Here is a 144179-nt window from a genome sequence, read left to right on the forward strand (position 1 = left end):
GCGTCGTTTCTTTCGTAAGCAGAGTTTAACTTGTGCTGTACAGTACTGAGATAAACACCTTTTTCTTTCATGTAAGTTTTAACGCAGGTGGCTACAATGAGTTACCAATGTTTTGAGTTGGGTTTCTCTGGACGTGTTATTTGGAATCTCTCACCATGTTCTTGTAGAAAGGCTTTCCGAAGAGCGATCATTAGAAGCAGGGACATGGGCTGCTTTTGCCAGTGGCCTACGCAGTGGCTCGGGCATCTCATTGTGTCCGCAAGGTATCCCTTGGTGATAGTCAATTAGCCACATGGGACATTCTCCTTTCACTGACAACTGCATCTCGTTGCTCGGTTTGGGGAAATTACTTGCGTGCCATTACTAATGTGAGTGTTAGTGGTTTACATCGACAAAATGCTGACTTATTTACTACATCTGCTTGATATTAATGAAATTTGTTCTGTTTCATGTAACTATGCCACGTGACATATCGAGTTAGCAGATGTTATTTCAGGAATTCAATGTAAGGTATGTTATTTGACACCTTACAAGGCCCTGACCTGAGCTCTGGCTCACACACGTAAGACAGGCACATGGGTAGTTGGCAGGGTGCCTGTCAGTTTTCAAATTATCGGTGAGGCATTACAGGGGCAGTGAAAATGTGGTGACTGATGCTCTTAGCCACATGTTCAAGGAGCAAGGTATGAAAGATTTAGTTCTATCCTCTGACGAGTGGAAAATCGTCGGAGCTTTTCTCGCTGATATTCTGGCTCTGCTTACCAATTTAGACGAAGAACAAGGGGATGATGCTGTGTTGTGTGGCCTTAGGTGGCTAGCGGCGTCAAGCAAGAAGGTGCCTGGGTATCAGATCAAAAAGGGGATGTTGTGTTTCAGCTCTTGAGATGGGTATCACTTGACGGTTTGTCTGCCCTGGGCTTTAGTCCTGGCAGACCTTACATATTATCATGAGTCCTTTTGAGACAACATTTTTTCATATAAAAGATCAGACATAAGTTTATCGAAGTCATAACTTGGCCACCTCATAGTAGATATATTAGGCCTCTAGTCCGCTAATGCCAGCCGTGTATGTTAGCGAACCCCAGTTCATGTAACTGGAATGGGTAGAATGGTACGTGAGAAGGATTTTCTTTGATTATGTGTGTCGATCTCCCTGTACTGTGGCCGGGTACAGATGCATTTCGGTGGCTGTTGACGCTTTCACTAGGTTTGGTTGGCGGCTTTCGAGTAGGTGTGTGACTATCAATATCAGTGTCAAACATCCAAGTGAAATATTTTCGCTCTTTGATCTGTCAAAGGTATTGGTCAGTGGCAATGCTCCTGATATTGTTTCTCGGGAATTTCGGCACTTTTGCTTTCGCCATGATGTCACCCACGTGATTACACCATATTACCCTCTGAATCTCTCAACCACCTAAGGTTCTCTCAACTTACCCAGGTCCCATCTCCTTAATGTCCTACCTTTTTTTTTAAATTCCTTCGGTTTTAAGCTACAACTAATAGCCTATAAATTGTGATCAGCGTCCAACTATGCCCCTGGGAATGTCGAAACCTATAGGCAGCGTTGATCACCTTCCATGCTGAAACGCAAACCAAATCACATCGTCCATTGCTGAGACTGGATTTTGTTTTCAATATGGTAAGGCATGACGCCCATCAGGCCACCCCCACTTCCTTGCTAGCTGTTCGCCCACCCAGTTAACTCGAAGCTTGAAAACTTATGGGATGTTGCGAATTTACTCCCAGATAAAGTAACACCTCACATCCTTCGAGACAACTGGCAGATGGCCAAGAGGAAAATTGAAAAAAAAAAAAAAACCATAAGAAAGAGGCAGAGAAGTATAACCACGGACATGTACTTGCTAACTTTAATGAAGTCAGTACTGTTTTCGCTAAAAAGCTTGGAGGGTGGAAGCAGCCTTTGGCACATCTCGGAGGTGCATCCGGTCACTTTGCACGTCCAGAGTGAAGAGACAGGGTAAGTCCAGTCTGTGGCTGTTAGCCCAGTCGAAAGTGCTATCCCAAACTGACCAAAGCTTGTTGGTCAATCTCGTCCTGATTCTCGAGTTTTTGGAGGGAGGCTGAGCCATGCTGGAAGGTCCATACATAGTGCCTTACTCGCGAGTATATCTGTGTTGGTGTGATGTCAGGTTATCTGTGGTTTGCTTAGAGGGAGCAATGGGAATTCAACTATTAAATACAGAAGAGAGAGCGGATAGCTGAAAAGACGGAAAAAATACGTTGAAGGCCTCTGTAAGGGGAAAGATTTGTCTGATGTGGTAGAAAAAGAAACGGGAGTTGGTATACAGTGTGGGCCAAATGAGTATCCTGGAGTGGATACTCCGGGACATGAGTATATGCATATAACCACACCCCACGACACAACACCATGTGTACACCTGCCACGTGACCCACACCAGTTCCTTGGAGCACATTTACACAATCTACACGCCTGACAAAGTTGTTACCTAATGAGGTCAGCCTGGTCGTGGCCCTAGCTGGCCACCCAGGTTACCTGTCTGCCGGTGTGTCATTACATTATATGGGGATCCCCTAGTCTAAGGTGTATTACAGCAAACCTCACAGTCTTCAAGAACCGCTGTAGAACATTTCAGATGAGGTTTAAGCGTTTCCAGCATTGAAATAGGAAATAGAAATGTGGGTATACCATCACGAAAAGCACAGTGAAAACATCAAAGTATACAAGATAGATATGAAACACACACGTACCACAATAGTAAAAGTTTATATGCCAACTAGTTCTGCAGATGATGAACTGATTGAAAATGTATATGAGGAGATAAAGAAATGTAATTGTGGCGGAGGACAGGAATTCGATAGTAGGAAAAGGAAGAGAAGGAAAAATAAAAGGTGAATATGAACTGGGGAAACGAATGAAAGAGAAAGGCACATGGTACAATTTGCCACAGAACATAATTTAATCACAGCTAGGACTTGGTTTAAGAAACATGAAAGAAGGGTGTATACATGGAAGCGATCTAGAGACACCAGATAATTTCAGACTGATTACATAATGGTAAGACAGAGATTTTGGATTTCGGATTTCGGATTTTAAACTGTAAGACATTCTCAGGGGCATAGCTGGACGCTAAACGCAATTTATTGGCTGTAAACTGTAGCTCAAAATTGAAGTATTAAAAAAGGTAGGAAATTAAGGAGATGGACTCTGACTAAGTTGAAAGAACCATAGGTGGTTGAGAGTTTGAGAGGTGGCAATAGGCTACAGTTGACTAGAAAAGGGGAAACGAATACGGTAAAACATGAATGGTTAGCTTTAAGAGATGATATAGTAAAGGAAGCAGAGGATCAAATATCAAAAAGACAAGACCTAGTACAAATGCCCAGATAGCACAAGAGATACTGACGTTTACTGATGAAACGGAAAAATAAAAATGCAGCAAATAAAGCAGGCGAAAATGAATACAAACGTCTCAAAAATAAAATTGACAGGATGTGCAAATAGCTAGGGGCTAAAGGACAAATGCAAGGATTTAAAGCATATTTCTTTGACGTTAAGGTAGGTGCCACCTACAGGAAAATTAGAGACCTTTGGGTAAAAGAGAAGCAGCAGTATGAATATCAAGAGCTTAGCTGGGAAAGCAGTCCTAAGAAACAAGGGAAATCTGAATGATGTAGGGAATATATAGAAGGGTCTTTACAAAGGAGATGAAACATGAAGGCAATATTATAGAAATGGAAGAGGACTTAGATGAAGATGAGATGGAACATATGATACTTGGAGAAGAATTTGACGGAGCACTGAAAGACCTAACTCAAAGTAAAGCCCCAAAAGTAGACGACATTCCGTCAGAACTGCTGACATGCTTGGGAGAGCCAGGCATGGCAAAAAATTTCCATCTGGTATGCAAAATGCAAGAGGCAGGTGATAAAAGCTAAGACTTCTAAATAAATGTAATAATTCCAATTCCAAAGAAAGCAGTTGCTGACATGTGTGAAAATTATCGAACTGTCAGTTTAATAAATCATGGTTGAGAAATAGTAACACGGATTCTTACAGAAGAATGGAAAAAACTGGTAGAAGCCGACCTTCAGGAAGATCAGTTTGGATTGCGGAGAAATGTAGGAACGAGTGAGGCAATACTCACCCTACAACTTATATTAAAAGATAGGATAAGGAAAGACAAACCTACGGTTACAGCATTTGAATAATACTGGAATACTCTCTGTGAAATTCTGAAGGCAGCGAAATGTTATTTACAAGTAGTTCAGAAACCAGACGGTAGTTATAAAAGTCTAAGGCATTAAAACGATGCGGTGGTTGAGAAGAGACTGAGACTGGGTTGTACCCCATCCCCATTGTTATTCAGTAAGTACATTGATCAAGCAGTAAAGCAAACAAAAGAAAAAATTCGAGAAGGATTAAAGCTCAGGGAGACGAAACAAAAACCTTAGGGTTTGCTAATGACATTGCAGTTCTGTCAGAAACAGCAAATAACTGGGAAGAGCAGTTAAATTGAATGGATAGTGTCTTGAAATTAGGATATAAAATGAATGCCAACAAAGCATAAGAAGGGTAATGGAATGTAGTCGAATTAAAGTAGGTGACGCTGAGGAAATTATGTTAGGAAACGAGCCACTTAGAATAGTAGATCAGCATTGCTGTTTGGTCATCAAAATAAATAATGAGGGTCGAAATGGAGACAATATAAAATGTACACTGGCAATAGCAAGAAAAGCATTTCAGAAGAGAAGAAATTTGTTAACATAGAATATATACTTAAGTGTTAGGAAGTTCTTACTGAAGGTATTTGTCGGGAGTGTAGCCGTATATGGAAGCAAAACATAGACGGTAAGCAGTTTAAGCATGAAGAGAATAGAAGCTGTTTTTAATATGATACTACAGAAGAATGTTAAAGATTAGAGGGATAGATTACGTAACTGATGAGGAGAACAGAACTGGGCACACAAGAAATCTGTGGCACCACTTGACTTAAAAAGTAGGGATTAGTTCATAGGGTACGTTCTGAGACACCAAACGATCACCAATCTAGTACTGATGGGAAGCGTGGAGGTAAAAGTAGTAGAGGGAGACCAGGAGATGAATACAGTAAGCAGATTCATAAGAATGTAGTTTTCCATAGTTATTTGGAGATGAAGAAGGTGGCACATGATATAGGAACATGGAGAACTACATCAAAGCAACCTTCGGGCTGAAAACTGTAACAACAACAACAATGGACTGTCTGCTTTGTGCTAGGTGGGCAACAAATCTAGATTTTTTTTAAATAGGGTGCGTCAAAGTGCTCTTTGGATTCGGTTTTTCCTGTTTGCCCTGTAGTAATAGGAGTAGCTGTCACAAGTTATTCCGTATATACCAAATCTGTGAAAAGGTGGGTCAGGAGTTTTAATGTTATAAATAATTATCTTTTTTATTTAGTTTTTGTGTGAAAAACCTGTTTTCACTTCGTGTGGTTTAAACATATTTGCAAGATGAAATGATAGATTGTGAGAAAATGTGCAGAAATATATTTACTGTATTCTGCTACTGAAGACTGGTTCTTGTATCCTTTTAATTTTTTCATTTTTGCATCTTGTTTTTATTTCTCGATGGGTCGTAAGTACTGCTGTACAGTGTTGCTTTTAGTGTATTTGTCTCTTTAGTTTTTATAGTAGATGCAGTTTCAACTGGGTTTATAATTTAAAGAATGAGGGTTTGTTTTGATTCAAGTGGCATAATGCCTGACATATAATGTCATCCAATGTGATAGTCTTTATGTAAATCTGGAATTTACGCTTGTAGCTCTGACACATAATTTGAAAGTCTAGGTAATTAATTTGTTTATCATGTTTGGTGTTCAACAGTAATTTCTTCAGCTTATCTCTCTATCTGAGTGGGTTTCCCTTTTTACAACATTAAGGAGTCATCGCCATAACGCTTAAAATAAATGATTTTGTCTTCTTCCATTTAGTTTGATTTAAAAAATTTGGTTCTACATGATTCGCAGAGATATCATTAGGCTACTGCTCTTTGCTAAACGATAATTCTGAATACAGATTTTGTTATTAAAGATATGATAACTGATAGCAGTGCCTTGACAAATTCCATTACTTTGATCTGCATTACTTAACTTCTTAAGATGCAGTAATTTATCTTTTGCTATCCAGAGTGTGTTTGATGCTGTTAGTTCCTATGTATTGTTTCTGGATTAGATGGTTGTGATGGGTAGGAGTTAATGTGAATGCCATGAAGGTTTTTAGTGATTTTGTATCCAACAATATTTATTGAACTGACAACTGGTCATATGGTGCTACATTTATAAAATTTTGGTTGTCATCTGAGCTTTGGGGCGCATTTACGTAATGTTTGCCTTCAGTGGTTGTTAGAAAGAAGGTGCAGTTTTTCTTAAAACCCCATTTGTTTTTTTTTTTATATTTATGTGGGGGTCAGGTTTATAAACAGACTGTAGCGCCTAGAACCGCGCGGCCACACCGGCCGGGGACATACATTCTTTCTCGAATTTAATAGTGAGGATAGATTTCAACTTCACTTTATGCTTACTATTTGTGTACATTGTTCCTTTTATCTGGCTAGGTAGCGAAAGGAAAGCATCATCCGTCATCGAGGTGGAACACTGTGCTTTGATGAAATACATCTTTTCGGAAACAAGTGCAACCAGTCCCTTTTTATGAAGGTTCAGTTGTTACTCTACGATAACTGACTTCAAAACGCCTATTGGTTCATCTTCAGGTGGCACATACTTTTATTTCTTATTATCAGCGCTGTCGGGGTCATGTAGGTGTGGAATACCAAAGAGTTTGACTGAAGTTAATTTACAAAGAAGTTGCATAACAGCAGAAATTTTCTTTGATCAACATTCACAGCTTCGATGTTCGCACTTTTATGACAGTAAGTGTATACAGCCAACGAAATTACACTCGTTATTACAAAGGCAACAAGCATTCGTTATTGCAAAAATTATCATTTGGTATTTGCAGAGTCCTCGTAACAAAAGTTCAGGATCATATTTATTGTTCAACCATTGATACTGAAAGTGGTTAATACCAATTGATTATGAACTAGACGTCAGAGCTTAACAAGTTTATAGTTTCACTTAACAATAACGTTAAATTACATTGACATTTGGGTGAGTGATATAGGGAGTGGCGTCTTTAAAAATGAATACACATATTAAACATAATTTCACAACAATAATTAGAGAAGAAACACCACTCTCAAGTTTAGGTTTATAAACGTTATAAAGATAATATGGCAATTTTGCAATGATTTATATATGTGGTCTAGGGGTAGCTACTTCGATTAGTTATCAAACCATCCTCAATCTGAGGTTCGAACCCCCCCCCCACCCCCCCCACCCCCCACACACACACTGCTTCCATTTTGAATGAAAGTCGTCAGGATGACGGCCAAAGGCCTCCTCATTCTGTGAAACGCAGTGTCAAAGTGGGAGGAAGTGCGGACAGAAATTCAAGGCACTCTCTTACCCTTGGCGTGGCAAACTCGCCCTAAAAGGAGGAAGAATCAGCAGTGATCAACGGTATGTGGAAGTATACAGCAATGGAAACCACAGCACTGAAAATACGTAGTGCAGGAGAACTTCTGTACAGTTTGGAAGGTAGGAGACGAGGTACTGTCAGAAGTAAAGCTGTGAGAACGGGACGTGAGCCGTGTTTGGGTATATCAGTTGGTAGAGCACTCGCCCGCGAAAGGCGAAGGTCCCGAGTTCGAGTCTCCGTCCGGCACACAGTTTTAGTCTGCCAGGAAGTTTCAAGGCTTTCTGGTCAGATGAGTATAGGGTAATATCAACAGCAACAGAAAATGAAATAACAGGAGTAGAATTCTGTGCGAATAGGAAGACAGGACAGAGAGTGAGTGAACGTGCACAGTTCAGAGGCAGGGAGTTTCTAATCTGAATCAACAGCAAACCATCATTGACAACAATAGTTCAGGTATACATACCGACGTCTCAAACAGAAGAAGAAAAAATAGATAAGGCATATGAGGATATCGAACGGGTGATTCACTACGTGAAGGGAGATACAAATCTGATAGTCATCGGCAAACGGAATGCCGTTTTAGGGGAGGGAGTGGACGAAAAGAATTAGGGAGAATATGGGCTGGTCGTAGGAATGAGAGAGGAGAAAGAATAATTGATTCTGCAATAATTTTCAGACAGTAATAACGGATATACTGTTCAAGAATCACAAGAAGAGGAAGTGTACTTGGAAGAGGCGGGAAGAGAGAATACTTTAATTAGATTACACCTTGGCCAGGCAGAGTTTCTGAAATCAGATATTAGATTGAAATGCATGCCCAAGATGAGATATAGACTTATATTACAATTTAGTAGCGATGAAGAGTAGGCTGAATAAGAGATTAGTCAGGAAGAATCAATGCGAAAGGAAGTAAGATGCGTAAGTCACAAAGGAATTAAGAGGTACGCTTGAAATCCTCTGAGGCTAAAGATACTGCGTTATTAAAGAGTTCAGCAGGCAGTTCAATTGTAAAGGAACGGATATCTCTCAACAGAGTAATCACAGAAGCTGGAAAGAAATACGTAGGTACAAGGAACGTAACGGCGAAGAAATCGTGGGTAGCACAGGAAAAATTCCAGCTGATCAGTGAAAGGCGGAAGCAGAAAATGTTCAGGGATACAAAAATACAAATCACTTGGGAATGATGTAAACTGGAAGTGCAGGGAACGTAGAAGCGAGATGGCTGCATGAAAAATATGAAGAATTGAAAAATAAATTGCTGTCGGAAAGACTGACTCAGCACACAGAAATGTCAAAACAACCTTAGCCGAAATTAAAAGCAAGGATGGTGATAGAAATTCCTGCATAAAATGCACAGGAGAGGGCGGATAAGTGGAAAGAGTACATCTAAGACCTGTGTGAGATGGGAAAATTTGTCTAACGACGTGATAGGAGAAGAAAGAAAAGTAGATATAGAAGAGATGGAGTACCCCATATAGAATTAGAATTTAAAGTTATTTGGAAGACCGAAGATCCAATAAGGCAGAAGAGATATGTAACGTTCCATCAGAATTTCTAAAATCATTGGGGCAAGTGGCAACAGAACGAGTCTTCATGTTGGTTTACAGAATGTATGAGTCTGACGAAATATGATCTAATGTTCGGAAAAATGTCATTCACACAGTTGGGATGACTGCAAAAGCCGGCAAGTGCGAGAATCATCGCACAATCAATTTAACGGTTTGTTGTTGTTGTTATTGTGGTCTTCAGTCCAGAGACTGGTTTGATGCAGCTCTCCATGCTACTCTATCCTGTGCAAGCTTCTTCATCTCCCAGTACTTACTGCAACCTACATCCTTCAGAACCTGCTTAGTGTATTCATCTCTTGGTCTTCCTCTACGATTTTTACCCTCCAAGCTGCCCCCCCAATACTAAATTGGTGATCCCTTGATGCCTCAGAACATGTCCTACCAACCGATCCCTTCTTCTAATCAAGTTGTGCAACATACTCCTCTTCTCCGCAATTCTATTCAATACCTCCTCATTAGTTATGTGATTCACGCATCTAATCTTCGGCATTCTTCTGTAGCACCATATTTCTAAAGCTTCTATTCTCTTCTTGTCCTACCTATTTATCGTCCATATATCACTTCCATACATGGCTACACTCCATACAAATACTTTCAGAAACGACTTCCTGACACTTAAATCTTTACTAGATGTTAACAAATTCCTCTTCTTTAGAAACGCTTTCCTTGCTATTGCCAGTCTACATTTTATATCCTCTCTACTTCGACCATCATCAGTTATTTTTCTCCCCAAATAGCAAAACTCCTTTACTACTTTAAGTGTCTCATTTCCGTATCTAATTCCCTCAACATCACCCGACTTAATTCGATTACATTCCATTATCCTCGTTTTTCTGTTGTTGATGTTCTTCTTATATCTTCCTTTCAAGACACTATCCATTCTGTTCACCAAGTCCTTTGCTGTGTCTGACAGAATTACAATGTCATCGGTGAACCTCAAAGTTTTTATTTCTTCTCCGTGGATTTTAATACCTACTCGGAATTTTTCTTTTGTTTGCTTTACTGCTGGCACAGTATACAGATTGAATAACATCGGGGAGAGGCTACAACCCTGTCTCACTTCCTTCGCAATCACTGCTTCCCTTTCATGCCCCTCGACTCATAACTGCCATCTGGTTTCTGTACAAATTGTAAATAGCCTTTTGCTCCCTGTATTTTACTCCTGCCACATTCAGAATTTGAAAGAGAATATTCCCGTCAACATTGTCAAAAGCTTTCTCTAGCTCTACAAATGCTAGAAACGTAGGTTTGCCTTTCCTCAATCTTTCTTCTAAGGTAAGTCGTAGGGTCAGTATTGTCTCACGTGTTCCAATATTTCTACGCAATCCAAACTGATCTTCCCCGAGGACGGCTTCTACTAGTTTTTCCATTCGTCTGTAAATAATTCGTGTTAGTAGTTTGAAGCCGGGGCATGTTAAACTGATAGTTCGGTAATTTTCACATCTGCCAACACCTGCTTTCTTTGGGACTGGAATTATTATATTCTTCCTAAAGTCTGAGGGTGTTTCGCCTGTCTCATACATCATATTCATCAGATGATAGAGTTTTGTCAGGGCTGTCTCTCCCTAGGCTATCAGTACTTCTAATGTAATGTTGTCTACTCCCGGGGCCTTGTTTCGGCTTGGGTCTTTCAGTACTCTGTCAAACTCTTCATGCAGTATCGTATCTCCCATTTCATCTCCATCTACATCCTCTTCCATTTCCATAATATTGTCCTCAAGTACATCACCCTTGTACGGACCCTCTATATACTCCTTCCACCTATCTGCTTTCTCTTCTTTGCTTAGAACTGGGTTTCCTTCTGAGTTCGTGATATTCATACAAGTTGTTATCTTTCCTCAAAAAGCCTCTGTAGGCAATATCTATCTGATCCCTAGTGAGATATGCCTCTACATCCTTACATTTGTCCTCTAGTCATCCCTGCTTAGCCATTTTGCGCTTCCTGTCGATCTCATTTTTGAAACTTATGTATTCCTTTTTGCCTGCTTCATTTACTGCATTTTTATATTTTCTCCTTTCATCAATTAAATTCAATATATCTTCTGTTTCCCAAGTAAGTCTATGTCACACTCATTTCAAACAAACTCCTGGGAGCGTAAAACCAGCATAACAGCGTCCGCCTCTACAACACGACTCTTCAGCGACTGGTCCTGGACTAACTGGCCCGACCGCCACACATTTATGTTCTCGAAATTATTTGGTAACACCTGAAAATGGAGTTTCAGCTTTGAAGCCGGTCGTGGAATGAATTAATAAAATTACTGACTCTGTAAAACTGTGCAATATGTTAAAAATCCTGAGAAAAATTGGGGTACGCTGGAGGGAGGGACGGGCAGGATCCAAGAAGGAACAGTAAAACTGGAAGACGAAGAGGAGAGATCCTCATGACAATTTTGTCAGTTACAGGCGACTTGTCCCGTAGGGTACACAATAAGTCTCTAAATTAGTGGTTTCCATTGCCTTCTATATTCTAGGTCCTTTGAACATAACTATTTCTTTTCCACACCCAGGGTAGGAGAGCGCCGTGGTTTTGTGTCCGTTCATCCACGCTTTCCGATAAGGTCTTTAGCGCAGTGTGGTGTTTCTTATGGTGAAAATATTCGGCCACCATTGCTGATTATTTCCATTCAAGATACAGGTTGTGTCTATGACCGAATCCAGCACCAGCGTCATATTGGATATTGGTCAAAGACCCTACACCTGCCACCTTGACCTGCCGATGGAAACAGTGATATGTGTTAAATATTTTAGGGTAACTGTTCGGAGTGTGCTAACCCAGCATGACCACATCAAACGTAGCCAATGATGTTGCGAGGATTGTGTTTTATGAAGAGCGCTATAGAAATGTAATACAAGAACTTAAAAAGTTCCTTACAGAGCATTCGTTCGATTGGTTTTCTAGTATCTGATTGGATCACTTAATAAGTGCAAGATTTCCAATGGGTCTGTGCACTATGGGACTTAACAGCTGAGGCCATCAGTCCTCTAGAACTTATAACTACTTAAACCTAACTAACCTAAGGACACCACAAACATCCATACCCGAGGCAGGATTCGAACCTGCGATCCCGCGATTCCAGACTGAAGCGCCTAGAACCGCTCGGCCACTCCGCCGGCTGACGTCTTTAATCAAGTAGGGGTTTACTAATGATGTTCCGAGAGAGTACGTTGCAATAAGAGCCGTGTAACATGTTACTTCCTCCCAAATACATATCGTGAAATCACGACGAGAGGCTCAGAGAAATTAGAGCTCATAGGGACAGTTGCCGATAGTTGCAGATGGATCGGGGAATGATGTAACCGGACCTTCCGATTTCACCAGTTAGCTACTTCTTTATTCAACAAACAGCGAGCAATCGAACCTAATATTTCCATAATGGTGATTGTTCTAGTATTATGTAATGACGCATTTTTCACCTAAAACACTTTCCTTCCTTTCACTTAGGAGCGTGCTCAACTGGTGCGTTTAAACCAACTTTTAGCATTATTGGTGCCCTGTTCTGGCTTGCGAGCTGTTACACCCAAAAACAGCCGCTTATTTGGCGAACCGCGCTGCCATGATACGTGAACTAGGCTACACACTGTAAAGTGAAATTCTGCTCTCGCCACAATCCGTCTACAAAACTGTAAAGACCTACTTCACCCAACTGATTATAGGCATTTCTCTTACACTGTACAACCATATTATTGATCAAAAATTTTTGTAATGTTGACCACATATAACTCGAGTTGAAAATTATAAACTTGAAGGAAATCGACTATTTCTTTCCAAAGGGTCACCATTGCTGATTATTTCCATTCAAGATACAGACTGTGGCTACGGTCGAATCCGGCACCAGGGTCATATTGAATATTGCATATGGGGTTCGATGACAATCTACAACACATACAAATATTTCACGTCACTGCCTACCATAATTATGCTTCTGGTAACTGCGCTACATCCACCAAGCCAATAGTGCTGCCGTACCTCAATCCCTCTGAAACAAATATTAATCTCAGAGAAACTGTCTCTAGCTCGGAACGCGTGGATTTCTTTTTTTTTTTTTAATTTGCTTCAAAATTACGAAGGCAAATGTCGTTCATCGAACTGAAGTTACTTGAGAACAAGATGCATAGAAACTGTATAGACATCACGTCTACGAGTCCTAACAGAGCTCTAACACTAAGACTGAATAACTGTTGTAAGTAATTATTAATAGACTGTAAAATAATTTCAGTTAAATTTAGCATTCATAAGTAAAACACTATCACAACCATTGGTAAATATAAAGTAAAAGCTTCTTGAGCTACTGAATAGTTTATAACCTTACACGACCGTCAAACAATGTTGTGAAAGTCTGACGTGATATTTGAAATCGTGTGTTAGACTCAAGACGCTGAATATACAATTACAAGGAAATCAGGAATAAGAAATTTCATCTGGCAAACGAGCGTTACAAGCTGCTGAGAATATAAAACACTGTATTCTTAAAATTTTAGCGAAGTTAGACGATTCGTGATAAAGGAATGTGATTTCACGTGTAATATAATTAGTTAGAATGAAGTTCTTTCGTTGAAAGTTGCTGTGCTTTCGAAAATTGTGATACAGATATATTTATACCAGTTCTTCTTGTCTGTGGCCGTGTGGATTAAGAAGACTCATCCATGTGCCATAGTTTCTACTGTGAATATGGTTCAAATACTGCAACAATTATTATGATCGGAAAATCTTATTTTTAAGTGACACTTAAATTTCAGAGACGGCTTATTTCTGTATACTCAATTGCCACAACACATTGTATCTGATTCGAGGCACTTTTAGGCCCTTGTGCAAATGCACATGTTTAGACCTAGACACCACATCCCCACCCGCTCTCAATCCTAACCTCTATGCTAATGTTTCTGCTCAATCCGCCGTACAAAGTCACCTAAGAAAGCAAATAAGGAGCCAACGCAGATCTCCGCCTGACGTGATTAAATGTTCGACAACTTAGAAAAATACGTTTCCTAGGAATATTAAAGTCATTTCCAATAATACTGACTTCCTTTGTTATCCTATTACTGTAACTGTTGAAGTCACATTAATGCACCTTCGTTTAGATGCCTCCAAAGTTTCACAACGTTGTCTGTACGTTCACGTCGATACTTCGTTATATAGACTTTTGGCAAAAAATTTCAGGATTTAGTAGGGTTTATATGTTAAATAAAGCCGTTACGTTATAAGGGGAAGAATTAATAGTGGTAATATAAGTACCCTCCTGCACACACTTGCTTGTGGAGTGTACATGTAGATGTAGATATAGATCTTGATGACTTCCAGTCCGAAGTCTCTAGCAGTAATAGCAGCATTTTAATTTGGAGAATTTAACTTTTTCCTAAGTTATTTTTATTACTTAGATCCGAAGTTAGCTGCTTCCCTCGAGAACATGCGGACATCTGCAGCTTCTTCTATCAGACTGCTCGCGCACTCCATCCCTTATACATGTGAGTTGTCTGAGCTCGGCTTGGACATAATCGTGGTTCTTTAGCTCTCTGTAGTATGAGGAACAATGTTGCCACTCATGTTCAGTCCATCAGAGAAGAGTCCGCGCTGTAATTTCTTTATTACCAATCTTGCTTATGGTGAGTGTAGTTCTCAGGAGATATAAAGTCAGCAGAAAAACTTAAAGAGGCCAGGATCGCTAGGAAAGAGGTTTCGGAAAGACTGCGTTACCGTCATCTGGTCTTATGGTCTACAGATTCGGTCTATGTGAATTTTTGGAGTATAAGATCCGACGATGGTAGGGTAGTCATACAGAAATAAACGGTTTCTAGCGATCTTGGCTATTTGAAGTTTTTATTGCGAGTTTATTAACTGCAGATCGCCCCCATTCTGACACAATGTCAAGAATATGTAGTCAGCAGTCGGTGCCCCTTGATAGACAAAATATATAATCAGGGGAACATCCGAAACTGGGGAATATGTTTATGGAAGAAAAGTTTGCTTCAATTGGCAGGAATTTTCTTAATTCATTCCATGACCAGTTTCAAAGCAGAAAACTACATTTTCAGGTGTCACCAAACAATTTTGAGAACATAAATGTGTGGCGGTCGGGCCATTTAGACGAGAACCAGCCGCTTACGTGTCGTGCTGTCAAGGCGAGCGCTGTAGTTGCTGGTCCTACGCTCCCAGGCGTTTGTTTGAAATGGGTGTGATCCCCCTTGACTGACCGGTCCGACCGCAACACATTTGTGTTCTCATAATTATGCGGTGGCACCTGAAGATGAAGCTTCAAGCTTCGAAGCCGTCATGGATTAAACTAAGAAAATTACTGCAAACTAAAGCAGATTGTTATTCTATAAAAATAGGTTACTGGAGCAGAAAGGAATGTCATAACCCTGAAGAAGTACACGAGTTTACAGTTATTCGTTGTTTATGTTGAATGGTTCCGAATTTTTTGTGGGATCATTATTGTGTTTACCAATAGGATATGCTACCGGCGTGAAAGGTACTTGATGTTCTGTAAGTTAAAGGAAGGATAAAGATTATCGTAATGTAATATTTACGGGGTTGTCCTTTGATCTGAAATTGTTGTACGATGCAGGGAGAACACGGGAAACCTCAGAATTTGGTCGATGAGATATGTACGATTAAAAAAAAAAAAAAAAAAAAGTAATGTGGGTCACCAGTGTGCCAGATTCCCGCAATATGCAGTTTGTATGCTCGAGCCGGTCCTGACTAAATGCTTAAAGTGAATTTGAAGATCCTCATCAAGGGGCTTTTGCTTGGAAATACGCAACAATAACAAAAACCTAAAAGCCCTAAGTACAGACAGTAAAAGGACCTTAATTCATAATGCTTTGGCACATCAGCTATAAACTGAAGTGGCGAAAGTCATTGGTCACCATCCAATACCTTGTCAGACCTCCTTTTGCCCAAGGTAGTGAAGCAATTTCCACGTGGTATGGGCTCAACAACTCGTTGGAAGTCCCTGCAGAGATACTGACATCTACTGCGTCTATAGCCGTCCGTAATTGCGAAATAGTTGCCGATGTAGGATTCTGAGCACAAACTGACCTCTCGGTTATGTCCCGTCTGGTGATCTGGGTGCCCAAACTATGCGCTAGAAATGTTCCAAATGTCCTCTGACCAAACACTAACAATTGTGGCCCAGTGGTATGGTGCACTGTCATCCATAAAAATTCCATTGTTGTTTGGGAACATGAAGTCCATGACTGGCTGCAAATCGTCTCCAAGTGGCCGGACATAACCGTTCTCAGTCAATGATAGGTTCAGCTGGACCAAAGGACCCAGTCCACTCACTCCATGTGAACACGATCCACGTCGTTATGGAGCCATCACCAGTTTGCACTGTGCCTTATTGACAAATTGGGTCCATGGCTTCGCCACACTCATATCCCGCCATCAGCTCTGAGTATCGGAAATCTTTTTTAGTCGTCTAGGGTGCAACCCACATGGTCAGGAGCCCAGGAGAGGTACTGCAGGCGGTGCCGTGCTGTTAGCACAGGTACTCACGTCGGTCATCTGCTGCCATAGTCCATTAACGCCAAATTTCGCTGCGTTGTCCTAACGGATACGTTCGACGTACGTGCCTCATTGATTTCTGCGGTTATTTCACGCAGTGCAGCTTGTCTGTTAGTAATGAAAACACTATGCAAACGCTACTACTCTCGGCCGTTACGTAAAGGTCGTCGGTCTCTGCGTTGCCCGCGGTGAGAGGTAGTGCCTGAAACTTGGAATACACGGCACGTTCTTGAGTCGGAGGATCTCGGGATATTGAATTCCCTAACAATTTCCAATATGGAGTGCCCATGCATCTGGCTCCAACTATCACTGCGCGTTCAAAGTCTGCTAATTCCCATCGTGCGCCGCAATAACGTAGGACGCCTTTTCACATGCGGCCCTTGAGTACAAATGACAGCTCAGCCACTGCACTGTCCTTCTATAGATTTCGCATGCGATACTACTGCCATCTGCATACGTGCAGAAGAAGCAAGATCAGTATTGCGCTACGCAGGATCAAGAAAACTCTTACAGTAGTTTGTAGGGGGAAGGGGCCAGACCTGCGGGCATGGAGTATTTCTAATATTCTGGAATACGAATGGCGACTTGTAAATTCCCATAAAAATTGACAGTTCCGACCCTCCTAAAAACTTGTATAATACCGAGTGAGGTGGCGCAGTGGTTAGCACACTGGACTCTCATTCGGGAGGACGACAGTTCAATCCCGTGTCCGGCCATCCTGATTCAGGTTTTCCGTGATTTCCCTAAATCAGTCCAGGCAAATGCCGGGATGATTCCTTTCAAAGGGCACGGCCGACTTCCTTCCCCGTCCTTCCCTGATCCGATGACCTCGTAGTCTGGTGTCTTCCCCCAAAACATACCAACCCTGTGAAATACCGACTACACTACATTTTTTTCATTTCCTTGAGAGATAGACCGGGGGGGGGGGGGCATAGGGTGGTCACTCCTTCGTCCCGGGTGCGGCATCGGTAGTCTTTGCCCTGACCACACACGACGCTGTGAGCGCGCCACTCTCTAGTGCGCCAAGTGTAGCTCCAGGCTGGCCGGCAAAGGGCGCTTTGCTCGCTCAGGATTCTCCATTATCGCTGCAAGACCAAAGCGTGACGCGACGTATGCAGATAGAGGTCGCCGCTAATGGCCACGCCCTCAACTGAGCTAATACTATTCTTCCACCATTCCTTATAAGTCGGTGCACGCAGAGAGCCGGGAGAGGAGACACTTGGAAGTCTGCCATCAATGCCTGAATCTCAACCATAAGTTACTGGAAGCGACTTGTTTTCATTTAGACGGTCAGCTATAAGTGCAAAACAAAGCTTTCACAGCTGCACTACTTGTAAATATGGCAAATAAGTATGTGCATATTCCACTCATACAGCTGTACACTGAAGTGACAAAAGTCATGGGGTAGCAATACACTTACATACAGATTGGGTTAGTATAAAAGGGCAGTGCACTGGCGGAAATGTCATTTGCACTGAGGTGATTCATGTGAAAGAGTGTCTGACGTGATTATGGCCACACGATTGAAATTAACAGACTTTAAACGCGGAATGGTAGAGCTAGATGCAAAGGACAATCCGTTACGGAATTTGTTAGCTAATTCAGTATTCCGACATCCTTGGCGTCGAGAGTTTGTCAGGAATGTCAATTTTCAGGCATTACCTATCACCGCAGGCAACGCAGCGGTCGGATACATTCACTTCACGACCAAATGCAGTGACATTTGTTTAATCATTGCTAACTGAAAGGAACAGTGCACGAAATAACCGCAGAAATAAATGGGGGATGTGCGACGAATGTTTCCGTTTGGACAGTGCGGCTAAATTTGGGTTGATGGGCTATGGCAGCAAATGACCGACGGTAGTGCCTTTCCTAACAGCAAGACATCGCCTGCAGCGCCTCTCCTGGGCTCGTGACCACGTCTGTTGGGCTCTAGACGAGCGGACAACCGTGGCCTGGTCAGATGTTTCCCAATTTCCGCTAATAAAAGGGTTCTAGTGTGACGCCTATCTCACGAATCCATGGATTCAGATTTTGGACAAGGCACTTTGCATAATAGCGTGGTTTCATAATGGTGTACTCTGTTTACATGAAATGGACTGGGTCGTTTTGTGCAACTGAACCGATCACTGACCCGTAATGGTAATGTCCGGTTACCTAGAGATCATTTTCACCCTTTGATGGACGTCATATTCCCAAGAACCGATGAAATTATTGTGGGTGACAATGCACCATTTCATCAGGCCAGAAGTGGTCGCTGTTGGTTTGAAGAACATTCTGGACAGTTCGATGGAACGATCTGGTCAGCCAGATAGCCCGACATGAATACCACCTTCCATTAATGAGAGATAACCTAGATGTCAGTTCGTGGACAAAATTCTGTACCGGCAACACTCTCGAATTTGTGGACAGCTATAGAAGCAGCATGGATCAATATTTCTACAGGGACTTCCAACGACTTGTAGACTCCTCGGCGAGTTGCTGTTTGAAATTAGTTACACCGAGAGGAAGAAGGCCCGACATGATATTAGAAAGTATTCCATAACTTTTCTCATCTCATTCTATGCACTATGTTTGTAGTGAAAGGCTTACCTCGTACCGACGTCCTACAGCAGTGGACACAAGAAGGTAGGTGACAAGAAATGGTCTTTCGAAACAAGTCAACACTCAAATATGCTTTAGTCGACATGTTTATCGACGCAAGAAGCATTTGATATGATTAATTTTCATACTAATAGAGCTCTGAGAAATCATATGGGTGAGTATTGTAAACAGCTAGGCCATATTAAATAAAGGGGATAGGCAAAATTAGGTGAACACCTGCAATTACTTGGGAATGGTTTATTATTAAGGGGTTGGACCCTACCAATTAGCCCTTAGTACAGCTGCGATTCTTCTTGGAATATTGGCGTGTAATTATTGTATAGTTTCCAGTGGAATGTTATGCCACACTTTGAACTGAACCTCTTCTAACTCGGGTAGTGACGAGGGAGGCGGAAATCTGGTCTGGAGTCTGCACTCCACTACAGTCCACAAGGGTTCGATAATGTTCAAGTCCGCGGACTTTGCTGACCAGGGAAGACGATGCAGTTCAGTAGCACGCTCCTCACACCACCATTGTACTCTCCTGGCTGTGTGAGTGGGTGCATTATCGTCCTGAAATATGGCATCACTGTTGGGGAACACCATTTGAATTATGGGGTACACCTGATCATCTAAAATGTTCACATAATCGTTGGCTTTAACACGGTCTTTGAGAATAATGAAGGTACCAGCTGAATACCATGATACGGATGCCCTCACAACAGCCGGCAGGAGTGCGGTTCTAGGCGCTACAGTCTGGAACCGGGCGACCGCTATGTTCTAAGTTCTAGGCGACTGATGACCTCAGAAGTTAAGTCGCATAGTGCTCAGAGCCATTTGAACCATTTGAACCCACACAACAACATTTCCACTTCCATGCTTAACCATCTGAATCAAGCAAACAGGATATTTGTATCAGGGAAAGGTTCAAGGCTACCATAGTCTGCATGGTTCCCCCATAAAACAGCTAAGGTTATCCAAGTACTGCCTTCAAAGACAGCTCTAACATCACATGTGACCTGCATTTTAAGTCCACGAAAGACAGTAGGACCGCCAATAAGCCGCTGTTTATTGAATTGGCGAGCAAGGCCAATGCCTATTGCTTTTAAAGACTTGTACACGGGGACATTACGCCCACAACGCCGACGATAATAACGTCGCCCAGGCCTTGCAGAGGTACATTAATACAAGTTCTCCAGACGTAAACCCGACCCAATGTTGGAAATAACGAAACCCTTGACTCGTCGGACCACACGACGTGTTTCCACCAGTCATCCGTCCAGGGTTTGTGCTCCGGACAATATGTCTTACGGTTCTTTGAGTTCGTTTACGTCTCCAGTGGTTTCGGTCTCGTCCATGAATAATCGTTTTATGGAGTTCTCGGCAGACAGTGTCGATAGATACGGGGTTTCGAAGATGGCTGTTGAGCTCTGCAGTCACTTTAGCCTCCGTAGTTTAGTGCTGCTTTGACAAAATTCGTGTACGACTATCTCTGTCATTTAGTTTTGATTTGCTCACACTATTACGTTTACATGATGATGTCATTCCATGTTTTGTGTAGGCTGTCAAGACTGTTGAAACATTCAACAAGTTGGCTTTGTTGGTTACTGATGCTCCAAGTAATTGGCCCCCCACAATCTGTCCTCTCTGGAACTCTGTTACGTCTTTCATTGCACGTCGACCTCGGCCTCGGAATACAAATACGAAGTGTGCACTACTCGTAAACAATCTGCACTGATGCCTAGCCCGCACCGAACATGTACAGTCCAGCGTGACACATGCCTTACCTGCGCTGTTGACCATCTAACGTAGCCATCCGATTACTAACACTGTTTACATTATTTTACCTATCCTCTGTACACTGTTGCGCTCATAAGCAGATGGCTAATAGTTTTCTAAACATTTCTATCCTAACTCACGCGGCTTTGTTTTTCTTTACGTTTTGTACAGCATCGACAAAGGGAGAAATATAAGTATGTTGGTGTAAAATTAAAAGCTTGGAGCCTGATCATTCGTAAGTGAATGCAGCCGTTTCAAACACATTTGTGAAAGAAATCTTGCTTGTTAAAAAATGGGGATAATTAATCTATGCCTATGGGAGTCAGCCGATTGTAGGCTGAATCAGTTTTTGATAATATAAGAAGCGATCAATAAGTTTCTTTATGCAACTTAGCAGGTTTACAAGCGCCGACATGTGGTCAAGGGATTAGTTTGGCATTCGTGTCTTACCAACGTGCGTGAAATAAAGGTGGACGCTATTAGCAAATGTGTCCACACACGAACAACGTACTTTTTTCCTTTTCTTGGGTGCCGAAGGACACGATGTTTCACCATACGCCTATTTTCAACGTGCTTCCTTTGTGGAATGATTGCCTCGACGCACAGGCTTGTGCCTGATTGGCATATCGATTCTAGACTGTACGGCCTTCGAACGAACTTCAGCCTGATTGTGGTGAAGTAGTGACCGGGTCCCTCTTCTAGAGAACACAGGAGCCTTGTCGTTGATGACTGTAGGACGGGCGTGCAGACGTTGTCCACTTAATCCCCACACATGAATAGCGCTGTCTTCAGAATGCATCACAGTGTGAACTTCGTTGGTCAGGTACCTGTCCATTACTCTCATTTTTCGCGGTCTCGCGCTGATTACCGTAACAGGTTGGACGAACAGTGCATCTGCACCGAATGAACACCGACTGCCGTGAAGACGCATACATGACTTTCTGTCATGTGCGAACTTGATACGTTTTCAACTAATATCGTTGGTAAAGGCGCTCTATACCCAGTTGTCAATTCTACCAGAGCCAAAAACATCAGGGGTTAACAGTATAAAAACGGTTCAATTGCCTCTGAGCACTATGGGACTGAACTGCTGTGGTCATTAGTCCCCTAGAACTTAGACCTACTTAAACCTAACTAACCTAAGGACATCACACACATCCATGCCCGATGCAGGATTCGAACCTGCGACCGTAGCAGTCGCACGGTTCCGGACTGCGCGCCTAGAACCGGGAGACCACCGCGGCCGGCGGTTAACAGTATATTGACAATCAAATGCACTATTGCCTTTTTTACTGCCTGTGTGTCATGTACTATACAAGTTCTCTATGGCCAATATTACTATGAAACTCAGGTTTGGTTTCGAGGGAAAGTTGAGGGATTACTGGAACTATTTCACTGTAGCTACAATGACGTACCTATTGGTCACATGGGAGTTTTGTTTAGTATTTGATGTCTCGCCTTCCAGTTTGTGGTACTTTTTTCAGCCTGTGTACAGTAGTAGAATTTTGATCTCAATACCTAAAGTATATTTTTGTACCTTTAAACTTATAGTTCGTTCTGGCCACTTGTGGAAAGAGCAAGTAAAAGTTTCTCATAGAATTGAAGGTAACCGCGTCAGTGAAATTTCTGATGAAGAAGGAAATGAGGAATAAGATTACGTCTCAAATCGTTCATGACGACGATTTTTCACGGTGGTCTCAGAAAGTCGTGGTAATGGAGACTGCATTGACTACGGTTGATTGTGGCACTCAATGATGCAAACTGCTTTTGATTCTTCCAGATAATAAAAATGGTAGCGCGTAATTGTCGACAAATATGCGAAAATACACGCTGAGATTTAGAAACTGATAACATACCAATGTTTGTAATGGCGCATAGTGAAATTAGACTTATGGAAATTGATAGAAATTGAACGATAAAGTTCAAATGTTTTACACACAAAGGCTGACGCTGTAAGGATGTTTCACCGTAGTCATGGATGAACTGCAAAATCTGCATCACTTGACTAATTGTACTGTATAACTCGCATCATGAGAAACGTTGGATGTTTTATGCTGTGCGTCAGTAAGACCTTATTTTGATAAATACAGCTAATTAAATAAAATTCATGGCAGTGCCATAACATACTACACGAATCCTTTCTTGAGAGTTGTTCAGAACATCTGCAGAGGCAGTTCTGTAGTTCGTCAGAAAAGTTAATCTGCTAATTTACGCTATGTATTTATCGCTGCGAGTAGCTATGCTGGCCATACACCATTGAAATACGGAAACAGTAAACTGGTGGCCGGAGGAAAGAGCTAGCTCGGTGGTCTGAGATTAAGTGCCGAGTGCTCGCCCGTTCCAGACGACATGTTTCGTCCACGGGCCCCACGCAGCTGGCACTTAGGGCGTGCTCCCCTGCGGACTCCATGAATAAAACAGATGAAGACAAAAGCGCAACGAGGTCGCAGGTCACGTGACACGGCGCGCGTGCGCACTGGCGCCCGACCGCGGCGACGAGGCAACAAATAGCCACCCTAATATAAGCAAATGTTTGCTATCAGTATCAATCACGACTCGTGCACCAGCGTGGGTTTCCAACCTTCCTGCCGCCCCAATACAGGCTGACTCACAAGTCCGGGCCATGTTCCCGTCCACGAACAAAACGTACCACGTGTACTGGAGTTCAGAGAACGGACGAGCTCAAGAATTTATATACCCACGTCGCTAGGCAGTAAGGTTACTGAAGAGATCTGAAAAATTAAAACTACAAGGCTTGCCGGGACTCTCATTAGGACTTTTAACTCTCAGGTTGAAATGACGGTCCTTGAAACAATTTGGATCTCTTGCTTCAGCAACCACTTTAATGTGGAGTGAAAGGTTCATTCTGGACACAAAACAGAATACATCGAGTGTGCTTTGTCCTAATACTACGTACTCTCTCTCCTGTTACTGACAGAAAATGGAGCACTAGAAAAATAGCTGATTCCGACCCAAGCAGTTTAATAAGTTTGGTCTTTACGCTGAAAATTCCATGTATTGATCGGGGCTCATTGTGATATAACTTTTCACAGAGTCAAAAATATTGTGAGACCTTAACTTTCCCCGGCGAACTGAATGTTCAAATAACTTACGGGTTTGCTGCCGGGTGACGTTGTCGGCCACCGCTGATATTTCGACAGGAGCACACCCTGCCATTCTCAAGGCACAACTGCAAGGAGGAAGCAATGTGCAAGGGAATTTAATATACGACAGCATCCGGCAGCAGACTCGTAAGTTATCTGAACAGTAAAAAATATGTTATGACTGCTCAGTGAAGTGCTGGTCAGTTAGATAGTGATTAATTGTGCGTTGGTATTAGGTAGCAGTAGCAGACGCTATTTCTCTGGTAGAAAAGACCGCCAGAATTGTAGTGTGTCAATGCTATTGGCTGATACATTAAGGAGGCTCACACCAAATTGCTAACATTCTTTGTGTTAATATTGTAGTAACGGTGCATTACACTGACTTCACATTCTGGAATACACTACGTGATCAAAAGTATCCTGGCACCCCCAGAAACTTACGTTTTTCATATTAGGTGCATTGTGATGCCACCTACTGCCTCAATAGTCATTAGACATAGTGAGAGAGCAGAACGGGGAACTCCGCGGAACTCACGCTCTTCGAACATGGGCAGGTGATTAGGTGTCGTACGTCTGTACGCAAGATTTCACCACTCCTAAACATCCCTAGGTCCACTGTTTCTGATGTGATAGTCAAACAGATACGTGAAGGGACACATACAGCACAAAAGCGTTCAGGCTTGTTGTCTGACAGAGACCGCCGACAGTTGAAGACGGTCGTATTCTGTAATAGGCAGACATCTATCCAGACTATCACACAGGAATTCCAAACTACATCAGGATCCACTGCAAGTACTATGACAGTTAGGCGGGAGGTGAGAAAACTTCATGGTCGAGCGGCTGCTCATAAGCCACACACATCACGCCGATAAATGCCAAACGACGCCTCGTTTAGTGTAACATTGGACGACTGAACAGTGGAAAAACGTTGTGTGGAGTGCCGAATCACGTAGACAATGTGGCGATCCGATAGCAAGGTGTGGGTGTGCCGAATGCTCGGTCAAAGTCATCTGTCAGCGAGTGTAGAGCCAACTGTACAATTCTGAGGCAGTGATATTATGGTTGTGGTCGTATATTTCATTGAGACGGCTTGCACCCCTTGTTGTTTTGCGTGGCACTATCACAGCACAAGCCTAAACCGATCTTTTGAGCACCTTCTTGCTTCCCATTCTTGAAGAGCAATTCGGGGATGGCGATTGCGTCTTTCAAAACCATCGCACACCTGTTGGCAATGCGCGGCCTGTGGCGGAGTGGTTACAGGACACTAACATCCTGTAATGGACTGGCCTGAACGGAGTCCTGACCTGAGTCCTATAGAACACCTTTGGGATGTTTTGGAACGCTAACTTCGTTCCAGGCCTCAGAGACCGACATCGATACCTCTCCTCAGTGCAGTACTCCGTGAAGAAGGGGCTGCCGTTCCCGAAGAAACCTTTCAGGATCTGGTTGAACGTATGCCTGCGAGAGTGGAATCTGTCATCAAGAATAATGGTTGGCCGGCACCATATTGAAATCCAGCACTCCCGATGGAGGGCGCCACGAACTTTTACGTCATTTTCAGCCAGGTTTTCGGATACTTTTGATCACGTAGTGTATGTATCTCAAATTACTTGTTTCGGATGTCAGAACTACACTCCTGGAAATGGAAAAAAAACACGTTGACACCGGTGTGTCAGACCTACCATACTTGCTCCGGACACTGCGAGAGGGCTGTACAAGCAATTATCACACGCACGGCACAGCGGACACACCAGGAACCACGGTGTTGGCCGTCGAATGGCGCTAGCTGCGCAGCATTTGTGCACCGCCGCCGTCAGTGTCAGCCAGTTTGCCGTGGCATACGGAGCTCCATCGCAGTCTTTAACACTGGTAGCATGCCGCGACAGCGTGGACGTGAACCGTATGTGCAGTTCACGGACTTTGAGCGAGGGCGTATAGTGGGCATGCGGGAGGCCGGGTGGACGTACCGCCGAATTGCTCCACACGTGGGGCGTGACGTCTCCACAGTACATCGATGTTGTCGCCAGTGGTCGGCGGAAGGTGCACGTGCCCGTCGACCTGGGACCGGACCGCAGCGACGCACGGATGCACTCCAAGACCGTAAGATCCTACGCAATGCCGTAGGGGACCGCACCGCCGCTTCCCAGCAAATTAGGGACACTGTTGCTCCTGGGGTATCGGCGAGGACCATTCGCAACCGTCTCCATGAAGCTGAGCTACGGTCTCGCACACCGTTAGGCCGTCTTCCGCTCACGCCCCAACATCGTGCAGCCCGCCTCCAGTGGTGTCGCGACAGGCGTGAATGGAGGGACGAATGGAGACGTGTCGTCTTCAGCGATGAGAGTCGCTTCTGCCTTGGTGCCAATGATGGTCGTATGCGTGTTTGGCGCCGTGCATGTGAGCGCCACAATCAGGACTGCATACGACCGAGGCACACAGAGCCAACACCCGACATCATGGTGTGGGGAGCGATCTCCTACACTGGCCGTACACCTCTGGTGATCGTCGAGGGGACACTGAATAGTGCACGGTACATCCAAACCGTCATCGAACCCATCGTTCTACCATTCCTAGACCGGCAAGGGAACTTGCTGTTCCAACAAGACAATGCACGTCCGCATGTATCCCGTGCCACCCAACGTGCTCTAGAAGGTGTAAGTCAACAACCCTGGCCAGCAAGATCTCCGGGTCTGTCTCCCATTGAGCATGTTTGGGACTGGATGAAGCGTCGTCTCACGCGGTCTGCACGTCCAGCACGAACGCCGGTCCAACTGAGGCGCCAGGTGGAAATGGCATGGCAAGCCGTTCCACAGGACTACATCCAGCATCTCTACGATCGTCTCCATGGGAGAATAGCAGCCTGCATTGCTGCGAAAGGTGGATATACACTGTACTAGTGCCGACATTGTGCATGGTCTGTTGCCTGTGTCTATGTGCCTGTGGTTCTGTCAGTGTGATCATGTGATGTATCTGACCCCAGGAATGTGTCAATAAAGTTTCCCCTTCTGGGACAATGAATTCGCGGTGTTCTTATTTCAATTTCCAGGAGTGTATGTTCATAACTAATTTTGACATATGTGTGCATCAGTCTTCTAGTCTGTTACGTACTTGTCAATTCATGAGAAGAATACTATTACGGCTTTTTGTAAGACGTACGCTATAACCTGTCCGTTGAGGTATGTAGTCTTCTGTTTTTTTTTTTTCTTTTATGCTGTAATTGATATTGTATGATTAATTTGTTTTATATATAGTCACACTGCATAAATGTTTTCCAGATCTGAAGATGATAATTTTGATTACCGGAACCGGTATCGAGGATAATGTTTATTATTAGCGATTCTGGAAAAGAAGCTTATGTTCAGTATTGTATTATCACAGATGGTCCATTGCTTGTCAAAATGAGCAAACTAAATGCTACACATCGATGTGGAACCCCGTGATAGCTTTCTTAAGACAACAAGAAAAAAAAGGTTAGATATATTTGTTTCTGACTTTGTCCGACAGTAGCCTGAATGTTTTTCCTGATGCAGACTCGAACAGCGTAACGATTATTTGCGATATGAAATAGATGTTGCCTCATCATTGAAAATCAAGCGAGAAACAAAATTATCCATTTCAATTCTTTCAGGGTACAATTATGAGTTTACAGCGATTTACACTGTCGCCCAGATGCAACTGTTGCTGATCTGCATGTGTCATTGCTTCAGACGTAATCCCCATCAGAAAACGTCGTATTACATTATGTGACACTTCACGCAGTTTGCCGGCCGCGGTGGTCTCGCGGTTCTAGGCGCGCAGTCCGGAACCGTGCGACTGCTTCTGTCGCAGGTTCGAATCCTGCCTCGGGCATGGATGTGTGTGATGTCCTTAGGTTAGTTAGGTTTAAGTAGTTCTAAGTTGTAGGGGACTAATAACCACAGCAGTTGAGTCTCATAGTGCTCAGAGTCATTTCAGAGCCACTTCACGCAGTTTTTTATTAAGGCAGTTGATCCTCCGGTTCTTCTTTCTTTACACAAGAGACATTTCGGAAATAACCGATATCCTCAGCAAAAACAAAAACAAAAACAAAACAAAACAAAAAGTTCTTTCCACTCCAGTACGCGACTTTTAATTATCACCGTCAGGGAAAAACTGAGGTCACGTGTTTATTTATTACGTAACAAAGTAACGTGTAAGCACAGTTATTGACATTTGGGTTGTTTTCCTTAGTAACTTTAGGGACACCCCTGTGTAAAGCGGAGTATATGCCACAAGAAGCGGGGCCTCCAGTATCAAAGGAGTCGTGGCATGTTGTGTTGTAAGCAGGGAAGCATTAACAGCTAATCGGGTCAAGCAGGAGCGCTCAGTGACTGCGAGCGTGTGCCCCTCGTTGGATATCATCAAACAGATCTAACAAGGCCCTTTTCAGGCATACTAAGGGCTCCGGCCTCGTAAACTGACATATGGCCGGGAAAGTGGTGTGCTGACCACATGTCCCTCCTAATCCGCATCCAGTAACACTGAGGATGACACAGCGGTGGCTGGTACCGTCGGGCCTCCAAGGCCTGTTGGGGCGGAATTTAGTTAACAGAACTATAAGGGACATTTCAACGTTTCTATAGCTGCCCAAGTCAACTGTTGATGGTGTGATAGTGAAGCAGAAACGTTGAACACCAACCACAGCTAAACCAAGACAAGGCAGACCTAATGTGCTAAAGGACAGGGGCCGATGATCGCTGCAGAGGGTGGCTGCATAAAATCACATGAAGTTAGTCGAGAATCACTGGGCGTAGTATGTAAAAGAAGAGCGGGGTACCATGGTCCAGCACCTGGTTATAAGCCACAGATGTTAACCGACGCTTGAGGCGTGTAAAGATGGACACCACTGGAAACGAGTGATGAGGGGTGATAAATCACGCCGTACACTGCGGCAATATAAATTTAAGTGACTGACAGAGGTTTCACCGAACCATCTTCACAATGATCTATTATTCTGATCTCGTATAGCGCGCAGAAAGAATGAACCTATATCTTTGCGTACGAGCTCTGATTTCCCTTATTTTATCGTGGTGATCGTTCCCCCCTTCGTAGGTCGCTGTCAACAAAATGTTTTCGCATTCGGAGGAGAAATTTGGTGATTGGAATTTCGTGAGAAGATTCCGTCGCAACGAAAAACCCCTTTCTTTCAATGATGACTAGCCCAAATCCTGTATCTCGCGATAATACAAAATGTGCTGCCTTTCTTTGAAGTTTTTCGATGTACTCCGTCAGTTCTATCTGGTAAGGGTCCCACACCGCGCAGCAGTATTCTGAAAGAGGACGGGCAAGCGTAGTGTAGGCAGCCTCCTTAGTAGGTCTGTTACCTTTTCTACGCGTCCTGCCAATAAAACGAAGTCTTTGGTTAGCCTTCCCCACAACGTTTTCTATGTGTTCCTTCCAATTTAAGTTGTACGTAATTGTAATTACACCTAGGTATTTAGTTGAATATACGGCTTTTAGATTAGACAAATTTATCGTGTAAACGAAGTTTAACGAGTTCCTTTTAGCACTCATGTGGATGACCTGCCACTTTTCGCGCCATTGAGATATCTTTTGTTAATCGTTTTGCAGTTTCTTTTGATCTTCTGATATCTTTATTAGTCGATAAACGACAGCCGGCCGGCGTGGCCGTGCGGTTCTAGGCGCTGCAGTCTGGAACCGGGCAATGATGTGTGTGATGTCCTTAGGTTAGTTAGGTTTAATTAGTTCTATGTTCTAGGCGACTGATGACCTCAGAATTTAAATCGCTTAGTGCTCAGAGCCATTTGAACCATTTTGGTAAACAATAGCCTCATTGCAAACAACCGAAGACGGCTGCTCAGATTGTTTCCCACATCGTTTATATAGATAAGGAACAGCAAAGGGCCTATAGCATTACCTTGGGGGACGCAAGGAATCACTTCTGTTTTACTCGATGACTTTCCGTCAATTACAACGAACTGTGACCTGTCCGACAGGAAACCACATATTCAGTCACTTAAGGAAACGCTAAATGTGAAAGGATATGTATGAGTATACTTTCTACAGCGAAGTGTAATCCGCACGGTTTAGGCGATGGACGATGACGATAACTGTTTGCATAACCATGACAATGCCCTCTATGATAGATCAACGTCGTTGGGACAATATTTTGTGGACTATAATATTCCTGGAACGGACTTGCTGTTCAGATTTCGGAGATAAACTCATCAGAACACCTTTAGGAGGAGCTAGATAGTAGACTTTGCTCCAGACCCCAGCTTCCAGTATCACTGCGTTTGTGGTTTCGGCTCTTGAGGAAGAATGGGCTGCCATTCCTCCACAGAAATTCAGATACGTCACTGAAAGGGTCAGCAGCAGAGTTCAGTTCGTCATAAAGGCGAAGGGAGGACACGCCCCACATTAATGTTCACTAAAAGGTGCCCCTGTGCTTTCGATCAGATTGCGTACTCGTACATACCTTCAGAGATATAGGGTGTTCGGAAGCGATAACTCTCGCCTAGTTAGCGGCAATAAGTTCAAAATACTTTCCATAGAGATTACGTGCTATGATTCTGTTTCGTGGGGTAGCCCATAAGGCTGTCGGGCCCATGACGGTACGCGACTTGATGGAGACGCAGCCCACAGCCGCCCTTGACGAGCGGCATGCTAGCGGCCGACTGCCTCGCTCTGTGGATGAGCGGTGTGCTCGTGCACCGTGGCCCCTGACCTGCTTCACTGTACCCTCCCCCTCACATTTCCCCCTCCTTCCAGCCCCGCTCCGCCCCCGACGATAGCCTTAGGCCCTCTGCTGGGAAAGCGGCACCAATAGCGCACCGCCGATGGGCCGCCTATCTTTGACCGGAGTGAGACCCGTAGCACTCACTCAGTGGAGACTCCTACCGCGAACTCTCAAATGTTGCATCGTTAGATATTATTACAACCATACAATAACTGTCCCCAACATATCGTCTAGAGTTGTAAAGAAGGAAGAACTGATAGGTGTTGAGTGCGCTGTAGGGCGCCTTAGCGTGATCTACGTGTTGCGCTTCTTTGAACAGTGGACAGAATATAGGCGTCAGAAGACGAATACTACACAACCAAAAGTTAGCTATTTTAGCACTGAAATCAATGAACTATTAACATCCTAGGACGTTTATAGAGTTTCTGTTGTCCGCTGTATTCCTGTTTTTGTATATCCGACACGTTTTTCGGAGCGAAAGATTCATTATCAAGGCTTGCGTCATTCATATGAGGTTTTCCATTTCGAACTGGTGACGATAGGTATCTGAAAGACCTTATGGTGTTACATAAACGTAAAAAGTATATGAGCGCTGCTGAAAAACAGCTACTGTGCTAATAAAGTCAGCAATGTTGTGAACTCCGCTGCAATAGCGCCACATTGCGAAATTCCTCGTTATTATTTGCTTTTTGTTACACGCATATCGTCACAAAAATAAGAAGGGAGAACTGAAAATAAATACTCCAAGCTAAAAAAGATAGGCGTTTACAGAAATTCAACTCTACGGTATGAGACATTCGAGAGACGTAACTGCTGTCAGAGGCTTTAACTTTCGTACTGCAAGCTGCATTTGCGTGAAACTGCATATACTGTAGACAATATCAAAAATGGTCTATAGATCCTGCATATACAAGACAAAAACCGAAAACGACATATCCAAGAACATTTATAAATAGTGTGGTGTCAATTTACGTAACCAAATAATAGTTCAACGAGGGGGACACAGCGAAATTACTAAATTAATTTTTTCATAATACGGGGCCACAGTTATAATAGATTTCTTTGAAGTCAGTATCGCAATTAGACTGTTGTTTATTTACACAATCATGATTGTGTAAGTGGAAATGTAACACAGTAAAGAAACAACAGTGTAATGGCGGTACTGACTTTAAAGACTTTCAACAATCTTTTGCTTAAAGAATCCCAACGGCAGTGTCTCTTACTTCATGCTGTCTTCTTCTGTTCACGAGAAAACGTAGTCTTTGACAGGAATTTCATCTGCCCAGTGTGTCATGTCATAGTGGTAAACCTCTGAAAATAAATATCACTGGTCGCACAGTGTTCATTTCGTCCTAATGTTTTAGGCGATAACTGTGGAATAAAAATGAAACAATCTTGAGGAACATCGCTTTTGGCCACTAGTGAAGCAGTTTTTCATGATATGCAGGTGCTTTTAGCACTGAACTTTTATTCTCTGCTGCTTATACGTTTTTACATTTGTATAACAACATACTATTATTTAGCACACTGTGTTCGCATTAGGGAGGACGACGGTTCCATCCCGCTCCAGCCATCCTGATTTAGGTTTTCCGTGATTACCCTAAATCGCTCCTGGAAAATGCAGGGGTGGTTCCTTTGTAAGGGCACGGCCGGCTTCCTTCCCCGTCATTCCCTAATCCGATGAGACCGATAACCTTGCAGTTTGGTCCCTTCCTCCAAACAACCCAACCCAACATACCATTTATCAAGTGCTACTGCTTCACCTCTGCGAGACGGCAAGACTCAAGCGACGCTGAAAATCCCGATGATAAAGCTTTCGCTATGTAATTCCTGTCAGAAATAATAATTTAAAACCGAAATGGCAGAAAGTTGAAAAAGTTTTATTAGTTAACGTAAAGTAAATTGTTTCCCCATTCCCCAAAATCCAGCAACGCTATTCCCGTACTCGACCAGAAGTTACTACCACATGAAAGAACACATCAACTGTAGAATCGGGAAATTTCAAAATAACAAGTACAAATTAGTGTAAAGGGCTCTCAACGGAACGTGCAAGCCTCGATCTTGGAATGTTGCAGCAAACTATGTAAGATTTTGTGACAGTGGTTACGTTTCAAGCCGTACCGTCTACAACCCTTAAAACCGGAAGATTATTGCAGGCGCTCTCAGTTTTGCATCATAATGCAGGAAGCTGTTCGTCGGCCGGTGTGGTCGAGTGGTTCTAGGCGCTTCAGTCTGGAACCGCGCGACCACTACGGCCGCTGGTTCGAATCCTGCCTCGGGCATGGATGTGTGTGATGTCCTTAGGTTAGGTAGGTTTAATTACTTCTAAGTTCTAGGGGACTGATGACCTCAGATGTTAAGTCCCATAGTGCTCAGAACCATTAAAAGGAAGCTGTTGATAGTGAACATTTCGCCTCCAAGCCTTCCTGATATTTAGCAGCGAAGCAACACTTATCTGGAAAGGTTAACCGCCACGATGTGAGAGTGTGAGTCACTGAAATCCTTCATGAAGTTTTGGCACACGAACGAGACTCGCCAAAGGTTAATGTATTCTGCACAGTGTCGCAGACAACATGTAACTTGTTGTAGTTGCGCTGGAAAAGTCCCTGAGCTTCAAGGGCTAATAGAAAGCACAGAAGCTGATATCGTTATAGGTACAGAAAGCTGGCTAAAGCCTGAAATAAGTTCTGCAGAAATTTTTACGAAGTCTCAGACGGTGTTCAGGAAAGATAGATTAGGCAGAATTGGTGGTGGAGTGTTTGTGTCCGTCAGTAGTGGTTTATCTTGTAGTGAAGTCGAAGTAGATACTCCGTGCGAATTGGTATGGGTGGAGGTTATACTTAACAGCCGAATTAAGTTAATAATTGGCTCCTTCTACCGACCCCCAGACTCCGATGATACAGTTGCGGAACAGTTCAGAGAAAGTTTGAGTCTCGTAACAAATAAATACCCCACTCATACGGTTATAGTTGGTGGGGACTTCAACCTACCCTCGGTATTTTGGCAAAAATACTTGTTCAAAACCGGTGATAGGCAGAAAACATCTTCCGAGTTTGTCCTAAATGCTTTCTCCGAAAATTATTTCGAGCAGTTAGTCCACGAACCCACGCGAATTGTAAATGGCTGCGAAAACACACTTGAACTCTTAGCCACAAACAATCCAGAACTGATAGAGAGCATCATGACTGATACAGGGATTAGTGATCACAAGGTCGTTGTAGCTAGGTTCAATACAGTTTCTTCCAAATCCATCAGAAACAAAGGCAAAATAATTTTATTTAAAAAAGCGGATAAAGTGTCACTAGAAGCCTTCCTAAAAGACAATTTCCATTCCTACCGCACTGACTATGCAAATGTAGACCAGACGTGGCTCAAATTCAAAGATATAGTAGCAAGAACAATTGAGAGATTCATACCTCATAAATTAGTAAGAGATGGAACGGATCCCCCGTGGTACACAAAAAAGGTCCGAACCCTGTTGCAGAGGCAACGGAAAAAGCATGCGAAGTTCAGAAGAACGCGAAATCCCGAAGATGGGCTAAAATTTACAGACGCGCGAAATTTGGCACGGACTTCTATGCGAGATGCCTTTAATAGGTTCCACAACGAAACATTGTCTCGAAATTTGGTAGAAAATCCGAAGAAATTCTGGTCGTATGTAAAGTACACAAGCGGCAAGACGCAGTCAATACCTTCGCTGCGCAGTACCGATAGTACTGTAATCGACGACTGTGCCGCTAAAGCGGAGTTATTGAGTCACTGAAATCCTTCATGAAGTTTTGGCACACGAACGAGACTCGCCAAAGGTTAATGTATTCTGCACAGTGTCGCAGACAACATGTAACTTGTTGTAGTTGCGCTGGAAAAGTCCCTGAGCTTCAAGGGCTAATAGAAAGCACAGAAGCTGATATCGTTATAGGTACAGAAAGCTGGCTAAAGCCTGAAATAAGTTCTGCAGAAATTTTTACGAAGTCTCAGACGGTGTTCAGGAAAGATAGATTAGGCAGAATTGGTGGTGGAGTGTTTGTGTCCGTCAGTAGTGGTTTATCTTGTAGTGAAGTCGAAGTAGATACTCCGTGCGAATTGGTATGGGTGGAGGTTATACATAACAGCCGAATTAAGTTAATAATTGGCTCCTTCTACCGACCCCCAGACTCCGATGATACAGTTGCGGAACAGTTCAGAGAAAGTTTGAGTCTCGTAACAAATAAATACCCCACTCATACGGTTATAGTTGGTGGGGACTTCAACCTACCCTCGGTATTTTGGCAAAAATACTTGTTCAAAACCGGTGATAGGCAGAAAACATCTTCCGAGTTTGTCCTAAATGCTTTCTCCGAAAATTATTTCGAGCAGTTAGTCCACGAACCCACGCGAATTGTAAATGGCTGCGAAAACACACTTGAACTCTTAGCCACAAACAATCCAGAACTGATAGAGAGCATCATGACTGATACAGGGATTAGTGATCACAAGGTCGTTGTAGCTAGGTTCAATACAGTTTCTTCCAAATCCATCAGAAACAAAGGCAAAATAATTTTATTTAAAAAAGCGGATAAAGTGTCACTAGAAGCCTTCCTAAAAGACAATTTCCATTCCTACCGCACTGACTATGCAAATGTAGACCAGACGTGGCTCAAATTCAAAGATATAGTAGCAAGAACAATTGAGAGATTCATACCTCATAAATTAGTAAGAGATGGAACGGATCCCCCGTGGTACACAAAAAAGGTCCGAACCCTGTTGCAGAGGCAACGGAAAAAGCATGCGAAGTTCAGAAGAACGCGAAATCCCGAAGATGGGCTCTAATTTACAGACGCGCGAAATTTGGCACGGACTTCTATGCGAGATGCCTTTAATAGGTTCCACAACGAAACATTGTCTCGAAATTTGGTAGAAAATCCGAAGAAATTCTGGTCGTATGTAAAGTACACAAGCGGCAAGACGCAGTCAATACCTTCGCTGCGCAGTACCGATAGTACTGTAATCGACGACTGTGCCGCTAAAGCGGAGTTATTGAACGCAGTTTTCCGAAATTCCTTCACCAGGGAAGACTAATGGAATATTCCAGAATTTGAAACACGAACATCTGCTAGCATGAGTTTCTGAGAAGTAGATACCTTAGGGGTTGCGAAGCAACTCAAATCGCTTGATACGGGCAAGTCTTCAGGTCCAGATTGTATGCCGATTAGGTTCCTTTCAGATTACGCTGATACTATAGCTCCCTACTTAGCGCTCATATACAACCGCTCGCTCACCGATAGATCTGTACCTACAGATTGGAAAATTGCGCAGGTCGCTCCAGTGTTTAAGAAGGGTAATAGGAGTAATTCGTTTAACTACAGACCTATATCATTGACGTCGGTTTGCAGTAGGGTTTTGGAGCATATACTGTATTCAAACATTATGAATCACCTCGAAGGGAACGATCTACTGACACGTAATCAGCATGGCTTCAGAAAACATCGCTCTTGTGCAACGCAGATAGCTCTTTATTCGCACAAAGTAATGGCCGCTATCGACAGGGGATCTCAAATTGATTCCGTATTTCTAGATTTCCGGAAAGCTTTGGACACCGTTTCTCACAAGCGACTTCTAATCAGCTGCGGAGCTATGGGGTATCGTCTCAGTTGTGCGACTGGATTCATGATTTCCTGTCAGGAACGTCGCAGTTCGTAGTAATAGACGGCAAATCATCGAGTAAAACTGAAGTGATATCAGGTGTTCCCCAGGGAAGCGTCCTGGGACCTCTGCTGTTCCTGATCTATATAAATGACCTGGGTGACAATCTGAGTAGTTCTCTTAGATTGTTCGCAGATGATGCTGTAATTTACCGTCTAGTAAGGTCATCCGAAGACCAGTATCAGTTGCAAAGCGATTTAGAAAAGATTGCTGTATGGTGTGTCAGGTAGCAGTTGACGCTAAATAACGAAAAGTGTGAGATGATCCACATGAGTTCCAAAAGAAATGCGTTGCAATTCGATTACTCGATAAATAGTACAATTCTCAAGGCTGTCAATTCAACTAAGTACCTGGGTGTTAAAATTACGAACAACTTCAGTTGGAAGGACCACATAGATAATATTGTGAGGAAGGCGAGACAAAGTTGCGTTTCATTGGCAGGACGCTTAGAAGATGCAACAAGTCCACTAAAGAGACAGCTTACATTACACTCGTTCGCCTCTGTTAGAATATTGCTGCGCGGTGTGGGATCCTTACCAGGTGGGATTGACGGAGGACATCGAAAGGGTGCAAAAAAGGGCAGCTCTTTTTGTATTATCACGTAATAGGAGAGAGAGTGTGGCAGATATGATACACGAGTTGGGATGGAAGTCATTACAGCATAGACGTTTTTCGTCGCGGCGAGACCTTTTTACGAAATTTCAGTCACCAACTTTCTCTTCCGAATGCGAAAATATTTTGTTGAGCCCAACCTACATAGGTAGGAATGATCATCAAAATAAAATAAGAGAAATCAGAGCTCGAACAGAAAGATTTAGGTGTTCGTTTTTCCCGCGCGCTGTTCGGGAGTGGAATAGTAGAGAGGTAGTATGATTGTGGTCCGATGAACCCTCTGCCAAGCACTTAAATGTGAATTGCAGAGTAGTCATATAGATGTAGATGTAGATGTAGATATATGGGACGATTTTCTTCTGTGAGGAAACTGTGATGGGTACCGCTTACCTTGATCTGTTGCAGCTGTCGCTGTTGCCGATTCCTATAATTTTATCTCGTAATAAAACGAAGCACCACTCATTAAAGCATCGATGTTCGTCGCTTCCTAAATACGAACTTCCTCATCGTTGGGCTGGGCATAGTGGTGAATGTGATGTGGCTCTTTTCCCTTGCTGCCCCAGGTCGCCTGACATAAAACGTTGTTACTTTTTCCTTGGTTCGTACATCAATGACCTTGTATACGTACCCCCACTGCCAAGACTACTGTAACAGCTCAGATAACGCGTCAACGCTGCTGTTTTGACCATTGACGAGATGTTGCTACGTAATGTAAGGAACGAACTTGGCTATCGCTCTTATTGTTTCACTAGAGGAAACTCATAGAAAATCTGCAGAGTGCAAAATTCAAACTTGATAACTTTACGGTTCCTTTCAAGCATCAGTTATATTTCTACATATAATATTTTGGAAAATATAGAGCTTTCGGAGTGGAATTTTCACTCTGCAGTAGAGTCTGCGCTGATATGAAACTTCCTGGAAGATTAAAACTACATGCATTTGAAGACAAAGGTTCCGAGCTCGAGTCTCGGTACGGCACTAATATTTCATCCGCCAGGAAGTTTCAATATAAGGCTCTGTAAACGAATTTATCAATTGCAGTAGCCCCGTATATAAAGACAGTATTGTAGATATTTGTCAAATGAGTGAACGACTGATTGCTATTCGATCCACAGAACGCTGTATAATTCGCAATATGGTAAATTACCTATATTTTCGACAAACGGTTTCGACAGGGCACGCTATCATCTTCTGGTCTTCAAACATTATTATTACAGAACGTGTTCTTACTGAACTGGAACCTCATGCCAAGTAGTCAGGTTCTAGTTCACAATGAACACGTTTCGTAACAACTTTTGTAAACCAGAAGATGACTGCAAAGCCTATCGAAACCGGTTGTCAAAAATAAGTATTTATGCGATCTGAGCTACAAAAAGTTTTTACCAAGTAAACCAGATCACTCCTGCTCATTTCTCGAAGTGATAAATTTCACTCTAGAAGATGTATACTGTAGTCTATGGAGTTTTTTATGTGAATTAGTACGTTTCAGCCTAGGGTGTTAGAGGCAATTCTAAGTGAACACTTTTGGAAATACTTGAGCCCCATTTTCAATAAGTATTGAGTTGGATTTGAAATTTGTTTTTAATAAAACCTTATAAGAAAAAGTAACCGAAAGAGCACAGTTAAAGTCTTTTATGAATTCTAAAGAATACGAATGAGTTTCAGCAATTTAAATATTGTTTCTTATACTAAAAAAGTGTAATCTTGACAGCTTTTCGACGTTAAGGTCATTAGAGACCCATCTCCGTATTTAACTGAAATTATCTAGAGCAAAGTAATACAATTTAAACAAGTCATTTTAGTGTGCTTGTTTTTGTTTCGTACTGATGAGATCAACGACGTGCGTACGAAATGAATTGTAGTCTTACCTTCAACTTCGTAGAGTTCGTCATGGGATTTTATGCGTCACTGAAAATAAACTTGTGAGCAATGGCCGTGGTGGTCGCGGCCCATCCATCATTTGAGGAATGTCCACCTCCGCAGACGGGTCCCTGCGAGGACACGAAGTACCGGAGATCCGTTATGCCGTAGAACACGATCACTTTCGCAGTAAACAAAGTTTTCTGTAGTAGAATAAACTCGTTACCCACTAAATATAATATCGTCATCCGCTAAAACAAGACGGAAAGACTTTTCTCGGAACACATCTAACGGCGGATTTTCTCCTAACAGCGTTGAAAACATGTTCGTAATCGTAAGTTTATTTCCGTCTGAATGAATATGTACTGTACGACAGCTGTTAACAATGTCACCGTTGAAAGGAGATTTATCAATGCTCTGCACTGAAGTCATCACGAAAACGATAGCCTGCTGTAGCACCGGTAGGAACGTCGAAATATAAAGGACGATGAAAAAATTTGCGTTCGGATGCCAAATTAACCCCCTGAATATATGTCTATGCTTATAAACCCGCATCGGAGTCTCGTTGGGTTGTATATACGCGTCAGCATCGGTCTCAGACGTAAACGTTTTGAACGTCATTTATAAATTCCAGTGACATGCCTGCGTATACCTACAAGAGTTTAATTAAAACGGGCTCCGAAACAACTACATACTTACAGTATGAATGAAAATAATATACTCTATTAAAATCGACGCATATCCGTCTTCATTTGTTTCATGTAGGCCTAACGGCTGGGTACCCTGTAGCAATGTAAGATACTACCCCCAATAAGGCTCTGTTTGTTCTTGAAAGTGGATTACCTATTTAATTTGTCGATACTCTTATGGTTGTAACATGGAACTAAGTATCGTAGTTGTTAAAGAATTCTTATTGCGAAAGCGACGTTCAAGTCTCTGTCAAGACATTTTGTTATTTCTAGGTTTCCCTTAATTGCTCAAGTCCAATACCTGACTTAGAGCCTATGAGTCCAAAGACAGATCATATTAAATTGGGAAATGAGAGACGATATTTATTGCTGAAGAGCATTATGGATAGCAGTTACGTCGATACAGGCACCCGAACAGTTGGAGGATATTATACTGCACTGGAGTACATCTGGCAGCGAACGAAATAGAAGCTTCACTTCATTGTACTGTATGGAGGAACATACATGCACCCAATTTACCACGTGAATCTCAGGCCACACGGTGCGTGTTTGTCAATGAAACCTTCATCAGTTTCTAATGTGATGAAGGTTGGATGACACGAAGCTTGCCCTTTATAACGAGTGACAGGAACACCACTTTACCTGCTGCGCATCCATAGCTGTATGGTGAAGCGTCAGACACAGGCTCAACCAGTAAACAGTTCCATACAGGGTCGAAATGAATTCACTGGGATAACAGCGCCGTGTGTCTATATTCAAAAAAGGAAGATGGCTGCAACCACAATATGATAGACGAAGTGGCGATAAGTACAATCAGACATATCAAAGATGTAATAGGCTCCAGCAGTTACACTATGTACACTTGATAATTGAGTTACACGTAACTTTGAATGTTGTAGGCTCTACTGCGGTACTGAATTATATATAATTAATGTTGTTTATAGCAACAAAATAGTGTTCGATGATGGTTTACAGCCGGCCGCTGTGGCCGAGCGGTACTAGGCGCTTCAGTCTGGAACCGCGCTGCTGTTACGGTCGCAGGTTTAATCCTGCCTGGGGCATGGATGTGTGTGATGTGCTTAGTTACGTTTAATTACTTCTAAGTCTAGGCGACTGATGACTTAAAATGTTAAGTCCTATAGTGCTTAGAGCCATTTGAACCATTTTTGATGATTTACGTACATAAGCCTCTGGATATTAGTAATGGTTAGTGGCGTCACGCCACTTTGATGTAATGTTCTTCACTGTAGCCTTCCACACTAATGTTCATTATTTTATAGATGCATGCGATCTGCTGACGACCTCTAAACAGCGGCTGGTTAAAAGGCTATGCCACGCTAACAGCGTATCGAGTAGAGAGGTCACGTGGATTCCGCTTCCCGTTGTGGCATGTGTGAGCGAAGACAGCTAGCGATAGAAGGGCGGTTCAAAAGTGCCGTCTCCCACGTATGTCTGCGGGCGCCGCGCCGCGTGCGGTCAACGATTCCTCTAATACCGTATTCCCCTCCCCCCCCCCCCCCCCCCCCCGCTCTGCTCGCCTCACAAAAGACTGCTCACCGTCGTCGCGAGAGCGGACGACGACGGTGGAAGGTCTGCGCCGCGGTGCCACTGACGTCGTTGGTTGTGACGCAATGGTAGTTGGCACCATCCAACTCGCGTCCCGAAATTTATCTTGCAAACCACGGAGAACGTCTGCCGAGAATCAGAGGCAGGACGTAACTCCAACGGCACAGGTGAGTGTGGGTTTGGTACAGCTGAAGACGCTGAAGGCTGTAAGCCGGTAGGGGCCTGATGTCCATCACGGCCGTCGCATCGAACGGCGACAGGCGTGTTGAATGCGAAGGCGGCAGAGGCTGCGGAGGCGAGGAGCGGCCACTACTACCAAGGAAACGAAGTTAGTTTTGGTGCTGTGGGTGCGTACCAGATACGTCGTGAATGGTAATAATATACACGGATAGACGTCTGACTGACGTTGCCGTATTCTAGCTGTGAGACTTCTTATAGACACAACAGAAAACATAGGTCTTCGTTTGGACCGTTGTTGCCAAGTTAGCGTCAGAAAACGTGACGAGGGTGAAAGAGATGCAGCAACGTGCGATGACAACAATCATGTAAGAGCTCTGCTGATGGAACGTCGAAAGCAGACATAGTGTCATGGGTTCTCGGGAACAACAACAAAGCATGTTTCTCTTGAGCGCGAAACACGAAGTTTCGACAGGTGCACCTTGAAAGTGTGAAAGAAACGTTCCGCATCATCATTGGATAAAGGAGAGAATGGCGCCGTTCTATGTTTTGAATGCCATTCTCTTGGAAAAACTGGTCAAATTCAGGTGAAGAAAATTCCTGGTCATTCTCTCAAAGAGTGGTCGAAAGCACTGAAGTGACATAGGGATATTTCCTTTACGTATCGATGATAATCAGATATCTTGTGTTCCAGAAAAGATCAGCAAAGGCAATATAAACACACTGTCAGGGACGCTCAGGCCGAGGCCAATTAAAAAATTCTTCTCGTGGAATTGCTGGCGCGGCAGGTGGTGATTTTTTTTTTTCCCGAGTCATCAGTCTTCTAACTGGTTCGATGCGGCGAGCCGCGAATTCCTCTCCTGTGCCAACCTCTTCATCTCAGAGCCACTTTTGTAAACCTACATTGTCAAGTATTTGGTGGATGTATTTCAGTGTCTGTCTTTCTCTACAGTTTTTGCCCTCTACAGCTCCCTCTAGTACAATGTAAGATATTCCCGGATGTGTTAACAGATGTCCTATACTCCTCTCTCTTCTTCCTGTCAATGTCTTCCACTTATTCCTTTCCTCTCCGATTCTGCGCACAACCTCTTCATTCATCACCTTATCAGTCCACATAACTTTCAGCACTCGTATGTAGCACCATACATCAAATGATTCTCTTCTGTTCCGGTTTTCCCTACAACGCTGTGCTCCACGCGCACACTCTCATAAATTTCTTCTTCAGATTAAGGCCTACGTTTGATACTACTAGACTTCTCATGGCCAGGAATGCCCGCTTTGAAAGTGCTAGTCTGCTTTTAATGTCCTCCTTGCTTCGTCCGTCATTGGTTATTTTGCTGCCTAAGAAGTAAGATTCCTCAACTTCACCTACCTCGTGAGCATCAATATGATCATAATTTCAGCAGGAAGGAACTTTCGATGTCACTTATCGAAGAAAGCTTTGAAATAACGCAGGTGCAGGGGCTCTCCCGAAGGGAAGGTGCTGGAATTGGTACAAGGTGACGTGCGTGCCAACCATCGTAAATTCTTTCATTTTCTCGTCCAGGAAAAGTTGATAAGCATCGACCAAGACAATTTTTGGAAAGAGTCGTCCACCTAATAGGCGATCCATAAGCTTGTCAACTCTAGGTAAGGAGTCAGTCAATATTTGAATGTTAAATGTGGCTGTATTAGGTTCAAAACACAGATTTGTTCTAATCTTTTCAGTTCTGAAGAAAACTCATCGAGAATGGCGCGTGGCCCCGAAATAGCACGGTATAACTTAGATTTTGCATTGTCGTTGAGCTTAATTTGTGCTTGAAAATTAATGCATGTCCTAGTGTGCCATATCTGACAAACAAATGATGAATACTGGCATTTAAAAGTTCCGTATCAATAGTACACACATTGTCTGCGTGTCTAAACCAAATAAATCAAAAGCATCCATGTCAAAAATGTTAAGACTAGAACGTGGCTGAACTACTGTGAAAGGCACCCAAGTAGTCTTATTTCTATGTTTTTCCTGCAATGTTCACGTTCCAAGAACAGAGATAGTTTCATCAATCTATCCGTGAGGTGGATATGTGATTTTTGTAATTGAGGGTGTCGCAATTACTCATAAGTATTTTCATTAGTCAGTGTGAATGAAGTGCCAGTATCTAACGGAAGTGTTACAGACTGGTTGCAAATCTGCAGGGAGTTGGATAGTTTTCAGTTTATTCTCTGAATGTGAATATGTGTTCTGATCTGCAAAAGACTGCCTTTGTCTGAATGATGATTGACGAAGCGGTCAAATGTACGTCTGTTACAAGAGAGCTGGTTGGAATGAGACAAGTTTTACATTGAGCATTTCGCCGTACGAATACGTCGCTTTCATCCATGGTTCGTGTGTGGATTACTAGGAGGAGTGGGCACAGATTCAGAATGAGAGATCATATTTATTTCCATTTTCTCAAGACAATATTTGTGTAGAACAGAATTTTCTTCTCGTTTCCTTTGCTCGGAGTATATATCCTCAATTATGGCAGTGTCGCCATTCCGCGTGACTGAAAAAGCAGTTGTTGTGGTCACATGTTACGCGGCATTTCGTAAAAGACTGCGGAAGTTCTGTTTTAGAAGAGGAAGTGAATGCTGGCTTCTAGCCGTGTTTACGCTGTTGTTTATTGCAAAGATAATAGTGTGCCCTGCGACATTGGGGCTGCCTCGAACAAACAGCGGTCAGCGTTGCAACAACAGGCACATTTTTCCAAATTCTGCAAAGTCCTGAACAACCTGAGCTTAGATTGCTTTAAAGGGAGTTAGAACGCCAATTTTTTTTTTTTTTTGCATTTTCGGGTTTTTATCTCATTATAAAATTTTCAGTTTTCCGAATAAAATGATATACATGTCACTCGTAAACTCACATGGGAAGTATTTTATTTAATTATCTAAATATAATCTACACCGGTTGAAAATGTTAAAATTTTTACGTGCATTATTTCAAGATCTAATAAAGTCGGTGATTTTTTATATAGAAGGCTGTGGATTGTTGCGTTATAAAGTTCATTCCAGAATAGGCTGGGCACCAGCTTGAGGAAGTTGGAACAAAGTTCGAAAGACAAGATACTTCCTGACAGTAAAACCATACGAAGCAGGCTGGCGGACTAAATGATTGATGAACTACAGAAGTATTATGGGATGGCCATTAGAAATAATACTGAGGATTTGTTCAAATTGAAGAAGGCAGTATGGGCCACCTTCTCCCACAGACTGTCTACTGATGAAAAACCAGTAGACAACCTTTGTCCTCCTGGACCTGATTCATGGTGCAATTACCGCAATGCCCAGTACTCAAACAGTTCATACAGCCATAAAAATTCCATACCAGTAGCAGTCATGGATATCACAAAATCTATTTAGAGAAAACCTGGCAAATGCTTAATTACTGAAGAAGTGTGTGCATGGTCAGATTCAAAATCCCAATGCTTACCAAAAGACTTTTTGTTGGAATGAAGACACTGAAGTGGGGCGGGGGAAGGGGGTCGTTGATGCTGTTATTGCTTTAAATGATGGCAACATTGGTTGGTTGAAAGTGCTACAGCATATGGGAATTAATCCTGGAGTGAACTGCATCAGAGAACGTGAACGGATGGACAAGGTTCACAGTGATAAAGCAGAGTATGCAGCACAGTTGGCGACTAAGGAGTCCAGAAAGAAGAAAAGAAGAAAAGACTTGAAAAAAATCAAGAAAATGATATATAGTATGGTGCAAGGTGCTTCTGAGTGACTAAAAATAAAAAAAATTAAGCATGTATTAAGTGAGTTACAGTCTTTTGAAATCTTAGAAACCGTTCCTGAAAATTTACATTTTCTGTTGCATTTTTCCCTAAATCTCAGAAACCAATTCGAGTAGATTTATCAGATTTTCAGGGAGTAATAACATACATTTCCTGGGTCTACTGAACTAAAAAGAAGAACCTAATGTTCTGTATAATTAAAATTATATTTACGTAAACAATGGCTGAAATGCAAATATTGTAGTTCAGTGGACTCAGAACATACAGTTTAATGTGCCGTAAAAGTTTCATGTCAATGGATACAGTGTTCCTGAAATACCTGGAACCCAAGTCGGGATAGGGCGTACCAGTTCCCCTTAAGCACGTCATTGACACCAGGGTTGCTTTAGGACGCTTTGGAATCTGTTCAGTACAACACGGCAAGTGCCATAACCCGCTTCCTCAGAAACGTCGCTCAGTCGACGATGAGTCAAGATAAGAGAACACATGGCTCTGTTTTTTGTAATTATTCGATAGTTTCTGAGAAAATGACAGTCAAAGATTTTGGCGTAATTTAGATAACATTTACCGAGCGATAATATCAGCCGAAGTAGTAACGACGTTGCGGCCTTTCAGTTTTGTGTTTAATGTTCGAAAACCGGTTATTGATTTTATTTATTTTATTTTGTCATATTTTATCGTCATTTACCTCCCTACATCCGTAAAATGTTTGTTATCAAGTTAGGTAATACAAGTGCATTATATTACTTGTAAAATGATAACAGAGTTTCACGACACGTGTCATACTTTCAGTACTAGCTAATATTGGCCACTCAAAATGCACACCGCGAACGATAGGCCATATTCATGGAGGTGCGGATTTTTCCCAGTTGTAGAGAACAATGTGGGGAATTTTCTGACGTACACAAGCAATTTCCAAAGCTTGTAGCTGCCAAATTACGGCAACAATTTTTTTGAGTTTCAACTACTTACTTTTTTCTGTGGCGTTGGTAATAGCCTGCGAAGAGGACATCAACAACTCACCTTGCGTGGAACTTGACCAAATAATAACAACAAATTAGCGCCGCAAATTACGGTCCTCCCGTCAGGAGATAAAGTCCCGGAAACGTCTGCTTCTGCCCTGTTGTACTGTACCTAACGTAGCCGTAACGCAGGTACATTCCGTCTGCCTATTGTTATGATTTTCGCCGGCCGCTGTGGCCGAGCGGTTCTAGACTCTTCAGTCTGGAACCACGCAGGTTCGAATCCTGCCACGGGCATGGATGTGTGTGATTGCGTGGGTTAGTTAGGTTTAAGAAGTTCTAAGTTCTAGGGGACTGATGACCTCAGATGTTAAGTCCCATAGTGCTCAGAGCCATTTTGTTATGACTTTCATCAAATGCTCAAACTGATTCGTACCATAAAGCGGTTCTGAAGAGAGAGAAATACACGTTGAATTTTTGTCTGGACTTATTGAAACTTAGGACCATCTTGTATATCATATTGTGACATCGGGAAATGACTGTGTATCCTTATAGGGTTGTCGCTTTACTACTCCCACAAGTAAAAGCTCTGAGGTATTACGCATTATGTTTCTGGGAAACCGATTCAGCGCTCTCCGAATATTCTGTTGAGGTTGTAATTATCTGTTTGAAATGCTTGAGATATCTGTCGTTTTGGTACCACATCGATTGCCTGCCTTATGCCCAGTGATGTTTCATCTAATAACTACGACTGTATGTCTCTTAAGATCTATAGATATATGTGGTTGTTTATTCTCATCAATAAAAACAGGGATCAGTGATGAGATTCATGAAAAGCTTGAATGACACTTTAACAGAACTTATCTCGGACAGTTGAGTTTTAAGTGACAGTTAACCTATAATGTGAGATCGATGAGAGCAGTTTTAACGCAGTGCTTCTTCTGTACACAAAACCATGCACAGAAAGGCTACATCGCTTGCAGTTTTCTGAAATACGATTTGTAGAATTTTAACTAATTCTAGAAGTCATTGTTATGAGGCTGTTAATGGGGAAAAATCTGAAACCGATGTAATGAAATAGAACCTAATATTTGCAGAACTCTAATTTGGCTGAGCTCATTCGTAAAACCTAGATACAAAGCAGTAATAAGTGAACTGCTTTTTACAACTGCTACAACGTTAGTTCTATTTCTGTCATCAGTTGCAATAATTTTTGCTTCTTACTTCCAAATTATTGTATTATTTTTATTTTTTATTTTTTTTATCCATGCGAAAACAGAAATGAAGAGTTTCTGACGCTCAGAATACCTTGCGTCATAAAGCCGTAACGCTTCTCTTAGCAATTTGCAGACATTCGCCATAAAAGAAAACCACTTTTTCAACTATCGTATACAATGTCTCACAAAACCCATCGTCCAGGGGTCGTATCTTTGGCCGGCCGCGGTGGTCACGCGGTTCTAGGCGCGCAGTCCGCAACCGTGCTACTGCTACGCTCGCAGGTTCGAATCCTGCCTCGGGCATGGATGTGTGTGATGTCCTTAGGTTAGTTAGGTTTAAGTAGTTCTAAGTTCTAGGGGACTAATGACCACAGCAGTTGACTCCCATAGTGCTCAGAGCCATTTGAACCATTTTTTCGTATCTTTGACTTGTAATCAAGACACCTTCAGACCTTGGCTCGAACCTCGCCACTACTAAAACTTTGAATAAAATCGTCAGCAATAGTGGCAGTTGGCTTCTAGCATAAGAAGTTGCCATCGTTCTGACAACGACCTCGTCAAAGATGGCGGAGAAGTCGACAGAGGTTCAGGGCAATCTTTAGTCCAAGGGATGGACATTGCCCCTAAAAGGGGGAAGAATCATCAACGACCAAGGGCACGAGAATTCAGAAGAGAATACAAAATGGAAAAATTGCATTAAAGACACACGGTATATATCCATAGAACACATGGTATGTAATTGGAAACGTTTCATGACGATCTTTCCAATGCCAAAAATTCCGGTCTAGGCCCCATTCGGATCTCCAGCTGGAGACTACAAAGATGAAGGTGGCCACGAGAAAAAGATTTAATGGCCAAAAAAAGCATAATATTCTACGAAGTGGGTCGTCGAAGGTTAGAAGTTTAAAAGTGGTAGGGGAGCTAGAAAGTCTGAGAAGGGAAATGCTAAGGCTCACTCTATATACAGTGAGGGTCAGTCAAGTGAAATGAAAAGAAGACGATTACTTCTGGTTAGATGAGTATAGGGCAACATCAACAGCAGCAGAAAATGTTAGGACGGGAGAGGGATATATTATGAATAGGAAGGTAAGGCAGAGAATGTGTTACTGTGAACAGTTCAGTAATAGGGATTTTTCTCACAGAATCGACAGAAAATCAACACCAACAACAGTAATCCAGTTGTACATGCCGACGTTGCAAGAAAAAGATGAAAAGATAGAGAAAATATATAGGGATATTGAATAAGCAGCCGGCCGAGGTGACCGAGCGGTTCTAGGCGCTACATTCTGGAACCGCGCGACCGCTACGGCCACAGGTTCGAATCCTGCCTCGGGCATGGATGTATGTGATGTCCTTAGGTTAGTTAGGTTTAAGTAGTTCTAAGTTCTAGGGGACAGATGACCTCAGAAGTTAAGTCCCATAGTGCTCAGAGACATTTGAACCATTTTTTTAATGAGCAATTTAGTATGTAAAATAAGATGAAACTCTGTCAAGAGGGACAGGAGTGCGATTGTCGCGGAAGGAGTTACTTCGGTAGAGATTTAAGGGAAATATGGGCTTAGTAACAGGAATGAGAGATGACAAAGATTAACTGAATTATGTAGTAAACTTCAGCAAGTAATAGCGAATACCCTGTTCAAGAATCTCAAGAGGTGAAGGTACACTTGGAAATGGCCGTGTGTTACGGGAACATTCCAATTAGATTACGTCATTGTCCGGCAGAGATACCGAAATCAGATAATAGTTTGAGGAAGAAGTTTATGAGAATGTACGTTTGGAGTATAGCACTCTATGGTAGTGAAACATGGACTGTGGGAAAACCGGAACAGAAGAGAGTGAAGAACTAGAGATGTGCTGAGCAGAAGAATGTCGAAAGTTATATGGACTGATGTGAGAGGTAATGAAGAGTTTCTCCTTGGAATTGGCGGGGAAAGGAATATATGGGAAGAGATCAAGGAATAACGTCCATGGTACTAGAGGTAACTGTAGAGGGTAGACACTGCAGTCACAGATTGGAGTACATCCATAAATTATAAATTAGTTGAGGACGTAGGTTGGTATTGCTACTGTGAGACGAAAAGCTTCTCACAGGAGAGGAATTCGTAGCGGACCGCATCACATCAGTCAGAAAACTGACGACTCTCCCCACCCCTCCCTCAAATAAAGAGAGGGGAGGGGGGGGGGCGACAGGAAGGGCATACGGCTATAATCCTCTGCCTGAACATCTGCATATCCAGTCCCGTCAAGATACACGATAAAGGTCATTGATTTAGGATGTCTGGCACGCATTTTCATGAAGAAATATAAGTGCATTTAATTTTCGTAATAAGCATGATTATAATAAAATAAGCACCTTCTGAGCCAAAAAACCGAGACTGAGCCACATAGACGCCAAACTAAATATAACAGGTGATATTGATAATTTTATGTAGCATTACTGATGTAACTGAAAGAACATATTTACAATTGACATTTACAATTCTCAAGAATTTGTAGAGTCAATGTGATTCATAAAAAAAGGTATTTACATGTTTCATATAAATCAAACTACTACAAACGCGAATTTTAAAACAAAATTTTGTAAACTAAGGTGGGAATTTTAGGAGATGGGACCTGGATAAACTGACTAAACAGGAGGTTGTACAGAGTTTCAGGGAGAACACAAGGGAACAATTGACAAGAATAAGGAAAGAAATACAGTAGAAGAAGAATGGGTAGCTTTGAGGGATGAAGTAGTGAAGGCAGCAGAGAATCAAGTAAGTAAAAAGACGAGGGCTGATAGAAATCCAAGCAGGGACGGCTAGACGACAAATGTAAGGATGTAGTGGCTTAACTCACCACGGGTAAGACAGATACTGACTACAGGAAAAGAGAATGACTTGTATGAATATCAAGAGCTCAGATGGGAACCCAGTTCTAAGCAAAGAAGGGAAAGCAGAAATGCGGAAGGAGTATATAGAAGGTCTATACAAGGGCTATGTACTTGAGGGTAATGTTATAGAAATGACAGAGGATGTAGATGAAGATGAAATGGGAGATATGATACTGCGTGAAGAGTTTGATAGAGCACTGAAAGACCTAAGTCTAAACAAGGCCCCGGGAGTAGACAACATTCCATCAGAACTACTGACAGCCTCGGGAGAGCCAGTCCTGACAAAACTCTACCATCTGGTGAGCAAAATGTATGAGACAGGCGAAATACCGTCAGACTTCAAGAAGGATATAATACTTCCAATCCCAAAGAAAGCAGGCGTTGACACATGTGAAAATTACCGAACTATCAGTTTAATAAGTCACAGCTGCAAAATACTAACGCAAATTCTTTACAGACGAATGGAAAAACTGGTGCCGGCCGCGTTGGTCTCGTGGTTCTAGGCACGCAGTCCGGAACTGTGCGACTGCTACGGTCGCAGGTTCGAATCCTGCCTCGGGCATGGATGTGTATGATGTCCTTAGGTTACTTAGGTTTAAGTAGTTCTAAGTTCTAGGGGACTGGTGACCACAGCAGTTGAGTCCCATAGTTCTCAGAGCCATTTGAACCATTTTGAAAAACTGGTAGAAGCAGACCTTGGGGAAGGCTTGGATTCCGTAGAAATATGGGAACACGTGAGGCAATACTGACCCTACGACATATTTTCGAAGCTAGATTAAGAAAAGGCAAACCTACGTTTTTAGCATTTGTAGACTTAGAGAAAGCTTTTGACAATGTTGACTGGAATATTCTCTTTCAGATTCTGAGGTGGCAGGGGTAAAATACAGGGAGCGAAAGGCTATTTTCAATTTGTACAGAAAGCACATGGCAGTTATAAGAGTCAAGGAACATGAAAGGGAAGCAGTGATTGGGAAGGGAGTGAGAGAGGGTTGTAGCCTCTCCCCGATGTTGTTCAATTTGTATATTGAGCAAGAAGTACAGGAAACAAAAGAAAAATTCGGAGTAGGTATTAAAATCCATGGAGAAGAAATAAAAGCTTTGAGGTTCGCCGATTGACTTGGAAGAGCAGTTGAACGGAATGGACATCAACAAAAGCAAAATGAGGATAATGCAATGTACTCGAATTAAGTCGGGTGATGCTGAGGGAATTAGATTAGAAAATGAGACACTTAAAGTAGTAAAGGAGTTTTGCTATTCGGGGAGCAAAATAACTGATGATGGTCGAAGTAGAGAGGATATAATATGTAGACTGGCAATGGCAAGGGAAGTGTTTCTGAAGAAGATAAATTTGTTAACATCGAGTATAGATTTAAATGTTAGTAAGTCGTTTCTGAAAGTATATGTATGGAGTGTAGCCATGTATGGAAGTGAAACATGAGCGATAACTAGTTTGGACAAGAAGAGAATAGAAGCTTTCGAAATGTGGTGCTACAGAATAATGCTGAAGATTAGATGGGTAGATCACATAACTAATGAGGAGGTACTGAATAGGACTTGGGAGAAGAGGAGTTTGTGGCACAACTTCACTAGAAGAAGAGATCGGTTGGTAGGACATGTTCTGAGGCATCAAGGGATCACCAATTTAGTATTGGAGGGCAGCGTAGAGTGTAAAAATCGCAGAGGGAGACCAAGAGATGAATACAGATTCAGAGGGATGTAGGCTGCAGTAGGTACTGGGACATGAAGAAGCTTGCACAGGATAGAGTAGCGTGGAGAGCTGCATCAAACCAGTCTCAGGACTGAAGACCAGAACAACAACAACAAGTTTTCGAAACACTTTAGTAAGAAAATTTCTAGTTGCTGTTTTAATTGCACAATAATACTTGTTGCTAAGATAGTCACAGAATCTTAATTTGGTAACAGACCTTATACGACTTATATTCCTGACATGATCAGTCTGGGGGCGATCTTCAGTGTATGGATATCGAAGAAAACTTCACAAGACAATATCGCTAAAAAAGAATTGTATTGGATGACCCGTTTCAGTGTGAAGCAACTTACAACACTGATGAACAAATGTTGCGAAAATTGTAATGCGTAAGACCCTATGATGACAGCTTAGTGCTGTCGGAACAAGTCAGCCAATAAAATTCTTTTTTAGCGTTCTTGGATTGTGAAGTTTTCTGTAGTAACTGTACAGCTATTGTCTCTTTAACAAATAATATAGAAATGCGATTTGAACAGTTAATGTGAAACCAATTTTTTGAAATTTCCTTTTAAGATAAATTTTAAGTAAAGTAAAGAATTTTTAAGCATACTGACGATATCATACCCTCATATTCAAGTGGACTTAAGTATGGCAAAGTTAACGGTCATTTATAAATCGTTAGTTCTATCCGTAACACGAATATCGGGACGTGCTTCACTGTCGGCTTGACTCAAGTGAGAATAGTATTGTTACGACACATTACAAACTCCACTCTACGATGTCTCTTTCCAATACCACAGAATGATGTACACATCTCCATCTTGAAAAAGTCGACATCTTAATTCAGCATCCATAAATCTTATAAGCCAACAACCTTGCCGCAGTGGTAACACCGGTTCCCATCAGATCACCGGAGTTAAGGGGTGTGGGGCTGGGCTCGGATTGGTGACCATCCGGTCAGCAGAGCGCTGTTGCCAAGCGGGGTACACAGCCCTTGCGAGGCAAACTGAGAAGTAGGAGCTCCGGTCTCGGGAACTGACATGCGGCCGGGAGAGCGGTGTGCTGACCACGTACCCCTCCATATCCTCAGCCAGTGACGCCTGTCGTCTGATGATGACACGGCGGCCGGTCGGTACCTTAGGGCCTATTCGAACGGAGTTAGTTTTTCATAAACGTTAAAAATTACTCGTAAACATCAGACAATTTGTCACACTGATGGCCATGAAAACAAACGGAAAAGCAATTTCGTGTAAGTTTTACCGGACACTGTAGCAAATTTTCCAATATTGCAGAGAAATTTTTAACGTTTGTAGCTGCCGATTTACGTCACAGATCTTATGTCTGGTCGGTGACCTGTCTTAGTTTGCTCACCCGGTTCCTCTCATCTAAAGCGACGTTAACTATACGTGGATGTCACAGCACATATTGTCCTAAACTGACCCATAATTTTGCTTCTTTGTCTGGCTAGAGTCTCTAGTAATATGATGGAGAAAAGTATGGTTCATAGTAGAGTGTATTGTTTTATTTTCAGCTGTTTTATTTTCAGCTTTACTGGTGACGCAATCTTCAAAAACGTTGGTGTGTTTATTTGTTCGAGTTTCATACTTCACACGGGCTCTCTACTTTTAATAACCGTATTTCAAAACAGTTTTTCCGGCTCCACTTTTATTGTGGTCCATACGTCACTTGCATACTGTAGTGTGCTCTAGATGTGCATTGTAGGCCTTTCTTCCTCAATTCATCTTCAACGTTTAATATCCTTCTATTACCTTTGTTAGAAAAAGCCGATTCGTTTCTGTTACCACTGCGTCCACCCTAATTTTCCTCTTTCTGCTAGTTTACTTCACTTGAGTCTTAATTCCTTAATATTTCATCCTTATTCCATGCTTAGTGTGCTGCCTTAAGATTTCCACTTATTTAGCCCAAACGACGTGAGTTTCCAATTGTACAATTCATATCTGTCCCACTTACACTTATTCTCTTTATGAGGTTTTACTTCCTTTCAGTCATTGTTTTTCCGACATTCATAAATACTTGCATCCTTATTTGGTACAAAGCTCTAATTCATCAATAAACCATATTTTACGACCCTGTCCCACAAGCAGCCGGTACTTTTGACGGGGGCACAGGTGCGAGGCGGCAGAGCAGGTTTTTCCTCAGCTAATGATCGCACACCTGACGTCTCTATTGCAATGCATCCGTATTTCAACAACTTATCTGTCGTAACGATCGTTTCAATGCTACGGTTTTAGGATTTTCTACTTGAGCGTTACACCCATTCAGGCGACCGTTATCTTGCTGTTACTTTAAATGTGCTGCAGTTTGTCCCATCTACAAACGTTGTACGTATCTTTCCACATTGACGGTTCAAAAAAGAAACACATTACGAAATCAACGAGTAAAACTGTAATTGGTATGATGAAGAAAGTGCTTTCAGGAACTCACTACGTTCATACAGCCGAAAAAGTACATTATTTGATAGAGAACACGATCACCAGGTCATAGTGGAAGGACTGGGTTACAAGTGAACAGAGTTTGCTTCTTTCATATAACACTTTGACATAATTTATTACCACAATACACTTCGCCAATATACACTAATGGAAATTGAAATAAGAACACCGTGAATTCATTGTCCTAGGAAGGGGAAACTTTATTGACACATTCCTGGGGTCAGATACATCACATGATCACACTGACAGAACCACAGGCACATAGACACAGGCAACAGAGCATGCACAATGTCGGCACTAGTACAGTGTATATCCACCTTTCGCAGCAATGCAGGCTGCTATTCTCCCATGGAGACGACCGTAGATATGCTGGATGTAGTCCAGTGGAATGGCTTGCCATCCCATTTCCACCTAGCGCCTCAGTTGGACCAGCGTTCGTGCTGGACGTGCAGACTGCGAGAGACGACGCTTCATCCAGTCCCAAACATGCTCAATGGGGGACAGATCCGGAGATCTTGCTGGCCAGGGTAGTTGACTTACACCTTCTAGAGCACGTTGGGTGGCACGGGATACAAGCGGACGTGCATTGTCCTGTTGGAACAGCAAGTTCCCTTGCCGGTCTAGGAATGGTAGAACGATGGGTTCGATGACGGTTTGGATGTACCGTGCACTATTCAGTGTCCCCTCGACGATCACCAGAGGTGTACGGCCAGTGTAGGAGATCGCTCCCCACACCACGATGCCGGGTGTTGGCCCTGTGTGCCTCGGTCGTATGCAGTCCTGATTGTGGCGCTCACCTGCACGATGTTGGGGCGTGAGCGGAAGATGGCCTAACGGTGTGCGGGACCGTAGCCCAGCTTCATGGAGACGGTTGCGAATGGTCCTCGCCGATACCCCAGGAGCAACAGTGTCCCTAATTTGCTGGGAAGTGGCGGCGCGGTCCCCTACGGCACTGCGTAGGATCCTACAGTCTTGGCGTGCATCCGTGCGTCGCTGCGGTCCGGTCCCAGGTCGGCGGGCACGTGCACCTTAGGCAGACCACTGGCGACAACATCGATGTACTGTGGAGACCTCACGCCCCACGTGTTGAGCAATTCGGCGGTACGTCCACCCGGCCTCCCGCATGCCCACTATACGTCCTCGCTCAAAGTCCGTCAACTGCACATACGGTTCACGTCCACGCTGTCGCGGCATGCTACCAGTGTTAAAGACTGCGATGGAGCTCCGTATGCCACGGCAAACTGGCTGACACTGACGGCGGCGGTGCACAAATGCTGCGCAGCTAGCGCCATTCGACGGCCAACACCGCGGTTCCTGGTGTGTCCGCTGTGCCGTGCGTGTGATCATTGCTTGTACAGCCCTCTTGCAGTGTCCGGAGCAAGTATGGTGGGTCTGACACACCGGTGTCAATGTGTTCTTTTTTCCATTTCCAGAAGTGTATTACAAATATTCATAATTTTCTTTTTTCTGTTACCACAATACATTTCACAAATATATTACAAATATTCATAGGTTCTTTTCTTCTGACAATAAACCATTTACTAGCCGTAAGAATTATGTTTTTACTAAAGTAATGCCGCATTAGGAAACGCTCATTACGCATATTTACTATTAAAAACAGTCTCGATCACGATTTATTTATCAAGGTAACCGGTTTCGACCACTACTGTGGTCATCTTCAGACCATTAAGCAGAAATCTCTTTCTGTTGGAGAATCACGCAGATTACTAGCTTCAGGCAGTAAATCTTTGACATGTGATTACATTTTCACGCAATTTGAGTGCATAGATCCTGAGAGATCAGTACCCAGAACAACCACCTCTGGCCGTAGTAACGGGCTTGATACGCCTGGGCATTCAGTCAAACAGAGCTTGTATGGCGTGTACAGGTACAGCTGCCCATGCAGCTTCAACACGATACCACAGTTCATCAAGAGTAGTGACTGGCGTATTGTGACGAGCTAGTTGCTCGGCCACCATTGACTAGAGGTTTTCAATTGGGGAGAGATCTGGAGAATGTTGTGGCCAGGGCAGCAGTCGCACATTTTCTGTATCCAGAAAGACCCGTAAGGACTCGTTAATTATCCAGCTGGAATGTAGAAATGTAGGGTTTCACAGGGATCGAATGAAGGGTAGAGCCACGGGTCGCAACACATCTGAAATGTAACGTCCACTGTACAACGTGCCGTCAATGCGAACAAGAGGAGACCGAGACGTGTAACCAATGGCTTGGTTCAAATGGCTCTGAGCACTATGGGCCTTAACTTCTGAGGTCATCAGTCCCCTAGAACTTAGAACTACTTAAACCTAACTAACCTAAGGATATCACACACATCCATGCCCATGCCCGTAGCCGTCGCACAGTTCCAGATTGTAGCGCCTAGAACCGCTCAAACACTCCGGCCGACGTAACCAATGGCACCGCATACCATCACGCAAAGTGATAAGCCATTATGATGATGACGAATGCACGCTTCCAATGTGCGTTTACCGCGATGTCGCCAAACATGGATGCGACCATCGTGATGCTGTAAACAGAACCTGGATTCATCCGAAAAAATTACGTTTTGCCATTCGTGCACCCAGGTTCGTCGTTGAGAACACCATCGCAGGCGCTCCTGTCTGTGATGCAGCGTCGAGGGTAACCGCAGCCCTGGTCTCCGAGTTGATAGTCCACGCTGCTGCAAACGTCGTCGAACTGTTCGTGCCGATGGCTTTTCTCTTCAAACGTCCCCATCTGTTGACTCAGGGTTCGAGACGTGGCTGTACGATCCGTAACAGCCATGCGGATAAGATGCCTGTCATCGCGACTGCTAGTGATACGAGGTCTTTGGAATCCAGCACGGCGTTCCGTATTGCCCCCCTGAACCCACTGGCTCCATATTCTGCCGCAGCCCTCTACGCCGTCAGCGCCAATACAGGGAGCCCGTTGCTGGAACATGCGCACAGGGAGAAGGCTGGCCGTCTGGTGTGCCTTTCTTTCCAAGACTGCCCCCAACACCCGGCCGGAATGTCATCTCTGTCGCCCCTCCGCTAGAGAGCGCCTGTTCCCCAGATACCCAAAGCTCGCCAGGTACAAGGTATCGATCTCGTCACACTACTCATACGTACATCACGCTCTTGTTTCGAAGATTGGCGAAGGGGGAAGGGGGATAGTTGAACAAGAGAATGAGTCTTCCAGTTACACTAGCTGTGGTAAACTTCTTAATGGAGAATTTAGAAAAATGCTTACACTGAGCCCCCTCATGACCTCAATGTTTTCCTGGGTAACGCCCATCCAATGAAGTTGAAGGGAATGTACAAACTGCAGTCTTCCACAGACGCCGTGGAAACGGAATCAGAGCGCTGAACTCAACGGGGAGGTATGGTGGTTAATTTCGAATACAGTGTTCATATTCAAACCACGGAGTGAGTGAATTAGGTGACTTGTCATAAGTAATTTCACAGAACACTTGACATTTATACATTTCATTCTTATACTGCATAAGTCAAGCGAAGTTTCAAAAGACAGTCATACTCATTTTCGTAAAGAAATTTCAGTATGAGATTGTTGAGAGGATAACCAACTAAAACTGATATCAGTAGTCTTAGTTCCTATTATAGATGCCTTACTCTGAAATTTAATGGTGACTGGTTTAGAATGCAGTGTTCATATTCGAACTATTATGTGAATCAATTATATGAGCAGTCATAAAACAGAACGCATATGAACATTCGACATTTACACTTCCATATATATCGTTGTTGGTTGGTTGATTTGTGGGAGGGGACCAAACAGCGAGGCTATCGGTCCCATCCGATTAGGGAAGGATGAGGAAGAAAGTCAGCTGTGTTCGTTCAAAGGAATCATCGCGGCATTTGGCTGAAGCGATTTAGGGAAATCGTGGAAAACCTAAATCAGGATGTCCAGACGCAGGTTTGTTATGCGAAAGGGAATATATTTTAGCCTATTAGATCTTTTGACAGTTAAAATCATTTTTCTGGAGCATGTTGTACTCTTTTCAAAAATTATTCTCCACGCAATGTTATTAAAAGTGAACGATATTAGCAAATATAGGGGATGGAAAATGCTTTCTGGGTATGCAACATCTCTCGTGAAATAATAAAGCCATTATTTTCCGAAAGAGATAAGGACGTTAGTAGCCCTCTTCGATTCGCAAGGTTTTCAGTTTCATTGCTAACAGCATCCGCATCAAGGATTCAAATAACGTACATCTTCTCGGCACAGATATACTTGAAAACTACATTTGGCGGCAACCTTCTGTAGGCTGTTGAATTTATTCCGCTCAGTTCTCAGTGAAGAGCCAACAGCCGTCTTTCTCAAAGCTACTGCCGACCAACACACTCGTTTACTGCCGAAACGAGTCAATAAACACGGATAAGTTATTGGCACTAAATCCATCGACACTGCCGTTCTTTTCAATTTTAAAGTATTATTCGGCGGCCGGGGCACCAGCGAGATGATCGGAGCGATGCTTTCCTTACTTAACTGTCGCCATTCACAGGAAATTACTCGGCTGACCTTGCTTGTGCGTCCACCGGCATCTTTCAAGAAGGTCGTGTTCGCAGAAACGTAAATATTTATTGATGGATAGCTTAACGACAGGACTGTCCGTGACATTTAAGAGACCTTTTAAAGTGTAACATGAAGAACTTCCCACGCAAGAAGAAGAGTGGGGCAAGAAAGTCGCAGACCGAGCGTCTCTTGTCTCGTTAGCACGCCGGCGAGGCAGGGAAAAAAAAAAAAAAAAGATATGAACGGAGCTGCGACGAAAACTTGTCGGACTCGCTCCGGCGCCAGATCAGACAGGAGAGGCAGCCACCGATGCGTGAAGAGCCCTCCCGCCTGCTAGCACTGTGCGTGTGTGAGTGTGTGTGTGTGTGTGTGTGTCAGAGCCGCGCCCGATGGTGAGAAACACGCGACCCACCTGACTCCTCCCAACAGCGGACACCCTTCGCGAAAAAAAAAAAAAAAAAAAATCGCTCCTTGTCTCTTCTCGTTACAAGAACAGGCTCCAGTTCGATATGTGACAATAACAAAGAACTAGTTTCCGCTAACCAAATAAATATGCATATTTAATCATATCCAGTGGTGTTCCTGACACATGCTGAGTCTCATCTGTATCTAAATTAATGAGTAGGTTGAAGCAATTAACTCTAAATTATACCACAGCTGGCAGTCGAACCCGGGTCGCTTGCTTATATGGCAGATAAGCTACCCGCTGCACCACACTGACACTATGGCTACCACATTGCACTGAGGCGTGAAGTGGGTGTATCGGGGATCGAGACTAGCTAGGGTAGTCCGTGCAGATGTGGTAGTTGGAGAGATAGTGACTGAAGCGGGTAGCTTATCTGCCATATAAGCAAGCGACCCGGGTTCGACTGCCGGCTGCGGAATAGTTTTAATTGCTTAAATCTACATCATTAGTTTAGATTAAGATGAGACTCAGTATGTTCAGGAACATCACTGTATATGATTAAATTTGCATATTTCTTTGGTTAGCGAAACTAGTTCTTTGTTACTGTTCAGAGTAGTCACGGCTACCAGCTGTAAGCGTCGTGTGCCGGCATGAAAACCAGCTTACGAACAGCCGAAAAAATTTACTTTATTAGATGTTCACCCATAGGATTCTGCAGTTGAGCCAATCCTGGTTATTCAGCATCAAAGTTGGTCTCTTAGAAATAATTCTCGTGATTTGCGCCCGCTGCCCACGTATAGGGATTTAACGTCGTCCCTTCAGCAGTGCCGGCCCCGGTTATACAAAACAAGCGTCACAGAACACAAGACGCAGTTGGAGTGCCCTTCCCTTTCGCCAGCCCTTCGGATAGCCCTCCGTCGAAGGACCCTCTTTTCTGGCCTGAGTTCTGCAGACAAGGAAGCCATGGGTGCTTCGGCACCTGATGAGACAGTTACTGACGATTCTCCCATCATCGAGGCCGCCTCGTCGGCGCCGCGTGCTAAAGGATTGCTTCAGTATCCCACCTGTTTCCACCGACTTTACTGGATACCTCTCCGTTCGTCTCAGCTTCCCGAACTACTGCTGCACCTTCTGCTGTAGCCTCCAGTTCACAATCTCGTGATTAGCATAACTTAAATGATTCCCATATGCAGGAGCACCCTAGTTACTAAACAAATCTCCATATGCCCCTTTCCGATGGCGAATGGGGTGCGGAGGTCTCTCCCTGTCGGTCTGAAACATTTTTTGCGTGACCTACACACGCTACTACATGAGGTGGTAGCCGTTCTGAGGAGTCGCACTAAACAACGTTTCCAGACTGAGAGTGTAGCCAGTTGGAAGTGGGACAGACGCTCATGCTTCTCTTCGTTTCGCCCACTGATTCTGCCGTAGATACAGGTACATAGCTCTGTTCCATGATGATTTTGTAATTCTGCAGTTTTTGTTCCAGTTCAATTGTCTATGCAAGCATATACTTTCCTCACTTTGAACATTGACAGGAGTGTTCCTGATCTCTGGCTCGACGCTTTGCCACGGTTGACGTGTGACTTTGCAGCAGACGTAATTTTATGTACAGGAAGTATTTTATTTGATGAGTTTTCAGTTCGTGGGTTCTCGACGTATTTTTAATGTGGCGATAGGCACTGCCTTGTTTTATAGGGAAGGAATTCCATCACGAGATTTCAAACGTCTGACCGAGTGAGGTGGTACAGTGATCAGCACACTGGACTCGCAATCGGTAGCATAAGGATTCAAACCTATTTCCAACCATCCTGATTTAGGTTTTCCGTGATTTGCCTAAATCGTTTCAGGCAATTGCCAGTATGGTTCTTTTGATTGGACACGGCCGTTTTCTTTCCTCATCCTTCCCTAATTCGAGTTTGTGCTCCGTCCCTACTGACATCGTTGTCAACCGAACATTAAAAATTAATCTCCTTCTCCTCGCTGATGTAGGGTTATAGGAAGCACCTTCTGTGGTCTCACTTTACTTTTTCTCTATGAGCTTTATAGCTCTGGTTGTTGTATGGAAAGTTCGCGTTTCTACTCGTGAACCCCTTACAAGGATTCTATTGCGTGGTGATTTTAATTGTGTTCTCCGGCCGTTGGATCTAACCTAATTTTAGTTTTAGTAAAGAAATCGATGATATGGAATACTACTTCCGCAAATTTGAAGCATGGATTTGTAGGTCTCCTACAGTTATTACTTTACTACCGTCTCTAGTAGCCGACTTCATCCCTTTTACCTTTCTGTTCTTGCGTGGGCAGCTTTTGGATGTTGACATGATACCCGTCTGGTTCACCGATTATTGTGCTGTAGGCGTCACATTTATTTATCTGCAGCAGCCGGTAAAACTGTAGTGTCTTCCTTGGATTCTCATTGTAGCTTACCAGCAACAACATTCAAATGATGCTGCCATTCAGGAAGTATGAGCCCTTTGCTCTCGTGCTGTAGATCGGTACTCGTCTGTTATGGAATAGAGGACACTGCATGCCCAGCCACAAATTCCTATTGCTGTCGTAAGGAGGACATACGTCAGGCGGACCCAAGAATTTTATTACTCCACATTTCCTTAACTTTACAATAGTGCTAGGCAACCTCCTCTACAGATTACGGATGCACGTCAAATTAAAGCCAAATTGCTACATCTACATCTACATCTACATCTACATGACTACTCTGCAATTCACATTTAAGTGCTTGGCAGAGGATTCATCGAACCACAATCATACTATCTCTCTACTATTCCACTCCCGAACAGCGAGCGGGAAAACTAACACCTAAACCTTTCTGTTCGAGCTCTGATTTCTCTTATTTTATTTTGATGATCATTCCTACCTATGTAGGTTGGGCTCAACAAAATATTTTCGCATTCGGAAGAGAAAGTTGGTGACTGAAATTTCGTAAAAAGGTCTCGCCGCGACGAAAAACGTCTATGCTGTAATGACTTCCATCCCAACTCGTGTATCATATCTGCTACACTCTCTCCCCTATAACGCGATAACACAAAACGAGCTGCCCTTCTTTCCACCCTCTCGATGTCCTCCGTCAATCCCACCTGGTAAGGATCCCACACCGCGCAGCAATATTCTAACAGAGGCCGAACGAGTGTAGTGTAAGCTGTCTCTTTAGTGGACTTGTTGCATCTTCTAAGCGTCCTGCCAATGAAACGCAACTTTGGCTCGCCTTCCCGACAATATTACCTATGTGGTCCTTCCAGCTGAAGTTGTTCGTAATTTTAACACCCAGGTACTTAGTTGAATTGACAGCCTCGAGAATTGTACTATTTATCGAGTAATCGAATTCCAACGGATTTCTTTTGGAACTCATGTGGATCATCTCACACTTTTCGTTATTTAGCGTCAACTGCCACCTGACACACCATACAGCAATCTTTTCTAAATCGCTTTGCAGCTGATACTGGTCTTCGGATGACCTTACTAGACGGTAAATTACAGCATCATCTGCGAACAGTCTAAGACAACTGCTCAGATTGTCACCCAGGTCATTCACATAGATCAGGAACAGTAGAGGTCCCAGGACGCTTCCCTGGGGAACACCTGATTTCACTTCAGTTTTATTCGATGATTTGCCGTCTATTACTACGAACTGCGACCTTCCTGACAGGAAATCACGAATCCAGTCGCACAACTGAGACGATACCCAATTTCTCCGCAGCTTGATTAGAAGTCGCTTGTGAGGAACGGTGTCAAAAGCTTTCCGGAAATCTAGAAATACAGAATCAACTTGAGATCCCCTGTCGATAGCGGCCATTACTTCGTGAGAATAAAGAGCTAGCTGCGTTGCACAAGAGCGATGTTTTCTGAAGCCATGCTGATTACGTATCAATAGATCGTTCCCTTCGAGGTGATTCATAGTGTTTGAATACAGTATATGCTCCAAAACCCTACTGCAAACCGACGACAATGATATAGGTCTGTAGTTAAATGGATTACTCCTACTACCCTTCTTGAACACTGGTGCGACCTGCGCAATTTTCCAATCTGTAGGTACAGATCTATCGGTGAGCGAGCGGTTGTATATGAGCGCTAAGTAGGGAGCTATAGTATCAGCGTAATCTGAAAGGAACCTAATCGGCATACAATCTGGACCTGAAGACTTGCCCGTATCAAGCGATTTGAGTTGCTTCGCAACCCCTAAGGTATCTACTTCTAAGAAACTCATGCTAGCAGATGTTCGTGTTTCAAATTCTGGAATATTCCATTAGTCTTCCCTCGTGAAGGAATTTCGGAAAACTGCGTTCAATAACTCCGCTTTAGCGGCACAGTCGTCGATTACAGTACTATCGGTACTGCGCAGCGAAGGTATTGACTGCGTCTTGCCGCTTGTGTACTTTACATACGACCAGAATTTCTTCGGATTTTCTACCAAATTTCGAGACAATGTTTCGTTGTGGAACCTATTAAAGGCATCTCGCATCGAAGTACGTGCCAAATTTCGCACGTCTGTAAATTTTAGCCCATCTTCAGGATTTCGCGTTCTTCTGAACTTCGCATGCTTTTTCCGTTGCCTCTGCAACAGCGTTCGGACCTTTTTTGTGTACCACGGGGGATCCGTTCCATCTCTTACCAATTTATGAGGTATGAATATCTCAATTGCTGTTGCTACTATATCTTTGAATTTGAGCCACATCTCGTCCTCATTCGCATAGTCAGTTCGGAAGGAATGGAAATTGTCTTTTAGGAAGGCTTCTAGTGGCACTTTATCCGCTTTTTTAAATAAAATTATTTTGCCTTTGTTTCTGATGGATTTGGAAGAAATGGTTTTGAGCCTAGCTACAATGACCTTGTGATCACTAATCCCTGTATCAGTCATGATGCTCTCTATCAGCTCTGGATTGTTTGTGGCCAAGAGGTCAAGTGTGTTTTCGCAACCATTTACAATTCGCGTGGGTTCGTGGACTAACTGCTCGAAATAATTTTCGGAGAATGCATTTAGGACAATCTCGGAAGACGTTTTCTGCCTACCACCGGTTTTGAACAAGTATTTTTGCCAACATACCGAGGGTAGGTTGAAGTCCCCACCAACTATAACCGTATGAGTGGGGTATTTATTTGTTACGAGACTCAAACTTTCTCTGAACTGTTCCGCAACTGTATCATCGGAGTCTGGGGGTCGGTAGAAGGAGCCAATTATTAACTTAATTCGGCTGTTAAGTATAACCTCCACCCACACCAATTCGCACGGAGTATCTACTTCGACTTCACTACAAGATAAACCACTACTGACAGACACAAACACTCCACCACCAATTCTGCCTAATCTATCTTTCCTGAACACCGTCTGAGACTTCGTAAAAATTTCTGCAGAACTTATTTCAGGCTTTAGCCAGCTTTCTGTACCTATAACGATATCAGCTTCTGTGCTTTCTATTAGCGCTTGAAGCTCAGGGACTTTTCCAGCGCAACTACAACAATTTACAACTAAAATTCCGACTGTTCATTGATCCAAGCACGTCCTGTAATTGCCAAGCACCCTTTGACATTGCTGCCCATCCCGCACTTTCCCGAGGCCTTCTAACCTAAAAAACCGCCCAGTCCACGCCACACAGCCTCCGCTACCCGTGTAGCCGCCAGCTGAGTGTAGTGAACTCCTGACCTATTCAGCGGAACCCGAAACCCCACCACCCTATGGCGCAAGTCAAGGAATCTGCAGCCAACACGGTCTCAAAACCGTCTGAGCCTCTGATTCAGACCCTCCACCCGGCTCTGCACCAAAGGTCCGCAGTCGGTTCTGTCTACGATGCTGCAGATGGTGAGCTCTGCCTTCATCTCGTAAGCAAGACCGGCAGCCTTCACCAAATCAGATAGCCGCTGGAATCCAGAGAGAATTTCCTCAGATCCAAAGCGACACACGTCATTAGTGCCGACATGTGCCACCACCTGCAGCTGGCTGCACCCTGTGCTCTTCACAGCATCCGGAAGGACCCTTTCCACATCAGGAATGACTCCTCCCGGAATGCACACGGAGTGCACACTGGATTTCTTCCCCTCCTTAGCCGCCGTATCCCTAAGGGGCCCCATTACGCGCCTAACATTGGAGCTCCCAACTACCAGTAAGCCCACCCTCTGCGATTGCTAGGACCTTGAAGGCTGAGAATGATCCTCTGAAACAGGGCAGGCAGCTGCATCTGTCTCAACCAGAGACAGTGCCTGAAACCGGTTTGTCAGACGCACCGGGGAGGCTTTCTGATCAGCCTCCGGGGACGCCTTTCGCTGCCTGCCACGCCTTGGAACGACCTCCCAATAAACCACAGGCGAGGGCTCAGCCCCACTGCGGGCAGCAACCGGGGCAACCACAGCGGCAGACCGATCTGGGGACAGACGGGACGAGGTTGACATCCCCGTGATACCCGAGTCCGGCTCCCCACAGTGGTGCCCATTGGCAACAGCCTCAAGCTGCACGACCGAAGTCAGCGCCGATTGCAGCTGTGAGCGAAGGGATGCCAAGTCAGCCCTCATCCGAACACAGCAATCGCAGTCCCTGTCCATTCTAATCGATGTTTAACAACAGTTACCGAAACACGAGTCCGTGCCTAGATAACGCAAGCGGAACACGCAAAGAATGTATCAACTAACCTGTACAAATGCCTAACGACTGCGCTACAATCTGCTGAATTTACGATTACAGTAACTAAAACTCGAAATTGCGCCTCCTATATGAAACTCACACGCAATTTCAATAAGAATCTACGAAGTAAACACTAAAGCGCGATGCTACAACTGTCAAATACTATAATACGCCCGAAATATATGAATTAAACAATGCAAGTACCCAGAAACACGCAAAGAAATTAATTAAACTATCTAACAAATAAGTAAGCTAGGGTTATACGACTTGCTGCTGCAGCTGCTTATCCAACGGCGGCAGGGAGCACACTGACTGGCCAACCGACACTGGCTGTTCAAAACAAAAACAGAAGACAGACGACTACGCGAATTTGCACTATTCAGGTACTAAGGCGCGATGCTACAACCCTCAAGTACTATAATACGCCCGAAATATATGAATTAAACAATGCAAGTACCCAAAAGCACGCAAAGAAATTAATTAAACTATCTAACAAATAAGTAAGCTACGGTTATACGACTTGCTGCTGCAGCTGCTTGTCCAACGGCGGCAGGGAGCACACTGACTGGCCAACCGACACTGGCTGTTCAAAACAAAAACAGAAGACAGACGACTACGCGAATTTGCACTATTCAGGTACTAAGGCGCGATGCTACAACCCTCAAGTACTATAATACGCCCGAAATATATGAATTAAACAATGCAAGTACCCAAAAACACGCAAAGAAATTAATTAAACTATCTAACAAATAAGTAAGCTAGGGTTATACGACTTGCTGCTGCAGCTGCTTGTCCAACGGTGGCAGGGAGCACACTTAAAACAAATTCAGCCGGAAGGACTGCCCGCTGCTGTGGTGGAGTGGTTCTAGGCACTTCAGTCCGGAACCGCGCTGCTGCTACGGTCGCAGGTTCGAATCCTGCCTCGGGCATGGATGTGTGTGATGCCCTTAGGTTAGTTAGGGTTAAGTAGTTGCCTGTCAGAGTGGTCGAGCGGTTCTAGGCTCTACAGTCTGAAACCGAGCGACCCCTACGGTCGCAGGTTCGAATCCTGCCTCTGGCATAGATGTGTGTGATGTCCTTAAGTTAGTTAGGTTTACGTAGTTCTAAGTTCTAGGGGACTGATGACCTCAGAAGTTAAGTTCCTTAGTGATCAGAGACATTTGAAAATTTTTAAGTAGTTCTAAGTCTAGGGGACTGATGACCTCAGATGTTAAGTTCCATAGTGCTTAGAGCCATTTGAACCATTTGAATAAGATGTCGCTCCGATGTTTAATAAAATTCTAGATGTGCGACTACCTATCGTCAAACCACGATTCTGCATGGAAGGAGACCGCCAGGGAATCCGTAAGTGATTGTGAATAACGATAAGACAGTTGGAATGGCCTCTTTAATGTGACCTACAACTGTAGAGTAAAGATTAATAAGAAATTTATATGTTAAATCACAAATCCAGGTGTGAATAAAGTTATCAGTAACACCTTACAGATTTTATAAAGTGTCGAAACATACTTCTTGGCTAAACAGCATGGTATTATCAGAATGGAGGCTACAATGTACAACTACAGAATGTATCGTTTGTTTGACCCTGTAGCAAACTATACGAGTGTTTTAAACTTTAGCAAATAGTGTTTACAATGTGCTCCTCACTACTTTGTGTCAATCACATCCATGTCGTGTTAGCTAAGTAATAACATAGAGAACAGCTGATGTGTGGCGTTTAATAACGTTCTACAGTTTGTCTACTAGGGTAGTAAAAATACCCAAAGATTGACTGGTGTGCAAGTAAGTCTCCCAGACTCTCAAGATCAAGAAAATCCCACAAGTTATTCTCTGTCTGTATGCAATTTTAATTACATATCTGTAAACTACAAAGAGATTTTTAACATATACTGCAGCAAAGACAATATAAGCATTAACAGAAGTACTATATTAAAGCAGAAGAAATATATTTCTCTCAATGCAGGACATTATTCTCCACAGTACCGTCAGAGATAGATGCCGCCAAACTGGAACTGATTCCTACAAATAATGTTATAACACAAGCCTTAAGCAAACGGACCAATGTATCAGAGATAAAAATTCCCCATTACAGAAATTATAGAAGCGATCGAAGACAAAAAAACGAAAACTGGAGTATATGACAAAAACTTGCCATAAAGGAGTATAAACTGCTGCTGGAAATAGAAGCAACTATTGCTTATGTACAGGTAAGAATGATATGTAACTTTAAACATAGAGTTTGTAAAGGTCTGAATACAACTGCAGAATATAAGATATCAGCACTTACTGTAAACAGAATTCGTAAGTGGACATATGTTGGAAAACTGGCAGAAAATGCTGGCATCAAAAACGTTTACTAGATTAATGGAGACACAATGAATCTGTTTACAAAACTCCATTCCCATCTGAAACTGCTTAAAAAGGATGAATACATTGTTTCTAAATGTGGTGGACCCAGTGTTGTGCACATAGCAACAGAACAACAATTTACAGAGTTTAAAACTGATGAAGTAACAACATTTAATGGTAATTCGCTCACCAAACTTGTAACATTATAATTCAGTACGGAAATTCCTCAAGAATGTGGAGTTGATGATATGTCACCATGCCCCTAGGAGAACGAGGAGTGTTTTAATAACTTCGTTATGTAGGAAATAAGAAATCAAATTAAAATTCTCATATGCTCCCATGTAGTATAATTGCGACAAGGAACAGAACTAATTGTTAAATCCATAAAGCAAATAATTTACGCAAAAGACTAGATATGTATTAGAACTTCAGAATATACACTCCTCGAAATGGAAAAAAGAACACATTGACACCGGCGTGTCAGACCCACCATACTTGCTCCGGACACTGCGAGAGGGCTCTACAAGCAATGATCACACGCACGGCACAGCGGACACACCAGGAACCGCGGTGTTGGCCGTCGAATGGCGCTAGCTGCGCAGCATTTGTGCACCGCCGCCGTCAGTGTCAGCCAGTTTGCCGTGGCATACGGACCTCCTTCGCAGTCTTTAACACTGGTAGCATTCCGCGACAGCGTGGACGTGAACCGTATGTGCAGTTGACGGACTTTGAGCAAGGGCGTATAGTGGGCATGCGGGAGGCCGGGTGGACGTACCGCCGAATTTCTCAACACGTGGGACGTGAGGTCCACATCGATGTTGTCGCCAGTGGTCGGCGGAAGGTGCACGTGCCCGTCGACCTGGGACCGGACCGCAGCGACGCACGGATGCACGCCAAGACCGTAGGATCCTACGCAGTGCCTTGGGGTACCGCACCGCCACTTCCCAGAAAATTAGGGACACTGTTGCTCCTGGGGTATCGGCGAGGACCATTCGCAACCGTCTCCATGAAGCTGGGCTACGGTCCCGCACACCGTTAGGCGGTCTTCCGATCACGCCCCAACATCGTGAAACCCACCTCCAGTGGTGTCGCGACAGGCGTGAATGGAGGGACGAATGGAGACGTGTCGTCTTCAGCGATGAGAGTCGCCTCTGCCTTGGTGCCAATGATGGTCGTATGCGTGTTTGGCGCCGTGCAGGTGAGCGCCACAATCAGGACTGCATACGACCGAGGCACACAGGGCCAACAGCCGGCATCATGGTGTGGGGAGCGATCTCCTACACTGGCCGTACACCTCTGGTGATCGTCGAGAGGACACTGAATAGTGCACGATACATACAAACCGTCATCGAACCCATCGTTCTACCATTCCTAGATCGGCAGGGGAACTTGCTGTTCCAACAGGACAATGCACGTCCGCATGTATCCCGTGCCACCCAACGTGCTCTAGAAGGTGTAAATCAACTATCCTGGCTAGCAAGATCTCCGGATCTGTCCCCCATTGAGCATGTTTGGGACTGGATGAAGCGTCGTCTCACGCGGTCTGCACGTCCAGCACGAACGCTGGTCCAACTGAGGCGCCAGGTGGAAATGGCATGGCAAGCCGTTCCACAGGACTACATCCAGCATCTCTACGATCGTCTCCATGGGAGAATAGCAGCCTGCATTGCTGCGAAAGGTGGATATACACTGTACTAGTGCCGACATTGTGCATGCTCTGTTGCCTGTGTCCATGTGCCTGTGGTTCTGTCAGTGTGATCATGTGATGTATCTGACCCCGGGAATGTGTCGATAAAGTTTCCCCTTCCTGGGACAATGAATTCACGGTGTTCTTATTTCAATTTCCAGGAGTGTACTTTCTTTGTACTTGTTAATTTCCTGGGTGGAGAATGAAAGATACGTAACTTCCTAATAGATTCACCTATTTACAGTGATCTGTGTGTGTGTGTCTTTCGGATGGGGGGTGTAACAGGGGGATGACTATGAAACGTGGTAGCTGAAAGTATGTAACCATTGTTTCTTACCTATATGAGGCTGATGATTCAGTGGCTGGTGTACTGGAAGCTCTGTGATACTATTACATTCGTATTAATGAGGTACGCTCCATCTGAAAAAAGTTATGAATTTCTCACGAAACGCTATTTCTACCGTAGTAATCACAAGAATATGATAAAGAAGGTTACGACACAAGTCGGGGGATTTACAGACAGGCATTAAGTACCAATGAATTGTATGTGCTGGCTTCTGAGTTTCTTTGTGCAGTCCAAGTATACTTTGCTTGGTAGTGACTTTACTCCTGCACGTTGCTATTTTTCTCGTCGTGATAGCTCTCTACCTAGTAAGTGACGCGTGGAGAGCTAGAGGAATAGAAATTCTTCTATTGGAAGACTGCAGTGGATTTAGAGAGAATTAGCATGGGTCATCAACTCGGCGGGGGACATCTTCTACTAGTCGATATCAAGTGGGTTCAAATGATACATATCGAAGACTGAAAGATTAGTGAGAATGTAGCAGGTAAGCGGTACTCTGACGAAATGCCTGTTGAAAAGTGAGCTCCATACGCTGCTTCTAAGTGTTGTGGGCGAACATATTATGGTCTCTCACATGCGTCTCACGAAGTTACTGCTATGATAACACTAGGAGCTAACACTAATATTTTAGCTGAGATACAATCAGCAACAGAAATTCCATCATTTGTTTTCTCGATAAATAAGAGACAACATTCTTCCACGAGTTTTATGTGCCTATAAATGAATGGAATGACATATTAATAGGTAAATGTATATCTACATAGACATCCTTACTTCGCAAGCTATCATGCGGTGTGTGGCGGAGTGTACCCTGTAGCACTATTAGTCATCTCCTTTACTATCCCACTGTAAATACAGCGAGAGAAAAAATACAGTCTGTACACCTCTCTATGAGTGATAATTAGTCATCTCCTTTACTATTCCACTGTAAATAAAGCGAGAGAAAAAATACAGTCTGTACACCTCTCTATGAGTGATAATTAGTCATCTCCTTTACTATCCCACTGTAAATAGAGCGAGAGAAAAAATACAGTCTGTACACCTCTCTATGAGTGATAATTAGTCATCTCCTTTACTATTCCACTGTAAATAAAGCGAGAGAAAAAATACAGTCTGTACACCACTCTATGAGTGATAATTTCTCGTAGCTTATCTTCGTGGTTCTTACGCTAGCGGCAGTGAGCTTCAAATGTCGATTCTCCAAATTTTCTCCATATTATTCCTCAATAAGAACGTCTTCCAGGGATTCCCATTTCAGTTCTCGACACATCTAGTCACTAATTTGGCGGCAGCCAGTAGCAATGCTGTATTCTAAGAGAAACCCAATTCTGCAGGCTCATACATATTTGGTGGCTGGAGCGATGGCTGCTGTTTGGATGCGCGCCACTGGCGGCAGTGGGGGATAGGGGTGGAGGCTTCACAATTGTGGAGAAGAGAGTGAAGCAACCTGCTGCCCTCATAAGCCTACAAGTCTCAGCAGCATTACTTCGGGAGCTGTATACAGGAATTCTAAATGACTTACTTCCACCAGCTTGACAAGGCAACTGACAGACAGAACGTGATTAGCATTGGATATGTTCAGTTCATTTAAGAGGTTTACCGTCAATTGTGGTATCGGAGGACGTGACTACCTAGCCTGCAGAGAGCCCCTAGTGATGTCACAGAAGCGTCTGTAAAGCTTACCTGGCGAGTCAAATGCAACTGCAGGAAAAAAAAGTCTTCATGCAAAGGCACTTTCACAATCAATTTAATTAACTATTCAGTTAATGTGATGTCAATGACATGCTGCCAGGTGGGTGGAAGCAAGGATGACAGTATCACAGGTATGATTTGCGAACTGGGGCAGTAATTAGGCGTTTTTTCATTGCGACGAGATATTGACACGAAATTTCAATCTTGCACCTACACAGAGAGAAATGACCATCGTAACAAAATTAGCTATATTACCGAATTTGCTTACTGATATGTGGTATTAACCTGTGCTGCTAACTTAAGAGCCTTTGTAAGTGACAAATTGAGCAGACTATGCTCTTAGCACTCCATCATGATCCGAAAATGAGTTTAATTTTCCTGTCCAGTGACGCAGAACGTATCAGATATACTGGTCTTTTTACCTGGTGAGAATATACTTAGATGAAATGTAGCCTATGCCATACTATCATACAGGATATTCACAATGGGTAATGATACTTTAGCAATTTTTTGGTTGTGTGCTCTGATTTCTTCTGTCTTCAAAAGCCACCCACTTAAAAGGGAGGAATCTACAATTCAAATGAGAAATTCAAGATGTATGGTGACAACTTCAGGCAACTGGTCGCCGCACTCATTCTCATACAACTTGTGGCTACAAGGAACGCTTCACCATGCCAGGGCTTGCCCGCAGATGTGGGGACAGGTACCGACAATGGCGCTCGCGGCACCTTCTGTATGGCTGAATAGTGAAGTAACTCGTATGCTCTTTGAGTGCCAGCAGAGCGAGAAGACTGAATTTGGTGAGTGCATGCGCTGGATGATTATTCCTCCCACCTAAAGTGGCCGGTTGACTGCTTGTCTGTCATAGTGACCTCTCCATGGCGTCTGAGCACCTGGCATGGCCACAAGACTGCCAGCGTGGCAAATGTGACTGTGACACACTACACTCTGCAGGTAGCGGAAAGCACATGCTTCGAGATAACAAGTGTGTGCTATGACAAGGTTTCTTTTGCCAAATTTGTTTAGTGTAAGGTGGAAATGTTGTGTTGGAGGAGGGTGCTTATGTCCTCAAACGTTGGTGCGTACAAGACCTAAGACATATTTGGAACTATGATCTTTTTGAAATGGACATTTGATTACTTGATTTTCAAAATAGGTATATGTGTGATTCTCAAACACTAAAAATATTTTTTTTTTTTTTTTTACAAGGAAGAATAATCATAAGGTGGCGGTGAGTGTTTTATGCGATCTATTTGACTCCTATAAATTGTTAAACAATTAATTTAATAGGGTAGTGCAAATGGAGTTGCAGGTGTTATAACAGGAAGTAACCACTTGAGAGAGAGTGGAGGTAGTTTCCCAGGTTTCAGATATTAAAGGGCGCTGACTTTCGGTCTTTGGTGGGTGGTATTTAGTATGGTGATCTGCAATTATCACACTGGGCAATTGTTCACCACCATGTCATGCAGATACATGTGCTTGGTGCCCCGTCCAGTGCCTGATGGTACCCAGATAACAGACACACGCGCAGGAGGCAGAAAATGGCGGCTAATATGCTGGACTTAATTCCATTTCTAGATGCTTACAATTATTATATTATGGGAAGAGGTGGAGGGGGCTGCAGAGGTGAGCTCTACCCAAGTGGGGGTGAAATAAAGAGTTTGCAATTTGAACTGGACAATGTATTGTTGACCTTGATTTGAATTTTGTATCATCAGATCCTGCCTCTCAGGAGTGGACTGTGCCCTTTTCCTATCAGTTTCCAGATGGGGGATGTTAGAGGGGGGAGGGGGGAGTGGAGGACGGCCGGGAACGACTAAAGGATTTTCCAGGAGGGGGAAATAGGCTCAGAAATGAACTGGGGTGGGGTCACAAAAATTGTCCCTTTTTCCAGAGAGGTAGCAGAGAAGGTGGGGTTGGATTCCTCAGAAGGTCAAATCATCCCCAGGGGGCTATAAACCAACATCTGGGAGTTGTAAGCCACTTAGCAAAACAATAGGTTAAGGGAGTGGGTAGGGTGATAATTTACTGCTGAATGTCTGCTTGGCCCTGGATGTAAGCAACACGCAAACAAGATGCACTAGAACTCTCTTTACCCCACTTTTTCGGTCTGGTCACAGTTGCTGCATGTGAGAGGCTAGACAAGATCAGTGGTCTGTTTTAGGACTTTATGGACTCTTAGTGGGAGTTGGTGGGTAGTTTTACACAGATGCCAGTGAGGTGATCCATGCATTCTTGACCCCTTGAGATAGATAGAACTGAGGTAAAGGTTAGGACATCGAGGTGGTAAATCATGTCTCCCTCTCTAAATTGGAGATCCATTGTGTCAGCAGATTTGGTGGAAATTCAGGAGCTCGAGGCTGTGATCATTCTTGACTCAGAGTGCTTTACATCTCAATGGCAGTATGGGATATCTGATGTGACCTCCTCATCTGTGTTCTCGTCGACCTTTTTGATCATCGCAGTGAGAGGCAGAGGATGTGGGTGGGGTCGTGGGGCATGCTGCAATTAGAACTGTGTTGTTATTGTGAACATTGGGACTAAAGGTGATACATGTGAGTTTATGGAAGTTTCATGTGGAAGTTCGGTTTGGAATATTCCCAGTTAATCACTGCCCCTCCCTCATACTTTTCTTAACACATGTTATGTGTCCACAACGCCACTGGGAGGCATTCCATCTTGCTGCAGCTTGTGGTCATAATGTTTTCCGTTATTGCTGTAAGTTAAAATGGACATATAATTTTCCAAATTAAAAAGTGTTGTTTCTTGTTTGTCTCTAATTATTGTGGTAAAAAACTATCATTTAGCTGTGATCGCCTTGGCAGCAGATTTTTATTCATTTAGAATGGTTTAAATAAAGCCAACCGTGATGATCGGCCTTGATACGAACTTACTTTACCATGAGTGCACAGACAGAAACTCACTATCAAATCTGTTGAACGATATTGCGATGACGCTCGATTCTGCAGTAGCCAGTGAGTTTTGTGGTAGGAGAAATTACCAACGTCAAAAGAGGGCAAGGAAGAGGAGATGTGGGAGCGTGTTTTTCTCGATCGCCAGACTGTCCGCCAGCATGCTAGTCTACCATCCTCGGTACTCATCATTAACAAAATCATAGCCCTACACTCGCCTCTTATTCAATGCAGTCATGTGTATTAAAGGATGAAAAGTTGCTAACGTGGTTGGAGAAATTAAACCTTGCCAACTTGGCGAATGCACCTTCCTTCGAGCTATCCCAGTCAAGACGTTACGACTCATATTTAAATTACTCACAATTTTTCTGGAAGAAATAATTGCCTTGCAGTACCTTTAGCTGTGAACATAAACAATGGGATCATATTTTGAAAATAAATAAATCAGTAAAATATAAATCGTGGAAGTACTGAAGACGAAGTGTACAGCCTTAAGTTCTCACCCTCGATGAACGAAAACCCACACGTTTTTATTGTAGAGAGCAGGCAACGCGCCCGTGCACAAGGTGGGTGAGGACCGAATGGCTTCTGGGATGGGGAGTTATCCTCTACTAAGCTGCAGAGGCCTTTCACGAATATGTGCAGGTAGAGGCGCAGGCCACTCTCTTCCCCTTGAGGTGACAAATCTTCCCTATAGGCGTAGGAAACAATGAATGCCAGAGGGATAAGCTTCCAGGGCTAAAATCCCAGAAATTATTTTGGATTAGCTGAAGCAGTGCTAACTTCATAACGAAACTGTCAGCTGGAAAGCATAATAGAAAGATAGATATGGAAAACTACTGCAAATGGTATCCAATCTACTGCTTCATGAACAGCACAAGCTATTCGTCGGAATCTGCGAACTTACACCAACATGTTGGAAGGAGTCGGAGTATTCTGGAAACAGGCAGAACAAAATGATTCACATGCAGTTAAATAGGTGACAGACCTTATAAAAAAGCACAGTAAATAAAGTTTACGGACGAATATACCTATGAATCTAATATTTACAGAATTTTTATAGGAAAAGTAGGGAAAGTGGTCGTGAAAAACAGTCTTCATTATCAGTTGCAGAATTTTAAACTGTATAATAGATTTTCAGTCGTCTAATGGTACAGTGCTCATATTTCACTTCACATGCAGAAATAAGATATGTATAGTAGTTGATGCCCACGCACCAGTCAACTAGGCCATTAAAATAGTGACGAAACAAAAAAAATGAACTAAATTGAAGAAATTATCAAAAATGATCCAACGAAGTACATTATAATATCGCTGAGGGATTTTAATAGGCAATGGGACAGAGAGAATATTCAGGGACATTGTTGGAGACTATCCAACTCAAAAAAAAGACAAAGAAGAACGGCGAAAGACTAATAGAACTCTTCAGCTTGCATAGCCTAGCAATGAGATTTCCTGCCCTTAAACATATCCTCAAAGAACAGAAAACATGGGGCTCTTCGAAGCACAATTAGCGTGAATTTCAAGTATCTCACGTTGCAATATACAGAGAATTCTCCAAAGAAATCTAAAATGTTAAGGTAATGAGAAATGCTGAGTCACATTCTGTATCTACATGTACATAGATACTCTGTAAATCACACTTAAGTCTCTGGCAGGGGGTTCATCGAACCAGCTTCACGATAATTCTCAATTCGTCCACTCTAGAACAGCGCGCAGGAAAAGAGATCAACTATATATTTCCGTGCAAGCTCTAACTTTCCTTATTTTATTATGACGATCGTCTGTCTGTCTATGCAGAGTGGCGTCAACAAAATACTTTTCGCATTCGGAGGAGAAAGTTTACGACTTAAATTTCGTGAAAAGATCCCGTCGCAAGGATAAACGCCTTTGGTTTATTGATGTCCGCCCCATTTCTGTATTACGTCCTTGACACTGTCTCCCCTATTTCTCAATAGCACAAAACGTCCTGCACCTCTCTGAGCTTTCTCAATTGACTTCGTTAATCCTATCTGGTAAGTATGCCACACCGTGCAACAATTGACCAAAGGAGGACGAACAAGCGTAGGCAATCTCTTTAGAAGATCTGTTGCATCTTCTGTTCTGCCAATAAAACGCAGTCTTTGGTGGTGGGAAACTGCAATTCCTAGGCATTTAATGGAGTTTAGGGCCTTAGATTTGACTTATTTATTGTGTAACGGTGGTTAAGCGAATTCTTTTCAGCACTCATATGGAAGAACTCACACTTAACATAATTTAGGGTCAATTACCAATTTTCGCATCATATAGGCGTCTTTTTGAAATCGTTTTTCGGTTCGTTCTGATCTTATAATGACTTTACTAGACGATGAGCCATAGCATCAGCTGCAAGCATCCTAAGATGACTGCTCAGATTGTCTCCTAAATCGTTTATATGCGGAAGGAACAGCAGAGACCCTATAACACTACTTCGGGGAACGCCAGATATAATTTCTGTTTTCCAAGATGAATTTCCGTCGTTACTAAGAACTGTGACCTCTGTGACAGGAAATCATGAATCGCGTTGCATAACTGAGACGATATTCCACCAGCCGCTTGTGTGGTACAGTGCCAAAAGCCTTCTGGAAATCTAGAAATACGTAGTCAATTTGAAATCCTTTCTCAACAGTACTCAACACTTCGTGTGAGCAAGGAGCTAGTTGTGTTTCACAAGAAAGATGTTTCCGATGTCCATGCTGTCTGTGTGTCAGTAGACCTTTCTTCCCGAGGTAATAATGTTTCAACATAGTTCATGTTCCAAAATACTGCTACATATCGATGTTAATGTTATTGGCCTGTAATTTAGTGGATTACTCCTATTGCCCTTCTTGGATATTGTTGCGGCCTGTGTAACTTGCCGGTCATAGAATACGAATCTCTCGTCGAGAGAGTGGTTGTATATGACGGTTAAGCATGGAGCTATTGCATCAGCATACACTGAAAGGAACCTAACTGGTATATAGTCTGGACCGGAAGACTTGCTTTTATTGAGTGACTTAACTTGTGTTACTTATTTTAGCAAGCCGTTCGTGATTCGAATTCTGAAATAATTACTTCGCCTTCTTTGGTGAAGGAATTTCGGAAGGCTATGTTTAGTAACTCTGCTTTAGTGTCACAGTCATCGATAGTACACACATGAAAAAAAGTTTTGCATCACCCCGGTTCCCTGAACTCCTGAAGATAGACGCTTTTTGTGGATATTGTATCACAGACACCCCTTTGACTGTTCAGAGATGTCACTAAACCAGTAAATCTACGTTCTCCCTGTGTGTGACCTGCAGCCTTTGTGACTGAAGCCCTTTTTGTGTTTCACCGAGACCCTCCAACCTAAAAAACCTCCAGTCTACGCCACACTGCCCCTGCTACCCGTGTAGCCGCCTCCTGCGCGTAATGGACTCCTAGCATATTTAGCGAAATCCGAAACCCCACCACTTTGCGGTGCAAGTTGAGGAATCTGCAGCCTACACGGTCGCAGAACCGTCAGAGCCTCTGATTCAGACCCTCCGCTCGGCTCAGCTCCATAATAAAAGTTCACAGTCGGTCCTATAGACTGTGCTTTAAATGTGGGCTCTGCCTTCATCTCGCAAATAAGACTGGCGGCCTTTACCACTCGTGATACCCGCTCTAAGCCAGAGAGAATCTCCGCCGTCCAAAGCGACATACATCATCGGAAACGACGTGAGCCACTACCTGCAGTTGGGTGCAACCTGTGGTCTTCACGGCATGCGGTAGGACGCGTTCCACGTGTGGCATGACTCCATAGCGTATGCACACGGGGTGCACATTGGCTTTCTTCCCCTTCTTGGAAACGATGTTCCTACGAGGCCCCATAACGTGCCTAACAATGGTGCAACCAAATACCGCAGGCCGGAGTGGCTGTGCGGTTCTAGGCGCTACAGTCTGGAATCGAGCGACCGCTACGGTCGCAGGTTCGAATCCTGCCTCGGGCATGGATGTGTGTGATGTCCTTAGGTTAGTTAGGTTTAAGTAGTTCTACGTTCTAGGCGACTGATGACCTTTGAAGTTAAGTCGCATAGTACTCAGAGGCATTTGAACCAAATACCAATAACCTCACCCTGTGTGACTGCTCGGAACTTGCAGACTGACAAGTTTTCTCTGAAACAGGAAAGCGACTCCATCTGACCAATCGACAGTGTCAGCCACACACAGCACCTTGAACGTGTTTGTCAGACTAACCGGGGAGGTCTCATATTTGGCCACCCAGGAAATCTTTCGCTGCCTGCTACGCCCCAAGGCCACCTCCCGCTCGATGACGGGTGACGGGTCAATCGCAATGCGAGCAGTAACTGAGCTGGCCACCGGTGCGGACCGATCGGCGAACTCGTGGTTCGTGCTAGTCGTCCGTTGGATCCCGATGGCCGTCCTAAAATAGCGATGCCCATCCACTGCAGCCTCAACCTGTGTAACAAGCCACCACAGCCTACAGATCGAAGTATCACCAATTTAGCTCGCATCCGCTCACAGCAATCACAATTCGTATCCACCATATTAACGACCATGGAAAAATACACTACACAGACAAAAAAGGACTATTGACTCGCTCCACGGTAATCAACTGTAGACACTGATAAAAAAGCAAGAAGCGTGTCTACTAAATTACATTAACACGCAGATCTTCGAAAATTAAACTATCAAACACACAGGTGACTAAATAATTCGCTCCAGTTTAGGAATTTTAATATCTCACAAAATAGGTTTACATTCCGATACAAGCGGAAACAAGAGAACTGCGTTTATTCAATATTTAATTAACACTCAGAAATTCAGAAACTAAAGTACCACAGGACAGAGATGAAACTATATAGGCCTAATTCGCTTCTTGTTATGAACTCGTAAATTGGCAGAGAATCAGTTACTTTCCTGTTGCTGCTTGTGTCTCGGCCAGCTGATACTGCCTGACTGTGATCACTACCTATCTTAAATCAAACTTAAATTCCAACCTAGTAATACCAAGAGATAAGCCAAACCAGGGACTTCAGCGATAATCGAAAACCAAAAATCCATAAATTTTGGAAGCAACTGTAATCATTCTCTTTTTCAGACAGCAAAAGACACGTTTATCTTGTCCAAAATGAACAGGCGTGCATGATTAAAAATGAAACGTGTTGAAGCAGTCACATGAAAACAAAATGCCTGGAAACAATTGTATGACGACAAGAAAAGAGAATACATGATTCCCTGAAATTAGGAAGGGAACAGCCAAACTGATCACAAACTGATCAGGAATACTACAAGAAATTGCGATAAAAACCAATTAATACAAAAAATCACGACTTAAAAATTAATGAAACTTTAGTTCAAAGACTAAAATGAGAAAACAGCAAATATGAACCAAGGATTCTGAAAAATTACTGAACTGCGAATGTCCTAAATCAAAATTTAACTTTTCAGAAGAAAACATTGCCCGAATTCATATCCTCGAAAGAAAGGAGAAATTAAGGAAATCATCAAGTGCCTAAAAAATAATTAATACCTGGGGCAAATTCCATAACTGAAATGCTTTGAAAATATTCAAGTAATAAAATTATGGACAAGCTACACGATATCGTTCGAAACATCTGATTACCAGAAGAGATTCTTGACGACTAGAACAAAGCCTCGTTACACTCACTCCAAAAAACAAGTGATAAAAACTATCTGAACAACTACAGACGCATTTCTCTCCTACCTGTTACCTACAAAAACTTCTTATAGGAATTATTGACCAGTGCAGAACGACAACTCGGCCATCAAATTTGAGAATATCAGTTTGGTCTTAGAAAAAGTAGGTCATACCCAGAGCAGCCTTTCATCTTAAAGTCAATAATAATGTATCTAAAAGAAGATCTAAGAATTTCACGATCTCTTTTGTTGGCTTTAGAAAAGTCTACGACTCAATCGGTAGGAAGTCAATGAATTTTTCAGAGAACGGGGCTTAGGTAGCATAAATGAAGCTCTAATTAAGCAACACCAGTAAGTACCCATTACAACGTGAAATTTTGTGGTGAAATTTCTCAAAGCTTTGAGGTTAAACTGGAGTCAGGCCAGTACATGATGTTTTCACAGTGCTATTTAATTGGTTCTGGAAAAAGTCACACAGGCATGATGAATGACGTTACGAGAAATATTTAACGAAATGAGGATTTGTCTTGTCTTCTCTTACGAGGGATTTAGTACTGCAGACTGTTTCGGATTCTGTATTTTCACAGCAGATTTTCAGTAATTAAGATACTAATATTAGTGTAAAGTTTTAGCAAACATTCAAAGTTCTTCGTGAATTAATCAGCAAGTACAAATTTTTATACATGATGAAAATCAATACGTTGAGTGTATTTTAGTAACTTATATCTTAACATACATTTCATAACTTACTGGTTCTAATTATTAAGTTATATAGTGTGTTTCAAAGGAACTTTGGTTTGTAAATTCATTTCAAAAAAAAAAGTAAGTAAAACAATGCATTTATTTCTTATAATTAGTGCTGACGAACGAGTAGCAATACCAAGAAGCTTCACGTTATTTATAAAATTGGTAGTAAGTTCATCTGCTGCCTGTGCCCGTTGCCTTCTCACAGGAGTTTGCAACGCGTCTATCCGGTCAGTCACATTAATGCGACCACCTGTCAGAAGCCTGAATAACCACCTTCTGCAGCGCCGACCGTTGCTAGACGGGCAGGTAGAGAATCATTGAGGCTCTGGAAGGTACCAACAGTGATATGGAGCCATACGGACTCCACTGTCCAGCTGTGCTAGGTTTCTCGCTTGAGGATCAATATGACCAACAGCCTGATCGAGCTGGTCACATGGCTCCGTCTAAATCCGGGGCAGTTTGGCGGCCAGGAGTGTACGGTAGACTCATCGTGGTGCTCTTTGAACCACTCACGTTCACTGCAAGCTTTGGGACACGTTGCATTGTCCTGCTGGTAAGTGCCATCCTGCGGTGGAAAACCCCCAGGTCTGCGTATAGAGTTGGGCATGGTCCTCAAGGATAGATGCTTACTTGTGCCTTCCAGAATGCCACGAAAACATTACACAGACCATAACGCTCCATCCTTCGACCTGGACCCTTCCGACGACTGTCTCTGGGTGTTTTGTTTCGAGGCGTTTCACTCCGTACAAGACAAAGCCCATCGGTGCGATGGAGCACAAAACGCGATTAATTTGTAATGGAGACTTGTCGTCACTCAGTAACAGTCAAGTTGTAGTACTGGTGTGTGAATCTCACCCTTCGTCGCTGAACAACAGCAGTCACCATAGTGCATGTACCAGATGCCTCTTGCGGAGGCCCATACTGAGCCAAATTCGCTGAAGGTCGTCCCTTGGTTTAACGAAAGGCACTTGCTCAACAGTTGCACGTCTGTTCGCCCGCACACATCCCCGCAGCCGTCGTTCACCCCTTTAGTATATTGCCGGTCGTGGATCACAGTTACCTCGTCATCGTTTCTGGATAGCGCCATCCTGCAGTATGCGGTATACTTTAATCCCGGCGGCACGGGAACAATTTCAAAATTTAGCCGTTTCGGAAATGCTTTTACTCTTAGCCCGACAACTACTACTCATGTCCTTATGGATGACAGATATAGCGCACCGTTTCCGCATTACGACAACAGCGGCGCTGTTTACCTCATCCCCCCGACACACTTCATATCCCCTCCACTGCTAGTACTGCCACGTACACACACATATGAATTACTCTACATTGACATCGAACCTAGACGCTGGTCACATTACTGTGCCGGGACCGTGTATGATATCCGCAGAGCTGAAACCGTCTTTTTAAATCTTCCATCAGCTTATATTGTCTACGGAATACATGAGTGTTTTCTTGTTGTTACTCATATTCAGATTAAAAGACACGAGCAAGCATTATTAACTCTACCATAGTAATAACCCCTCTCTCAATTTCTACAGGTTGTCTGAGATATCAGTCTCTGTATTTCTGAGCAACAATGGTCCCCTGAGAAACAAATTCGGTGTACTGCCCTGTGCCCGAATTAATTATCATTGGAGTTTGCGCCAAGGCAGATACAATAATTAGTGTCAGTTGTTTTCATGGCGTAGATGATATCGCACGAAACCTAGTCCAATACTTACTATGTCTCCATGACCTGTTTTGGTATCGCTCTCTGATTCGGTTTTAGGAAAGCAGGCGAAGAAAACATTTGGTGACATAGACTCTGGTAGGACCTTTGTATTTGTATTTCAGTGATAATTAACTCGTCAACGGCGCAACGTATCAGTTTCTTATTTAACAAATATTTGTAAGAACAACCTACAATGCAACACACTTACCTGCTTTTCAGACTGTTTATGGTGTAATAGGTGTAGTGATCGTATGTGTAAATACTAGTTATAAAATTAAGTAAAGACTTGGTGAAGGAAGTTACAGGGACTCAAGCACGCTAGCAGATACACGGAAGTGGAGCAGGACCGCGGAGAGGTAATCGTCCAATCGAGTATGCGAACCAAGCAGTCAGCAGTCTACTGGGGGCTTCGTCCGGAGGACATTGCCCGCCCCGCTGGAAAGCAGGGCACACGGATCAGGAGCCAGCATAAGTCACGTGTACGATACACGAGGGAACCTTCTAGCATCGAAACACAGAGGTCAGTCACTGTGCTACAAACGTCATGCCGTCAGCAGGAACACGAAATAAATACCCCGGAAAGAGGCAGCTCCCCTCGAAGTTTGCAGCTTCTTCTGAAGTCTGCTTGGAGTCTGCTCGAAGTCTGCTGGAAGTGCTGGTCAACTTATGGAGTACGCTTGTCATGTTCCGGAAGCCTCGTGACGTTTGCTGGGCGTGCTGATGTACTCCCGACGGTACGCATGAAGAAGAAGCGGCAGCTATGGAGGTCATAGGACAGCATCGAACCTGATAGCAGCGTCTAGTTACCACGACTTACGAAGAAAGAAGAAGATGTCGTCCCTTCGCCAGTAAGTCACAGAAGTCGAGTCTTCGTTCTGAGTCAAGTCATTAAAGTCGAAGTCTCACCTATAGCAACAAAGGGAGACGTATAGTAAATAACCCAGGTGACTGGTTCGGACGAAGGGATGCGGCCGAACCAGTTAAGTCACCCGTGAATTGGGAAGAACTCCAGTTCAATGGACGCCGCCCAGTGCCGCCGAATCTGAGGACACGGGTTCGCTCCTAGCACGGGGCAACTTTCGTCATAGCAGTGGCCGGCCAGCCGCCCGGAATTGCAAGCCAGTACACTCGCCGGCACACAGTCTTGCCGCGTAAGCAGCGCTCGCCACGTGCGGCCGTCGTCAGCTGCTGTTTCTGGGGCATTCCTTGCAGTCTACGTTAGCATCTCCCGCCGCCGCCAGCACCGAGGCCACTACTCCGTGTTGCTACGGAAGCACTGAACCAAGCGAGTAAAGTAAACCGGTTGAAGTCCGCTGAATGCACTGTTGTCAAGGAAATGTTTGTCAATAAATAACTCTTGGAGTAAGGGATGTTTTATTGTACCTCATCCTCTGATCCAAGGGAAGAACCCATGTAGCCCAGCTCTCCATGCCTGAAAAATAATAAGAATAACAAGAAAGAAATAAAGAGAGACTCTACATTTTTGGTGTCAGAATACCTTGGCTCTTTCGGGTGTAGGACATAAATATATTGGCAGAAAGAACTTGGATCTATCCGGTAACTAGACGTCGGTAGTGGCTATATTGATTCGAGGACCACGGCTCAAGAAGTCATCGACACCAGTATCAGCCACAGGCACAAGATTTCTATCAACCATCTACAATCAACAGACGTTAATTCAATTTTTGGTGAGTGCAAAATGGCTAACGATAGTTCTTTTGCTCTTTCATTCCTTTTGTTTGTAGCGAAACTCATGTGAGTCACTATTATTCTTTTCAAGTAGTAATTGATATTGTATTTTGTTTTTCCCTCTTGGTAATGCCATAGACAAGTACTCATTATTTCTTGCATTAAATCGAATACTTGGTAGTGATTTCTGTACTAAAGTTAAATATTGGTTTGTATTGTGCTTGTGTCATCAGGTATTATTAATGGTAAAGAAAGTAAGCTATTGGTGGACACCGGAGCTTTTGTGTCAGTTGTTAGAAAGAAATGTACAGTAAATAAGGAATACGACCCTCCAAGGTATAAGTTGAGTAGTATTGGCAGAAGCGACATACGTTCAGCAGGCTGTACGTCACTGTCCTTTCACATAAATGGAGTAAAATTCCAAGAAGTTATGGAGGTAGTATCGAGGGTGAGCGACGAGTACGATGCTAACCTAGGGTTAGATTTCCTGCCCAAACATCACGCCATAATCAACCTCGGGCAACAAACCGTGGAACTTAGTGGAAACGTGTTTTGACCAAGCGAAACCGTTGCCAAGGAAATTCAGCTGCAAGATCCCTTACCCCGGAATGAGGAATCACCAAAACTGCACGCTATTTCCTTGAAGGTAGATTCGCGGGATACAATACTGGTCGGTACGGGAAAAATACTTTGGGTAGACATTCATACTGCCGCACCCACAAACGCACTATGCATAGTGGAACCTTTGGAAGAAAATGACGAATTAGACGCAGCACATTGTTTTGTGCGCAGGAGTGTAGTTCATGTTACAGAAATTGACGGAGTACAGAAGGTACCGATACATGTAGATAATTTTGGGTCTGAGGATAAAGGATTAAGGAAGGGAATGCTAATAGCTAATATAAGTACACTGGAAGCGGATGATTTTAATTGGTCAGATTCAAGTACTGAGCCAACCGCCTACAGCACTGCATTGCGCCAAAAGATTTCTCATTTGAAAGGAAGCGAACGAGAGGCAATAGAAACAGTGTTAAACGAATTTCAAGATCTTTTTAATTCACAAGGACCACTACCAGCTACAAATATAACCCAACACCGAATTCCTACAGGAAATAGTGCCCCAGTTTACAAAAAGCCGTACAGAGTGCCACATAAATTACAGCCATTACTCGATGAGTTCCTAGATCAACAGCTAAAAGACGGTATCATAGAATATTCGGACTCCAAATTACAGCCATTACTCGATGAGTTCATAGATCAACAGCTAAAAGACGGTATCATAGAATATTCGGACTCCCCGTATAACACGAACGTTGTCATTGTTCCGAAAAAATCGGCTGACGGCACGAAGCGATACAGATTCTGCTACGATTACAGGCACGTAAATAGCAAAACCATTTCAGACGTTTATCCATTACCAAACATTACTGACACCATTGACCGTCTCGGTAACAGTAGGTATTTTTCCACCATCGATCTACGCAGTGGTTACCATCAAACAGAAGTAGCCCCAGAGGACAGACACAAAACCGCGTTCTCTACCCCTAGTGGACATTGGCAATTTAAAAGAATGCCTTTTGGCCTCAAAAACTCCCCTGCAACATTTCAAAGATTGTTAAATGGTGTGGTACGTGGATTTAAACCTCGACACTGTCTCGTGTATTTAGATGACGTAATTATTTTCTCGAAGGATATCAACGAGCATGCGATTCGTTTGGGTAACTTTTCCAACGCCTGAGGGATGGCAAGCTCACGGTAAATTTAGAAAAATGTCAATTCGCTCTGAAAGAAGTTACATATTTAGGCCACATTATCAGTGAATAACGAGTAAAAACAGAGCCTCGATTAATATCAGCAGTCAGAGATTTCCCAAATCCCCAATCAGTTAGAGAAGTACAACAATTCTTGGGACTCTCGAATTATTATCGTAGATATGTAAAGGATTATGTAGAAACAGTACTACCACTCACACAGTTATTAAAGAAAGGTAGTAAATTTCAATGGACTAAGGAATGCGAAAAATCTTTTCAAACTTTAAAGAACAAATTAATACACAGCCCAGTACTGATCTATCCGGACTTCAGTAAAGAGTTCATTCTATCGTGCGATGCCTCTGGTCACGCGATTGGTGTGGTGCTGAGTCAAAACATTAATGGTGCAGAGCATCCAGTAGCGTATGCGTCAAGACAGTTGAATACACCAGAAAAGAATTATTCAACCACAGAAAAGGAATTACTAAGTGTCATTTACGGTATTAAATATTTCAGGTGTTACTTATATGGTAATAAATTCAAAGTAATAACAGATCACGCAGACCTTAAATGGCTACTTGGATTAAAAGACCCTTCGAGTCGGTTAACCCGCTGGTTCCTGTGCTTATCAGAAATGGACTTTGAAGTCATTCACAAACCAGGCAAAAATCATTTAAATGCTGACTGTCTTAGTCGAAAGATTGCACTAATAGAAGCCGTAGGTCGGAATGCAGAAGAATGGCAAAGAGCTCAGTCATCAGACGCTGAATGTAAAAAATATGCTAAACAAAGACAATTTTGCGTAGAGGATGGAGTCCTTTGTCGAATGACGAGACTCGGACCGAGAATAGTAGTGCCCGAACACCTTAGACAAGAAGCCATGCGGGAGGCGCATGAACACATTCTATCAGGATATGGAGGTCAGAGAACTACGGAACGACGAGTAGCCGAACGTTTTTGGTGGCAGACGAGAAAGTTGGACGTCGCGCACTGCGTACGTAATTACATACCTTGTGCACAACGAGCGGATGTTTGCCGTCAACGTATACCTTTAAAAAGACTCCCTGAAGCTTCAAAACCCTTCCAAATCGTCAGCACAGACGTCTATGGCCCTTTTAACGAAACAGTAGCAGGAAATAAACACGTATTAACTATTTTGGACCATTTTTCAAGATATCTCATGATGGTCGCTCTACCTGATCAGCAGGCGAGAACTATTGCGCAGGCTCTAGTAAATTATTGGATTTTGATGTTCGGTGTGCCGGAAGCTATCATAACTGACCAGGGGCGAAACTTCATGTCTGATATCATGCAGCAGCTTTGTCACCTCTTAAGAGTACGGAAGTTACGAACCACTCCTTTACACCAACAGGCTAACGGACGAACGGAGAGAGTACACCGCACTATAGGGAAAATGCTTAGTCACTGCATAAATAAGGAACACACAAACTGGGACGTCTATTTACCCTACTGCACTTCCGCGTACAACACCAAAATTCACGAAGGAACGGGCATGTCTCCTTATGAAGTAGTCTTCGGCAGAAAGATGCCATCACCTTTCGACGTCATTAAGCCCAAAGAAGGAAAGAATGGAGAAGCAGTTAGGAAGTTTGCTAGAATAATTAAAAATGTATGGAGAAAGGTGCAAAAATCGAACACAAAAGCTTTGGAACGACAGGAAAAGGCAACCAACGTACACGCCAAGTATCCGAATTTTAAAATTGGACAATGGGTTCTGCTATCAACACCTTACGTTCCAGCAGAGTAAATCCCTACAAAGGAGATATGACACCTCCACCAATACAACATAAACGTGCAGCACCAAGACAACGACAAACAACAGACACATCTGCACAACAAATACATACAACACAATGTCGTCTTGGACGCGCACAGTGAAATAAGCATCCACTGCACAAGCCATCCGACTGTTGATGAAACTGTATATAGGTTTTGTAGCGATAAGGGTCTTACAGCAAGAAAGGAAGAGTGTAAATACAATACTAAACACTAATTATTTGTTATGGATTATTGGTATAGCAATAGATAATATGTATTAGACTGGAAGTAGATAAGCCTGAAGGTTACTCACGGATACGAAGGTCTTACAACCTTGAGAACCATTGATTTATTTTTTTTTTTCTCTTTCTCCTTTCTTCTCATGGTCTCCACATACATTAATCACTTACTTATAGCAATTTACTTAGTAATCATATTTTTACAGGTATCGCCTTCCACTACAATGGAATACTACCATGGAGCAGTACTACTATTACTCGTAACATGCATGACCGATGGGTTGCAGGTTCGTCAGTTGACAAGTGGCGTCATTTTTGTTCACCAAGATCCGGTAATATTAACCAATCGCCAGTGGACGATAATGTTAGAATATAATCTATGGCAAATACGCAATGAATTAAGGAAGCTAGACGTAGAGTTCAGTACATTAAACACAACGGCACGAAAAGCAGAGATATTTAACGAGACAGAAATTGAGTATAAAACTCTACAAAACTTTTACAGCCAACTACGAGATCAATTACATCAACTGGAAGAATTAGTACCTCATGCAGTTAGACGGGTCAAGCGAGGATGGATAAACGTTGGAGGGAAAGTGCTAAAAACTCTTTTTGGTACAGCCGACGATGATGACATCATTCAATTAAATAATACTTTGCAAGATATTACGCAAACAGTAAGTCACAATAGAGCTAGCATGGCGTGGCATACCACAAGGCTGAACTATTTAGAACGATCAGTACTTAATACACAAAGATCATTCGAAATGTCACGCAAGAATTAAATAAATCCATCCAAACTACGTCAGCGGTACTAAATACGGATTTACTGATCGTCGAAACCAGGCTAGATTGGGCGGACCGGAAAATTTTAGTAACAAAGTTACTTCGGTTACTCACAGATAAGTTAATAGATGCGCGGTTAGCAACAGGAGATCCCAAAGAAGCTGTACAACATGCAATACAAAGACATTTATCACCAACTTTAATATCACCAAGAAAATTCATAGTAACCTTGATCCAGATCCGTAAACAACTACAAAATTCACACCAATTAATTTTTGCTCCACGCAAGGAATATTTACCGCAATATTACCACTCAGCAAAAATCTTTGTCGATACAGACGATGTAAAATTAAGAATCCATATTTTGTTCCCAGTAACTGGTAAAACTGATATATTTGATTGTACACAATACACACATCTCCAGTTAAGAGGAGTAAAATCAATACATTTGTACAATTCCGCACAAACCAGGTATTGTTAGTTTCGAAAGCATCGAACTCAACCGCAGTAATGACTACTGCAGAAATGAATAAGTGCATACATGAGGAATTCATCATATGGCCATCACGTGCCACAGAAGTAAACGCCGAGAAATGCGAATCTAAGTTATTCGTCCAACGAAATAACCCCTCAAATTGCGCACGCGATGTACTAACTGATACACCGTTCTTTTTCGAACAAATAGGAAATCATTGGCTTTATGCAGTACACCATCCAATCAGCGTGGTTACGCAATGTTACAATAACGGAGTAGTTACTGTAAGTCAGCACATTAAACTTCGAGGTAGGGGATTGTTTGTAAATGGTACCTTTTGTTCCTTCTCCAGCTCAAAATTCCGTTTACCAGCAACTGTAACCGGTTCAACTATTGTTTCCTCAAACTTCTCACTAATCTATTGGCCAGAAACAACAATGCAACTATTGCCTCCTCAAAACCTGTCATATCTAAATAATTCCCTAGATACTTCTATCTTACAATCCCTAGACGTTTTCATTAATGCACAACAAGGCAAAATTAACACCAATGCTATAATACAGCATGTGTTAGAGTTACAGCAGCAACATAAAATACGACTTATCACTGTGAGCACAGGTATTTCTGGAAGCTTCTTGGTTATAGTTATACTTTGTATTATTTTCCTGTACGTCAAATGTAAAATTAAAACAAACCCTAATGTAGTCCTACATCAAATACCGGCAGAATGGCTGAAACCTACACAAAGCTCACAATTGTAATTTTTCTTACCCTTTTACTTACATTCCGTTAGAACAAAAATGTATTACATGACATTATTATATTATAGTATTATAGTAAGGTTACCATATGTACTTCTATTTGTAACTTCCTCTTTTGTTGTGTTAGCTAAGGGTACAAATTCGGGACGAATTTCGTGGAGAGGGAGGAATGTCATAGGTACGGTAGTGACAGTATTGTGAAAATAATAACCAAGAACTAAGTGTTGTGAGTAAATAGATGTGTTGTGGAGGATGAATTTCCCAAACAGTGGACACAGTGTAAATTTGAGGACCAATTTTTACGAACGGTGGAGGAGTGTAATAGGTATAGTGATCGTATGTGTAAATATTAGTTATAAAATTAAGTAAAGACTTGGTGAAGGAAGTTACAGGGACTCAAGCACGCTAGCAGATACACGGAAGTGGAGCAGGACCGCGGAGAGGTAATCGTCCGATCGAGTATGCAAACCAAGCAGTCAGCAGTCTACTGGGGCGTCGTCCGGAGGACATTGCCCGCCCCGCTGGAAAGCAGGGCACACGGATCAGGAGCCAGCATAAGTCACGTGTACGATACACGAGGGAACCTTCTAGCATCGAACCACAGAGGTCAGTCACTGTGCTACAAACGTCACGCCGTCAGCAGGAACACGAAACAAATACCCCGGAAAGAGGCAGCTCCCCCTCGAAGTTTGCAGCTTCTTCTGAAGTCTGCTGGGAGTCTGCTCGAAGTCTGCTGGAAGTGCTGGTCAACTTATGGAGTACACTTGTCATGTTCCGGAAGCCTCGTGACGTTTGCTGGGCGTGCTGATGTACTCCCGACGGTACGCATGAAGAAGAAGCGGCAGCTATGGAGGTCATAGGACAGCATAGAACCTGATAGCAGCGTCTAGTTACCACGACTTACGAAGAAAGAAGAAGATGTCGTCCCTTCGCCAGTAAGTCACAGAAGTCGAGTCTTCGTTCTGAGTCGAGTCATTAAAGTCGAAGTCTCACCTATAGCAACAAAGGGAGACGTATAGTAAATAACCCAGGTGACTGGTTCGGACGAAGGGATGCGGCCGAACCAGTTAAGTCACCCGTGAATTTGGAAGAACTCCAGTTCAATGGACGCCGCCCAGAGCCGCCGAACCTGAGGACACGGGTTCGCCCCTAGCACGGGGCAACTTTCGTCATCGCAGTGGCCGGCCATCCGCCCGGAATTGCAAACCAGTACACTCGCCGGCACACAGTCTTGCTGCGTAAGCAGCGCTCGCCACGTGCGGCCGTCGTCAGCTGCTGTTTCTGGGGCATTCCTTGCAGTCTACGTTAGCATCTCCCGCCGCCGCCAGCACCGAGGCCACTACGCCGTGTTGCTACGGAAGCACTGAACCAAGCGAGTAAAGTAAACCAGCTGAAGTCCGCTGAATGCACTGTTGTCAAGGAAATGTTTGTCAATAAATAACTCTTGGAGTAAGGGATGTTTTATTGTACCTCATCCTCTGAGCCAAGGGAAGTACCCATGTAGCCCAGCTCTCCATGACTTACAAATAATAAGAATAACAAGAAAGAAATAAAAAGAGACTCTACAATGGAAACAGTCCATTTTATTTAAATCATGCCAGCACCAAACAGACTGATAATTCATTTATCAAATGTCAGTTTTGAATCTGTAGTTCGAATAATTGGGAGAATCAACATATTAGAAGCGTCATCATTATCTTGTGTTGATGAGGACATACGCGAAGTGCGTGGTCAAGGGAATATCTTGATTATTTATACTACCGAGAATGTTATCAGAAAGGAAAGCAACAGAATAAGAAACTTCCTTTTCACGCTCTGGATTGTTTTACATTATTACAAACGTCGCAGCATCGTCTTTGCTACTGATTAAAGTGCCGTCGTAATTACACTCATGCACATGCAACGAGGATGTGTCAGAGTAGCAGACACATTCTGTCTCAAATAATTATCCCATATATCACTAAACTTGAAAATAGTCCGACTGTTGAATTCCACGTGTTGTTCCTTACGATGCTTCCACGAATGCTGAGAGGGAAATATTGTGAACGAGATGAAATATCATAATGGTATGACTCGAACGTGAATGCGTGATGTAGCGTTTTCCTTGGAATAGAACAGCAGAAAAACCCGGGAAAATGGCTGATAGGTCTCCAGACTAACATCTGCATTCAGGAACTACACAAGATAGACTTCACTGGTCTAGGTTTGTGTGTCAGTGAAACGCACGTGCGGTGAAATCAGCTAGAAAACCCTTGGCAGCTGGTATCTGGGAACTGATGGCGACTGTAAACAGACATCGAAAGTGATATCGCAATTAGAGATAGCAAGCGATCGTGCATAGGTGCCGGAGGCGCGGTCACGTTTACTCAATCTGATAGTTACAGCAATTGAGCACCGAACAGGTTATACTGCGGAAAGAAGCACGGAGTTCTGGGCACACTTTCAAAGCGAGGAGAGCATAAGAAAGCCAGTCGATCACAACTGTGAAAAGAAAATAAGCAGATGACGTGACAGATAAAGTTCAGCAGTTTCCATCAACAGCTGGGGAAAATCTTTCTAAGGAGTGGTAATATTAATAGGAGAGAATTGTTTGTCTACACTGTTACCACAGTCATCCGCCTATTTTGAATGAAATCATTTCCTTAACAATTTAACAAAAATGCTGTTAGCACCATGTCACTTACATTAGACGTTATCAATCATAGCCCATTTAAAACTCAGACACTGAACTCCATGTCTTGTTTTGGAAAAGTTTGTGCTTGTAAGCTTCATCTTGCTATGAACTCCTTTACTCTCTCTGCGGACTTTTTCTTTGTTCTTTCATTTTTCAGATTTTCAGTCTGAAATTCACGTGACTCTTACGCATAATTACATTTTCTCTACTGAATGGACGGGAATCCTCTTGGTACCGAGCTGTATTCTAATTGGAAATTGATCCGCACTGATTTTAGTTTTGAACGCAACGGAACGTGGAGATTTAGATAGGTACGCTATGTATCAGTTCGCTTTGTTAATTTAATCCTTTTTAATGTATGTTTAATTAGTTTTCTGACCACTACAGGAACATTATTTTCCGGACCATGTCCAGCTAGACGCTGTGGCCGTGACCCTGACAAAAAAGGAGATTTAGGCCCAAGTTAATGGAAGCCAACTCCTTAGGTTAGTTAGGTTTAAGTAGTTCGAAGTTCTAGGGGACTGATGACCATAGCTGTTAAGTCCCATAGTACTCAAAGCAATTTGAACCATTTCCCTGCGTGTGTTCTTTATCGACGAAGTAATGTTTACGAATTACAGCCATGAAAAAGTTATGTAATATGCTCTATTGGATAACTGAAAATCCACGCTGGTTGGGTCGGATACAGCAGCAACAACCGTGAAGCGTAAATCTATAATGCGGAATCTTACTTCATCCTGGCCATGTTAAATGGAAATACGTATACATGCTTACTTTCTACCTGTTGTAGACGATGTTCCATTATGGCTTCCCAGATCACTCTTCCATGTTGCAACGTCAATATTGAATGAAAGATTTTCTAGCCCTTCGGTAAGACGGTAAGTTGCAGTACAATTGCTGGTCACATCTCTTGATATGGTTCGTCTTGATTTCTCTCTAATTGCAGCACTGAAAGATGCAATCTAACATGAGGCCCAACTAGACCAGACGATATGCGCCACCAGATCGCCACAGCATGCAACAGCATATCATCAGATCTACTTTCATTTGTTAAGATATCTCTTGAACAGTGATTGCAAGTGTGCCTTGCAGTCGATGATAAACAATTTGAACAAATACTTAAGCAAAGTGTAAAAATACAGGACATATATGTACAGGATGTCCCATTTACCTTGAACACCCCAAATAACATTTGTCCAGTAGAACATAAAAAAGTGCATTAAGCAAACGCGTTTAGCTAGGGGGAGGACATTCAACGGAAATCTTTGCTTTCTTGTAGCTTTTTTCGTTACTAAGACAACGGCAGTACGCCTTTCTTTTTCAAATAGCACTCGGAATTTGTTATTAAATTGAAGAAGATTGACTCAATGAGTGGTGTGTATTTTCCTTCTGTTCCCACATTTGTTTACTGTCAACTCCAGCAACCGGACCTGTATCGTTATCCTGGATACCTGCACTGTGTGCTAGTACAGGAGAGTCAAAGTCAGTTTCGTGTTATGTTTATATTGATGTCATGTTTACTTGAAATGAGTCACTGTGATAGGTTCCCAAGAGATCTTGAGAAAATGAATTCCTGAATAAAAAATACACGGTGTTATTTAAAAAATACAGTCTGTTTCGTAATGAACATTCTTGTTGTTGTCTTCAGTCGGAAGACTGGTTTAATGGCACCCGATCCTGTGCGAGCCTCTTCACCTCCTAATAACTGCTGCAACCCACATACTTCTGAATGTGCTTACTATATTCATCTCTTGGTATCCCTCTATGATTTGTACCCCATAAACTTCCCTTCAATACTAAACTGTGATCCCTTGTTGTCTGGGAATGTGTCCTATCAAGCAATGCCTTATTTTGGTCAAGGTGTGCAACAAATTTCTTGTCTCTCCAACTCTATTCACTATCTCCTCATCAGTTACGTGATCAACCTATCTAATCTTCAGCATTATTCTGTAGCACCACATTTCGAAACCTTCTACTCTCGTTTTATATAAGCTGTTTATCCTCCATGTTTTACTTCAATACATGACTACGTTCGAACCAAATACTTCCAGAAAAGTCTTCTTAACACTTAAATTTATATTTGATATTAACAATTTTTTCTTCTTTAGAAATGCTTTTCTTGCCATCGTCAGTCTTAATTTTATATACTCTCTACTTCGCCAATCATCCGCTATTTCCTTGCCCAAATAGCAAAACTCCGACTTTAAGTGTCCCGTTTCCTCATCTCATTGCTTTAGCATCACCTGATTTAATTCGACTATATTCCAATATTCTTGTTTAGCTTTTTTTTCTTTATTGTAATTTTAAAACCTGTACAACAGGCAGGCTGTCAGCAGCGTTCTATGCTGCTCTTCAGCCACAGGATACAAAATGAGAAAAAAAACAGAAAGATTACACATAGGTTACAGAACGTTGGGCAAGAAAACAGTTGACACAGAAAGGCAAACACGGAGCTGTTCACACTCGACGATAGTCCACACTTGAAACTGTTGACACGACGCACAAACACGGAAGACGGCGATGGCACAGGTAAACGATGGAATGCGACGGTGAACACTGAACACTACACACGACGGCACACACGAGAGACTGATGGCGATGATCTCGGGCTCGCGAAAGTCCACGTAGCGTGTGCGAGTCTGGGGACCTGCCAAGAGGGGAAGAAGGGCGGGGGAGGGGGATGGAGAGGGGAGAACAAAGACACCAATGGCTGAGGAGATGGGAGGAGGAGTAGAGGGACAAGGGAGGGGAATCCCGGGGGAGGAGTGGGGAGAAAGGGATGAGGGAGGCGGGTGCCCAAAGGAACAGAGACAGGAAGAGGGAAGGAGGATCATAGTTGGTAGGAGGGGTATATGGAGGGAAGGAGGACATCATCAGGGAGGGGGAGCTGGCGGAAGCCACCTTGGGAGAGGGTAAGGAGGGTAGAGAGATGGAGACCGGGTGGGACGTGGGAATACAGGCGCGGCAGCAGGTGGGGACGGGAGAGGATGGGCGAGACAAGCGGGTGAGGAGGATCGAGTTTGCATGATGTGTACTGGATCCGTATCCTCTCAAGGAAAAGGAGGAGGTGGGGGAATGGAAAGAGATCGTACAGGATCCGCGTGGGGGAGGGGAGACGGATGCGATAGGCGAGGTGGAGAGCATGGCGTTCAAGGATTTGGAGGGATTTGTAAAAGGTAGCGGGACCGGAGATCCAGGCCGAATGGGCGTAACAAAGGATAGGGCGGATGAGGGATTTATAGGTGTGGTGTATGGTGGAGGGGTCCAGGCCCCACGTATGATTGGAAAGGAGCTTGAGGAGATAGAGACGTGAGCGTGCCTTGGCTTGGATTGTCCGGAGATGTGGGGTCCAGGAGAGTCGACGGTCGAGGGTGACGCCAAGGTACTTGAGGGTGGGGATGAGGGCGATAGGACGGCCATAGACGGTGAGATATAAATCAAGGAGGCGGAAGGAAGAGTGGTTTTGCCTACAATGATCGCCTGGGTTTTGGAGGGATTGATCTTGAGCAACCACTGGTTGCACCAAGCGGTGAACCGGTCAAGATGGGATTGGAGAAGGTGTTGGAAGCGCTGCAGGGTGGGGGCAAGGGCAAGGAAGGCGGTGTCATCAGCAAACTGCAGAAGGTGGACGGGGGGTGACGGCGGCGGCATGTACACCGTATACAAAAGGTACAGAAGGGGGGAGAGAACGGAGCCTTGGGGCACACCGGCAGAGGGAAAAAAGGTGTAGAAATCTGTGTTATGGATGGTGACGTAGGAGGGACGGCGGGAGAGAAAGGAGCCGATCAGACGGACGTAATTAATGGGAAGGGTGAAGGTTTGGAGCTTGAAGAGGAGACTGGAATGCCATACGCGGTCATAAGCACGTTCGAGGTCCAGGGAGAGGAAGATTGCAGAGCGACAGTAATTAAGCTGTTCAGAAAGGAGATGAGTGAGGTGGAGGAGAAGGTCGTCGGAAGAGAAGGATGGCCGAAAGCCACACTGGGTGATGGGAAGGAGGCGGTGCTGGCGGAGATGCTGGTGGATGCGGCGGGTGAGGTTAGATTCCAGGACCTTGCTGAAGACCGAGGTAAGGCTGATGGGATGGTAGGAGGAGACGGCGGATGGCGGTTTACCAGGTTTAAGGAACATCAGGATACGTGAGGTTTTCCACAGGTCGGGGTAGTAACTGGTGGACAGGACTACATTGTAGAGCCTGGAGAGGGTGGAGAGGAAAGAGACAGGAGCTTCACGAAAGTGACGGTAGGTGACACGATCATGACCAGGAGTGGTGTTGCGTTTGGTGCGGAGTGTAGCAATGAGAACCTGTGTAGTGATAGGGGCATTGAATTCTGTGTGCAATGTTGTCCAAGTACTGGAAACCAGGCGCTAGGGGAGGGACAGAGGTGTCAGTTCGATCGCGGACATCCGGGAAGAGGGAGTAATCGAACTGGGGATCGTCGGGGATGGAAAATACATCGGAGAGGTAGGAGGCAAAGTGATTGGCCTTACTAAGGGTGTCAGGAAATGGTTGATCATTATGGAGGAGAGGATAGTAGAGGGATGGTTTAGTTCCGGTAAGGCAACGGAAGGGTGACCAGAACTTGGACGAGTTGATAGGTAGGGTAGCATTCAAACGGGTGCATGTCTGTCGCCAATCCCGGGGTTTCTTGGCCAGGAGCAAATTACGAATGTGTCGCTGGAGTTGCCGGTGGCGTCGTAGTGTGTCCGGGTCACGCGTGTGGAGGAAGGCACGGTAGAGACGACGGGATTCATGGAGGAGGAGGACGGCCTGTGGGGGTAAGGTAGGACGTTTGGGGTGGATGGCGACAGTAGGGACGTGGGCCTCCACGGCCTCAGACAAGGTCTGCCGGAGAAAGGAGGCGGCGTGTGTTACATCGTCAGGGTGGCGGTAGGTGAAGGGGTGGCTATCGACCTGGGTGGAGAGGGTATCCTGGTAGGCATTCCAGTTGGCACGGGAATAGTCATGGATATACTTTGGGGGAGGGTCATTACGAGGGTCGGGACGGGGGCGACGACCGTCGGAGGACAGGGAGATGGTCGCTACCAATAGGCTCCAGGACATCCACCGTTATGCGGCCAAGGAGGTTAGAGGAGGAAAGGATAACATCGTGAGTGGAGTTGGATTCGGGACGGGTGTGCGGGGGGATGGGGATGAGGTCCCCTTGAAGGGAGGAGAGGAACCGATGCCACCGCCATAACTGGGTGGTGGAACGACTATGGATTTTGAGGTCGGCGGCGATCACGTAGGAGGAGAACGTACAGTCAATGTGGGAGAGGAAGTCGAAGGGAATAGGGACGTTAGGGCGGACATAGATGGTGGCACAGGTGATGGTAAGACCAGGGAAGAAGAGACTAAGGATCAGGTGTTCGGTGGGGTCGGGAAGGAGAGGTTGGAGTCGTACTGGGATCTGGCGGTGGTGACCAATGGCAACTCCGCCACGCGCAATCGAGAGGGGATTATCGGAGCGGTGAAGGAGGTAGGGCGACGTGTGGTCGGTGTGGTGGGGTTGGAGGAAAGTTCCATTGAGGGGAAGGCATCCATGCAGTGGGTGGCAAGGGTGTGCAGGAAGAGGTTCTTGTTGGCGGGAAGGGAGCGGATGTTGTTGAAAAGGATACGGTGCTGTCACGCCATGACAGGGATTTAGACAAGGGTGTCAAGAGGGGAGAAGGTGAAATGGGCCTGGTTGTTGGAGTAGGTGGCATACATTTTCAAGTGGAAAATGGAACGGGCGGCGAGGGAGACCTGTTGAAGGGTGTGAGGGCGCTGGAAAGGGTGGACGTTTTGTAAGACAATGGTGAGGAACCTGATGATGTCCTCAGCGGTGGGGGGGGGGGGGACGAAGGGAAATTGCCAGGAGGGGTGGGAGCGTCCAGAGGACGGACAGGTACAGAGAGTTCAGGAGTGGTCGGAGGAGGTTGGGCTTTACACTTTTGGGAGTAGGTGGGATGGGGGAGATTGCAGGTATTGCAGGAGGGAAGGGATTGTAGGTTAGGGCACTGCCGGAGGAAGTGCGTTTGTTTACAATGTGGGCAGGTGGGGGCCTCGCGGCACTCAGCTGTTGGGTGTGCGTTATAGCAGAGACACCTCTGGCAGCGCAGGGATTGAGGAGGGGAAAGGGAGGGGTCGACCTTATAGCGCTGGTGGAAGAGGAGGGCACCCTCCTTCAGTAGACGGTCAATGGAGGGGGCGTCCTCGGAGAAAACCCGCATAAGGCGGGTGGGGCCGGACGAGTTGAAAATGCGGCAGACCACCCACACCTCCAGTGTGGGATGCGCCTTGAGCTCCGCCAACACCTCCTCCTCCGTGATCGTTGGACTGAGCCGAGTGATCACAGCGGTGAGGGTCGGCGGGCGACGCAGGGGTTGGGGTTGGAGATGGAGAAGGAGCAGGGGTGATGGAAGCATTGGGGTCAAAACGGGTGATGGGGAGGCGGGAGAGGATGTCAGTATGGAGGGTAGGGCTGGGGGAGGAGATGAGAACGGAACCTCATCTGGGAGTGAGGAGAGAGACAGGGGCACCAGGGACGTGTTGACGGAGGAGGAGGGCCTCGAGTAGGGAAGGATCCGGATGGGAGAGGAGGTATTTGTATAAAAAAGGGGGGAGGAGGAGGAGGAAGCGGAGGGAGCAGGGGCAGGTGGGGAGACATCAATGGCATCCTGGGAGGTGGAAGGAGGATGGGGCGGGGCCTTTTTTGGGAGCAGAGGAGGTGGCGGTGCCACTAGGGCGTTTAACGGTGGCAGAAGGGTGGGTTGTGACATGGGGGCTGGGAGCTATAGGAAGGTGGCGGGAATGGGCAGGTCCCGGTGTGGACGCAGCAGATGGCGCCGGAGATGGTGATGGTGAAGGCGACGGCGGTGGCGGTGACGGCGAAGACGATGGGGAGAGTTGGGCGTGGGCAGGGGCCCGACGGGCCACCACCCTAGCTGGAGCTGCATTAACAGCCTGGGGGAGTGGGGCGAAAGGATCAGAGGGAGAGGAGCGGGAGGAAGAAGCTGGAGAGGGGGCAACAAAGAGTGAAGGCGAAGGGAGAGTGAGAGAAGGAGGGATGGAAAGAGTGGGGTGTGACTGAGCACACCATGTAATGGTGGTGGTGGTGGCAGAGGGGGACGTGTAGACTATGGCTGTGGTAGTAGTGATCGTAGTGGTGGTGGGGGCTGACAAGATGACAAGGATATAGAAAAGTACACAGGACAAAAAGGAAAGGGGAAGAAGAAGAAGAAAACTGGGGACAGACGAAGACGGACGAAGACGAAGACGGACGACGAAGACGGACGACGACCAGAGTCCCACGCTGCTGGAGCGGAAGCTGAAGCTGACGCCGAGTGGCAGGAATGCCGCAGCCTGCGCCGCTGCAGCGGACGGGGCCGGGGCTGCCGCTGCCGCTGCTGGAGGGCGGGCTGGCTGGCTGGCTGGACCGCTGCTGCTGGAAGGGTGGCCGACTGCTACAGGCTGGACCGCTGATGCTGGTCGGGACCGCTGCTGCTGCTGCTGCTGCTGGTCGGCTGTACCGCTGGCTGACTGGCTGGCTGGCTGGCTGGCTGGCTGGCACCTACAAAACTAGCGCTTCGATTAGTGCTGGAATGGCACAACCGAAGGGCGGTAACCTTGCGGAATACCGCAGGAGAGAGGGGTATTTTGCTTTTGTTAATGTTCATCTTATATACTCCTTTCAAGACACTGTCCAGTCCGTTCTGCCGCTCTTCCAAGTCCTTTGCTGTCTCTGACAGATTTACAAAACAGTTTCAAAAGCGTTCTCTAAAAATACTATAAATGTACACTCATGCTCATAAATTAGGGAAAATGCTGATATATGGTAAAACAACGCTCTGGTGGGCGGTTTGAGGGTTTGAATCACCTCGGCGTATGACCATGATGTGCTATTGACCTGCGGTCGTCGCACTGTGGCGCTGGCAGCAGTCCATATACGCAGAGGTATGTTGGTGCATGTCAGAGTACGGTGCAGCGAGTAAGTGTGCAGACGTTTCCAGACGTGCTAATGGTGACAGTGTGTTGAAAATGCTTCAAAGAACACATATTGAAGACGTTATGAGGGGCAGAATACTAGGGCGACTAGAGGCTGGTCAAACACAGCAGGTCGCAAAATGATCCCTCCGTGTGCCACAAAGTGTGATCTTAAGATAACGGCAACGATTCCAGCAGGAATATTGTCCAGGCGCTACAGTACGGGACTTCCACATTGTACAACACCACAATAAGACCGATATCTCACCATCAGTGCCCGCAGACGGCCACGGAGTACTGCAGGTAGACTCGCTCGGGACCTTATCGCAGCCACTGGAACAGTTGTATCCAGACACATAGTCTACAGACGACTGAACAGACATGGTTTATTCGCCCAGAGATCTGTGTCGTGTGTGTTCCCTATGTGCCTATGCTATTAGCGCAAGTTTTGTGTAGTGCCACGTTGTGTGGCACCATAATCTGCAATTATACTTAGGTTTGAGCATGAATGTAGATTTGCCTTTCCTTAACGTGTCTTCTAATTGAAGCCGTAGGGTAAGTTATAAGGTGGGAAATCTTGCTAGTTATTGTCCCCTAGGAGCTACTGGCAGAAAACATTTTTCTGGTACTTTCTTTTCTAATTCTGCTTCTGGACGAAAAGTTATTTGGAGTAGTCAAGATAAATGGAAATCATATAGAGTGCGTGGCATATAGATAATTCTAGAGCCTTTAGAAGAAATAAAGAGCAATACTTGTTTTGTGACAAAATGTTACAGGTTCTAATTTTTCATTCTTTTATTGCTTTTATTAGTTAATTACTTTATAAAAATGATGACACAAAAAAAGTTTGAACAACATGTTGGTTTGTATGACTGTTCTCTAGTACTGTAAACAACGGGAGCTTAAAAGATGGGCCATTACTGCCAAGGAGTAATAACTATTACGTCTGTTAATATCTACCATACTTTTCTCTCATAACTCAGTTTAGCTTTTTTCTTCTTCACTTCGACTCGATGGACTAAAAGATGTAAATCCTTGCAGTTTGTTACAGCAGGATAAGAACTTTTCCTGTTTGTGCTGCATATTAAAATTTGAATTAAGAGTTGAACATCTTCCACAAACATTTATTTCCAATCATGACTGGAATCATAATTCACAAGCAAAACCGAAACGTGCTACTTCTTACCCACAGAAAAAGCAGAGTCCAAGTTACTGACAGACATTCGTTCGTGCAAAAAAAATAAGATAAAATAAAAATAACTTGGAGAGTCACTAGTCTTCTACTGAGCGCCTCACCAGGCGGCGGATACGGGAATGCTCACCAGACATGGTGGGTACCGGGGAAATAAAATACCTGGGATGGACCAAAACTAGTACCAAGGCCACGGTGGTTCCACATGTCAGTGGCGGAACCCCAACAGCGTTTGTTCCACATGTTAGTGGTGGCTGATAAAATGTACCTCAGGGCTAACAACCTTGACAGTTAACTTCGTCACCCACTAAGGTGACCCCATACACACTCGTTAGACTCAACATGAAGAGAAATATCAACAGAAATAATACCCCATGTGGTACCAAGCCCAGTCAAGATGGGGCAAGCAGATCATCGGATTCTGGGGAGCCTGCACCGTCATGTACTCCATCACAACTGACCTCACATAAACAAGAACATAAAAAGAAAAGGAACATCACTTAGCTAGCTACAGTGAACATGAGCTCCCTGTTAAAGATTGGTGAACACAAGCACACCCTTGATGTATTGGAGAAGTATAACATCGAGATAGAAGCATGACAAGAGATGCGGCTCAAAGATGAGGATGCAACGGAATCCCAAGGACACCGGATCTATAAAGGAAAAACAGGTGAAAGAGTGACAAAGACAATCCCACATCTGGGTACTAGCTTTGCTGTACATCATAGATTGGTCGACCAGGTTTTAGAATTTACATCCCCCAATGGCAGAACTTCCTCTTAATCCTTGAGATCCCGCAATAGAGCATACACAATAGTTAACTTCCATTTAACTACAAATTACACCAATAGGAAAGATGTGGAAGCACTAGAATACTACTGGAACACCCTTGAAGAGACTATAGACAAGATCTCTAACCACCACACCATCATACTCATGGGTGACTCAACGCACAAGCCGGCAAGGAAATGAAGTACTGCAGGATAGCACGCGCTTACCCAGCCCGCAAGAGGACCAACAGAAATGGCGAGCGTCTCATAGACCTTTGTGACAACTACAACCTTGTCCTAAAATCAACATCGTTCAAGCAACTACCAAGGAAGGCCATGACCTGGAGGAATCCAAATCACATGCTGCGTCAATTTCAGATAGACCATGTGGCTATTGACAGAAGATGCCACAAGCAAATACAAAACATCAAGGTATTCAGGGGAGCAAAACTCGACTCTGACGACTGTCTCTCCATAATTGAGACCAACCTACAACCTTTGAGGAGAGCTCACAATATCCTAAAGTTTTCGAGAAACCCAAAGTTTAACACCCACCGGTTGAGCAATAAGCATTGCGACTTCCAGACAAAACTTGAGAAGAACACACAGAAACAAAGGTGGCCTACACTTAAAAATGCTCTACTGGATGCTGCTCACGTAACTACACCTGTTTCATCAAACAAAGGCAAGAACCCCTGGTAGACCACAGAATGTAATCAAGCTATAGAGGAAAGGCGTAGAGCGTGGAACAAGTGGAGTCAGCGCAAAGATAGGCCCAACCATCAGGCTCTCATGGCTCAAAGAAAAGCAACAGCGAGCATCAACCGCAAAATGAAGAGGAACTACAGCAGGTCTCTAATACAAGAGGCAGAAGAAGACTTCAAGAAAAACAATTCAAGAGATCTCTACAAACGACTCAAGAAACAGACTACTTGATACATGGCCCCAACCCCACATCTAAGAGGGTCTAAAGGGGAACTCCAAATGAATAGCAGGTACTGCACAAAAACCTTTGCAGAATACTTCCAGGAACTTGTCAAAGCAGAATAAGCGAAAGAGAGACTTGTTTTCGCCGAGCCTGCTGTCAGGAACCAGGACTCTACACTGCCCAACAGTGAAGAAATAGAGAAGATCATTAAAGACTTTAAGAACACCAAGGCCCCTGGTGAAGATCGTACAGTTGCAGAAATGTGGAAGCATGTAGGTGACCAGTCCCTGCAGAATATCATCCAGATGATTCAGGACATTTGTAGAACAGAGGTCTCGCAAGAGGGATGGACCTCACCTGTGGTCCATCCACTACACAAGAAAGGAATTTAGACCCTCTCAACAACTACAGAGGCATCTCCTTGTTGCTTGTAACCTACAAGATCTTCTCTAAAGCCCTGAAAAATAGAGTCACCAAACAGCTAGACTCCCAACTAGGTGAATACCTGCACAGAGCAGATTCAAAACCTCAAGACCATCGTCTTATATAGGACCGATGGGGGACTCCCCTCAGTAGCCATTATGGTAGACTTCCAAAAGGCATATGACTCAATAGACCAACAGACCCTCTTCGCTACCCTGTGGAACTAGGCCTAGATAGGTAGACTACCAGACAGTCCAAGCTACCATGAAGAACAACACCTCCTGAGTCAGGTTTAGGAGAGAAATAACTGCGAGCTATCCCATGCAAACAGGTCAGGCAGGGGGATGGCCTCTCTTGCATTCTCTTCAACTGTGTTCTGGAGAAAATTGTCAGAGAATGGACTGAAGCTTGGGTACAAGAAAGACAACCTCAGTGTATCCTGTCTAACCTTTTCTACTCACCAATACAGAGCCTCTGCATTGTGACAAAAACTGGCTTGAGTGTTAGCATACAGATGACTGAGTTCATCACCAATATCAAGCAGGCTTCTTCTACACTCCTAGTAGAAAACAATGCCACCTGTAAAGTTACTGCAGTCAAGTACTTGGGCGAATGTATCTCAGCAAGGGAGAGCGAAACCTTGAATAGACGCTAGGTGCACCAAGTCAGAGAGAGCCTATCATTCAGGTAAGAACATCTATACCTCCAAGTACCTATCCAAGATCATAAAGCTGAAACACTACAACTCGGTAGTAAAACCCTCTGCACTCTATGCCTCGATTGCCTCCTGATCAATCGAAAGAGCCCACTCAGGAAACTAGAACTTAAAGAGAGGAGGATCCTGAGAAGAATACTAGGACCCATGAGAGAGGAAGACCGTACCTACAGAATGAGGGGCAATATTGAGCTCTATGAACATCAGGAAGTCATAGTCACATGTATGAGAAAAAGGCGACTGACCTTATGTGGGCACATGACAGGCCTGAATCACTCCCGGCTCACCAACTGAACCCTCACAGTGACAAATAGGGGAAAGGCGTCCAAAGACAATTGAATCACCTCTGTTAAATCAGACTTAGAGGAACTGTAGATCCCATTAAACAGAGAACTGAACTCAGTACCGACGGGCCATCCTGCAAGGGGTCTTCCCACTGTCTCTCACAAGCAAGAAGTGCAAAGGCACCACCAGACCTAAGTAAATGGATGAAAGGAAGAGGACTCACACCCCGAAGATCAAAGAATACTGGGACAAGATAAAGCAGAAGACCATAGCTGAGAATTAAGACGAGCCCCGTGGTCCCTAGTAGGCGGAAACGAAATTTAAAAAAAAAAATACTCACAAGCGATGCCCATGTCGCATGGTAACTAAAAGATTTACATTACAGAAGTTTTGTTTATTTAAATAGTGACAATAATAAACATGAATCATTTACAAAGTTTGTTTCAAATTAAAGTAAATACAAGTTTCATATTTCAAAATATTTTCTTATTATATATTTTCGTACCTAAGTAAAATAGTTTACTACGAATTATTTTACCGTAACAAAGAATACTAAAATGTGTATAATATCTTAATTACTTTTGTGTTGTTACTTGGTTGTAGGAGTGTATTCGGTACTCTATGTGATTCTGTGTATCGAGTACTCCGATTGTTTGTGTGTATCGAGTACTCCAATTGTTTGTGTGTATCGTATGTTAGGACTGAGGTGAAAACGTAATCATTCACTAGTTCCATTTTAAGGTACATATGATTCCCGCCATGGGTCCACAATGACGCTACTGATGTTCAGATACGGTTTTCATACTGCTGTGTGGTGAACATCGTTTCAGAGAAACTCCTAACAATGTCAACTGCTTACATTAAATGTACAAGTGGAGGCTGCGTGCTAATAATTCACGTGCTCACAACAACCAAGCGTTTCATGAATAATGGCTTGAGCTTTAGCCAAACGGGCATTTAGGTCTTCTCCAGTATTGGTCTTAGAGGCCAAATACTTCACCTCTCTCCGCAGAAAGAAATACATGGGCGACAGGTGGGGGGTGGGGGGGGGTCGTGGTAGACACGGCACTGGGCCCTCGCAGTACTAGAATTTGGGAAAACATTTTCTGAATGTTCTCTGACGACAATTGCAGGCTTCAAGTATACTCGTTTCTTGATCGCTGACGGGACATTGCCTAACTTCTACGGCAGTATTTTACGGAGAAAAATATGGCAATTTCCTCCACTGAGTGCCTCAGATAGAAGATACGCCCCAATCAGACGACCGTGAACAGTATCTGCCGATATACTGACAGTAAACTTATGTTGATGATGATGGACAGGAGTTGCCTGAGCATCATCCAGCAGCCAGACGTGGTTATTGTGGATGCTGAAAAATCTTCTCCTGCGAAAGCAGCCACGACAGTAAACAAAAAAGCTGTTTTGGTTTAGCTAGCACTGGCGGAGTTTCACGCGCTGGAGAGGGGGGGGGGGGGGGGGAATAACAGCGTAATCGTTTTTCCAGAGCTCATATCGACGTAGCAGATTGCGACCTCGATGTTGGATTAAGAAACATTTTTGGGTGCAGGAGCCCTATGATTAAGGCTGTTCGACTTTTATATTCTTACATGGTGAGTTCAGAATGGCGCAAGCCAGGTCGATTTCTAGCCTAAGATTATTAACCCATTTGAACATTCAGATACTTGAATGGATGCATATCCGCCTCTTGCGGGACGCGTTAGAGGTACGTAATTCCGTAACTGTGGGAGGGGTGCTGATGCTGGGTTGTTACACTGATTCCTCAGACTGAACAGTTCACAGACTGTGAGGTATGGTCTAAGGGATTCTGCTTCACGGCGATGGTTTTTGAAATATGACATCCCTCAGTAACTTCATACCTAGAAATCGTTTAGCATACAGGCACGTTGTGCCTCGCTGCAAATGAGAAGGATCTTAGTTAACTTTTTAGAGTGTAATCAGCAATGAAGAATCTGTTAACATCAGTAGAAACGCGAAGTAAACACAAAACATAAACGGTAAAAACGAGGAACGTCGACAGTTCTAGCAGTAATGAATACTTACCGTGCCCAACAGAAAGATGTAACTGTGTTGCAACTCAGATTCCGGTGTCAACACGTTGCATACGAAGCAATGAAAGCAGCCGCGAATCTTGGCTTATGGAAAGTCCAGCGTCATACCCTCAGGGACCACAGGCAGCAATAGGGTGCACTTGTGACATTCTCCTATCGGAGCGCAAAAAGTGTAAATATGGTCCCGTTTATTACAAGGTTGACTGAAAAGTGGGGTACCAAGTGCCTCATTCTACCTCCCTCAGCAAATTTAAAAATTTCCACAAAATTTTTGGTATATGTGCGCTGTTTTTAACATCAACTCACTTCTCACTCCAATAAGCTGACACCTACTAATCCATCGCTGTAAATACCCCACTCCCGCATTCTCACTCCCTCATTCAGCCCAACTTATTTTCTTTTTGAGTCTCTCCTGAATTTCTCCCCTGTCTCACAGCCTCAGTCTCCTTCTTTCTGTCCTACTAATATTGTCACCTATCACAGTCACTGTCTCCATCTTGGTCTCTCTTACTGCTACTATCTAATTTATTCCTTTCAACTCCTGTTGTCTCTTCTGTCACTATCTACCTTCCTCGTTTTTATTGTAATAGACTCTCTTTATCACTGGCTCACACTCTCTTCCAAATTTCTCCTTGTCTTCAACCGTCTCCCACTGACACTGTCTTCTTCACTTTTTTCATAGCACTGTTTTGTCACTGTCAACTATATTACACTGCCACTGTGTACCTCCCTTTCTTTCCCACTGCCATTGTCTCCTCCTCTCTTTTAATAACACAACCACTGTAGCTCAGATAGCAGTCGTGTTGCGGCACTCGGCTAGTGCACATCGCGCGGTGACGGGCGGTAGCGCGGGCCAGTGTTTAGGTCGCGAGCAGTGCTGAGGTGGAGAGCTGAGCAGCGTGTGCGAGCGCTGTTAACGTTTGTTTCTGTATAACTGTTGTAAGTAAGATGTCGACAATTAACAGAGCGAACAGCGTTCAGTGTGTTTTCGCTCGCGCTGCCTTGCGACCGACGGCGTTTGAAATTCATGAGTGGATGTTTGAGGATTTGAAATTGCCTTAAGATATAGTCGACACGTTCCAGTTGGACTTTGTGCAGTACTCGTTATTTATCAAATTTTTTTCGAGTGACACTTATGAGAAATTCGTTGAGTAGCATGTTGGTGTGAGACCATTCCGTCATAATGATGGCAGTATTAGTAATGTCCAAATCGTGCCTTCGGGATACGGAGTAAGAACCGTCAGGGTATTTAATGTTCCACCTGAGTGCCCTAATGATCTGTTTGCACGTTCTCTGTCACTGTACGGCGCTGTTTTGTCTGTTACAAATGAAAAATGGTCGAGTGCCTATCGCTACCAAGTTAACAGCGGGGTGCGGAGTGTACGTGTAGACTTGAAAAAGCATATACCGTCGTATGTTGCCATTGGCGGCTGTCGTGCACAGGTAACTTTGTAATTATGTAATAGGCGTATTTAAACTGTTTTAGCATGTAATTATCTGAACTGTTTCTTATTTAAATTGTTTTGTTAATTAAATTGCATTGTGTATTATTGAGAAAGAGCGGGAAACCGCGCATAGATACATTTTGAGAAAGAGCGGGAAACAGCGCGCAGTAATACATCTGTAATGGTAGCAGGGATTGTCTGCACCAAAAACCATTGTTGGCGGCGAGACCGCACTTTTGTAGCATTGAGCGTTGGAAGCGAGCAGTTGCGAGTAAGATGTGAGACGAGGCAGTCGTAGCTAGCGAGACATGAGAGGAGGTCGCTGTAAGCGAGGTATGAATTAACACTTTGAAAGAAGCGGTGTGCTCGCTAGCCACTCGCTATATGTAGCGCAATGCTAGTTTTTAAGAATTTTTGTAAAGAACTATGCCCCTTGTAATTGTTTGTCAAGATCGTTCTCAGAATATAGTTATGTAATTTTGATGGAAAATTAGGTATGTAGCGCAACGCTACTTTTTAAGAATTTTTGTAAAGAACTATACCCCTTGTAATTGTTTGTCAAGATCGTTCTCAGAATATAGTTAACTTCTACCAGATTAAATGCATTAAGAATTTTCTATCCCAAAATCATTCACGTAAATGCTTTACGGAATTTATCGTTATCTTAAAAGAAAAGTCTAAACTGAGCTTTAGCTTTTATCAAATCTAAATTAACTTCAACTTAAAGAATTCCAGTCACCAAGTATTATGAAACTCCACCAGCAGCTTATAATTATGTTAAAGAGAAGTAAGTATATTCATTCCACAGTTTGCTGTAGCAGTCAGATGGCGATCCAGTATAAATAATTAAAGGTAAGAATCAGTCTTAATAATTTCAGGTAACGACTGAGGGCCACGGCGACAACACATTTTATGTTTCGTCGTAATAATCAGCAGGTAGTCTTGACAGAGCAGCAGTTAAAAGATTTTAAGAGACGCAGCGTTCAGTCAGCAAGCAAACGTTCATCCAATATTAGACGGGAAGGTTTCACTTGGCGATATCCATTCAGTACGACATTTTAGTGAATCTACTGTGGATATGAATATACTGACTTTGATAATAGTGTGAATAAGTTACTGTTAAGTGGCGCAACGCATATACTAAAGTGTATAACTTTTATTCACAGGTCATCGGCAATTCTGTTTGCTTTATTGATTCGGCGTTGAAAAGTGTTTGTTCAGTGTTGAATCCGCTTTGAACAGTGATATATTTTGTTGCGTGTGATGATTATAGACAATGTCCCGCAGAATAATTACTCGTTCTCAAACTGATAAAACTTTTTGTTGCGTGTGATGATTATAGACAATGTCCCGCAGAATAATTACTCGTTCTCAAACTGATAAAACTGTACAAAATACTGACGAGAGATTCTTTTCTGGAATAGGCAGTAATAATACGTGTGAAAACCCTGATTCTGAAACGTTAGGTGAACAGACATTTAATAACTGTAACAATATGGAAGCGTTTAACGAACAAGTAACTTCAGAAATGCCCACAGACAATGAAACGGTAGTGCAAAATAATTTGGCATTAAATGCAACAGACGGTACACAGTCACAAATTCCGCATAGTAGACATAACAGTTTCAGTAACGAAACCACTACAATGCAGTCAGACAGAGAGACTCCATTAAGCACTGATTTAGATTCAAACGGTACACAGCTACACAACCTGCGTAGCAGATCCAACAGTTCTCATGACCAAACTTCCGAAATTACGGAAAACGTGACGCAGTCACAATCATCTGAGGATGTTCAAATGAACACAGATCTACAGCCTTTAACAACGAATACAAATACACACAGAAGTCAATCCGAAACGGATCCAATAATGGCATTTTTGCTACAAATGAGACAAGACATGAATCAAAACTTTAACAGAGGCTCACAAGAATTAGAAAAAAGGTCACAACATCTAAAAAACGAAATTAAGGCAGAACACGCACACACAGATCAGAAATTAGACAACATGTACCAAAATCTAAAACACGAAATCAAAGTAGAAATTCAAACAGTCGCTGAAAAATGTTCACAATCAACACAAGAATTACGCGACAAAATTCAAGAAATATCCGATAACCAAGCAACATTTGCAGTTAGTATACGGGAAACAATGACAGAAAACTTTGCTAAACAAAACGCTCAGATTGATGAACGTTTTAACAATCACACAGAAAACTGTTTGATACGTCACCGTAAACTGGTGCGATCGCAGGATAAAGAACGAAAAGAATTACTACAAACAATCACTAAACAGCGTCAGGACGACAAAAAGAAAGTGTTTGCCCAGGGCAAAACATATGTAGACAATCACATACAGTCGATCTCGGAAGAAATCGAAACGGTCAAAGAAACAAATAATCAAATACAAGACAGGCTTACAGAAATCCAAACACAGACAATTGATGTGAAAACTTCTACAGACACTGAAATCCAGAATGTTAAAGATAAATTAACAGAGGACGTTCAGACACTAACTGACAAAATAGAACACATAGAATTTAACCATGACACAGAAAATTTAAAGGCAGATTTTAAGAAAGTCACCAAAAGCAACCGTAAATTACGAAACGAACAGACAGAAAAGATCAATGAACTCACTACAAGAATAGATCTTTTAGATACTAACAATGACGAGAGATCAGACGACACTGCACCAGTCCCAGTGCAACAGAACTCTAATAGTAATAACACGCCATTGACAAATATACAACAAACTATCACAGATCTAAAATCGCGTAATGATTCATTGCATCAGCAAATAAATTCTCTACAGCAAGAGATAGCGGACGCACAAGAAACCGCCGCACATAATCATTTTCAACAGAACACACACCGTTACGAAATGCCTCAGATCCATAATACATATAATGTTGGTAGACTTCAGAGAGTAAGAGATTTTACCCAGGAAGAAAGACACCCGAATCCATATTCAAGACAATACGACAACACTTACACACACAGACATGACAGTTTTGATCACAAACATTTTCTTTCAGTTAGAAAGTTTAAAACATTTAAAAACGACAGGGCGCAAATACATCCGTTGGATTTTATCCAACAGTTCAGGGGAGCACTTCCACCATCATGGCCAGTACAACATAAGTTAGAATTTATTGTCAGTTTTCTTGAAGGAGAACCAGCACGACGAATGCGACCAATAGCTAGACAATGTTTTTCCGTAGAAGCATTTGAGGAAGCATTTTTATCAGCATATTGGTCTGACACTACACAAAACAGCATCAAAGATCGGCTACTTAGTTTGCCAAACTTTGAAAATTCTACTTTTCCAACAATCACACAATTTTTCGAGTACATGGTGGAACAGAACCAGTACCTCAACGAGCCATACAGTCAATCGGCATTAATACAGCTTTGCATTTCAAAACTGCCCAGAGCTTTGAAAGTGTCATTACTGACAGGGCAACAAAAGGACAATGTATCCGCTTTTAGAGACATCTTACAACTATTAGAAGCACACCAGGCAGACTACGCATTTGTTAACAAAAATTTTTCACGACAGAACGGAAAACAAACAAACTCAGCTACTTTTGAACAAACACGATTTGGTAATAACAATCCGAGTAAACGCTTTCGCAGCGAAAATGACAACGAAAACAGGAGTAATGAAAAACATTATACTGACACGGTAAATTTATATTCAGGACAGCAACAGAATCCGAGACTTAACACGCAACCGAATAGGTCAAATTTCCATATGAATCATCGCTCAGATAATGCGACCCGGGAAGGCCATTACGCGGGTCGACCGCAAAATGAACAAAAACAAACGTTTCTACGGGGTGCAGGTGGGCTGCCGTACAGTCACAGTTATAACGACAGGAGAAAAGAAAACGAACATAGACCGCCGAGGACGTTCCACAATGACAATTTTAACGGAAACTACAACAGGGCCCAACAGCTGCGTTACCGTATGAATGTACCAGACACCAGATTTCATCCACCAGACACTGCTAATAATCAAAACGGCAGAACTGTACAGTTGATAGAACACATACCAAACTCCCAAGCTGAAAATCACATATCGGAAGAATTATGACTAGAGAAAACCTGCAATGAATCTCTTAATGTCGATACTATGAAATCACACAGAGAAAACATAACGACCGAAAATGCCATTACATTTGACGACGTGAGAGACACATTGTTACAGGAAAAACCAATCCTACAGAAAACAATATATCACCCAATAATAGAGATAAATTTACAGTCGCACAATATTTTAGCGATAATTGATTCAGGTTCACCTATGTGCGTAATTAACGAAGACACATTTAACAGATGCAATAGCAATAATGATTACCCAGTATTTCCTTTAAACAGAACGAAGGTCAAGGGAGCTTTTGCAGGAAAAGGCATTGAAGTTAAAAGACAGACACAATTAACATTTGTTTTTGCAGGGGAAACGTTCCACAGTGATTGTTGGATAGTTCCGAATTTAACAACAGACATGATATTAGGAATAAATTTTCTTGTTCAGTACGATGCGAAGATTGACTTCAAATCGTCATACCTCACACTACAAAAGGAAAACAGGGAAGTGATCGTAAGATTTCAAAACACACTATCCTCCGAAGAACAAAATATGCACAGGATCGAGATTATTACTGATTCTCAAGATAACGATTGTTATATCGCACTATACACGAACACACTTAATAATGACTTGGTAGAGGAACAGGAGTACAATATGTTCGAGACAATTACACGCAAGGTAGACAATAGTGTAGCAAAATGCGACGCAGAACGCACAGAACTTGAAAATATTCTGGTACAACACAAAGCAGTTTTTGCCAATGTTCCAGGAACAATGACAGGATTTATGTTCGAATTTCAGGTGAAACCACACGAGACTTTCAAAGCAAAGCATTATCCAATCCCACACATACACACAGAAGCAGTTAAGAAAGAATTACGAGCAATGATCGATCAAGGAATAATAGAACCAGCAGCCAGCCAATATATAAATCCACTACACATTGTTGAAAAGAAGGATGGATCACTACGTTTAGTTTTAGATTCACGTCAAGTTAATAAAATAATCATTACAGAAACCGACCGACCACAGACGTTAGAAGAGTTACTACAAAAATTTCATGGCACCTCCATTTATACTACATTCGACCTCAAATCAGGGTTTTGGCAAATCCAACTACACCCAAATTGCCGAAAATATACGGCATTCCTTTGCTTTGGGGAATGCTATCAATTTTGTAAACTTCCGTTTGGACTAACGATTTCGTCTGCCGCCTTTATACGAGGCATGAATACTATTCTACCACAAGATCTGAAAAACAAAATTACTACATATGTCGATGACATTTTAATTGCAGCAGAAAACTGGGAACAACACAATCATACTCTTCAACAATTACTGAATACATTCGAGCAGAATGGTATAACTATAAACTTGCGTAAATCTGAATTTGGTAAAGCGTCAATAAAATTTCTAGGGCACATTATCTCACAAACAGGTATCGCACCAGACCCTGACAAATTGCAAGCACTGAAAGACATCGACGTGCCAACAAACAAAAAGGAACTTCGGAGCTTTTTAGGTCTTATCAATTATTTTAGAAAATTTATCCACTACAAAGCATTAGACACGCCCTTGCTATACCAGCTTACAAGTAAAAACACACTTTGGTCATGGAATGAAGACGTTGAAGCTGAAATCGAGAACTTGAAAGAAGCATTATTAAAAGCACCTTTGTTATCACACCCTGACCCAACACAAAACTTTTCTGTTGCAACAGATAGTTCAACCACAGCACTAGGAGTACATATTTTCCAAGAAATAAAGGAAGAAGATAAGACAGTCGTGAAACACATTGCTTTTGCAAGCAGGATACTTTCTCCAGCAGAGCGCAATTATTCTGTAACAGAATTAGAGACACTATGTGTAATTTACGCTTTTAAGCGATTCCGTCATTTTCTATATGGCCGACATACAACAATATATACCGATCACCGAGCAATCCAGTTTTTATTGTCAGCAAAACTTAGGCAGGATAGATTAAGCCGCTGGAAATTATACTTACAAGAGTTTGATTTTACCATTATACACATTCCAGGCACGCAGAATACTGTTGCCGACGCATTGTCGAGGTCCATTCACAATAAACGCATGGAGAAAGAAAATACCTTTTGCTACAACAACCATAGTATTATGTATATTAAACAAGTAGCTTTCGAAAACTTTATATCAGCAGCATTACAGGATATAGAGAGAGAACAGCAGAAAGATGAAACACTGAAAGAGATTGTAACGCTTTGGAAAGACAGAAGTAACGCTAAAGTCAGACTTCATTACACTGTACATCAAAATATACTCTTTATTCGATCATACCGAGACGGTAATAATTGGCTTTTATGCATTCCGGAATGGATCGTAAATAAACTGATATGGTATACACATCTAAGTTATGGACACTACGGAGCGAGGAAATGCTTTCTGATTCTGCGACAAAATTGCCACTTTAATAACATGGAAAAACACATAAGAAAAGTAATAGCATCATGCAAGATATGTCAAAAAGCTAAATCATCAACAGTGTCACACATTCCACCATTGTATCCCATCATACCGGTTAAGTTAAGACACATGGCAGCAGTGGATCTTTTCGGTCCAATCCCCAGAACAAATAATGGTTATAGTTATATTTTTGTAGCTGTAGAACTAACATCCAAATTTGTAACATTTTCTCCACTAAGGAAAGCAACAGCAAGAACAGTATCAAGAGCGTTTGTAAGAGATTTTCTATCAGTAGTAGGACGTGTACAGAAGGTTATTTCGGATAACGGTCCGCAGTTTAGGTCAGACGTATGGAAGAAAATGTTAGAAAGTAAGAACATAACACCTATTTACATATCAAGATATCACAGTTCTTCCAATCCATCAGAAAGAATAATGAAAGAGATCGGGAAGTTATGCAGAATTTATTGTCATAAAAGACATACAACATGGGATAAATATATTTTACAGTTTCAAGAAGTGATAAATGCAATACCCAATGAATCTACGATGCTATCACCAACCGTAATACTGACAAATAAAGACCCACCGAACAAAATTACCGAACTAATTACTTTTCCTAAGACGCGTAGGCTTCGACATTGTGAAATAATAGACACAGCATTAGCAAACACTAAAAGAGCCGCAGATCGGCGGAAGAAACAACAGAAGCAGGTAAGTCGACTACAGAAGTACGAGATTGGCGACAAAGTACTGATTCGCACTCATTTTCTTTCCAACAAAGGTAAGCACAGATGCCGTAAATTCGAACTTCTGTATGCAGGCCCTTACAGAGTTCGTAATATTCCACACGCTAATGTAGTGCATGTGGAAACGCTACGTAAGAAGAAATCATTAGGGAATCATCATGTATCCAACGTGAAACATTTCTTGACTTAAATTTTTGCATTTCAGCTGACGAAAGGACGGCGTGACACGTAAGTATGCAACAATGGTAGTTTCAGCGCGCTTCAGTAACAAACAAAGCCGCGACACGCAGCGGGCCGCTAATATTTCACCGTACCTTAAAGAACACAGCAGTACTTAATGATGCTACGCCAGCCAAGACAAATAAAAACACGAGAAACATTTCCTAACTTAAAGAGAACATGCAGACAACGACACGACGTATGAATTTGTGCACTGAGAGCTCATAAATGAAAGAAATTTTTTTTATAACGTGACATAATTACTTAAGAAAATGTCGATTTTTGCAATAGCTAAACTGATAATATAGATCGTTCATTAATCAATTATTTTAGTGGTAACATTAACATGTACTCTTTATTCCAGAATGCAGCAGTGTTGTCACACGTCATCAAAATGAAACGTAGTTTTAGTTAGAATAAGGATGTGAATCTTTAGGTCACGCAGATAGCTGACGCTAATTGTCATTACAGAAATTTTATAGGTCATGCCGGGAGCTGACGTGATTTTGCAGCAGTTAATATTATGATAAAGTATTTTATAGGTCATGCCAGGAGCGGACGAGAAGTACCAGAAGATGTTTATTGAAGTCATGCCGTGCACTGACGATAATTAATACTGAATGTTTTATAATAAGTCATGCCGTGCGCTGACGTTAATTAATGCTGAATGTTTATAACAGGTTATGCAGAGAGTTGACACAGATGCAGAAGAAGAATGTGTATGTTATGTTAGTATATAAGAAATGTATAATGTTAAGAAATAATTTTGCTAGCATGTGACACATTGCAACACTATGGATGGGGACCACACATTACAATGTCTAACCAGAATAATGTTTACCTTAATTTTCAGCTGCAAAAGAATACTTTAAATAATTTTATGACAGTAATTTTATTGTATATTATGACCTGACATTTGACGACTCATAACTGACGACTACACCCCTGAATGGAAGATAAAATTTTAGGACAGTAAGTCAAGAAATGCATTGTCAACAAAATTTATAATTAATGATGTAAGAAACTAAGATACATAAATACAGAATAAGTAATAATGTACTTGTCTATAACAAATCTGTATACTATCAAATACTGAATAAGTAGGAACTTTTATGTCTTTTATATATGGGAATAATTTTCTGGAAGAATTCTTAAATTAAAACTACATATTGTTACAAATTACGACACAACATATTTTGTCATAGGGAAAATTATTTGGTAGTCAAATTATGGTACCAACAATGTCCGTGAACCCATTGCCAAAACAATTTTACCCGTACCTTAATTCCTGTGCATCCCCATGGTTATTGAGCACAGAATCAGTGAATTGTGAAACACGTGACTTCAACCAATGATGTTCTCGACGAGGTGTTTGCATACCTAGATGCACACCACAGCCCGATGTATGTCAATTGGTGCCTGCATACCTAGATACACACCACAGTATGATGTACGACAATAGGTGTTTGCATACCAAGATGCACACCACCAACCTTAATGGACCATTGGAGATGGAACTTAATCCTGATGTGGCTGCGGCAACTCAGGCTATTCGACGACGTACTTAGTGTTTGGGTACACTAAAACTATGGAGCAAGGCGATGATGGAACCACATGGCGAAACCTGGTGTTGTGCTATGTGAGGGAAAGGAACAGACTTTTGAGTGCATTCACAGACAGTTGCCAGTGCTTTGACCATGCTATCCAATTCCTTTTGTACTTTCCTTAATTGTGGTACTAAGAGATGCCAATTTGAATTAAATGTTTCATAATGTAAACTTTCAATTGCTTCATATGATCTGTATATTGATTTTCACATTTACTCTTATTCTTGTTGTTAAATTTAAGGGAACCAAATTTTACTTGATGTACAATTCCTACTAAAACCCTTTCTATTTACATATTCTCTTTATTAGAGATAGACAAATCATTTCGTATGACAGCATTTGTGTATACACTTTGTTCAAACTATTTTCTATAATCAAATTTTATACTTATGTTGAGTCCATATGACTCAACAACGTAGTAAAATTTTAAGAAAGCCGAGTAGCGGCATATGTAATTATGTAATAGGCGTATTTAAACTGTTTTAGCATGTAATTATCTGAACTGTTTCTTATTTAAATTGTTTTGTTAATTAAATTGCATTGTGTATTATTGAGAAAGAGCGGGAAACCGCGCATAGATACATTTTGAGAAAGAGCGGGAAACAGCGCGCAGTAATACATCTGTAATGGTAGCAGGGATTGTCTGCACCAAAAACCATTGTTGGCGGCGAGACCGCACTTTTGTAGCATTGAGCGTTGGAAGCGAGCAGTTGCGAGTAAGATGTGAGACGAGGCAGTCGTAGCTAGCGAGACATGAGAGGAGGTCGCTGTAAGCGAGGTATGAATTAACACTTTGAAAGAAGCGGTGTGCTCGCCAGCCACTCGCTATATGTAGCGCAATGCTAGTTTTTAAGAATTTTTGTAAAGAACTATGCCCCTTGTAATTGTTTGTCAAGATCGTTCTCAGAATATAGTTATGTAATTTTGATGGAAAATTAGGTATGTAGCGCAACGCTACTTTTTAAGAATTTTTGTAAAGAACTATACCCCTTGTAATTGTTTGTCAAGATCGTTCTCAGAATATAGTTAACTTCTACCAGATTAAATGCATTAAGAATTTTCTATCCCAAAATCATTCACGTAAATGCTTTACGGAATTTATCGTTATCTTAAAAGAAAAGTCTAAACTGAGCTTTAGCTTTTATCAAATCTAAATTAACTTCAACTTAAAGAATTCCAGTCACCAAGTATTATGAAACTCCACCAGCAGCTTATAATTATGTTAAAGAGAAGTAAGTATATTCATTCCACAGTTTGCTGTAGCAGTCAGATGGCGATCCAGTATAAATAATTAAAGGTAAGAATCAGTCTTAATAATTTCAGGTAACGACTGAGGGCCACGGCGACAACACATTTTATGTTTCGTCGTAATAATCAGCAGGTAGTCTTGACAGAGCAGCAGTTAAAAGATTTTAAGAGACGCAGCGTTCAGTCAGCAAGCAAACGTTCATCCAATATTAGACGGGAAGGTTTCAACTTACATTGGACAACCCCCTACATGTTCGATCTGCCATTCAACAGAACATCTGCGGATGAACTGTACACGTCGACGTCCATTTCAACTTCCACGGGAACGTCCGGCAGACGGTAGTGAAAAGCTTGTTAGCGAGGCGGAGATGCCAGTTCAGGTGGAATGCAGTGCCAAAGACACTCGCGGTTGGACGGACGTCGATTCGGCACCGTAATCCTCACCGGGGCAGTTACCGCTGGATACCAACGATGCGCCAGCCATCTCTGAAACTAAGCCGTGTGAGATACAGGAGCGGGTGCAGATCAGTTTGCCTGAACCACCCCTATCGGTAGAGACTGTAGCAGACACAAAGAAAGGCCGCCGAAGGAGAAGCAAAGGGAATGGTAGCAAGGAGGAAAAGTCGAATGATTTGAGACCCGTACACATGTCAGAAAGTGGCTGCGAGACTGAACCTCAATCTTCTTGCTCCGTGCGCTGCGAGGACACCGCGAGGCAAGAACGCATTCGTGAACAAACCAAACACCTGAAGGCACTACTGAGCGCTGAGAGGGATCAGAGCACCGTAACGGCTAAGAGGAAGAGCGAGCAGAGCAGCGAGCAGCTGCAGCAGCGCTCCCGCAGGAACTCGCTGACGTCAGTCGCAGCCCCGCGTGGTGGCCAGGCGGATGCGACCACGTTGACAGACTCAACCGGCGGCGGCGGGCAGGGCGGCGCTTTCACCGCGCAGCACCCCGACAGCAATGAGCCGTGGTGGCAGCAGAACGAGGAGATGCAGCAGTAGCTGCTCTCGCGCATGACCATCGCGCTGCGACCTTCCCCTCCCTGACCCGTTATTGGTTTTGACATTTCGTTTCGTACTCCAAACGTTACCAACGAGTTTTGTTCAAAGCCGGAGAGAAAGACGATCCAAAACTCAGAGCTCATTGTCCTCTGAACCATCATGGGTGACAGCCAAACCTACAACATTACCACACTTAACGTCAATAGAATTCAAAGTGCGGTGAAACTCCGTTTGCTAACTGATTTCTTGTATGGTACCAGCCTTGACATTGCCCTCCTACAGGAGGTATTCACAGCCTTAGAAGTGCCCGGTTACGTTCTTATTGACAACATCAATCTTCAGGGTGCTGTAGGCACTGCCATCCTTTTGCGCGGCGGTATACCCTTTACGGATGTGCAGCGGCTGCCCAGTGGTCGTGGCATTTCTCTTCGAGTGAATGGTGTGCAGATTGTTAACGTGTACGCCCCCTCAGGTAGCACTCATAAGAGAGATCGTTCAAAATTTTATAAAACCGAGGTTCCCATTCTTCTTAGCGGTTATCGTAAACATCTCATCCTTGGTGGTGACTTCAATTGTGTGCTCAACGACAGAGACCAAACTCCTAACACGAACAGATGTATCGAACTTGAACATTTAATTCATGGCATGCGTCTTCACGATACATGGGAACAACTTCACGGTGAACGGGTAGCGTACACCTTCGTAACCAGTCATTCTGCCAGTCGGCTGAATAGGGTCTACGTGTCCGATGCCCTCCAGCGAAACACTGTGAACTGTGTTCCTGTCAACATCTCCGACCATTGTGCATATCAGTGTTACCTCAACCTACAACGCCAGCCAATTTACCGCGGGAAGGGCTACTGGAAATTGAATGTCAGCCTTCTGCAGGATGCCCAACTTGAAGAGGAGGTGAACTTAACGTGGCAACAGCTCCAGCGGCACCGACGTCGTTACGCTAGCGTTCTACAGTGGTGGATTCAGTGTGCTAAGCCTAAATTACGCCTCACCCTCATAAGCTACGCCCGACAAAAGAACTTTTGGCAGCAACAGACTATTGAATTTTATTATCGCTGTTTGAGAGAACTGTACAGTCGCACTAACAATCCTTCTCGCGACATCGACGTAAAGATGAAACGATATAAAGCGAAAATCACGGCGATACAACGCCAACGAATGCAAGGCATCATCGTGCGAGCCCACCCCAAGGACGTTGCCGCCGAAGAACGGGCCTCTCTGTACCACATCCTGAGAACGACGAAACGCTGTAAAGCCATGTTGATTGAAGCCGTCGTTGGTGACGCTGAGAATGCCATCACGAAGAAACGTGACATCATCTCGCACGTCTACGACTATTATAGTCATCTTTACAAGAAGCAACTCGTTGATGAACACTCGTCCGAAGATTTTCTTAGGACCTTGCGCTGTCGCTTGTCACAACAGGATAATGCAAAGCTGGAATCTGTTTTCACAGAGGAAGAAATCCGACTGGCGGTCCACAGCGCAAAGAAAGGGAAATCACCAGGACCCGATGGTCTCAGCGCTGAGTTTTACCAGCGATACTGGAACCTCCTCGGTCCGACACTCCTCGAGATAGCGAATGAACTCTGCACATGGAAGTCATATCCAAGGCATTTGCGGAAGGTATCATCCTGCCCTTACCGAAAAAGGGAACAGCAGGAAGGTCGAAAACATGCGACCCATCACACTCCTGAATGCCGACTTCAAAATCATCACCAGATCGATTAAGCTAAGGATGCAAACCGTTATGTACAAGGTTTTAGGCAGTTACCAGTACAGTGCAGTGCAAGGTCGAGGTGCAATCTCAGCTGCCTGCGATTTGAGGGAGCAATACTCAATAGAACTAAAACCACAGTTTTGCAGATCGGTGGCGGTATCGGAGACATATCCCATGTTGCCTGGTGCAAGGTAAAGGATTCTCACACAACCCTCGGTGTTACCTTTGAGGCCAAACCAGACAAATTCCTGACGAAGAACTGGTCACACATGCTTAATAAATTACGTGCTGCTTTGATGCTTCACTCCGACCGTGACTTGAACATACTACAGAAAGTTAAGACCATCGAGATCGCCATTACGAGCAAGATGAATTATTTGGCGCAAATTCTTCCAATCTCCGACCACCTAGCCAAGAGTATACAACAAGCGTTATGTTGGTTTATTTTTAGGGGGCACATTTTCAAAGTTCAGTTGGATACCTTAACTTTACCTTCGTCCAAAGGTGGCCTTAACCTCATTAAAGTACACAAAAAATGTGTCACCCTGCTCCTAAATCGCATCAGGAAGGAGTTTCGTACCCGGAGGACCAGTGTCATCAGATACCTCATTCAGCGGTGGAAGCCTCATAGCTTGGACCCACCCGTTAATATCGCCGGCATTCCACTTTCCTACCGACATGTGCGACTGTACTACATGGAAATGAGCTACATTCCAAACAACATCGTCGATACCGGATGCCTGACGAACAGGAAGCTTTATGACCTTCTCATGACAACAAACTACAGGAATCGTCTCGAAGAAAAACTTCCACATACACATTGGAGTATAATATGGCGGAATGTGCACAACGACGTGTTACCATCACGCGTCATAGCCGACTGGTATCTCACAGTCAACGATAAAGTAGCAACAAATGAAAAGCTACATAAAATAGGCCTTCATCCAACGCCCAACTGTGACGCATGCGGAAGAGTCGATTTGCTCCTTCATAGGTTCACGTGCCGACATGCAGAAGAAATTACAACCTTTCTTCGTCAACGATTGTCAGTAATAGACCGTACGACGCCCAGTGGTGTAGACCTTTTAGAAATCATTCACCCACAAAAACTGAGGTATCCACGAGCAAAAAACAACGCTACAACGTGGATCATGGGCCACACAGCACAGCACAGCACATGCAGAATAGGCATGCTACTTTCCTAGACTATTATTCTTACATAGAAATTGAACACTTTAAAATAAGCCAACATTGTAACTACAGGAGGATATTTGGAAATATGCTGAAAATCATAATTAACGGTTAAATGCTTCAAATACAATATTTGGATAGTAGAGGTTGCCAGTTGCCTGTATGTATGAGTCCTATTTGCTTCCTGGGACTTTCGTTCTTGCCGGATCTTTAAGATACTATTCAGATGCTCACCAATGCAACATTTTCCTATCTCTCGCAGAGCAGCGGAGCAACTTTCCTTCGACAATGAAGTGACAGTCTTTTGTGCACCTCAAGAAGGCATTTCCTTTCTTTTCTTATATTGCGCAACTGCAGCCTAGAACTGATATATACTATGTTCATTCTATTCTCATTACAAATCGGAGCACATGTTTGTTTTCCCTTCCTAAAAAAATTAAAAAAAAATTAAAAATTAAAAAAATTAAATAAAAAATAAAAGAAACAAAATAAAAAAGGCGCCAGTTTAAGGCCACACACACATAAAAAAAAATTCTAAAAAAATAAATGGTAGAGAACTTGCCCGCGAAAGGCAAAGGTCCCGAGTTCGAGTCTCGGTCGGGCACACAGTTTTAATCTGCCAGGAAGTTTCATATCAGCGCACACTCCGCTGCAGAGTGAAAATCTCATTCTGGAAACATCCCCAAGGCTGTGGCTAAGCCATGTCTCCGCAATATCCTTTCTTTCAGGAGTGCTAGTTCTGCAAGGTTCGCAGGAGAGTTTCTGTAAAGTTTGGAAGGTAGGAGACGGATACTGGCAGAAGTAAGGCTGTGAGTACCGGGCGTGAGTCGTGCTACGGTAGCTCAGATGGTAGAGCACTTGCCCATGAAAGGCAAAGGTCCCGCGTTCGAGTCTCGGTCGGGCACACAGTTTTAATCTGCCAGGAAGTTTCAACACAACCACTGTTTACCACCTTCCACTATTTATTAATCTCTCCTCTCTTTCTCACTTCCACTGTCTTCTCTCACAGCAAAGAAAAAATTGAATATGTTCGCATGCCTAATTTTATGAATAAATTTTTGAAGGTGCTGAGAAAAGTAGACTGAAGCAGTTAGTACCCCACTTCTTAGTCAGATCTTTTAATAAATAGGAGCATATTGACCTTTTTTTGTGCTCCGCTAAGAGTGTTTTTCCGGTACATGTCATTCATATGAAAACAACTTGATGGGTCAGTAAAATTTTGATAGTTGCTTGCATGAATTTGATATATCGCAAACATATAATTTGTCACCTCAGACCGGATTTTATGCGCACAAACGTGTTGCATGTGCTTCAGTACTACAACGATATCGGGTTCCCAGAATCCTTCAGATGATAACGACGAAACCTCACAGCGTATTTCTCCGTGTTACGTCACTTCATAAACTACGTTTTCACCTCATACCGGATTTCACGTGCGTATTTCGCGTCTACAGGTACCTCTGTATCTGAAAAGAAAGATGTGAAAAAAATTTTCAACTTCTTCGAGATCGTGATAACAGGAATACAGCCATTTGCTGTGCAAAGCTGTCTCAAAACCCGCGGTTGGGTTTTGGTACCAAAAAACCAAATTTTTGGGACGTTTCTTGATGATGGATAAAAATTTTTGAAAACAGGGGGATGGCTCTTCTAGATAAATGCTTAGAGTAATTGGCTGCGGGTGTTTATTATTTAGATTTCGCCTCACTCTGGATTTTACTTGCGTATTTTAAGTGCACAGGTGTGGTAACATTTAACCTCTGTATCTCGAAAACGGATAAAGATATCAAGAAAATTTTCAAGATTATTGGGGATCGGGATGTCTGTAATATATTATTATAATTTCAGCCATTTGGTGTGTATAACCGCCTTGTAATCCGACTGTGCAGTGGCTAGCACACTGGTCTCACATTGGGGGTGACGACGGTTCAATCTCACGTCTAGCCATCCTGTTTTAGGTTTTCCGTGATTTCCCTAAATCGCTTCAGGCAAATTCCGGGATGGTTCCTTTAAAGGGAACGGTCGACTTCCTCCCCGTCCTTCCCTAATCCGATGAGACCGATGGCCTCGCTGTCAGGTTTCATCCCCAAACAACCAAACCAACCTAATCCGGTTGCAGTACCCAAAAAGAAGCTCTCTCAGAAACCACCCATGAACTAAATGGTGTCTCCATAAGCACGTTGAGGCACATCGTAGGCCAAGTTTAATGAAAAAAGGCTCACCCACTTTTGGTCCATTTGCCTAAGCTGGAGGAATGTGAAACGTTAAAATTTTGACCCCGTACTGCAGGATAATAACAGTAAGACGATCGTTCTGTTGTATATAGAAATGGGCCATTTCCGAAGGGCTATTCAAAACACTTGATCCTACATTTCTATCATAACAGAACTCGAGGTATGGGGCCCGGAAAAATCCAGTTCTTACGAGCGGCGTTTTGCAACATGCGTAATCATTGTCCATTTTTATATAATGCTCTATTACCTCTCCAAGTTTGTATGGATAGTTTTTCACATACCGTTGAACTTTGGCTACTTGAGGCAGTGTAAATGAAAAACAGTATACCACATGGGTACTCAGATATATAGGAATGATGTTCGGATATGCGCAGCAGGATTTTCGTTGTGTTAATATCATGATGTGGCGTTAGGCTTGGTACTGGTACGGCGATGTAGATTGGAAGTGCAAAGGTCAGTGAGCACTACCGTTGCACACAGTCGATATGGGTCAGGACAAGGTGAGCAGGGGTTTACTCATAAAACTGTTTAATCAAAATACAGGAATAATGCTGGTGCCATTCGCAGGAGAAGACTTCTTCATGCACACATCCGAAAATTCGAATTAATTGAAGATTCGGGAATTGCTTCTGGGAGGTACCGACGGCCAATAACGCCAAAATTGTAGAAGTTACTGTTGCCGAGGTTGGGAATAGTGAACGTAATGTGCGATCTTGAAGTAGTGCATTAGTTGTGTCACGGTAGCTGAGAATTCAGTGGTCCAAGGACTGCTAACAATTGTGAAATGGTATCTCTAGTGTGGTTCCAGGATGTCGTGGTTGCAGATGGTAGTTACACTGAGCAGTGTTTGTAACCGGGATCGCAAACATGATAGGCAATTAACAGACGTTACCCTTACAGGTGGAAATGAAAATGCCTTTCTTTCAACGGCTAACTTAATATTTGTGTTCCTTACAAATGTTACCATAAGGTTTCGTTGTTCTACGATCATTCGTTTTCCTGCGAGCTCTCTCATGTAACGTAAGTTTAATTACACTGATGAGCCAAAGCATTATGAGCACTTGCTTAATAGCCTGTTTGTCAGTTTTTCGAAAGAAATACATTTACATCTACAACTACATCTACATCCATACTCCGCAAGCCACCTGACGGTGTGTGGCGGAGGGTACCCTGAGTACCTCTATCGGTTCTCCCTTCTATTCCAGTCTCGTATTGTACGTGGAAAGAAGAATGGTCGGTATGCTTCTGTGTGGGCTCTAATCTCTCTGATTTTATCCTCATGGTCTCTTCGCGAGATATACGTAGGAGGGAGCAATATACTGCTTGACTCTTCGGTGAAGGTATGTTCTCGAAACTTTAACAAAAGCCCGTACCGAGCTACTGAGCGTCTCTCCTGCAGAGTCTTCCACTGGAGTTTATCTATCATCTCCGTAACGCTTTCGCAATTACTAAATGATCCTGTAACGAAGCGCGCTGCTCTCCGTTGGATCTTCTCTATCTCTTCTATCAACCCTACCTGGTGCGGATCCCACACTGCTGAGCAGTATCCAAGCATTGGGCGAACAAGCGTACTGTAACCTACTTCCTTTGTTGTCGGATTGCATTTCCTTAGGATTCTTCCAATGAATCTCAGTCTGGCATCTGCTTTACCGACGATCAACTTTATATGATCATTCCATTTTAAATCACTCCTAATGCGTACTCCCAGATAATTTATGGAATTAACTGCTTCTAGTTGCTGACCTGCTATTTTGTAGCTAAATGATAAGGGACCTATCTTTCTATGTATTCGCATCACATTACACTTGTATACATTGAGATTCAATTGCCATTCCGTGCACCATGCGTCAATTCGCTGCAGATCCTCCTGCATTTCAGTACAATTTTCCATTGTTGCAACCTCTCGATACACCACAGCATCATCTGCAAAAAGCCTCAGTGAACTTCCGATGTCATCCACCAGGTCATTTATGTATATTGTGAACAGCAACGGTCCTATGACACTCCCCTGCGGCACACCTGAAATCACTCTTACTTCGGAAGACTTCTCTCCATTGAGAATGACATGCTGCGTTCTGTTATCTAGGAACTCCTCAATCCAATCACACAATTGATCTGATAGTCCGTATGCTCTTACTTTGTTCATTAAACGACTGTGGGGAACTGTGTCAAGCGCCTTGCGGAAGTCAAGAAACACGGCATCTACCTGTGAACCCGTGTCTAAGGCCCTCTGAGTCTCGTGGACGAATAGCGCGAGCTGGGTTTCATACGGCCGTCTTTTTCGAAACCCATGCTGATTCCTACAGAGTAGATTTCTAATCTCCAGAAAGGTCATTATACTCGAACATAATACGTGTTCCAAAATTGTACAACTGATCGACGTTAGAGATATAGGTCTATAGTTCTGCACATCTGTTCGACGTCCCTTCTTGAAAACGGGGATGACCTGTGCCCTTTTCCAATCCTTTGGAACGCTTCGCTCTTCTAGAGACCTACGGTACACCGCTGCAAGAAGGGGGGCAAGTTCTTTCGCGTATTCTGTGTAAAATCGAACTGGTATCCCATCAGGACCAGCGGCCTTTCCTCTTTTGAGCGATTTTACGTATCAGGGATCCTACAGTTTGTTGGTAGGTTTGTAGAGGCATTCGTGTCTACGCTCAGATTTACAATGGACGGTGTGCTACGAAGTACTTGTGCGTCCACCAGCACTGTGCTCTTTCTGCAGAGAGGCCAGAGATCGCCATCTATCCTACTTTACAGGGCGGACAAGCCTCCGAAGCTCATGTCCGCGTAAATAACGGGCCGCTAATTTGCTTACGCGGTGCTGGCGGCCGTTAAGGTTCCATAGGATTTACATCAGGCGAATTTGGTGGCCGAGACATAAACGTGAGTTCACTATAATGCTCCTAAAACCACTGTAACACTGTTCTGGCTCCGAGACACGGGCAATTATACTGCTGAAAAATGACATCGCCGTCAGGGCACGTTGTTCGCAGCTGACCGCGTGTTTTCGTTCCCTACCACAGGTCCCATGCAAGTGCAGGAAAATGTCACCAATAGCATAATAGTGCTCCCATCAGCCTGAGCGCGTGGCCCGCTGCAAGTTTCGAGCCGCCGCTCACCTCGATGAGGGAGTTTGTGGAGACGACCGTCGCCGCGCGGGATTAGCCGAGCGGTCTGGGCGCTGCAGTCATGGACTGTGAGGCCGGCCCCGGAGGAGGTTCAAGACCTCCCTCGGGCATGGGTGTGCGTGTTTGTCGTTAGGATAATTTGGGTTAAGTAGTGGGTAAGCTTATGGACTGATGACATTAGCAATTAAGTCCCATAAGATTTCACACACATTTGAATATTTGAGGCGACCATCAACCACTTGTAGAAAAATTCAGCCGGAGAGGCGATACGTTTCTAGTGATCGACGGTGGAATCCCGATAGTCTCATGCGCTCTGCAATAGTAACTGACGATGCTCGGTCATCATGTGAACATGTGGGTGGGGTCTGATGCGGAGCTCCATGTTAATGAATGTACGATGAACCGTGTGCTCTGAAACACTTGTGCATGCACGAGCATTGTGCTGTTTCGGCAAAGATGCCACAGATCACCATGTATCCTACTTAACAGACATGATAAGTCTCCCATCTCCACGTTCTGTGAAGAATCGTGGACGTCCAGCGATTTAATGGCTGTCCTTCTAGCTCCTAACGTATACGCTCACGACAGTAGCACGTGAACATTCGACGAGCTTCGTCATTTTTGAGACACTCGTTCACAGGCACTGAGTAATAATAATATTCCCTTTGCCAAAGCCACTTAGTTCATTTCCGCATTTGCGGACCATATCTTCACTAGGGGTAATTCCCCGTCCTTCTCCGCTTACATATTTTTGTCACAGCGTCATGCCCCCGCAGCGCCATTATGCGGTATCCAACTTCGAGGTGGGTGGTGGTGATAATGTTTTGGCTTATGAGCGTACAATCAGCCAGTGCTTGATCAATACCAGAGGTGTACGTAGTGTTCCACATAGCTCCTGCGTTCATTATTCTTCACTAATCGCACACCTCCCCATACACGACAGGACTTTTCTTTCATCCGTCGGGCAAGTGAGAGGAACACGAAAGTCTTCCGACCTACTTACGTTAAATACGAATGCGCTCCCCGATCTGCAGCAAGCGAGCCACCTGATTGTGAGGTAGAAAGTGCTCGTAGCTCACCTTCGACTGCGACGGGAATGCACAACAAGCGGTAAGGACGGGCGCGCAAAACCGGAGCGTTTGCGCAAGAGGCGGGGAAGAGCCGGGTCGGGGCAGGGACGGGACGGGGCCGGGAGAGCGGCGCAGCCGGAGCGGCGGCGCGTTGCGCAACGCGGGACGACGCCGGTCGCCGGTCGCCGGTCGCCGGTCCCCGCCGCGGACGCCGCGCCGACAGACGCCGCGCCGCAGTGATGGAGATCGCAGCCCGCGGCCCGCCGCTCCGGCGAAAGGCCTAAAAGCGAGCGCCGCCCGGCACGTATCGCGCGCAGCATCGCGGCGCGCCACGCGTGGCCGGCCGGCGCAGCGTGGCACTCGGCGCAGTGCGGTTTCTCTTCTCCCCGGTCAGCTGTGGCCCGCGCCGCTCTCTTCCTGGCTCGTCGCGGCCCGCGCCTGCCGAGACCGCCCCAATCAGCCGGCAAGCCCGGTAGCCGGCCGCGTCCTTTCCCTCGGCCGCTACCGTGCCGCAGCGGCGCCGCGGGAAAGGCGGCGGGCGGCGCAACACTAACTTCTACTCGCTGACTGGGGTCGTCGGCCCACAGCCGCCGCCGCAGTCACTGTCGCCGTGAAGTTGCTGCCGCTGGTACACAGTCGCAGGCAGTCGCGGATCCAGGGTCAGAATCTGTGCAGTTATCATTATACTGGCAGAAAAAAAGATCCCAGCACCAAGAAAGTGTTCTGCGAGATAAACGAAACTTGGTAGGCATCTGAATAATGATATCTAATCAGATTTCGCGCCAATCGCTTCAGAGTGGCGCTAGGAACACCACAATAGGTTTGCTTTAAATAAGAACTGGAGATAATGAGCTGATGTTACTAAAGATGAAGACGCCATTATGAACAGTTCACTAAGTTTGGACAAGATCGTGTTGCGCAGCTAAGAGAAGCTGGATGTTCCTTCTGCGATACTGCACCAAGACTCTGCAGGAACGTAGCCAATGTACATGACTGCTGACAGCGATGGTCACGGTAAGATGGGGTTTCAAGAAGACTAGACGCCGCGCAGGATTAGCCGAGTGTTCTAAGGGCGCTGCAGTCATGGACTGCGCGGTTGGTCCCGGCGGAGGTTCGCGTCCTTCCTGGCGCATGCGTGTGTCTGTCTGTCTTTAGGATAATTTAGGTTAAGTAGTGTGTAAGCTTAGGGACTGATGACGTTGGCAGTTAAGTCCCATAACATTCCACACACGTTTCTGAAGACTAGACAGCCGTGTGCCACACAGAGAGGGCATATGGCTCTGGCGCGTCGTACTGCATCTGCAGCAGCAATTCGAGAAGCCGTTGCGCAATAGTGACACAACAAACTGTTACAAATCGGTTATTTCAAGGTATGCTCAGAGCCAGACGCTCTGTAGCGTGCTTTCCACTAACCCGTTAAATGGGAGCCCGTTGGAGGACGGAGAGGGTGTCTGATGAAATCTGGTTGTGCCTCTGTGTCATCGAAGGCTGTGTCCTGGTTATAAGGTGAGCGTCTGCAACCAACCTGTCTGCGCGCTAGAGACAGTGGGCCCACACCTGGAATTATCGTCTGAAGTGCCATTTCGTATGATAGCAGGAGCACTCTCGTAATTATACCACATACCCTGACTGCAAATCTATACTTCAGTCTGGTGATTGGACCTGTTATGTTGCCATTCATGAACAGCTTTGCAGGGCCTTGTTTTCCAAGGGGATAACGCTCGCCCAATGCCGCTGTGGCAACCCAGTACGCTTTACAGAGTACTGACACGTTGCCTCGGCCTGCTCAATCACCACACCTATCTCCAGTCGAGCCTATGGAACATCATCGGACGACAACTCCAGTGTCATCAAAACCAGCATTGATCGCGCCTGTATAGACCGATAAACTGCAACAGCCGTGGAGCTCCATCCCAGAAACTGACATCCGGCACGAGCAGAGCCGTAGTAAGGATCACAAACAGTGCATGCTTGCATTCAACGTTCTGGCGGTTACACTGGTTGTTAGTGTACCGGCATTTCACATTTGCAATGGCTTTTCTCGCGTTTACACCAACCCGTGAACTTGCAATGTTATTCGCTTAAATACAGTTGCTAAACAAACGTATTCACGAAAATTTCATTACTATGCACTAATTTTTTTCTTACCGTCATTGGATCTCTCTCTCTCTCTCTCTCTCTCTCTCTCTCCAATATAAGATACCGTCATCGTGTGAAGGCATTTTCAAGGTTATTCCTAAATACCTTTAGTATCCCATAATAGAACTGTGCTACAAGTACGCAGAAAATGTACTCATACTCTAGCTTCCCAAATATATTCGGTCGCTTATCAGTGGAAATTATTGTGGGTGTATCGACCCTTCGCCTTTATGACAGCTCGAACTGTACTGTGGACACTGTCAACGAGGTGTCTAAATGTCCATGGAGGAATGGCAGCCATTTCTTCCTCAAGACCCCAAACCAGAGAAGATAGTGCAAAGGTCGCCTCTCTGGTCAGAAGGTCTATCGGCATCGAGGTGAGGCGGTGACGTTACGATACGTCGGAGGCCGAGCTCCGACGACTTTGGAAGGTTCTTACTCCCAGAGAGTTAGGGAAACAGCGGTATCAGTAATAAAATTTTAATTACTTGATTGCCGCAATCAGTATAGTCTTCTCTGACGTGCTGCGAACAGGCCGGGTTGCTCGCTCTGGCGCCTTCGAGGAATGTTACACACAGCACTTTGGCAACTCTTATAGCTTGCAGAGGTGTAGCAGGACTCAAGGAGGCGACCCGTGGGCGAGCCTCTGTGAATACCCCAAGCCTCAGCAGTGGGGCGTTAGTTGAAACAGTACGTACAGCAAGTCCTGGACGGTGGTTGCCATAAAGACAGAAGACCAGGGCTCCCTCAGCACACGCAGTGTGCAGCCTGGAAGGGGGACTGGGACGTAGCACTAAGGTGCCCACTCACAAAGCAGAAGACAGCAACTTGCAGTCGGTTTGGCGCCTCACCATATGAAGGCCCTGTATTTCCACATTTCCTGTGAGTTACGGCTATGACCTACCGGTGGCCGCAGCGTGGGGCGACAAAGTCGAAGCGCAGCCGGCAGGCTGCAATCTCGTAGTAGAAGTCTTCACACAGTCAGCAAGCACATCACAGTTCACCAGCAAATCTACATTTAACCGACGAGACTGTCATTACATCAGCGATGCAAATGGAAAGACCATACACTGAGGACCTGAGGACCTGAGGACGAGATATCTGAAACAGGAGTAATTAAAATCGGACATTAAGTAGCAAGTTAGATAGGCATTTGCCCTTATTTAACCAGAGGTATCTCAATTTGTGTCCCTTCCTGTGCAGTTTTCATCAGTACTAAAATACTTTGGAGTGGCAGAGCGTCGGTTCACGGGTTGGGTTGTTTTGGGGGAGGAGACCAGACAGCGGCGTCAACGGCCTCATCGGATTAGAGAAGGATGGGGAAGGAAGTCGGCCGTTCCCTTTCAAAGGAACCATTCCGGCATTTGCCTGGCTCGATTTAGGGAAATCACAGAAAACCTAAATCAGGATTGCCAGACGCGGGATTGAACAATCGTCCTCCTGAATGCGAGACCAGTGTGCAAGCCACTGCGCCTCCTCGCTCTGTTTGGTGCATGTTATTATTTCCTATTGCACAGTTTGCAGAACGACGTTCTGGTGTTGTCATTCTCCACTTTTTGTGCTCCTCACTACGCCTCTGCTAGTTGTGTGGCAATGACCTACGAACGCTGTCCCCCTTTTGTGATACCGGCACTTATCGTATGTCTTATATTCCGTTGGTGACACACTAAATGAGTCGGTTATTTTACAGTTTGTGTGGAGCAGTAGCTTCGAAAATTTATACTGAATCTTTTCTCTTTTTCGATATTAAAGTGTTTTGATTTTAATGTATGATGTGGTCGGCATTGTTACAGAAAAGGTAAAGGATATTAAATACACTATTGGCATCTCGTATATTCTACACGTTCTTAAACGCGGCTTACATATATGCCGACGATAATCAAAGTTCCTACGCTGCCAAAAATATTAGTACAAATGTATATAGTTATGCTTGTAATGGTTTAATTACATTATCCAAACTCGCAGCTAGCTCAAGGATGATCATAAATAGCATGAAACTATTACTATTATTGCGCGATAAATTAATTATTGCAAAGTGAGAGGCGATATAACCACCAACGTAGCGTGAGGATTTGTATTCACGATAAATAATTTAATTTATATCACAGTGGCTGCAATTTGATTAAACATTTACTTGAAAGAAATAAACTTAAGGGCCAACTCAAAGAGATCGTGAAGCAAACCTAAGGCTTGTCGCCTACTGCAGTTAAATTTCTCAAAGCAGTTCCGTAAAAATTCTGCCAAAATAAACTTTGCAAATATAGTGCTTGAACATTATGATCAAAATTCAAAGTATTTATTATGTCAACTTGAGGGTGAAGTCCAATATTTAAAATCTTTGGGGAAAATTGCGTTTTATTCAGTTGTAGTCAGAGGGTCCGCCTTTGGGCCATTACGACAAAGTAAGTCCAGATAGGCAATCGCCTAGAAAACTCACTTTAAATAATTATTTTCACTTAAATATTTCCACAGTGATAAGAGGTTTTGAATAAGAAACGTAGAAATTCTCTTTTTACCATACATTGGAACAGAAAATTCTTACATCAAGTACTAAGTGCGTCAAAACAGTCAAGCGAATTAATACTTCAACAGAAGAGAGAAATGTAGAATCAGATCTTTGAACCAAGTCTTTTTAACATTAATGAGATAGGGTTTCGACGGTTACAAAGAATGTCTTTACATTGCATAGTTATTCTTTGATACTACAATACATATTTTATTAACATTTTTAACGCAAACGATTTGATATTAACAAGCTGTATGTTTTATAATTATCTGTCGTATTAGCTACTGTTTCAATTGGCATAAATACACTCAGTTTTGTACTTTTTTACGCTTCACATTTACATGATTTGTACAGGTTAAATTTAAATTTTATAGGGCTTTCCCGGAGATGCCACACCCGTGACCATCGTAGTGAACAATATACGTCTTTGTTGCTCAGGTTTCTTACTTTTTATACAACGTTTTTGCAGTTTCTCGATATCGATCTTTGAATCGCGGTAAATCATCCTGCAGGTGCAGTCCGGTCGAAGGGTAGTCGCTGGGAAAGTGCAGAGCCAGTCGTCGACCCTTGTTATGGATTCCTTGCAGCCATGGCGTGTGGATGTCGGCAGTATTGTTCCATGCAGCTGCTACATATTCTAGGAGAGGTCATATTACGCACTTGTAGGTAACACTAGCGTAGATAAGCAGCGTACAGTTCGTGTAGATCACTGTTTATAGGTCCTTGAACCGTCCACGGCCCTGCCACCCACTACTTCCACGTGTTGGCGACAGGGGAGACGCCAACTTACCGAGCAGATGGTGCGCAGTTTGCAGCTTCTCCACTAATGAGTGGTAAAGTTGGTGACACCGCACCTTTCACAATGATTAGGCCTTCGACTTCTTTGGGTTGAGAGGAAGCCACTATTTTGTTGACCAGTTGCATAGTTGATACACCACCATCTGAAGTCGGCGTCGTTACATTCCCTGTGCGTTAAGGCCCTTTGCAACACAAAGTCTGCCCTACGTCGCATTAGCAAAATCGTTGATGGTAATGTCTGCAGATCACCCTCCTTCTTCGCACGTCACGAGGTAGGAGAGACTTCTTTGCATATATCTTTCGGTATAGAAATACACTGACAGCAAAAGTGAGCAAACAGATACTATGTGCGTAATAAGACCGAACATCAAGTTCTAAAGACTTCCTTCTCTTACGTAACAAGTATAGAATTATTGATTGGTAGGCAAAGTCCCATGTGGAATAAGAGTTGACGTATATATTGGGTTATGCTAGAGTCTAAGTGTTTGACTATTAATAATTCAGGAATGTAGGATAACATTTAGCTAACGGTACTTAAACGCCGGCATCTGTGGTCAAGCGGTTCTAGGCGCTTCAGTCCGGAACCGCGCTGCTGCTACCGTCACAGGTTCGAATCCTGCCTCGGGCATGGATGTGTGTGATGTCCTTAGGTTAGCTAGTTATAGGTAGTTCTAAGTCCAGGGGACTGATGACCTCAGATGTTAAGAGCCATTTTAACCATTTTTTAAGGGAATAATGATGCACCTATAACCGCCACTTTTAACTCGCATCATGTCTACGACCATAATAATAACAACAAAAATATATTACACGTTACAAGACATTAATAAATTAATTACCTCAGTACTTAGCAAATAGGTTTAACGTAACGTAAAAGAAAGGCTACAGCATTTGTCCTCTTCTGCTGACTCTCGTTTGCCGCTACGGACTCAATGCTCGCTGTTGCTTTTACCATTCAGGTGTCTCGCCCTTGCCATGAGCACCGTAGATCTTCCTACAACATCCCTTTGCTGGACCTGCTTCTTGACTGCCCAAGAGCTGGCGGCCCCATGGCTACCAGTCCTACATGGCACCTCCTGGATCACCGCCCACCATGACGTTCGTGGACTTCGTAAATAGGGAATGTCGAGGACTGACATTTCAGTTGTAATCAAGAACTGCAGACATTCGTTCTCAGAGACTCTCTTAACTTCTGATAAAATGAAATACATTCTGACAACGTCCGCAATCGGGCACTCAGATGAGTTCAATGGTGACAGTTGAAAACTTGTGCCGGACTGAGACTCAAACCCCGATTTCCTGATTTACAGAAGTCATCGTCATAACTGCTTTGGCTGTCCGAGCAAGGTTTCAGTCCGACCAAATTCTCATCATGATGCAAACCGGTGCAATAGCGCCTCCCTGTCTACTTCACTCAAATGTTGCAACACCTCCCACGATTCCCAAAAGAGTACAGGAGAGTGCGTCTGCACTGAAATGATCTCAAAGGATGCCAAGCCGTATAAATTTATATGTGTGATGTCTGTTCTTTCGGACGTAATATTAATGTGTTGAGTTCTGTTATCGGTTAATAAATAAACAGTTGTTATTGTTAGTGTGTATCTAGTGTTTTGCTTGGCAGTGGAGAAAATATTTGGTACTTCTTTCTCCGACAGTGAGCTCTGAGATTAGGGAATTCATTTATGTTTATAAGTAAGAACTTACAGCCAAATGATATTTGAGAGGGCCATAACACCAATGATGAAACCCCACCTCTAAGACGTGCACTGCTCACGGTGCCAGTGTGCAAGATGCCCTCACAGTTTGATGCTTTATTACTTGATTTCCGGAGAACGTTTGATTTAAATTGCATGCTGTCGTCTACTCAAGAAAATAATTGTATACGGAATGTTGCAGTAGCGTTGTGATTGGGTTGAAGAGGTCCTTGCAAATAAATTTCAGCATATCATTCTTAATTGAAAGAACCTTTTAGACAGAAAAATAGTTTCGGGCATACCCAAGGACACTGCTGTAGGACCATTACGTGTAAAAATAACTTAGTGGATGGCAGCAGAAGCTCTATGAGACGGTTCACGATGATGCTATGGTATACAGGTATCCTAGAAAATCGTAACGAAATGAAGGAATACCGGCAAAAGATCGAAGCTTATTGCACGAATTACAGTTCACCATTAACAAACGCGTAAGTTCGCATAGGTAGGCAAGAGATCCGTTATTTTAAGTTACACTATTGAAGAACAGTTACTAGAAGCAATCACATCCATTTGGAATGGAACGACGACGTAAAACTAATCGCAGGAAAAGCAGATCCCAGACTAAAATTCATTATAAAAATTCTCAGGAAGTGCAGTGGTGCGCCTACAAAGGTGATAGATTACAGTACCCTCGTTTGACAGTTCTTGAATATTCCACGTCAGTCTGGGAGAAGAAACACAAATGATCCGAACAAGAGCATCACGTTTTCTCACAGGCTCGTTTAGAACGCGAAAGCATCACAAGATGTTCATCAAGTTCTGAAGGCAGATGCTACAAGAGCGGCGTTGTTGTCCATTACGATGCGATTTACTGTTAAAATTCCGAGAGCCCCCTTTCCCAGGACCAAAATATTTCTTCTTCCTACGTATATCTCCCAGAAAGATCAGGAAGAAAAAATAAGAGAGAGTCCAGCTGAAGCGAAGGCTTACCAGTAGTCGCCTTTTCTTCGCTCCACGCGTAGGTGGCACAAAAAAGGAAGGGAAGGAAGTGGCACTAGGACACCGAACCTTCTACCGCACACTATAAAAGGGTTTTCGGAGTGTAGATGTTGATGTGGAAGGCACTGCATCAAATAATAATAGGGCCTCCTATTAAATTTTAGGGAGTGTGTATGTAGGTGTTTTGGGGGTTTACGGGCGCTCAACGGCGAAGTTATCGGAGTTATTACAAACATCAAAAGAAACGAATGTCAATAAAAGGGCCAAAAATGTTGTCACACGGGGATGAGTAACTCTACAAAATGACGATCACTCACTTACGCAAACACTCCCACCTCACTTGATTCACACTTTCACTCCACGTTACACACAGTGAAACAAAGGAGAAATAGTGAAACGTGCTATACCTGGGGTTAAAACACAAGTATGACGACAGATGAGCTATGACAACGAAACAAGATAATGTGACTGGCTGAACATTTACGAAAACATGGGTCAGCAGGAAGTTTTAAGCTATGGAGATGTGCTGTTACTGTTGTTTCAAGACTCTCTCCTGGTATTACTGGAACAATGGAAGGTCGGAAATCCTCCGATCACTTAAAAAGCTTTTAAAAGAACCAATTTAATAACATACTAACATTAACATGAAATATTGTTTCCACTATATGTTTTGTAATAACAATACCTTGTATTGATTCTTTAAATTTTGCTAATCATGTTCATTGTTTACGGTTTTTCCCTGTTTTACGCAGTACTCGGGATAAATTTCGTGAAAATCGAGCAAAACCCCGGCTTTCGTTACACTAAACATCTATGTTGTACCCAACACTATCGAAGAGAGTCAGTGGTGGCTTACTGCACGCCAACAACAATCTAAGGAATATCAAACACTTCATCGCGTTCGATTTTGTCTCAAGATTTAGCTGTGAAACAGATTCGTTCCTGACGATTTGGTACAATTTGTCGAAAGTCAGAACCAGACTCGTGTCGATTAGCGTACGGTAATGGTCAAAAATTCCATCCGGGGGAAATTAAAAATCGTGTACAGCATCGCAACAGGTGACGAAACTTGGATCGCTCCGTACGAACCTCGAAGCATGTAGCTATCAACAGCCTGGGTATTGAAGGATCAACGGAAACCAAATAAGCTGCATTGCACGATAAACACTTGCAAGAAAATGTTCGCTCGTTTCTTCAGTTGCACCGGACATATGATAAATTTTGGTTTAGACGACTGAAGTGCAGTGTACAAACACTTTTTGGCTGCATGCCGTCGAAGAAAGGTGTGGACTGTGATTTTTATCACCTCATTGTGTGCGGTCTTCTAGATCCATATTCTTCATGTACAGTCGTGCTCAAAAGTATCCGAACGACATGAATTGAATTTCGCCTGATTCGAATGCAACCCACATAGCGCAGCTGTCCTGCAGGTCCTCTAATCGCCCCTCGGTACAGTCGTTTGACTATTGAAAATGGTTCCAACAAGTCACCACTAGAAAACACTGCTCTGTATCCCAATAACTCAAGATGTAAAGTAATACAAGGTACTACAAATATCAGGGAACATCTTATCACAGATAAGACGGTTCTTCAGACTTGTAAGCTAACATTTATTACAACAAATGACATACATGAAAGGCTACCACTCTCTTTATTACGTCAGATAGGTAATTCACGTAGTACGTTCGTCGTATTCATGATTTCCTCTTCAAAATAACATACCGTACTTATTATTTAACACAAAATTACATTAAAAATTTAAGTTATTCACGAGTAGCTAGTTGAGAATATGTATGAACTTCAAATGGCTCCACAAACCGTCTCGTTCTGCATATGGATTCAAACACCGGTCATGCTGACTAAGCAAAGACTTCGTGACTGACGGAAACTGTTATTCCTGAATAGGCATAAAGAGAGTGATATACCTCGATTTTGGACAGTATCAGTTAGCAAATATCAACTTTAAATTACATAACGTAAACACTGTTAATGGACGCGAATTCATGCCCAGCATCTATTGTCCTTGTTAACGAACTAGGAGAGATGTTAAATATTGCTTCTTCGCAAGTAACTTACTTGAAATGCCGTGAGGTAAAGTTTTGTGTTGGACAGGGATTCGAACCCAGAACCTAATTGGATTGCCATCGAAGCACAATCAACTGTGACACATAGGATTTTCTCGGCAGTAGCTAGATGTTTTAACTGAAATGACGAAACGAAACACTATTTTTTCCCCCCGGACTCCGACCTGGCACCTATCACTGTTATATTCTAGAGATACCGAACGTTAAAAATGGGTTTGTTACACCAGCAGCGACATGTGAGCATGTTTGAACTAGAAATAATGTGACGAAGAGTTCAGTGCTGACTGGGAATCGAGCCCCACACATATCGTTGTTGACTACACACAAAGAGACGTCAGCTACCGAATTTATCTCCACCAGCAGCTTTACAATGATTTCGCAAACAGTTCTGTGTCTCACTAGGACTCAAAATCATCAGATACCGTTAGTGTTCACAACGAATGAAAATACATTAAAAATCAAAATTATTACCCACCAGCAGATAAATGTTCTCATGCTAAAACTTGATAATACATAATATAAGCTTTAGTGCCGGGCTAGGATTCGAACCCTTTCCCGCGCAATATGTGGAGATGTTGAGGAATCTGCAGTTTTGAACCAACAACAAATTACGGTCGAGCTGTTTTGTCACGTAGGGATGAAATTCCCCGTTAAGGGCGGTCTGAGTTGCATTTCCAGATCAGAACCAATTTTATCGACATACAGAAGCTCAAATAAGAGATGGAATAAGTGTCCTGTGACCATACATAGCGTTTGTTTCGCCACTAGAAATAAATAACTAGAATAACAACGGTTACTGTTGATAGAGTTTCTACGTGTCGCGACTCCTGACTGTATTGTGGTTCAACCTAACGTCTACTTGCTAGACAGGGAATATCATGTTTAACATGAATGTCAGGCCACAATGCCATTAAACTTCCTTCACTTGGCGTAGCCTGAAGAGAACAGAATCTGTCTCCCCTTATCAAAAATCATCAGCAGAAGTTGGAATCGACGACACTGCATAAGGATATAAACCTAGCATCAATCCAAAAGACCACAAATTCTCTTCTCCAGCACTCATTATTCTATCATAACAATGTTGCGACACACTGGATGAGGATTCTGACACACAGACTCCCTATAATGGTTTGCAGCATGTCCAGTACATTCATTTACTTGGTTGACCGAATCGCCATGAACTAGCTGCCTCGGCTACCCAGTGCCTACATTCGACTCTATTTTGTAATCACCGAAATAAAATCACGTAACTGACACCTACACAGAATTGCCAACAGTTTAGGATGCAGAAATTTAAACAGGAAGTGTATATTTCGACTTGAATCACTATTGCGCTATTTCTTTAAGTACGTTACTTGTGAAGAAGCAATATTTAACATCTCTCGTAGTTCGTTAACAAGGACAATAGATGCTGGGCAGGAACTCGCGTCCGTTAACGATGTTTACGTTATGTAATTTAAAGTTCATATTTGCTAACTGATACTGTCTAAAATCGAGGTATATCACTCTCTTTATGCCTAGTCAGGTTTGACTGTTAGTTTCCGTCAGTCACGAAGTCTTTGCTTAGTCTGCATGACCTGGGTTTGAATCCATATGTAGAACGAGACGGTTCGTCGAGTCATTTGGAGTTCATACATATTCTCAACTAGCTACTCGTGAATAACTTAAATTTTTAATGTAATTTTGTTGTTAAATAATAAGTACTTACTACGTGAATTACCTATCTGACGTAATAATGAGTGTGGTACCATTTCATGAATGTCATTTATTGTAATAAATGTGAGCTTACAAGCCCGAAGATCCGTCTTATGTGATAAGATGTTCCCTGATATTTGTAGTACCTTGGTATTACTTTACACCTTGAGTTATTGGGATAGGCGGCCGCGGTGGTCTCGCGGTTCTAGGCGTGCAGTTCGGAACCGTGCAACTGCTACGACCGCAGGTTCGAATCCTGCCTCGGGCATGGATGTGTGTGATGTCCTTAGGTTAGTTAGGTTTAAGTAGTTCTAAGTTCTAGGGGACTGATGACCACAACAGTTGAGTCCCATAGTGCTCAGAGCCATTTGAACCATTTGAGCCAAGTTATTGGGATACAGAGCAGTGTTTTCTAATGGTGACTTGTTGGAACCATTTTCAATAGTTAAACGTCTGTACCGAGGCGAAATGCAATTCAGGTCGTTCGGATGCTTTTGAGCACGACTGTACCAATGGCAAAGAGGAAAAATTGTTTCCAGGGTTGATTTTAACACATGCTTAAGTGTACAAGTTTTAAAGGTGAATACTTGAAACTTTGAAATCATTCGCATCAGCAAATTTTATCATTAAGTGTTTTTCTAGAAACTAAAAAGGCGTTCTCTGTATAATGCCAGAGGGAGTGCTTCTTATTTAATAACTGTTTTATTTCTATCAATATAGGCAGTGTGCAATTTTTATTTGACTGGCAGGATTCGGTGTGTGTGTGGCCATCTCCTGATCGGTTTTAATATACAAGTTATTCCGCCTCCGCGGCTTCAGAGTTTCGTTGTCCTTCAAAAAGCGAAGGTCAAGGCATCGATTTCTCCTCGCACTCGACTAAGCTCTTTAAATGTGAGTGTTAGTTCATATGTAACCACACATAAAACTAGTAGAAATGGGAATATATGTATATGGCTGAATACTCACGATTAACGTGCTCCAACGTTGATGATGAATTATCCGTATTTAAGAGCTGAGTTAGCAGAATGGCTGCATATCTGAAACTCACAAAAACTACAAAGAAACACTTGGAAAGTGTTAACCATCTCTGCATCATTTACCGTAGTCCGAGGAACGGACCGCATCCTTTGTGACAGTTGGTGGCTATCGCCCGGGTGCTGGGGCTGTTCCTGAAACGCGTTGTTGTTGCACGAGTAAAAGACAATTGGTTTCGCTTAGTACCCTTCAGTTGCCAGGCGGCATCTTATCTGTACATGAACAATAGGCGAGGAGTATGCAAAGCTCTTTTAATCATTGTCACGCAATGGTGTGCACAACTTAACGACGATAGTAACTTTCGCATGATGTGCCACTTCCAAGTACCATAGCTCTATGAAACTTGGACCATACATACGGACCCCAGGAAATTGAAAAAGGAGGAATACGGTTCTTAATACAGTGTGTGATCACTATGGTCAGCAATGTATACCCAAACAACGTGCTCCCATACTGGCCACTAGGTTAGTAAGGACTTCTTGTGGTAGGGAGTTCCATACCCCTAACAGCGCCGTTGACACCTAGTGGATGGTCACTGGTACATGTGGATGACTTGAAATACGTCCCCCAACGCATCCCACGCGTGCTGGATGGATTGAAGTCGAAGGGAACGAGCAGACCGGTCCATTCTTCAATCCTCTCGTTCCAAGAGCTTCTCTACATACACTGTTCGTTGTGTCCCCCACACCATAACACCTGGACCACCACAACTATAATGTTCGTGGGCTGTATTAGCCATTCCGACCGCTCGTCACATGAGTTCCTAAGATCTTAATGCACGATGTTTGCGTACCATTTTCTGTCAGCACCAGCTGCGGCTCACTGAAGTTCGTGGTACTAATACTAAAGAACATAAATTAACTGAAAAAAAAGAAACAGAATGTGTAAAAGACACCAGACTTGGCGTCGAACAAAGTCTCGGAATTTTTCAAGTATTTCCATCTCAGTTGCTACTGCATTTGAACAAGACGTTACCCATTGAAACGTATAAACACTGAAGTATGTAAATGCGCCGTTCACTTATTCATGAAAGGAGGTTATCATCGTGAAAGAAGGTTGTATGCATGGGAAACCCCTGGAGAAACTAGAAGGTTTCAGATAGATTATATAATGGTAAGACAGAGACTTACGAACCAGATTTTAAACTATAAGGCATTTCCAGGGGCAGATGTGATCTCTGACCACAATCTATTGGTTACGAACTGTAGATTAAAGCTGAAGAAACTGCAAAAAGGTGGGAATTTGAGGAGGTGGGAACTGGATAAACTGAAAGAACCAGAGGTTGTACAGAGTTTTAGGGAGATTGTCAGGGAACAATTGACAGGAATGGGGGAAAGAAATACAGTAGGAGAAGAATGGGTAGCTTTGCGGAATGAAATAGTGAAGGGAGCAGAGCAATAAAGGAAACAAAAGAAAAGTTCGGAGTAGGTATTAAAATCCATGGAGAAGAAATAAAAACTTTGAGGTTCGTCGATGATATTGTAATTCTGTCAGAGACAGCAAAGGACTTGGAAGAGCATTTGAACGGAATGGACATTGTCTTGAAAGGAGGGTATAAGATGAACATCAAGAAAGCAAAACGAGGATAATTGAATGTAGTCGAATTAATTCTGGTGATGC

This window comes from Schistocerca gregaria, chromosome 2 (genome assembly GCF_023897955.1).
Source record: "Schistocerca gregaria isolate iqSchGreg1 chromosome 2, iqSchGreg1.2, whole genome shotgun sequence".
NCBI lineage: Eukaryota > Metazoa > Arthropoda > Insecta > Orthoptera > Acrididae > Schistocerca > Schistocerca gregaria.